The sequence below is a fragment of the Semicossyphus pulcher genome, unplaced genomic scaffold (genome assembly GCF_022749685.1).
Source record: "Semicossyphus pulcher isolate SPU_LCO1_2020_fin unplaced genomic scaffold, fSemPul1.0.p SCAF_13, whole genome shotgun sequence".
Taxonomy (NCBI): Eukaryota; Metazoa; Chordata; class Actinopteri; order Labriformes; family Labridae; genus Semicossyphus; species Semicossyphus pulcher.
Genome location: NW_027211637.1, coordinates 6,604,755 through 6,748,933, shown reverse-complemented (window position 1 = coordinate 6,748,933; position 144,179 = coordinate 6,604,755). Strand labels below are relative to the sequence as shown.

Below are 144,179 nucleotides of genomic sequence, written 5' to 3'. Positions count from 1 at the left end.
AACGATGAGTCTCTGAGCAACCAGAGAGGCCTCTTTCTGATTCTCCACAATCAGCTCCTTGTTGATTGAGAACCCTCTCTCAACACTGGCCTGTCCATGAGAGAGAACTAGCACCATCTTCACCACATGCCATACCTTGGAGAAAGCTTTGCTGGTTCCCATTGTCTCATGTAGTTGAGTGTCCACTCTGTCTGCCCTGGGGTCAAACTCCCTGAAGCTGGCTTGAAGGGCCACAAAATCACAAAACTGTCCGAATTCTCAAAGGATGTCATCACACACCGACTCCTCAACATGGTTAGCCTCAACAAGGTGGTGCAGCATCCTTTTCATTTGAGCCAGGCACACTTCTTTGGAGTCAGCCATGCGTCTTGGGTAAAGGCACTGCATACTTCTCACTAGCTGGTGGTTCACAGGAGCCTTACTCTGTAGCTTCTCCAGTATTGTGATCAGGAATGTCTTGCATTCCATCTTTAGCTCCAGGGCCTGTCTCTCTGATATCTTGTTGATGGATTTCAGTTGGTTAAGACAGGTTTCAGCTGAGAATCCCAGGTTGATCTGTTGGCATCCTTGTGTAAGCTGCTTTCCTGGAGAGGGATATGCAGAAGCTTCAGGACTGAGGTGGCGTCCTTCAGAGGTTTTTCTTTGCAGAATCGCCCCATAAGTCCTGTGAATTACATAAATTCAAATAAGTGTAAAAATTCAAATTCAATTGTCAATATACCCTATGTACACCAAGAGAGGAAAACAATATTATTTCGTCTACCTAAATCAAATTACAATTGGTACCAACAACATTTAAACTCACAAGACTGAAACAATTAACAGAATGGATTAATCAGTGAGCAGAAAACGTATTTAAAATTTTAGTCTAATTTTACTAGTTTTGTAATGTGTTTCTGTGCATGTAACTGTGTAAAATAATCTGATATGTACCACTTACAACTTTATATTTGTGTTTGTCTTTGTCCATATAATTAAAAGAAAAGTTAGGTTTCTGACTGCTGGATAAAAATTAAGTTATTTCCAGATGACTGTTTGGGTTTAGATAATGAGTGATGAACATTTACCATAATTGTATACTTTTTAAACCTTATTTCTCTACCTTCTCACTTTAATCATGAAAAGTCATACAGAAACAAATAGAGATTACCCACATTTGTACTCAAAATTATGCATTTATATATTTAACCTATATTTTACTAGGTTGTCCCATTGAGATGCACTCTTTTTCTAGAGAGACCTTCTCCATGAAATGGCAGTGCCAGCAGTAATGTTACATGACACATTATAATACATACAAAATTAGATATTAATAATCACATTAAAATATAGCAGAATCAGGGCAATGATCAAGGCCTGGATTAAAATCCACATCCCAAACAGAGAACTCAATTCACAGTAAGTCTCTAGGTGTCGCTGTTGTTCACTTATTCGTTCAGAGTGGGGATTTAAAATGTTGATAGAATAGTAGAAACACAACGCTTATATGGCAAATTCAATAACCATTAGCATCAACTAAATATTAGGCCCATGGCTACTACAGACAAACAGAGGGCAGAAACAGAGCATACACATATAATATGGAAATCCCTACCTTTCATCAATTAAAGCATATCCTCGCTGAGGAAGGGGAGCATGGGCTTATCCGTCTGATAGAGCGTGAGGAAGGGGGTGATCTCTCTCGCGAAGAAGAAGATGAAGATCATCACTTTTGGGATGAACAGAGGATCCTTGGAACTGTTCTTCACAGCCTCAAAAGACTTAACCTTGGGATCCGGAAGATCACGCTTAAGCACTCTCTCTACGTAGGGTTGTCACGTAGGGCCAAAGCTTCAGAGCTCGGTCAGACACACTGACATTTTCAAGCCAACGGTGTCTGCAGAACTTCAGAATCACGGTGCTGCATCCAGTGGCGGTGTCGAAGTCCTGACGATGAGCAGGACAATCATGGAAAAGCCAGTATAGGCTCGAGAGTGTGTGCTCAATGTCCCAGCTAGTAGCTTTGCATCCCTCTCTAAAGGCGTTGTGCATGATATGCAAACCGCAAGAACTAGTGTTGAGAAGCGATCTGTCCACCTGCTTTTGCATCTCTTTCTGTAGAAGTCCAAACGCTTTCCAGTTCACGTGTGGCCCGTCCATAGACAGCTGGATGAGGTTATTAACTCTTTCTTTTTGCAACGATATCAACTGCAGTGGAATGTCCCAAAAATTCCGACCCAACATGTTTAGTGTTTACTTCTGCTACATCCGACAGCCTCACGTGTAAATCCATTTGTTTGGACTGCAAATGATGGTTTAGGCTTTCATCAAACAGCACTACATATGCCGTTTGTTGGGACACTTCTAACAGTAAGAGTCTTTTAAAGTGCGGAGCAAGCCCAAAAGTACAGACATAGGAACAGTTGTTCTCACCACAGGTAAAATTCGCTGCAATCTGGCTGTCCGGGAACATAGCGGCGAAAAGCCAGCTCGTGTCCTCAGATGACTTGAATGAGTAGTGTGAATTCATGATTTTTAGTGCCCACAGTATCTCCACTTTGACGACTTCATTTTTTGCAGAAACGTCCAAAGTTGTCTGCTTTGTTGCTGTGGAAACTGTAGTAGTGTTGCTGGATGTCCTCACAGCATCAGCGTTCATAAACTCACCTATGGGTATTGCGCTGCTAGCAACTGCGGCTATAGTCTCTTGCTTTTTCCCCTTCAAGTGGCTAACGAGCGCTGCCTCGCCCATATTCGAAATGTCAAATGTTTTACAGCACAGTTTGCATTTAGCACGTCTTGGGTCAGTGTCTTTGGCCAGCCATAATTGGTATTTGTCCTTAAAAAGCCATGTATTATTGAAGCTGCACTTCCCTGGCATTTTGTCGGCATCGTCCGTTTGCTAGCACTAAGCAACTCCAGGCTCATGGGTGTGCCTGCAGTTCCTACACGCTTGCACGACGCATGCCCAGTAACACAGACTGAGCCAGACTGAATAAACTTTTCACACCACCAAAATATCATGACGGTCCGTGGCAATTGACATTTTATTACGACACATTGATTTTGTTTGGATACATTGATGAAACTTTAGATATATTTCCATGACTTTTCCAAAACTTTTGAAAAAATATAATTTTCCATAACTTTTCCAGGGCCTGGAAATTGCATTTTAAAATTCCATGACTTTTCCAGGTTTTTCATGACCGTACGGACCCTGATTATGGGATGTGTGGTTTTGGAGCTGGACCTCAAAGTAAGACAGGAAAAACATTACATCCTTACGCTGCGTTCATTTTGACAAGACTTCTTTGGATGTGTCTTTCACGAGTCAGCTTTATGGGAGAGCAAAACAGAATTGTTTTATGGGTGCTTGGCAGAAGGTACAGAGTAGAGGTCTTCACGGGTCTACCAGAACCCGAGGACCCGGGACCGGGACAGGTTCGGGTCGACATATTACGTGGTCAAACGGGTCCGGGTCGGGACTTGTTCTGTAATCCTCTGTTCCGGGTCACATTATGTGTAATACCCGGGTGGATCCGGGACGACCTGTCACAGTTTAACTGGTGTTGAATTAACTGGTGGCGGTCACAGATGTATGTGGGCGTGGCTTATGAGTCCGTTGTCCACAAACGAGGAAATAAACGACTCGATTGCATTTTGCTGCTTTATCTCAATCAATCTGTGTCTTTCCAGACATTGTAAGACACACAGTTTGCTGGAACATTAATTTTTCTGTGGACAACATTACATACCAATAGTGAACCGTACACTCGCCAACGCCGATCGCTACAAACTACCGTCTCTGCTTCTGTTTTCTTAAAATAACGCAATGCCACGGAAACATCTAGTAAATAGAGAGGAAATTCAAGTCGGTAAAAGCTTCACAATAACTCAAACTCAATACATCAGCATGAGTCATCTGTGGTGTAAAGGAACACATTAACTGGTCAGCTGAAGTTTGAATTAACTTGTGATGTTCCGCTGTGTGCGGCTGCGGTTGCAAAGGCGATCTCAGAGCTCGTTTTTATGATGCCAGAGCACTGATGTGCACAGATGTCAAAAACTTATCCACAAGTAACTGTCAAAACCTGTTGAATTCAGTTTCTACGTTATCTTGCTGCACAGTTTAAGGGAACTCCAACCTGCAAATCCGTTTAAAACGATGTCTAATGTAAGTGACTGTGTCGATACCTGTTTAATGCTACAATAAACATGGTTCATGTTATCTTTTTTATATTTGTGCCATGACAGTTTTAATGTGTTAATACTTTCATACAGAATATACGTAGCACACTGAGTCTGGTGTATAAACGTATGCATGCTTTAAAGCACAGTGGATAGATTTGTAAAGGTGTGTCAAACTGTGGTGATACGCCCAGGTTAATAAACACACTTTGTCAGACAAAACACACCACAGGTCTGCAGTCTGTGTGTCTGTCATTCTGCATGTTTGCAATATGTGAGCTCACCAATGGCGAAGCCTGACAGAGTGAGATTGAAGACATTGTAAATTCCTACATTTCAATGGGGAGTGTTCTCAATTATTCACCTTCCTTGCAATATGCTTTTATTTTGAAACACACACTAGCGCACACACACGCTTACTGTGTGGGTCTGTGTACAAGTGTGTATCCTTTTCTGTCTAAATACACGGTTTATTAATTTGTCTATTTATGTGTGCAGCCCATTAGCTTCTACCATAATATGAATCTTCCCAATTTGAATTAATAGTGAGTGACTGAGTATGAGAGAGCTTTCACAGTTATTATCCATCCATCCATCCATTATCTATACGGCTTATCCTGTTCAGGGTCGCGGGGGGCTGTAGCCCATCCCAGCTGTCTTTGGGTGGAAGGCGGGGTACACCCTGGACCGGGCGCCAGTCAATCACAGGGCCGACACATTGAGACAGACAACCTTTCGCACTCACACTCACACCTATGGGCAATTTAGAGTCACCAATTAACCTAACAAGCATGTCTTTGGACTGTGGGACGATGCCGGAGACCCGGCACATACCATCGTATGTACATACCATCGTATTTAAAAAAATAAACCACCCTAGTTTCAGGATGGCTTCGGCTCTTGATCATTGATGTGGAAACACTGGTGATCATGGCCCTCGTGTTTACCATGTGGATTTATTCCTTAATTTGCACGGCTCCTTGTCAAAAAAAACTCCAATCAAATAAAACAAACTTGTAGCTTTAAGAGGGGAGCTGCATGTTGTTGCCATGTTTCCTTATTTTTCACATGCCTACCTTATACATTTATAGTGTAACATAGTAGCCTCTTATTAGGTGCAACAAGGGCTGCACATGAACAGTTTTGCAAATGGAGATTTTTGTTGTCAGATATCTTACCAGCTCTGTTAGTCTAGTTTGATTTATTCAAGCATCATATTGGACGTGTAAGCTTCACATTAGTGCCAAGGTCCAGATATTGTATTTATGAATCATTAACTACTGTCCTTTTCCTTCCACAATAACTCAGAGTTCCTCCTAGACTTCAATTAAATGTTTCAGATAGGGATAGTCAGAGCAACTGAAAAAAAGATCTATTTCCGAAATGGACTTTCTACTTTCTACTGCGTTTACATTGAGGTATGTGTTAATGACTGGATATGAGGAGGTTAAAATTAGTCAGTGTGTAGAGAGACTGCCTTAAAGCCTACAACATGCTGTAGAGAAGGTGATGTACAATCTTTGTGTCAAAGGCAAGCGTTTCTATAAAACACAGAGAATGGGACAAGCAAGGAGGTGAGAAAGTCAAGGAGCTTGAAATAATGCCATTCTGTTACACAGGAATGGGATACAACTGTCGCACAGCCTCACTGGAGAGCAGAAAACAGGTCAGACTGCCTGTAAATCAAGATGTCTGAGGAACAGGCCGAAGTTTCATCAACAGACAAGTAAGTGGAAGATGATTTTTTAAAGTTGCACTAGAAATGTGTCTGACCTCCGTGCCCTAAAGATATGTTAAATTTTTTACTGCGACATTTGTGGTGGCAGAAAATGTATGGAAATTGACTGATTTTCCTCTGAAATGTTAAAATGGTGATTTCTTAACTGCATTAAATGAGACCCGGGGTGAGATATTTTAGTAACATTGGATGTTTGATGTGTAAGTTTTACAATATGAATGTTTTTTACATTTCTTTTAAAGCTTGCACTGTTAACTTCAGTCATGATATTTATATTTGTGTAATATTCTTGCTCTTTTAGAAAGACATTCAAAGACTAAGAACATATAAACTACAGTGAAAGTCTTTGACATTGTGAGGGAAATACTGTAAGTTCATTCGGGGCCCTATTTACACGGTGCACGGTCTAAAGCACATGGCGTTACAGTTATTAGAGCGTGTCCGACTTACTTTGCCTAGTTACGCGGCGCACATTCTTGGTGCAAAGTGAGGTGCAAGGCACAGAGAGGTTGGCTTAAGTCCCTTGATTATTCATCGGTGTGTTTTGAGCATAACATGAAAACCAATCAGTGTCAGCTCTTATTCTCTGTTCGGGGCAGCATATTGAACTTCCTTTGCCCCTGTACACGCAGATCACACACAGGTCACTGTATGATATATGTCAGTGCATGGATTGATGTCAAAACCACTGAAGCGATCCCACTGCCCAGCAGAAACATGAAGAGAGATGCTGTGTACATTTACGCACGAGGCACAGCAGCAAAACTTCATTAATTATTTAAATCTTCAGACACGCCGTCAGATTGAACAGGCTCTTATGTTTATTAAAGTCCTGTGTGCTTATTGTTAAAAAAGGTTGGCTGTACATGTTAATTTATGGATTGTTGCTGATGGATCACATGGCTGTATTCTCCAGTGTGTATGTAATGGACACTGGACAGTGTATTAATATATGTGGGCACAGTTGTCGGTGCTGTTTAGTTTCATGTGTGTATTTCCGCGTGTATTAGAGAGATGGAGAGTTTGGTGGTGGTCTCGGGCTTGAGTTTTTGGCCTGTGCGTGGCTCGAGCAAGAATCTCCCTGAGGTGAAGCAGGCGTGTGTGGAGGCAGTGGTGAGCTTGTCCACGTCTTCCAGTATCACCAGATCGGCACCAAACTGAAAGCAGTATCATGATTAAAGGACAAACAAAAGCTTGCAGTCTCACAGTCCTCTGTCCCATAAACAATGTTATTTCACTGTATCTGCAAATTAACTGCTTTTTCTTATGAGTCAAAGCGCTGCTGTGCATCCCAGTGTGTAACAAGCAGACTCACTTGTGGTGAACTCGCCGATGTATGCCCATGATGCGCCCTTTAATTAGCAGGAACATATTCCACCATAGACTTTGGACTTCATACCAGATTTTTTGTTGGTCTATGGCGCAGTCGCTTTTTGCGTCGTCAAGATAGCAATGCACCACCTGTTTCCCTGACCACACCTTATTTTAGGACCAACACGCCCATGAGCGCTAATGTAGGTGCACGATCAGTTGCTAAAAACTGGGCACTGGGCGTGAAAATCACAACTGCATCTGGAAATACTAATGACACTTGAGCTGCGCGACATGGAGCTACGTGCCTTGTGTAGGATAGGGCCCCATGTCATTAAGAAGCACATTTAATGTGTTTGGAGAAACCAGCTCCAACAAAGATTCAAATAGTGTTGCAGCTGATCCTAAGAAGAAGGAGCAGCGTATTTAAATGCCTCTTTCCCCGGTTCAATACGGACTTCTGCTGTGTTTGAAATCGGATACTATATATTACATACTGCATACTATATACTATATACTACATATTGCATACTGCGTTCGGCGGTAGTATGTAGTATGGAGGAGCTTTTCAAATTCATTTTGCAATGTGCTACGTCAGCCGCCAGCTTCCGGTTTTGGACAAAAGCAAACCCCTTCAGCTGGAATGCTGCTGCTGTCCGTTATTTCAACTGTTGTTGTGACGTTTCAGCGCTTTGCATTGTAGGATACAGTAGGCAAGATAGACTGGTCCAATGCATACTGGAGATTTTTTCCGAATCAGTACGACATCGGGTATTTTTGGCATTGGCATACTGCACATTTTGCTTTTGTTTGCATACTGCATACTACATACTACATTTTGGCCAAATCAGTACGTACTGCTAGTATAGTATGGAATTTCGAAAAGCAAAGCAAGCAAATGACAATCTCGAAGATTTCAGTTTCGTCCTCTTGGGCACCACCTAATGGAGATATACGCTAATTGCAGGAGGAAACTTCCCATTTTAAGCAGACATCTATGGCTGGCTCTCACTCATGATTTTCCTTACTGAGGGTCGCTTTCCTTTTTAGACTGTTTGCCTTCATCTGACCTTTAAATTTGTTTCTTTTTCTTTGGATTTTCACTTATTTTTGAAGTTGTATCTGTAGTCATCCATCTTTTCTTTGTTTGTTCAGCCGTAGTAGATTACTGTTTACTCGCAACAGTTACAGAAACCAGAAATGCATCCGCTTAGCTCCGCCTACCCTCTCTGACAGTCACTAACTGGGGGCTGCTTGTGATTTTTTCCACGAATGTTGCCACACACACCCAGTCCATAATAATACTATATACTGCAAATTCAAAGGCTTTCATCAGTAGGCCATAGGCTCAATCACAATTGTGTTACCTCATTCGGTGATAGATAGTGACTTAACAGACATTTATTAACATGAAAATCTTCGAGATTATTACTTTAAGGGACAGATAGTAAATTATACCTACGAGCAGAGACACTTCAGATACATATACAAACAATGTACATTCATTGGTAAGATGAAAGAGGTAAGAGTAGCCTTATAGATAGGAATAAGCCAATGGTAAAGCCCACGGCTGGACAAGGCTGACCATCCAACGCTTGTATACAAGGAGCAATGGCAAGTAAGGACTTAAACATTGCAATAAACCTCTGTGCACAATGGTTCCCGCTTTTGTAGGCATTGTGAAATTGAATGGATATTCAAGAGATAGCCATAGAGAAAAAAGATATGTAGAGAGACATGAAGAGAGATAAAGCTCAAAAGATAATCAGGGCTTATTGCTTAACTGTGTAAGTTTGTCTTTGTGAAGTCTCCTTTCATTTGCAGTAAATGGGAGGGAGGAAGATGTTTTGTAATTCTCTTTCTTGGTACAGAAAGTTCTGGTGACAGTAAAATCACTGAAATCTATCTGTAATAGGCCACCCAGCAGCGCTTCCATTAAAAGTTACAGGTCCAAGGATGATCCTTTCGACTTCAGTAAAGGAGATTTGGGGAAAGATGTTTGGTCAAGATCTTGCTTTGATACAGAAAGATTAAAAGATAAATTTACTGAAGTCATTTGTGTTATAGGAGAGTTGTGCCAGAACGACTAGACTCTCCTTCACCCAGCAGCGCTTCCATTAAGAGTTACAGGTCCAAGGATGAACCTATCGACTTCAGTAAAGGAGATTGGGGGTAAGATGTTTGTTCAAGATCTCGCTTTGATACAAAAAGATTAAAAGATAGTAAATTTACTAAAGTCATTTGTGTTATAGGCGAGTTGTGCCAGAATGACTAGACTCTCCTTTATCCAGCAGCGCTTCCATTAAGAGTTACAGGTCCAAGGATAAACCGATCGACTTCAGTAAAGGAGATTTGGGGTAAGAAGTTTGGTGAAGCTCATGCTTTGATACAGAAAAAAATGTATTTGACATACCGATTGAAATAATGTATGTTTCACTTTGAGGCTCAACTCTGAGTTTGTCTTTAAATGGGCATGAAAGACCACTCATTATTCCATCCAATGATGTTTCCAGGAAAAGTGACCAGTCCCAGGATGAACCTCTCAACGTCAGTGAAGGAGAACCTGGGGGTAAGATATTTTGATGATGTTCTTGCTTTGATTCAGAGGGACAGTAAACTCACTAAAATAGTCAGTTTCTACCACTTGTGCTTTATAACATTCAATCTTGTAGTTTTAAGGATGGTATGGAAGCAAATCTGTCTCACCAGATTTTGAAATTTTCAAGCACTGAAGTTTTCTGCATTGAAATTATGTATCTGAATTGTTTGTCTCTGAATTCAAGCCTTTGAATATCTAGCACTGAATTTTGTTGCGTTGAAATTATGTAGCTAAAATTTTGCCTCTGAATTCAGCTCTTATAATTTTCCATAACTAATTTTCACTTTTATTTTTCAATGTTCAAAAATTCAAAATCAAAAATTCAAACAATAAAAATTCACTTGCTCAAATTCGGTAGGCGAAATTCAGATCCCAAAAATATCAGTTAAAAAAATTCAGATGCAACATACGGGACACCAAGGAAGAGCAATCGATTCAGTCTCAAATCGAACCAACATCCAGCCAATCAAGTCGAAAACTTTGCTGCTTTATTTTATTAATAATCGGTGTCTTTTCAGACATTGTAAGAAACGATGTTTGCTGTGACATTCATTTTTGTGTTGACAACATTACATGACAATAGTAAACCCTGCACTCGCCATAACTGCTCCATAATCTCTGCATATGCTTTCTAAAAATGTTATTCCAAAGAAACATCGAGTCAATAGAGGTCAAATCGGAACGTGTCAAAAATGACACCTCAGTAAATTTCAATATAACAACTGTGTGCGGCTGTGATTGCAAATGCGATCTCAGCTTGTTTTTATGATGCCTCCAGAAGTAACAGTCATGAATCTTTTTGAAGTTTTATCTTGCTCCACAGTTGCGGGGAACTTCAACCTGCAAATTAGTTTAAAGATGTTTAATGAAAGTGACTGTGTCGATACCTGTTCAACTGTCACATTGTTCATATTGTGATTTTTTTTATTTGTGCTATGAGAGTTTCAAGTGTTTACACTTTCATACAGACTGTAATAACCTCGTATGACCAGAGAACTTGCTGTGTAAATGAATATCCAGAGGCTTGACTTGAATTCACTTTATTAATACTTTGTGCGCCCTGGTCGACTTTTCTATCCATAAAGTTGACATAAGGTTGACGCGTCGTTGATGACGTCATCACATACACGCGCGTGCAAAAAACACAGAGGGCCCTATTTAGACGGCAGAAGGCGCACAGTCTAAAGCGCATGGTGCAAAGCGATTTAGGGCGCAAACCGAGGCGCAAGGCGCAAAGAGGTTGGTTTAAGTCCCTGGATTGTTCATAGGCGTGTTTTTGGCATAACATGAGTCAAACCAATCAAAATGTCAGCTGTCCTTCCCTTTAAGAGCCCGGTGCGCTTGCAGGCAGGCGTGTTGCTATAGGCTTGTTTGAGATGAGCGAGGCCTGCGCAGAATCGAATGCCGCCTTGCCAAGCATATTGCATGATGGTTAGATTGTTGTCCGACTTGCTCTGAAAACCCGACTGCGCAAGGCTTTGAAGTCCCGTGATAGCAAGGCAGCCGCAGTTTTCAGGGCCAGGCGCCGCAGTTGCTCTCCACCGACTGCACAACTCCATGCATGATGGGAAACGACTTGCTCTGGATTGAATAAAGCGCCTATTGGCTGAAAAAAGCCTTGACACCCCCCACAAGGAAGTGATGAGACTTCTGTCTTATTCATCATTATTCATTAAACTTCATGAAGTGTCAGACAGACACCAAACGGGTTCATCAAAGTAGACTACTGTCATTCACAATGTAATGCTTTACTCATGAACGGTCTCTTAATAAACATAAATGCAATGATGTTTATATCGAAATAACTATCAAAAGCCCTGAATAAAGTATAATGAGAACTTAATATTAAATCAATTAAAATAATAATGATAGTAATAACAATAATAACAACAACAACAACAACAAATGAAGACTTTATTCACTTCAATTTACAGTGAGGTGTTGGTATTATAGATGGTTAATAGGTGAGCAGCAAACTTGTCAACAAAGAAGTGTCCGACTTTATGACTCCTCCCCCGACTGCAATCGGCTACTCTCGCCTGTTGTCGAGGCGAGCCGGTCATCTCGAACAAGCCTATTGTACACAGGGGATTTCAGTCATTCTTCTTATATAAACCGGACCCCGACCAGCATATTCAGCTTATTTCTTTCCACTGTGTCCTTGAACACGCAGAAAAAACACAGGTCACTGTACGATACATATCGAAGCACAGATGAATGTTAAAGCCACTGAAGCAATCCCACTCCCAAAAGAGACGTACAATTATGCTGTGTACGTTTATGCACGAGGCACAGCATTAATTATTTAAATCTCCGGACGGACAGGATCTTATGTTTTAAGTTCTGTGTGCTGACCATCAATTATTGTTGCTGCTGGGTCACATGGCTGTCTTGTCTTCTGCGTGTGTAATTGGCACTAGACAGTGTTTTAATATCTGTGGGCATGATTGTCGGTGCCACAGGGAGTTATGTTTGAGTGTGTCTGTTTCGTGCACATTAGATAGAGCGTGCGTCAGAATGAGCGCGCATGATGGAGAGCTTGGTGTCGGTCTCTGCCGTTTTTGGCCCTCCTGAGGTGAGGCAGGTGTGTGTGGGGGCAGCAGTGAGCTTGTCCACGTCTTCCTGTGCTTCTCAGCAGATCGGTAACAACTAGAAAGCAGTATAATAATTTAAGGAGAAGGGGGAACAAAAGCCTGCAGCCTGTCCCTTAAACAACGCCTTTTCACAGTATCTGCAAACACACTGTTTTTTCCTTATGAGTCAAAGCGCTGCTGTGCTTCCCCGTGTGAGTGACAAGCAGAGACTTGTGTTGTGAACTCTCCGATGTATGTCCATAATGTGCCCTCTAAATAGCAGAGACAGACTGCGCCATAGACTTTAGACTTCGGACAAGGTTTTTGTTGGTCTAAGGCACAGTAGTGTGTGTTCTGCTTCTTCTATTGGCTGTAGTGTGCGTGTGCACTTTGGCAGAAATGGGTGGGGAAAAAAATAAGGCTGTGTGAAATCATGAGTTCGTCGACGTCACCCAATAGATGTTGACTTGTGGTAGTGGCGTCAACGCATCGATAAGTCCACTTTTCTGTGCAAGCTCTAGCCTCTATTGACTCAATGTTTCCATGGAATAACATTAAGAGAGCATAAGAGAGATGACACCTTTGTAGCGATCATTGGTATGGCTAGTGCAGGTTTTACTATTGTCATGTAATGTTGTCAACACAAAAATGAATGTCCAAGCAAACATCGTTTCTTACAATGTCTGAAGATACCGATTATTAATGAAATAAAGCAGCAAAGTTTTTGACTCGTTTATTTCCTGGTCTCATAAGCCATGCCACGCGTGACCAACAGAGCCTAACTAGATTGGCCGGATGTTGGTTCGATTTGAGACTGAATCGATTGCTCTTCCTTGGTGTCCCGGATGTTGCATCTGAATTTTTTAACTCATATTTTTGGGATCTGAATTTGCCTAGCGAATTTGAGCAAGTGAATTTTTATTGTTTGAATTTTTTATAGCTTGAATTTTTATTTTTTATTTTATAAAATGCAGATACATCATTTCAATGCAGAAAAATTCAGTGCTTGAAATTTGAAGGCTTTAAATTTCAAAATTTGGTGATACAGATTTGCCTTCATAGGATGGTTGAAAAACATTTAAATGGTAAATCTTTCAATTTACCAGACAGCAGGGAGACTAACAAGTGATTATGGGTCCTGGAAGCCATTAAAGAGGATGCCAGATCAAGTGGGTCAGCTACTTCTTCGCTGGTTGATATTCCACGCTGAGGATCCGTGGCTTGGCTCATTTCTAGATGAGGTTGTGTTTGACCCCATTACATATTACAGGGATACAGTGGTGTGACTTACTGGAGTTTGCAGATGAAGATCTGCTAATTAAACACATTTAGGGAGAAAGAAATGTGATCCAACTGACAAGAGAGAACAGACCTCACAGGTGCCTGTAATGTCTGTTGCAACATTACAATTTATGTCGTTAAGAAATAAATGTTGAGCAGTATGTCTTGTGTTTTCTAAATCATTTAGTTTTTCAGAGTTATGCCGGATCAATCAGAGATAATTGCAACAGTGAAATAAAACAATAATTTATTCATGTTCAGTTGCCTTTAACAAAATTCTGTTTGCTAAAGTGACTTTATTTTGACCATGTCAAACTAAATAAGTAATAAAAAGTACATCTAAAATATAAAGCATGTAGCTCAGACTGTCAAGTAAAGTGTTTTGTTTTTTTAACATTGGTGTCTTTAAAATTCAGTTTTTGAAGTACTTGCTGTGTTGAACTATAAGAGTCTTTTCCTGGCAGTGTTCAAATCTGTCACTTAAATGATACCTAAATATAAATGATTCATGCTTCACTCATCATAACTAACTTGCTGAACTGTTTTGTTTATTCAGACAGAATAAAGGGACAGCAAGAGATGATATCAACCCTCAAAAGAAGATTTAGAGAAGCCATTCAAGATGAAGACAAAAATCATCCTAACCAGAAACAGACAGAACACGTCATAAGACATGACAGAAGTAGTGATGCCAATGATACAAAGAAAAATGGACGAGCTGTGGCGAAATCAGCGACTCAAGTTAATTCAGTATCTGATATCTTCAAAGATACAAAAGAACAACCAATCAGAAATGTGCTGACTACCGGAGAGGCTGGTATTGGTAAATCTGTCTGTGTGCAGAAATTCATAAAAGAGTGGGCTAAGAATGACCAGAGGTCAGTTTTAACGTGGCTCAAAGATAAAGTAAGGGACACAGCCAAAGTTGATGACGAAGTTATATTTCCAATTAACTTATCTGCCCTTAATTTGAGGAGAGAGGAAAAAGTCAGCCTGTTGGGACTTCTTCATCATTTCTTTAAGGAAACTAAAGACTCTGTGATCTCTAACCTTGAACAGTTCAAAGTTCTGTTTGTCCTGGATGGATTGGATGCTTTACAACCTGCTCTTGACTTTAACAACATGGACACATTGACCGATGTCCAGGAGTCAGCTACAGTGGATGTGTTACTGACAAACCTCATCAGAGGAAATCTCCTTCCTTCTGCCCGGCTCTGGATAACCTCGCGACCTGAAACTGCCAAGCAGTTGCCTGATGATTGTGTCAACAGAACCTCCGAAATAAGATGTAAGTTTCTGGGTGCATAGAAATACAATACAAACATACAGGGAGAACAGACAACTTTATTATCTATGAAGTACTAAATGTCGCAACAAGGTTCAAAAAAGGTAGAGGACCCAGATGCAGACAATGAAATTATTTAATAACAAAAAAAATACAAAACAAGGCAAAAACAAAAGCTTACTGTTCGGAACCAAGCAAAACAAAAGTCCAACATAAAACAGCCACAAGGAAAATCCAAACTGCAAACACCAGGAGCAAAGTTTCGGGACCAAAGACGACAACGAATGAGCACAGGGACATGAGAAGACTAAGGCTGTGTTTGAAATGCCGTCTATATACTACATACTATACACTGCATACTGCGGTCAGTGGTAGTATGTAGTACAGAGCATTTCAAATTTAATTTGCAGTGTGCAACACAGACGACAGTTTCTGGTTTTGAAAAGCGGAAGTAAACGATAGCCCGCCAATAGCCAAAACCAATATGCCCAATATATTTTTCTTACAAACTGTAGTAATACACTCTAATTTATACTTAATGTTGCAGAAAAATCTAACTTAAGGATGTTATAATGAAGAGCAGCGCTTCAGCAGTACAGTACAGCAAACATATGATCAGAACATGATTGTTTCTGATGCCAATCCTTATGATCGGCTCACGAAATCTCTACCTCTGATACCACAATTCATTCAGTTGGTGACATTCAGCAGAGAAGGCTTTTTCAAATGGCCTACCTGAGTTCAACCTCTTCTTACATTGATTCTTGGTGTTTTAAACACTGCTTCACTTTCAGTCGGCCAGCATGTGCTAAAACAACTACAACAACTTCATTATTGATGCTAGGGTTGTTTTTGTTTACTTTACTAATACCTGACTGTAATTGCACTCTTAACTTGTAATTACAACAACTGGCTAGTTTCTCCCAACAATAACTGTTTTTTTTTCTCTACAGTTAAACCTGATCTTGCAAGTCAATGGTCACTCAAATCTCAGCTGAAGGAGCAATTTACCCGAGTGTCTGAGGGTATCGACATGCAGAAAACCTCTTCTCTTCTTAATGACATCTACACAGATCTCTACATCATAGAGGGGGGAAGAGGAGAGGTCAATGACCAGCATGAGACCAGACAGATTGAAGGTGCTAAGTTCAAACCAGAAGAAACATCCATTAAATATCACGCCATCTTTGAACCAGCTTTGGGAAAAAATAAACAGATTAGATCTGTGCTAACAACAGGAGTGGCAGGCATTGGGAAATCATTTGCAACAATGAAGTACATGCTAGACTGGGCTGAGAATAAGTCCAGCAATGATGTCTTTTTTATGTTTCCACTTTCTTTCCGGGAGCTGAATTTGAGAAAAGAAGAAAATTACAGCTTGGAGGAACTTATTCACAGTTTCTTTCCAGGAATGAAGACATCAGAAATAAAGGACTATGACAAGTACAGAATCCTGATTGTGCTGGATGGTTTTGATGAATGTCGCCTTGATCTTGTCTTCAATGAAAGTGAATACTGGTCCGAGGTGACAAAGCCAAACTCAGTGAAGGTTCTGCTGACAAACCTCATCCAAGGCAATCTGCTTTCTAAAGCTCAAATCTGGATCACCTCCCGACCTGCAGCATCCAACAATATCCCTGCTAGCAAAGTCGACCGGGTAACAGAAGTGCGAGGATTTAATGATGAGCAGAAGGAAGAGTACTTCAAGAAGAGATTTGAAGATAAGGACTTGGCTGAAAAAATCTTGTCACATGTCAAGAATTCAAGGACACTTTATATCATGTGTCATATCCCTGTCTTCTGTTATCTCACGTCAAAAGTTCTGGAGGACTTTGTGATACGAAATGAAGAAAGTAGGATGCCCAGCACTCTGACTGACATGTACATATACTTCCTTTTGTTACAATGCAGACAGGCCAATGTTAAGTATGGCGGAGATGAGACAAGTCAGAGTTCTGAGACTGATTGTTGGAACACAAGAAACAAGAACACAGTGGTTTCTCTTGGGAAGCTGGCTTTTGAAGGTCTAGAGAAAGGAGACCTTGTCTTCACTGAAGAAATCTTGACAGAATGTGGTATTGATATCACAGAAGCAGCTGTCTTCTCAGGACTATTCACTCAGATTAAACGAGAAGGCCATGGGGTGTCCCTACAGAAATTGTTCTGCTTTGTCCATATGAGCATTCAGGAGTTCCTGGCAGCTTTCTATGTCTTTCACACATTCAATAACAGTGGTGAAAATCTGCTTACAAAACCCACTTCAACGGTCACAGACTTGCCTGCATCAGACTTCTACAAGGAGGCAGTGGACAAATCTTTAGGTAGCAAAAATGGAGACTGGGATATGTTTCTGCGCTTCCTGCTCGGCCTCTCTCTGGAGACTAATCAAAATCTCCTTCAAGAGCTGCTGAAGAAGACAGACAATAACAAGGAGACCAACGAGGAAACAATTAAGTACATCAAAGAAAAGATCGGAGAAGAGAACAGTGATGCTGATCATAATTTCAATCTTTTCCACTGTCTGAATGAGCTGAATGACCAGTCTCTTGTGGAAGAAGTGAAAAAGTACCTGCGCTCAGAAACAGTCACATTTGAAAACTTCTCCACCTCCCAGTGGTCAGCTCTGACCTTTGTGCTGATGACCTCAGATGAGAAGCTTGATGTGTTTGATTTGAAAAAGTATCGGAAATCAGAGAAGGTACTTCTGGGAATGTTGCCGGTGGTCAAAGTCGCCAAAACTGCTTTGTAAGTACTCTGCAACACTTCAACAAAAAACTCTTGTTATCTTGGTATACACTTCTTACAAGATAAGTTCATTTAGTTCAAATCTTCAACCTATTCAAAATTCTCATGTTGGCTGACAGTGGTCTGTAGAAACTCCGGTATAGGCAATAGAAATGAAGCCGGTAAAAAATGTAACACCAGAACTGCCAAGCACTTGTGGGGTACTTGTTTGGTCAACTCTGACGCTCAGGCATCTGTATCATCACTTTACATCTCTATAGGTGCGTGCAAGGACACTATTCCCCCACCCCCCACAAACAAAGCCAGATAGATGCTCTAATAACAGGTTGCACCTGGGATGCTATAAGCAAATTAAATTCTACTATTTTCACTTGCTAATGTCTAAGAAATAATCAAAGAAGAAAGCACAAATGATCACATTTGTCTAACAAAAGAATGACACGAAGCACTGCTCCTGTGGTCTTCTTTGCACACAGAGCTCAAGTCTCTCCATCCCTCATAATCAATTTCAGCATTTGTATTTGAGTAAATAATATAGTTAGAAATAAAATGAAAATAATCATGCTTTTTGTCAGACTATAAAAGTTATGCAAAAACTAAAAGCCGGTGTGCTGTATGCGTTCTCTCTCTCTGGCTCTAGCTCCAGTTCAGGCTCAGAATCAGCCGCGTCATTTTCCTCTTCAACTTCAAATTCTATGTCCGACATGCCATCAGAGTCCGCAAAGTCCATGTTCTGTAGCATTTCCAATGCCTCCACAGCATTGATCCTGCTTTGTCTGCAATGTCATATTTTAATAATCTCCATGTCACCTAGATTGAATTTATAAAGCATTTTTTAGCCTTTCCTAAATAATAAGACCACCTAAAATTATTAATTTCTTTTGTGCAAAATTCACGTGATAAGTGCTTGTGTGCATAATTAGTTTTGATGTCCAAGCCATTGTCTCGTGTGCTAATCAGGCCATTAGCAAATGTGTCTATTCTCCTCCTGGATGAAAGTACCAATGCTCAACAATGTCACTCAGGGTGATTGGGTGGTGTCGTTGAGGTTGAAAAACAACAATAAAATGCATCTATCTGCTTTTCTAAAGGTAATTAAATCATTGTGACAATGCAGGCATGTACAGGATGGGTATTCAGGAAAGTCAGGGTAGGAAGGAAATGCATTACACATAATAATAATAATAACGGAATAATTTAACACCAAATGATGTCGTCTGTGGCGGTTCTAGTCTTAAATTTAGGCCTCTTTTGTGTCTGGTCACATGGTTAAGGTGGGCTTCAAACTGCTTTGAATCCCCCAAAGTGGGAACAAACCTTGTTTGTCAATACACACGAATGAATGAAAGAAAGCTTAATGATGACCTGTTAAAAATGAGGGATTAATATGTTGAAGCTGTAATAGTGATTCTGTGTTTGCTACTGCTGCTATTTTTAGTTCAGTTTCTGATTACAAATATTTTTTACAGGCTTGATTGGTGTGAGCTCACTGAAGAATCCTGCAAAGGTCTCTTATCTTCAGTCCTCAACTCTGCATCTTCGAATCTCACCAAGCTGGACCTGAGTCATAATGACCTGCTTGATTGTGGTGTGCAGCATCTCGCTGATGGCCTGAAAAGTTTACAATGTAAACTGGAGATTCTCAAGTAAGTGTGCATTAGATTTACTGTACATTTCATTGTAAGTTACAGAAAAGCCACACAATATTGTTGACAGGAAAGGGGGCTATTATGGGTAGTTTTTGGAAGATAGGAATCCTGGAAAACCAGCAATGGGAAACAGGCGGGTAAACAAAGGCATGTTATGCACATAGAAATTTCAAAACTAAAAATACAGATCAATACAGCAGAATAGTCAAAGCAAAGCACGAAGTGACAATTAAACTAAGGAGATAGTATATAGGGAATACGGAGAAGGAGAGGAATGCAGACAGGTGAGCAGGTGGGCAGGGGAGGTCAGTTCAACTCCCAGGCCGTTAATATAACAGTGGACATGTGTAGATCTGTAAAAGGCGAGAAAGTCTGCAGCAGTTGGTGGAGAGTTGGAGCAGGAACAAAGTCCATGTCGTGGGAAAAGTGAGCAGATGAGAGCAGATTGTAACAAAATGCCCACCTCAAAAAAGTCAGATTCCAAATGTCCCATCAGGCTGGTTAGGAACACGAGGTAGGGTTAGTGAAGGGGGTCTGGAGGAGAGTTTAAGGGTTAAGTGGTTTTGGAACTGAAGAATAGAGCTGGGGATTTAAGGCAGCAAGACTGCGGTCTGGGCATAGGCGCAGCAGGAGACCCAAGGCAGACAACTTTGGGGCAGGGCAAAGGGGAAGCAGGAGTTCTAGGGCGAACTGCCTGGGGGCAGGGCTGTAGCAATGCAGATCCCCTCAGGTGAACTGGCTCAAGGTTGACCACATTGGGGGAGCCACTCTGGAGGATGAGCAGGAGGTCGACCAAATGGGCCAAGCCTCTCCGAAGGATAGGCAGGAGGATGACCAGGCAGCCAGTGACATAGGTAAGACTGCTCAAGGTCAGCGACGGAGGTAGGAGGTTAACCAGCTCGTGAGAACAGGCAGGAAGTCGACCAGATCAGACCAGACCAGGATCATCGGTCGAGGGCTCCATGGCACTGGGCATCAGAGGCTCCAGGTTGCTGACAGCAGATGATCTGCAGCAGTGGGCAGCTTGGGCTCTGGAATGATGGATAGCTGTACCACTGAGGCAATGGGCAGCTGAGAGGGCTGATGACATCTGTACCCATGATTACCACTGGTTTACTGGCAGGCTAGCTGGCTCAAGATGGGAATGCTGAAGGCTCAAAAAGCTGTTTGGTGAGCTGAGTTTAACAGACAGGAGAGCTGGCTGAGTAGAAGGCTGAGGGCTTTGAATCAGATTGGCAGCTAACAAGAAAGATCCTTGTTGACAGGGATGTAAGGTATAAGCTATCAGACTTGATGCAAGCAGACTTGGAGAGGTGATAAGAAAGTCTGTGGTCTACCCAGGTAAGGACACTTTTCTGTGTATCATTGACAGGACCGCCTCTCTAACCTCAGCAGAAGCGACCTCCCTCAAAACATCTTTATGACAAACTGTATGACCTTATCTAAGACTTTTTTGTCTGAGTGAGCTGGGTCAATGGCAGGTAGTTTGTTCTGTTGGTGACAGGAAGTAGTGAAATACAGTTATTTATTAGCCAATAGAAAACTTAGAGACAGGTTTGGAAGGTAGGAAGGCTGGCAAACCCTTTTAGCTATATAGGCACGAAGGCAGCTCCAGAACAAAACTAAAAACAAATCATAAATGATAAGGCTGAAACCCACAATCTTTATGTGAATTTGCCTACAGGTACTACAGGTAACCTACAACACAACACTTCTATTCCAACCACATAACTCTCATGTGTGTGTGTGTGTGTGTGTGTGTGTGTGTGTGTGTGTGTGTGTGTGTGTGTGTGTGTGTGTGTGTGTGTCTGTGTGTGTTTGCATGTGTGTGCTCTGAAGGTTGTCAGGTTGTCAGGTGACAGAGAAAGGCTGCTCTTTCCTGGCCTCAGCACTCAGATCCAACACGGCCTCCTCCCTGAAACAGCTGGATCTGAGTTATAACCATCCAGGAGACGAGGGGGCGGCGATGCTCTCGGCTATAAAGGAGGATCCAAACATGAGCCTGAATACACTCTGGTAAGAGAAGTTGGAATGCTTCTTTACTAAGTTTACATTTTAGCAATAGCTTGTTTTCCTTGTTGTAATAAGACCAACCTACATCCAAAACTCAACTTAAACTTTTATACTATGAAGTAGGCTACATTTTGAAACACTCAAGAATCACCTTGTTGCTGTTAAGAAAATGTGCAATGGCAGTAGTGTCACTGAGATCAAATATACACTTGGCATTACAATGCTATTTGTATACTATATAAAATGCATGTTTCTGCAGGGTGCAAATACCTGCAGAACACATTGTGATCATATGTACAGGGGGACTACAATCATAAGAAAAAATTGCCTAATCCTATCACCTTATTTTACCTCTTATTTATACCCAATACAAGCATGGCAAAAGCTTCAAGTAACTTGCAAGCCTCCCTTTGAAAACTGATTCAAAATTGAATAAGCCTGTCTATGGTGTTGCTCTCCTTAACCTGGGATGTGTCAGGTTTGTTGACATGTAAGCCAGCCCGACCTTACTCATTAGTGTTATGTTCAGAATAATGTATACCATTTCAGCTCACCTGTTAACACTAGAGGTGTCTGGGTCTTTTTTTATTAATTTGGTTGATATAAAATGCATTTTTCTACTCGTTATCATTTGACATCGAGCCATCTCCACACACACACGCCTCTCCTAAACACTTAGCAGCAGGTATGCGTCAACCCACAATCTTCTTGCAACCCCTAATCACAGGCCTTTTATATGTTTAAGGCACATCCCTATAAACCTCTCAGAAATCACAGAAGCCCTATATTCATGTTTTTTTCTTCATGGGCCAAAGCCTTTTAACACTCTTTTTCTCCTGTGCAGTTTGGACCATTGTGGACAGCACCGTTTAAAGCCAGGGATAAAGAAATGTAAGTCTTCATGGCACCGATTTCTAAAATTGTATCACTTCAGTATACTTTTAGACACTAAGGGCCCTATCATCCACCCGGCGCAAAGCACCAAAGCACGCAGAGCAAGTGTCCATGCTATCTTCCACCCGGCGCAGTCGTCATTTTCACGCCCAGCGCCCACGTTGTGTAAATAGCAAGTGATCTTGCACCACCATTAGCGCCCGTGGGCATGTCGGTTTTGAAATGAGGTGTGGTGGCGCATTGCTAACTTGAGGACGCAGAAAGCAACTGGGCCTTAGACCAACAAAAACCTTGTCTAAAGTCTATGGCGCAGTCTGTGTTTGTTATTTAGAGGGCGCATTATGGACATACATCGGAGAGTTTACAACATGAGTCTGTGCTTGTCACTCACACAGGGACGCACAGCAGCGCTTCTACTCATAAGGAAAAAACTGTGTTTGCATATACAGTGAAAAAACGTTGTTTAAGGGACAGGCTGCAGGCTTTTGTTTCCCTCATCTCCTTAAATCATGATACTGCTTTTGGTTTGTTAACGATCTGCTGAGAAGTGCAGGAAGACGTGGACAAGCTCACCGCTGCCTCCACACAGACCTGCTTCACCTCAGGGAGATCCCTGCTCGAGCCACACACGGGCCAATAACTGACCGAGACCGACACCAAGCTCTCCATAATGCGCGATCATTCTGACGCAAGCTGTCTTTGATATAGCAGAAACCGAGACACACTCACACACGCACAACTAAGAGCTATTAATCAATAGCAGTAATTAATCACCATACTCAAACATAACTACCTGTGGCACCGACAATTGTGCCCAGAGATATTAAAACACTGTCCAGTGCCAATTACACATGCAGGAGACAATACAGTCATGTGATCCAGCAGCAACAACAAGTGATCATTTAATGCCGACCTTTCTTTGATGGGCAGCACACAGAACTTTAACAAACATAAGATCCTGTCCGCTTGGAGATTTAAATAAGTAAATAATGCTGTGCCTCGTGCGTAAATGTACACAGCATGCCTCTTTTCAATTTCATTCCCGCTGGGCAGTGGGATCGCTTCAGCAGCTTTAACATCAATCCGTGCTTCAACATGTATCGTACAGTAACCTGTGCTTTTTCTGCATGTTCAAGGACACAGTGAAAGGAAATAAGTTGAATATGCCTGTTGGGGTCCGGTTTATTTAAGAAGAAAGACTGAAGTCTGCTGTGTAAATAGCAACACGCCTGCCTGCAGGCGCACCGGGCTGACAGCAGGGAATGACAGTTTACACACTGATTGGTTTGATTCATGTTATGCCGGAAACACACCTATGAATAATCAAGGGACTTAAGCCAACCTCTTTTCGCCTTGTGCCTCGGTTTGCGCCCAGTGTGTTAAATTTGAATGTACTTCAGATAATAAGCATTTGTCACTATAGGTTCTAACAGTATGCACTTTTGTCACTTCATATTTTTAGAGGTAAAACTTTTTAATACATTTTTGAAAGTATTTTTTTCTTTACTAAAAAACAAACACTTAACACACTTGAGTTTTTTATTTTTCATTTCTCAATCAGATGATGGAGATCTAAAGTTTGATGAAAATACGGCAGGAAAGAGGCTTGTTCTGTCTGACGGAAACAGGAAGGTGAAAACTGTAAAGAAGTTGGAAGAGAAGGTGCAACGTCTTGAAAATGAAGACAGGTTTAAGAGGTCGCAGGTGATTTGTGACGAGGGTCAGCAGGGCCTCTGCTACTGGGAGGTGGAGTGGAAAGGGACTGTCGGTATCTCAGTGGCGTATAGAGGAGTGGGTAGAAGATGGGACAGTAAAGGTGGCTTAGGATGCAATGACATGTCCTGGAGTCTGCTCTGCTCGAAGCATGGATACACTGCCATTCATGGGAAGACATCCAAACATATTACAGAGCCATTTTCCCAAAAAGTAGCAGTGTATCTGGATTGGAAAGCTGGTACTTTGACTTATTACAGTGACAAATCAGGAGAGCTGAGTCTCATACACACCTTCCATGCCAAATTCACTGAACCAGTCTATCCAGGCTTCTGGTTTAAGAGTGGCTCTGTAACTCTGTGTGAGATAGACGAAACACCTCTGCGATGGAGTCAAATCAAGCCTCAACAACAACAACAAGAAAAAGCTAAAGCCAAAGTGCCAAAATCTGCAGTTCCTCGAGGGGCCACTGGAGGCACTCTCCAAAATAGGCCCAAGCAGCAACCGCAGGTGTTGAAAAATGAAGCCAATGCAGAAGTGCCAAAATCTGCAGTTCCTCGAGGGGCCACTGGAGGCACTCTCCAAAATAGGCCCAAGCAGCAACTACAGGTGTTGAAAAATGAAGCCAATGCAGAAGTGCCAAAATCTGCAGTTCCTCGAGGGGCCACTGGAGGCAGGCTCCAAAATAGGCCCAAGCAGCAACCACAGGTGTTGAAAAATGAAGCCAATGCAGAAGTGCAAAAATCTGCAGTTCCTCGAGGGGCCACTGGAGGCAGGCTCCAAAATAGGCCCAAGCAGCAACCACAGGTGTTGAAAAATGAAGCCAATGCAGAAGTGCCAAAATCTGCAGTTCCTCGAGGGGCCACTGGAGGCAGGCTCCAAAATAGGCCCAAGCAGCAACCGCAGGTGTTGAAAAATGAAGCCAATGCAGAAGTGCAAAAATCTGCAGTTCCTCGAGGGGCCACTGGTGGCAGGATCCAAAAGGCAGTCAATCCCCATTTGGCCCCATAATGATCTCATTGCATCCTTGGGAACCTCTTGCTAACCAGCATCATTTAATTACCATGAGGTGAAACATTACTATATCATGCTGTATTTTTTTACCTGTTCATACTTTAAGTCTATACATGAACATTCTCAAGGAAGTATTTTTCTCACGTTGTCAAATTGGGACTCATTTACGAACAGTGCGTACGCACGAATCTGTGCTTGAACTGTGCATACGCACGTTTGACGCACAAATCTGGGATTCATCAATTTGTTCTTACCTAAATTTCTTCGTACTCTGCGAACAAATTTAGAACTCCCTCAGACCATGCGTACGCACAAATGATGAAAGAAATGTCCTTGGAAATGTTAACACACACCCTTTTAACTAAATGCATACTATATTAAAACTTCATTTATTGAAAAAAAAAAAAGGCTTTAATAGACAACAATAATTGAATTTACTAATGTATGGACCAAACGTAAATGGCGTGTCATCCTCATAATTTATTGTCAAATTATTAAAACTTCAATTATAGCAGTTGAGTTAGTTTATTAAGTTTACAATAGAGTAGACCATATGAAAATGTTCATATTGAAATGTAACACTTTTATTACAATTGTTTCTATTTCTGCTGACATAAACTGACTTAACATTGTGATCGGTCCCGTATTTCTGTGAAAACCCTTTATAACGCATAAAATACATCTTCACACACTGTGACTGAGATGAGCCGGAGGTGATCCACGCGTAGTTTATCAGAGTTATCATGCCGCGTGGCAGGAACGTTTGTAGGACTTTAGGAAAACATCTGGGGCTTAGCCAAATACATCTCACACCTTGTAGGGGGGTCCGGGGGCAGCCGGGGGTTGTTGATTTTGTGGCCATAATTAAATTGTTCATCTCATCAGATATAACAAATCTCTCTCACTCAATCTCATACTCACATATGCATCTCTCTCTCCCTCTCTCTCTCTCTCTCTCTCTCTCTCTCTCTCTCTCTCTCACACACACACACACACACGCACACACACACACACACACACATACACAGGCTGCTACACTCTGCTGGAGACCTTTAATTAAACTAAAACATCAAAACAACATCCTCTGCCTCATGAAAAAATTTAACTTTTTGACATTGCTTGCCTTTAAATAATATGTTATTCTTCATTTGATTAAACTATGACACTTATTTACTGTTAAAGATTGACAAGATGTATTGCAAATGCAACAAGTCTCTCATGACATAATCTCAAGGCTGTATTACTATTGTATTCATAGTTTTCGATTGCAGACATCTAGGTGGCAAACACAGGTGACAGAAATCAAATAACAGGTGATTATCAATAAATGACAACTAATGGCATAGCCCAAAGAGCTGTGGCCTTGTGCCAGATTGAAAGGGCAAATACGTAATGAGAATACCACAAACAAGAGCCAAAACGGACAGAAACAACCCGTTCAGCATTCAGATTTCCCGACTCCCTCAAATGAGGGCAAAGGTAAGACCCGTTAATTAAAGACCTGTGTGTGTTTTGATGCTCATACCTGAATACTAACGTTGCGATCCGTCCGTATTTCTGGGCACAGTTAAAGTATAAACCTCGTCTCCACAGGCTGTCATATGCCCATATGCTGTGTAGTTCATATAGTTCACTGATAAACACAGAGCTTTAGAGGGGCATCAGGCTTCATGATCAAAGTTCATGGGATGCGAAGCCTGGGTTGCCAGGTCTGCGATTTTTCCAGCTGAATTGACTTTTGAAGTGTCTTTAGTGATTGCACACTTCACACAGCCCATTCGACGGTTCTGACTCTGCGTATGTTTGGAATGTCACAGACACCTATTGGGTTTTGCGGCCCGGTGCTGAACCACCTGCGGCCCGTGGTAACGGTCCGTGGACCGGGGCTTGGGAACCCCTGGATAAGAGAACACCAGCTTTAACTGACAGTGCCTTTTTCCAAGGCCAAATTGCTCCCTTAAAGTTAAAGCCCCAAATGCCAAAGTTGTCACATTTTTTGTCAGAAGATTTTCCCCGTATCAAATCCTACTTGTAACTCATCCTGCCTTCTCTCCTTTTGTTGTCTTCCTTTAACTCTCTCTATTTTCCAGTCTACTTTCATCTGCAGGACTGTTGTGGTTACACAACACAGCCAATGGCTTTGGCACTGGCCTCCTCTCAATAATTTCGGGAACCCATTTTAGCCCTCCCACAGCTTAACTGGTCGCTCTCCAAATCAAACATTGAAAAAGTGAATGTCAAATATCCTGAACATCCTGATTATTGAATTATTTCAGCTGAACAAAGACACTGGTTGTCCTCCTATGGCCAATTCAAAAATCTTTTATAGACATACAGGGTGGTTTACTAAACGAGGCACAGGGACAACAAACACACCTAAACAAGCACATGCAGACTTTTAACTGTACACATTTGATGTTCCTCTTTGATAGCCAAATGTATGTACTACTGGTATGTGTGTGCCTGTGAGCATCTGAATGTAGGCGGTAACGAATTACAACCGTGAAAAAAGGCTTGAATGAAAGCTCAAGAAAGAAAAGGAGGGGAAGATGGCTACTGAAAGGAAAAGTTCAGGACAATGTAGCAACCAGCACACTGAAGGCCTCTTCGCACAAGCTGCCTCATTGCTTATAAAAACCTAATTCTTGACCAACTCTTTGAAGAGGCGTAAAAACTCCCAACTGAGCATTTAGTTCCGGGTCCACATCAGAGGCCCTTAAAAATAACAGACTTGTTTGATTAATTCATTTCCCTCTGCACCATTGATCTGCTGCTGCTAATTGACAACACATTCAGAGCGCCTCACGCTCTTTCTGCCTCAACCTGCCTCTGTTGATTTGTTTTGATTAGAGAGCTGCCTCTGTAAGCCGGGAGTTGAATGAATAAGCATTTGTATGGGTATGCTGAATGGAGACAATGGACTTTCTGAGTTTGTGATTGTGACTGCTTTATAACTGAAAAAGTCTTCCTTTTGCAGTGATGAAGAAATGTTTCTAAACCTGGCATGATATATAAAAAAGGGCCCTCACATTTGATTACACAAAAATATCCATATGGGTTCTAATTTCCTTGGAAAAACATCATGAGTGGAGGTGTCATGTGTCTGCATATGTAAGTCCAATACTGTCAGTGACTGTCTTACCCCAACATATGAAAATAAAATCAGGTGTAAGAACTAGTGGAAACAGACAGGAAACCAGACTCATAAACATGCACCACATTATCAAACCAAGTAGAGACTTTGGCTTCATCGAATTACAAACCATGTTTTAATGGGAATTTATATATAAAGGGATGCACGATATTGGATTTTTTGACTTTTTGACGACTGACGATTTCGATACCAATATATTAGGCACGTTTTTTTTCCAGTCCTTTTTCTAAGTTAAATTCATGGATGTTTAAGTTTAATCAATAGGTAAAGTGCATATTTTGCTTAAAAACGTAGGTGAACAGATAAAGATATACGTTAATTCACTGAAATTCTATTTAATTAATGCTTATTTTGTTATGTATTAAAATGCATTATGTTACTGTCTCTTTAAGAGAAGCAGGTCATTGCTGGGGACACGCCCAGACACATTTTTTGTTTCAGTAGAAGCTCAATGAAGGACAGAGCCACACGGTTTTCTGACTGTAGTTCAGTTGAATAGGGAAAATAGCTTTGAATGTTCCTGTAAAAAGTAACTTTGGAATTAAAATATTTTTTAATGTTTTTACATTGGAGTCAGCGTGGAAGTTTTTTCCTCATGTCACCGCAAACGAGTCAGCCAAGGCAACATTGAGTTTCTACGGACTACATCTCCCCTGTAGTGGAATTTATATCATGCCTACTCTACTCTGCCTCCACTCATACTATTGTATGGCCAAAAACTGTCATACCGCAGACACCTTGCACCCTTCTTCACCCTTGACGGAAGAGGCGTGGCACAAAAGATTTCTGAGCGCACCTGAATGCAGCATCCCCCGAAACATGACACTGAGGGAAACATGCCTGGACTTGTTTACTGCACCTACTACGGAAACATCAGTGATCGCCGACGGACTCTTTTTATCGTGTGTGTGCTTCCATGAATATGTAAGTTAGTTTTGCACTGATGTTATGTTACACTCTGTTAGCGTTGGCTGTGGGTGCGACTATTTTCGGCATGTTTGATGTTGTTAAGATGGTAAAATAACGAGAATGTGAGTTAACTGTTAGCTAGTTAAGAGTTGTGAAAGTTGTTTAACTTCTTGGTCTTTATTTGTATATTGTTGATAACTTAGCACAGGAAGTGCGCGCACACTCGTGCTGAGTTAATGTTGTAGCATTATGTCAAGCTTTTTCAGGGAATCATTGAGCAATAAGGCAAAATGTGCCAAGAATATTGCGCATCTCTAATATAAACATATAGAAAGTTGAAATGAATAAAATGACAAAAGTTAAGGCAATTCAAAAGATACACAACAAGTGTAATTGGACGGAGCCGTGTGTGATACTCAGCTAACTAAAACAAAGAAAAATGTGGTTTAAGCTTTAAAGGGATAGTTCGGATTTTCTTCTGTCCGGTTCCAAACGTAGAATAAGTAGTTCCGCTGAGATGCCAGGATCATGAAACCAAAAAGTTTTACCCTACAAAAACAACACAGAGGCAAAGGTGATCTATTTCCATCAATCAAGTCCTAACCTTGAAAAAGAAATCCATCCTCACAAAGGTAGATATACTGTACAAGAGCACACACACACAAACACAATGTCATCTTCCACATCTAGTACCGGTCATGGCGACCTCACTTGACTGTGGGGGGGAGTGTTTTGGTTTTGTCCATTACAATCATTCATGCTTCACTTAGGGATGTAACAATACACTCAACTCACGAATCGATACGAATCCTGATACTGGGTTCACGATACGATTTACTCAAGATACAATTTTCTCATATTTATAAAGAAATATAAATTTAAATAGGCCTAATCCTTTTTTGAGGTTGTATAGTTTATTTATTGTGATGTAAAAAAAAACCAGGAAATTATAGCCTATATGATAAATGCAGTGTGTCATAATTCTCATATATACAATTAACAAGAAAAAACAGGTTATATTAGGCTATTAGGGACTTTTCAGTCTGTTATCTTAAAACTAAAAAAATCTTCCTCCCTACTATTACCACTCTTGGTCAACAAACTCAGACACCCGCGTGAAAGTAGAGAGTTCAGGTGGAGTGGCACGTTTCTTTATATAATAAATACAAACAGACCTGTGGGCTGCAGTCGTGTTATTTATATGGCATTTCATGTACCGTTTCTAACGGCGATCAAATGTATGTCTAATTAGCGTGAGAAGCCTGGTGACAGTAACTTTTGGAGACAAAGGCTCAAGTCTTCTACTTCCTGCAGTCTTTTTTAGTTATTTTCAGGAGCCTCTCCTTCCTTCCATTCAAAGGTCAGAACATAGCCAGCTTAAGGTGCTGAGGTCTGTCCTTTCCTTAAAAATCATTGTGGGTCTAAGGGATAGAGAGAGTTGTTTTGTACAGGAAAAAGATGAGAAGCATAATAAGATGTGCTAAACAGTATGAAATTCAGGCTCTCCTCTTTCACTGCCTGATTCCTCCAAAGTTGCACCATGAGTGTCCAAAGAATGTTTAGAATAATGTAAACACACAGCGGTGGTTAACATCACATGTCTTGCCACCATCAGCTTTCCATACACAGATAGCAAAACAGAAATGTAAGCATGTCAGGGGATAGATCTTCTATGGTGAGTCTTTAATAACACAGAGTTGCACTTCAGGCACAATGATGAGCTAAACCATCACTACCACCATGTTTTAATGTCCTTATGGCACCTTAGAGGACCAGATGTAAAGATGTTAAAGCTAGTTTTGAAAATAAACTTACATCCTGTGTTGTGAGGGATGCTGACAGAAAAACATTTGCAGAACTTTTGTTAAATGTCCATCCATCCATCCATTTTCCTCCGCTTATCCAGAGTCAGGTCGCGGAGGCTGCAGGCTAAGCAAGCTAGCCCATACGTCCCTCTCCTTAGCAACACTTTCCAGCTCCTCCTGGGGGATCCTGAGGCGTTCCCAGGCCATGTGAGACATGTAATCCCTCCAATGAGCTCTGGGTCCACCCCGGGGTCTCCTCCCAGTTGGACATGCCCGGAAAACCTCCACAGGGAGGCCCCCAGGAGGCATTCTAATGAGATGGTCGGTTATACTCCAAGTTCCCTCCAAGTTGTTAAATGTTTTAAAGCTTTAACATCCTTTAATGAAGAGATGGTGTGCATGATGTGATATATGATTTAATATGATTTAATGAAGAGGGGCTATTTTTTGGCTAACACATTTCATTTTCTATTTTTGTACAAACACATTTCATTTTCTATTTTTCTTCCCTTATTTCAAGCTACTATGAGGAGGTTTTAGCTGGTTATGAAACAGGTTGTAATTTATACTGATTTCCCTATATGAGCTACAAAATCAAACAAGATGAAAAGAGAAGCGTGTTGGTATCAGCTAATTTGATTTACAGCACACTGCCAAGCCAGCCCTTTTTTAAAAAACAAAGCAAACATTCCCTATCATTAAACAGCATTTACACATGTACAGGACAAGATCAGCAATGAGATAAGAGGTACTGATTTGTCAACAGGGTTCGCCAAGATTGGGACAAAACAAAGGTACCTCACAGTAGGTTTAACCAGGTAAAACATCGAAATGGATTGTAAGAGAGATCAGGCAAAGAGGGTCGCTTAAAACACTGTTAAGAACAATAAATTGAAACAGCTTAAACAAGCTCAGACAACAGTCATACACACTCCTGCCACAGGGAGCAGCCCTGGAGGCAGGGGCAAAAAGTGGGTATGCACTATATGCGGCGCATAGGGTTGCCGCGCTAGATGTTATGTTATGTTATGTCAGTGTATCAAGAGGAGGCTTGTAAATATTCAGGTTGCTAAAGCTACTACTAGTAAAATGACAGGTCTTGTCTTGCAACTGTGTACTGATCAGTATTTACAATATAACAGATCATGACAAGAAAAATAAAGGAACTTGTTTGTGGTTATTTTGTTGTTCAGACAGTTATCATTTTTTTAACTAGATGGTGAATCATAAAATAGATAAATTATAGAACTTGGGAGTGATACACTTGAGTTTAAATGTCTTCACTCAGATATAACACAACAGTGCTGTTGTGATGTATCTGATAAGTCTGATCAGATGCAGCGTCCAATCAGTAACTGATCATCTGCTATCTAACTTAAAATAAAAGTGTGTGTATATATATATATATATAGATATATATATATATATAATATTTGGCTGTAATGTGTCTGCATACCCCTAAGAAAGTAGGTAGTTGCGTCCCTGCCTGGAGGCATCCTAACCAACCTCCTTTTTCAAACAAAAGGAGCAGTTGTTCTACTCGCTGCTGCGCTGTTGTCCAATCACATTGTAAACTATTTTTGAATGTTCAAAATATGCAGATCCACTTGAATTGAAGTAAATATTGTCTTAATTAATGCGAGAGTATCTAGAAAGCACATGCTCAACACCAGTTAATCCTCAAAGAGAGATGAAAGGATGAACTGTGCATTGCTGACGCTTTTAGGTTGAAGTCAGAGACATAAAGGGTTGGAATGGTTAACATAGCAAATAAATCTCTCTCTCTCTCTCTGTCTCTCTCCCTCTCTGTCTCTCTCTCTCTCTGTCATATTAATGCAGCTCATTAACTCTGTATTTTCTGGTCCCATTAACATTACTAACCACATATCTTCCCGGGAGTTCTTGTGCTCCCTTGTCTTGAAGGTTCCTGGGGATCGTTGCTGCAGACCACCTGCTGCTGTGGACCTGCTCGACTGCAACAACTACTAACATCAGCCTTCCCCATAGTATCATTATTGTTGCTGCTAATGCTAATAGTAGACCTGTTGACTTCAACTGTTACAATTACGATTACCTCAGCCTTTATAATTACTATGCTTCTCTCGCTAATTTATTTATTTATTTATTTTGCTAATCTTCACCCTAGTCTACCACTATTATTGGCATTGTAACCATAAGTATGCGTCTGTTGTTGTTCATGTAACAAGGACATATGTTGTTGTTGTAACAAGAACATATGTTGTTGTTGTAACAAGGACATATGTTGTTGTTGTAACAAGGACATATGTTGTTGTTGCTCTCTTTGCCTGTCTCTATCCTGCATCTCCTTCTATCCCATTTTCGGCCCATCCAGTCGAGGCAGATGGCTGTTCAACATGAGTCTGGTTCTGCTCGAGGTTTCTGCCTGTTAAAAGGAAGTTTTTCTGCCAATGTGCCGAATATTGCTAAGTGCTACTCATGGTGATTCATGTTGGGCCTCTCTATAAATAACATAACAAAGAGTTGGTCTAGACCTGCTCTTTCTGTAAAGTGTCTCGAGATAACTCTGGTTATGATTTGGCGCTATACAAATAAAATTTGATTGATTGATTTGATTGATTAAATCTCTTCTGCTTCCCCCTCCTTTTTCTGTTGTTAACAACAGTATTGTATTGTCTTCTTCTGAAGGCTTCTGGGGTCCGTTTCACAAAGCAGGTTCAACAAACTCTGATTCTAACCCTGAACTCTGAGTTGATCTACTCTAAGATAGGAAACTCTGAGTTTTCGGTTCCAGAACAGCTGATCAGAGTTAGTTCAATCAACTCTGAGTAGGTTCAGCCGGAGTGAAGTGCGTGCATGCTGACTATAAAAAGCCATCATTAATGGAGCCCCGATACCACGATTCACCATGGCAACGGTACACAATAAGAGGTCCTCCTACTTCACACCAATGGAGCTCGTTCGGACGTATGGCGAACACTAACATGTATTTCGCAAGAGAAGTAACACGGCTACAGCTGCAAGAGAGAGAGAAGCGGCGTGGGAAGAAATCGCTGCTTGAGTGAGCGCGTAAGTTTGAATTGGTGTATTATATTATTATTATTATTAAATATTTAATCACGGAATAGAAGCTTACATTTATATAAATGTAGGTGCAATCCAGCGGGACCAAAACTCACAGGGAAGCAGCTAAAAATGAAGTATAAGAACATCATTCAAACAAGTAAGCCTTAGGAAAAATGGGCTCATGTCTGAACCTCACTTCAATCATATTTAAAATATTAAAGTAAATATCATTCAGTGGCAGTTGTTGTGCCGCTTTATCCCTAAGTTAATGCTGATTTACATTTAAATTCTGCTCAGCCAACAGAAAGAAGGCAGAGGCCCGCAAAACGGGTGGAGGACCAGCACCACCACCTCTGACTGCGGCAGAGGAGCTGGCCCTGAGCCAGAACACAGGGAGGCCAGTGGCAGAGGGAATTCCTGGGGGGAGCTTATCTGAGCCTGTCACTCCCCAGGACACAAGTGCTTTCATAAGATGTAAGAAACAAAGAGTACTGTCTAAACCTGCGCTGCATGTCAAGTGTTATGACATTATTTTCATTGTGATTTGTCACTATAGGAATAAAAATGAATTGATTGATGTAATAGCCATGGCCATTTGTCCTAACAGATTGTGATGGGGTTCTCTGCCTTGTCGAGCCCCATCCAACGACAGAACACCTTGCAGCTGTAAGTAGGCTACTCAATACTCCAGAGATGACCAAATAGTAGTGTAAAGTGTTCTAAAACCTAATGCTCATCTAAACAGGAAGAACCTCAGGAAGATGATGAAGAGACCCTCTCTGCTGACACAGAGAGGCCTACAGAGGTAACATGTTAAAATTATATGTTACTGATATCTGGCGTTATCTTCCCATTCACTGCTCTTTAAGTTCTTGTGTGGAATATTGTGGCATGTAGCCTACATTGAAGTATGAACAGATATTCTTATCCTTTTTAACAGAGCATGGCTGGGCAGCAGGAGGAGGGTCCATCAGAGTCAACAGCACAGTTGAACACAGTGAGTCACTAAATGCCAGAGGTTAATTCTGCATGAACTGCAGGATTTTATGTCATCCTTATGTATTCCCTGTTACCTGTAAAGGAACTGTACAGGAGACATCTTTTTTAAAAAAAAAATAAAAATAAATAAAAATTGGTGTTCCTGGACCTCCAGAATAAAAAGACAGCGCTGGAGATCGAAATATTGCAACACAAGTTAGAGGTGGGTGCGTAGTCACAGGTGAATTGTGTTATTTTATTTTTTAAATATTGTTCCAGTAATTAAGGTCTGCGTTTGTATTTGTAGGAAATAAAGAGGACCAAATAAAATGTGACTCATTTGTCTTTTTTGACTGCTCTCTGCAGTGGTGGTGGAAAATCTACAAAACATGACCTTGACACAGATTTATCTTTTGATTATTTTATTATAACTATGAAAGACTTTTGCAAAGGGTCAGAGCAGAACAGAGAGGCAACCAAAGAGAGCCTAATAAGAATGATACAGAAATGAGTGAATACACAGGCCTTTTATAGAGATAGGAGTACTCAGTGTCCTTGGGCTTCAGAAAGTAGAAAACTACCCAGGCCTCATCTGAGAAGCACTGTGTAAATGGGTCAAAGGTCAAACATATGAACAATGGCTAGGCGGTTGGAAGTTAAGAAGTATAACTAAGACTTTAAAGTATGTATGATCTAAATAAGGTGAAAAAAAAAACATGTCTTAGACAGTGAAATGATTGTGGCAGACGACATCTCTGACTGCCCTTCCATCCTGCATGTCAGCTGCAGGGATGGGGTCTTCAGCCTCTATTTGTAGGGCAGGGTGTTGCTCTCCTCTAATTGTGGCAATATTATGGAGAACAACACATGCCACAATAATGTCGCAGGCCCTCTCAGGGGTTACCCTGAGGTGACGTAGGCACTGGAAACAGGCTTTCAACAGGCCTATGGTCATCTCCACCCGAGCTCTCGTCCTGCAGTTGGCCACACTGAAGCGCTGCTGGGGGCCTGGCTCAGGGTCAGGGTAAGGGGTCAACAATGTTGGCTGGCATGGGTACCCCTGTCACCCAGCAGATGGCCGTCAAAGTGTGTATACTGTAATGTATAGTGGATACTTTGAGTGTGTCAAAGGAGAGAGACAAGTGAATTATATTGAACAAAGCTCTAGGCTACTTACCATGTTCCATTGTGGCTTACAGTAGACTCACGGTATACCCGTGAGTCATGCACAGACCCAGGCCACTTGGCCTCCACATTTGTTATGAGGTGTGAAACATCACATATGACCTTGACAGTGCAGAGAATGACAGATGTTAGTTGCGGGATTGTGATGCAGTCTTCTACATTTTGACACAGTGGTCATATCTACCTGCACATTAATGCTGTGGATGGACTTTCTATTTACATAGTCTCCCTCATTTTCAGAGGGAGCCCTGATGGGAATATGGGTTCCATCGACACACCCAATCACTATGTCGTCGACAAATGGACATGCCATGGTCGCAAATAATTATCTTCTTTGTCACACAGACAAACGTTTTTTTAATGAATCACTCTAAGACGCGCGTGATACGGGCTGAATGAATGAGGAAGTCAAATGACGGTTTTACAGCCTAGAGGGAGGAGACAGAGCGAAAATCTGAGTTTCCTGAAGAAAACCTGCTCGCGACCAGGTTAGGTTCACAGATACAGTCACCATAGTAACCAACTCAGAGTACCTCTCTTTCTGAAACGGCAAACCCGAGGTTTCCCTCATTTCAGGGTTAACAAACTCTGGGTTTTCACTAAGCCCGCTTTCTGAAATGGACCCCTGATCTCAGTAAGGGGTTTCACAATAAATGTAGGGAATATATATAAACTCAAAACTTTTCAGATTTTCTTTGATCCAGCTCATGGTTAAGGCCTCCAAGTCCAACAATGCTTCACCATTGCATTTAGTCTTTAAATAGAAAAGACATGCAAATCGTTAAACATTAAAAAAAACATTTATATCAAATACTTAAGAGTAAGAGTAAACACTCCTGCTGTCATGGCAAATGGAAAACTGTGGACCACCATCAGAAAGTAGTACCATCTCTCGATATAAATAGTTTAAACTTGGGAATGCTTGTGTGGATTTTTGGCGCCATCGGGTGGCTCTCAGGAATATTGCAGGCAGAATGATGTTAGGCATGCTTTTATTTATTTGTCGTCCTCTGGCGCCATCCAGCGGCGTGTAGCAGCTAGAACATCACCAGATTGGAGTAGCATGGAGTCTCCAGATTAGGTGGTGTTTTTTATTTTTAAAAGGTGTCTAATACAGTTTTTCCTCTTTGTGTTTTGTCTCTTGCATGATGTGGATGTTTTCACATCTTAGTTTTTTGCAATAATATATATTCATTTATTTTGTACATTTACCTTCTGTCAGGGATTATTTATTCCCCTGTCATAATGTTGAATGCTGTTGAGCAGTTAGATTAATTTTCTGCTTGTTTTAGTCTGTTGTTTGTTTCTTCATGTGAAACTTTTTATGCTGCTGTCTTGGCCAGGACTCCCTCGTAAAAGAGATTTTGTATCTCAGTGGGATTATTTCCTGGTGAAATATAGGTTAAATAAATAAAAAATATTTTTCCTCTCCTTTCTGGCTTTTATTTGACTTTTATTGTCGCACCAGATACTACCTACACACAGCTCCATCCCTTTAAAAAGCAGAAATTACCATCTCTAAGATACTTAACATCACATACTAATCCCCCCAGTTAGCCTACTATTGGCCCATGCACCAAAACCATATTCATCATAAGGTTATTGTTAATAAAGAGTTGTGTCCATTCTGGCTCATCTTTCCAGTTTGTTACCTTCCCATTTTAATAATAGTTTATTTTCAATCAAATAAGTATATATTTAATGAAGGTCCTCTTCATTACATGTTGTAGCATGCTTGCTTTACAGTACAAGTCAATGAAATAAGCCACAACTTTGATGGGTTGAATGTATGTCTTGAAAATATTGCATGTACTGGTGATTTGTGGTTTATGGCAACAGTAGCTGCCTTTTACAAGGAATTAATTGAAGGCCAGCCCGGTAAAGACATGCAACATTACTTGGAGGCTGACAGGAAAAAGTCCTGAATAAAGTCGCCGTTTGCGTTCGCACATGCAGCCCGCCCCAAAAATGTCAGGACATTTTCAGGACCACGACCTGCTCATTATACATTATCCCTTACTTAATCTCCTCACTTTAAAACAAATCTCCAGTCCAGTTAAGTTCCCCTTCTTGTTATCCTTGTGTTCCATCCTTTCCGTTTCCTACCTCTGTGATTACCTGCCTCACCCTAATGTGTTTCACCTGTGTCTAACAGCCTGCCCTTTACTCTTGAGTTTCCCAGTGAGCTTTGTGATCTGACCGGTTGAACTGTGTGACTTTGCCTTTTCCATATTAGATACCACTGTGCTGACTGCTGTCCTGTGTCAGTGTCAGGGGTTGTGTGTGTTTGTTAAACACAGTAATATGTCCATGTTCCAACATAGAGACAGACAACCTTTCAGGCTCACATTCACACCTATGAGCAATTTGGAGTTTTAACCTTAATAGCATGTCTTTGGACTGTGGGAGGAAGCTGGAGGGAACCCGTGCATGCATGAGAACATGCAAACTCAAACACAAAGACCCCCTACATCCGTTCCTGTTTCACAAAGATAGACTTTGGCTGAGATATAACAAATAGTCAGACTTCAGATAGTCCACTTAATTCATCTGTTTCACAACGCAGTTTAGTTCTTGACTATTCTAAGCAGGACTATGGTGCATTGAATTCTGGGTAAACAAAAAAAATGCACAACCTAGTAATCGCATCAAACAGCTCAAGTCTGTTTACCCCAGCAGAGAATGTTTGTCTGTTGGAGGGATTCAACAGTTTTAAGGGCATTTTACTTGGAATTCAGCCAAGAGTGTAACAACAAAAAAATAGCCTGATTTGGAAAAAGAATTGCAGCCACAGTAAACAGTGTTAATTCGACTATTGAAAGGACCGTCAAAGATATTCAAAATTTGAATTTCAGCAGGTGTCACTGATTGTTACCATGGTAACATGAGTGTTAAAGCTGACTTAGCCTGGGGGTACGGTGTCTAATTTTTTGGGCTTAAAATTAGTCGGTCTTTATTTTTGTGAAATGGTCTAACTTGCATTTGACTAATCTATGAGCAATATTCAGTGGCGACCCCAGGATTCTTTCCTGGGGATGGCCGGAGATGGTCACAGAAAATCTTGGGGTGGCACACCAAAACCAAAAGTTATATACACATGTTGAAAGAAGCACCACCTCGCTGCAGCTGGCTATGCACTTTTTCATTTTCTTTCACACAAACTATTATGAAGAGTATAAGAAAAGTTATGATTGAAATGGTACATAATATTGTACAATATTGTTCAGATTATTCAGGGCTTCCCACAGACATATGCAGTATTCAGCCATTGGGGAAAAGTAGACAGCTGGGGGGGTCTGGGGGCATGCTCCCCCAGAGAAAAAATTAGTCCGTAAAAGCCCAAATTTATTGGCTTCCAATGGCACTCTTCTATCATATACACTGATATTTATTATTACATATTTTTGTGATTTTGCTAACCCATTTCCAAACAGTGAGGGAATTATTTCACAGGAGAATTAGGCCTCTTGTGTTTTAGCACTCTGTGCCCACCCAGTCTGCAAACAGCTGTGGTTTGGTACAAAATAGTTAATGCTGTAATTGCTGTAATTAATTAACGTATAATGATCAACAGCCTGATTATAGTGTTCATGTTTGGATCTTTTAATAAATGACAACATAAAGAAAACAATAACTGTTGCATCCTGTTACTACAAGCTGCTGTCACATGCTCAGACTCTCTTCTTACTTATGTGTAAGATGTTTTGGAGCACTGTAACAACCGTCCCTGCCTTCTCTCAAAATGTAAGTTCGGGCGGGCCAAGTGAGGCGTTCCTGTACTCACATGGCTGTGACTTGGTGAATTAAATGTCCTCGTATTCCAGCTCTGCTTGCGTTTTGGGACTTTTACAGTGCTTAACCCTCGTATTGTCCTCAATAAACTAACACATTTTGCCCTTGGGGTCAATCTGACCCCAGGGATATTTGCCTCCAGAAAATGATTTACACAAAATTGTTGACCAAGTTTTTGTGTCAGGCACTTTGTTTATTTGTTGAATACATAAATAACCCCTTGATAATGAAACATATCGGTGAGTTGACCTGTTCTCTAGCGCCACCATCAGCCCAAACTTTTAAATCAGAATTAATGTATCTTGAAAAGTTTTCATACAAATCTTCTCAAATTTACTGACAACATTAATGAACACAAGAGTATGAACCCTATTGGTTATGGTGATGATATGACCTTTCCTGTAGCGCCACCATCAGGTCAAACTTTCAGTTTTAGAGTTAGTGTATCTTGAAAATCTTTCATCCAAATCTTTTCTACTTTGGGGTGCACATTCATGACTCTCACAGAATGAACTGTATTGATTGATGTTGGTGACCCAACCCCCCCCCACCCCCCCTTTCCCCTCATAAACTAGTTAGTCACTATGAAGTCTCACTCACCCCTCCTCTTTTGTTATCCCGGCTTGGGACCGGCAAATTTGTCATCCCAAGTACAATATTTTCAATCGATGGTGTTATGAAGAGCTCTAATGATGACTTGATGTCTTCAACATGGCTGATTGCATATCTGGTCTACCCTGCTGTTGAAGTGGGGAAAGGGACCATATTATCTTTCCATTTTTGGAAGGGATCGTGTCTGCTGGTGGTTGAGAGACAACAGGAGGGTCAACACTCTCATTCTCATCAGATGAGAATGCCACAAAATCAGGGTCCTCCTCAACACAACCCTCTGTCTCAGAATGTCAGAATGCAATGTCCTTGCGGGAATACCCCGCCCTCCACACACACAAACCTTCATGCCCATGGTGCGGGAAAGTTCTCATGAGAATATTGTCTCCCCCTCCCCCATGTCATGTTAGAACCAAAAATGGAAAATTATGGTCCCTCTACTCACTTCAACAACAAGGTAGACGTGCTGCTAAGAGTGTGTCCCACCAGACACACAGTCAGCCATGTTGAAGACATGAAGTCATTATTCGAGTTCTTCATATAACCATCAATTGAAAATATTGTACTAACTTTAGAGGGGATAATTTTAGAGGGGTATGTGTAGTTGGAAAGACTTGGATGTGATCAACTCGCAAGCCTACATTGGCTTCCTCGTTTTGGCAGGAGTTCACAAGTCAAGTTGTTTCCCACATGCCCACACCACGAGAAGTATCAAAGTTCTGGTGGGAATAGTTGTTTTCCCCACCCCCCTGTTATGTATCAACTCAAAAGTATCAACTCTGCACCTGCAGGTATGGGGATGTTAGGTCACACACACAGACAGACAAGTTTTACACAGCTAAAACAGCTTGGGGTCAAATTGACCCCAGAGGAACACCAATGCGTGCAATATGTGTTCAGGACATTGAAAAAATATCATCATGATAATTTTATGCATAATCAGTTGTCCCCATCAAATTAGGAAAAGTCATGAAATATGAAGCAAAAAAAAAAAGTTAACTATTATTTTTTGAATGATAAACATTGAATGGGCTCAAATTGACCCCAAGGATAACAGGAGGGTTAATTATCGTCCCCGCTCCCGCGGACCCGCGAGTGTGATGCTTTGTCTCTGACCAGCGGCTCGGAGGAGGAGAGGACCACCACGGTGCAATTTAAGTTTAAATCTAATAACCAGCAAAGCTGGCTGTTTTATTACTTCATATATGGCTATGCTACAAATGATATGGTAAGCTGCAAGAGAAATAAAGAAGAGGAAAACAATTTGGTAATAATAATACTCATCCCCTTATGATTTTGACCCAGACAGATGTGATCACTGCAGCACATCCCACAGTAAAAGCACGAGGTATACAATAAGTAAACATTACAAACAGGCTTTATAGAGGTAATTCGTTGATGGTTCATTCATTGAGCCCATAAATGTCTGTGTGGCGTGTTGGGAAAACTTGTTCTTGCTTACTGTGCGTCGTCACGTTGCCGGTGTTTCCCGGTGCTTTCACAGCTCTTAATGACGTCGACCGCTCTTTGTGCAGTTAAATGCAATTCTTATTGTTGTCTTCAATTCTTTTGCTAATGTCTATAAAACACTGAAGTCTGCTCTCTGCCAAATGTGCTCTCAGTGTTGATGCAGCGGTATGCAGTCGGTGCTGTGGCGGGCGCTCAACAGCACTTTCGATTTCGTGACCTCTTGGTCATGGTCAAACGTCCACTGACTAGAGATCCGCTCTCACGACCTCAGTCAGTCCTGCAAACTGGCCCTGAATCAGCGGATCAGCTGAGCTGTCATCATTGTTAGATCAGCGTTTTTCCTGCCTTATTATGTTGAACCAACTACCTATCAGATCTGGGGTGACCACAGGGGTGGCCGGTGATAATCGCTATTGCTGTTAGATGACTCTTTACAGACCTGAACAGAATCTGCTCCATCTTTGCGCACGGCAGGTCCGCAGGTACATTTCGTGCGGTGAGATACAGACAGTTGAAAAATAAGCCTCGGTATTCTGTGCACATTAAACATAATGATTGCACACTGCACTAATTTACTACGTGCAAGGATTGAGGACATTGAGGGCATTTTTAGCCTAAAGAAGATATAGCTATTGCTGCGACTTATTGCATAAGAACACATAATCTGCCTCTAACAAAGTGCAACATAAATGTAAACTATCAATAGGCTATTGAAATGTTCAATCTGGACTCGAAATTCTTATTGACGTCAAAAACGGGATGCTATGATCCACGAAAAAAGTGAGATATAACAGTGTACAAGCATTACTTTTACAACAGTGTTTGTTACTGCACGAAATGTAACCCCCGGACCAGCCGTGCGTAAAGATGGAGCACACTCTTCTCTGCTGTCTGAAAAGAGTCATCAAAGAAAAGCCTTCAGCTGAGGACAATAACTGTGTGATTAAGGCGAATAACGAAAAACTAATAAAAGTGACCAGATTCTGATTCCTGCAGTGAATTGTAATCGGAAACAAATCAAACCGGAAATGGAAAAAAGTTGACAGCCTTTTTTCCATATTTCCATCTTAAGGCCTTTTTAGCTTTTGACCCACACAATAATAATTAAAACCGAAGAGAAAAACAGTGATGATGTTATTAATTCAATTCATTATATTTAATTCAAGTACTTTTCTTTTTTACATATAGCATCAACAAACAATTTGATCAAAATTATGATATTAATTGTATTATTATGTTTTGTTATTACGAATGCCCACAAAAAATAAATGTAATTTAATTATTAATCCAGGCCTATTGGTCAGTGAGTAAGTGTCATCCATGTGGTTCTAATGTAATCAGGCTTTATTTACTTTAGTATCATATAATTAAGTATTAATTGTAGAAGAAAATGTATTTTTGTTCTGAAATAATATTGGGCTATTATTGTTCATATCGCTGGTGGTCATGGTGAGGCCTGACGTGTTCAGTTGCCCCTATAAAAGCAGAGGTCCCAATGATTCTAATTCCTTTCCATACCTGAGCGCAGAACAAGAGACACTTGGACGAGCTCGATTTTTTGGAGATTACAAACTTTCATCAAGAAAACTACGACCATCATCTGGAAGATTCCAAGAAGCTGTCAGGAGACGAAGAAATGGCCGGCCCCCGATTCCGACGAGAGAAGCACCTGGTGACCATCGGCGTCTTCCCCCCTCTGGATGAGCGCTATGGTAAGACATTGCTCTGTATTCATATTACATAGAACACAATATATTGATGTGCTTTAATAGCAAATTACTACAATATGTATAAAGGTTAATTTAAGTTCATTTCTCTGTTAGCCGAAAATATTTGTCCACTATTTATATGTTAAATCATATAATCATATTTATAGACAGTTATTTTACTATAGGCTGTTTCTAAATAATATTGTATACAGTGTTTAGAATCTACTGAGAGAAACATGTGTAAAAAGTATAAATATTAATGTTATGGGGGTTTGTGAGGTGTAAAATTGAAAGTTTTGGTCAAACATGGCGACCGTTCAGTTTAAAAACAAAACAATGCTAAAAGTTGTGCACGCGCCATGGAGACAGACGTCTGACGTCAGTGAGGTCAGCCCGGGCCTGCTGTTTGTATGTGGATGACAGAGTTAGCATGATTAGCATGTGTACTTGATCGGGATTTACTGTAATGAAGGTACGGACAGAGCTAAATTTGTGACTCTACTTGTTTAAGTTGAATTTGATTTGGTTGAGTAAAGAAATAAGTAGACTACGTTGTAAGTAAAAGTGTCTCTGGATAGTCATGTTCAGTGTTATTAAGGGAAACAGACGGTGTGATGCTAACATGGCTTAAACAGACTCTATTAATGTGACCGTTCAGAGACGTTGGTTTTCAATGTGAGCCATTTGGTTCCCTTATTTCCACATTGTGTTCGCATAGAGAAACATATAAAATTACTTTATTGTCAGACAGTCAATCTGAAGAATGTTAAAATAGCATTTCATCGTTATTTTAAAGCAGTAGAACTTGTTTAATGTTAGCATCTTGTTAATGAACATAAGTTGGATTTAAAGCTGTTTAATGTCACGTTGTGTCTTAAAGTCTTTACATTACTCACGCTGATTCTGAACGACATGAGTCATCTTAAAGAAGGTTTTAGCTGTGAGTCTCTCTGTTCTTCTGTGTGACATGAAGTGAACTTTAAAGTCAGAGCTGAGCGGCTATCCTCACTTCTTAATCTGGCTTCAATGATTCCAATCGTGTCACCCTGACTCTTGTTTCTCATGTTTTCCTCTTCTCGTCACTCCATACAGATGCTCTGCCTCGACCAGGACGGACCCTCCAGCTGATCGTCACCAACATGAGGAACCGTCCTCTGAGCAGCTCCAGCCTGGACTCCATGAGGGATGTCGTCCTCAGCCTGTACCACAACCTGGTCACAGGCTTGAGGGACTTCCCTCTGATCCCCTTCAGAGGATTCTTTCGAACCCGGCAGGTGTTCACGCCCTTCCCGGCGCAGGAGCAGAGGGAGAATTCCTCTCCATCTCCTCTTGATGCACCATCAGGTCTGATGGTGCCTCATGCAGGCTTTGTTTCTCGCGCCATCCTGACTCCTGGTCTCCCTGAGAGGGCTGAGCTGGGAGCCCTCAGGGGAGACCCCCGGCACTTCCACCGACGGCTGGAGGTAGACGGCAGGACGGTGAACAGATTCATCTCGCCTGTGTACCGCCTTGACAGCTCCCAGCTCACCAACTGCTGGAGAGTCAGCGACTACACGGCAGACGGATGCTGTGTCATGTCAGTCCTCTGTCGCTTCACCAGCTCGTCCACTAAGTATGCGAAGTGGCCGAGAAAGAGGAGGAGGGACACGGAAGGCAGCAGTCTGCCTCCAGCAGGGAAACGCCTCCGCGTGTGAATGACTGTTTCGTCATCACAGTTGGCCCATGTGTATTGCAGGGCTGCTGAGGTCCCTGCTGGTTGCAGATGTTGTTGATTAACTGTCTAATTTTATCTGTTGTTTGTTTTTCAGAGAGAGGAGAGGACCAAGTCCAGGCCAGACGGGACCGGACCAGACCAGGAGGGACCAGAGATGAGCAGAGGAGACAGTATCAAACGTCAACCATCTTACAAAAAAAGAGTAATATACTTTTATATTTGTATGTTTACATTTCTTACACAGTGAAGTTCTTCTTTTGTTTGCTGAAGTTCTTTATTATCTAATGTCTCTTGTTATCCATCATTTGAATTTTAGATTGAGGAAAGGAAACAAGACCAGGGGAGACCAGACGAGCCCAGACCAGGAGAACCAGACCAGATCAGAAGAGACGGGACCAGACCAGGAGGGACCAGAGAGGAGCTGAGGGGACAGCATACACTGTGAACCATCTTAAAAAAAAAGATAAGTCTACGTTATTCTAATTCATTTTCACACAGCTACATTATTCTTCTGTTGTCTGAAGTTTTTTTTTATTAACCATTGTCTCTTCTATGAATTAATTTGTCTGTTATAGAGAGGAGAGGAAACGAGTCCAGACCAGACCGGACGGGACCAGAGAGGAGCAGAGGAGACAACATACACTGTGAACCATCTTAAAAAAAAAGATATGTTTATTTTATTTATTTATTTACTTTTTTTTTTTCATCAGAATCCTCAGAGAGTGATATGTTTCTTCTGTTAACTGATGTTTTTTCTGAACTGTTTTGTCTCCTTGAAAGTAATTTGTCTGTTACAGAGAGGAGAGGAAACGAGTCCAGACCAGAAAGGTGACCAGAGAGGAGCAGAGGAGGCAGCCTGCACCGTCTGCTCTCTCATTTCAAAAGGTAAATACACATTGATTTGTTATTATCAGAAACTTTTGTTTCTCAGTGCTGAAGTTATTAACTGTTGTTCCTCTTGTTTGTGTTTTAAAGAGAGAGCAGAGGAGCAGAGACGAGAGGAGAGGAGAGGAGGAGACATTAGACACTGTCAGCCATCTTACAAAAAAAAGGTATATACTTTTTATTCTAACTTATCAGATTTCTTACACAGGTAAAATTTGTCTCCTCATTACTGATGTTGTTAATTAACTTTCTTTTACAGAGAGGAAAGTAATCAAGGAGGAAACGAGTCCAGAGCTGAGGAGGCAGCGTGCGCTGTGAAGGAGACGACCTCCCTGCCTATAGGATGAGTTAACTGTTCTTCTGATGGAGCTGAACAAACAGAACCTGATGCACCGGCCTCAGCCTCCTCCAGCTGCACAACAAAGAGAATATTTTTACTCTCTTACATACTTAAATAAAATGTATTAATTTTTCTTAAATACAGTGCTAACGATGTTGATTACTTGCTACAAAGGGAACTGAAAATCAGTTATATTATTAAGAGAATGGGGTTTGATTCAGTGACAGAAAATGTTCCAACCTTCAGTTAATATCTGGACCAGAATCAGAACTGTCTGAAGTCTCACTTGTGTTACAGCGTCAACAACACAGGGAACAGTTTCACAAGGAATGAGGAGGAATATTTCTGAAACACAAATACCATGCTGTCCCATACAAACCACGTGTCTCCAAAAAATCTTTGTACGCCGTTAGAAACAGCCTGTTTTAAACTGTTCAGGAATTTCTCTTGAAAAAGACACTTAAATTTGATCTTTTGACTTTAAGCTACTTTATTCAAATCACTTCAGACCAACATCTCTAAGGATTTTATGACTCATGAGTCATTGTTTTCTATTTCTTAGAAGATAATTACTGTATATAGTCCGAGTGTAATTTATTAGTGCAAGTTCATGAGTTTGTCCACTAGATGGTGCTAAACATGAGCGAGTCATGGAAATGGCTCTGCTGGGCTTTAAAATTGAATCACTTGCTGAAGATCAACTTGACAATGCAAAGTCAAAGTTAGACAGATAAAAAGAAATATCAAAAGCAAAATATATATTAAATCTATTTACACAATGACAAATAAGTTAAAAGGTATTTTGACATATTGGTATTACGTTTTTTTGATGTTCTTTTATCTTAGGTATATTTGTGAGAATTTGAAAATTGTAAAAAAATAATAACTTTAAAGAGGGGCGTCTTTTTAATCCTTTATATATGAACATTTTATATTTACTGTCAAATAATCCAGAAAACCAAATAATTTTTATTCATTTTTTAAAATGAGTTTTTAGGGGTAAACAAAACAAAACAGAAATAACTTGATACATAGAAAACATGGACATGTAACGTAAGGTGAAATAAAGAAATACAAAATACAAATACGAGTGAGAATAATTAAAATGCTGAAAAGTACAACAGATGTATCAAGAGCAGCAAATGTAAAAGAGACAACAGAGTTCATAATAGACGTAATTATTATATTTAAAATATGAAATAATACAATAGTAATAATAATAATAATAAAGAATAAAACAAACATTTTTAAGGATTTTATAACTTATCAATCATTGGTTATTTCTTAGAAGACTAATACACAGTCTAAGTGTGATTTATGAGTTTGTCCACTAGATGGTGCTAAACATGAGCGAGTCATTATGGAAATGGCTCTGCTGGGCTTTAAAATTGAATCACTTGCTGAAGATCAACTTGACAATGCAAAGTCAAAGTTAGACAGATAAAAAGAAATATCAAAAGCAAAATATTAAGTTAAAAGGTATATTTTTATTTATATTTACTATCAAATAATCCAGAAAAAAAGAGAATTATTTTTTTCTTTTTCTTTTTTAACAAAACAGAAATAACATGAAACATAAATAACATGGACATGTAGTAACATAAGGTGAAATAAAGAAATAAAAAATACAAATAAAACAGACAATAATTAAAATGCTGAAGAGTACAACAGACGTATCAAGAGCAGCAATTATAAAAGAGTCATTCAAGTGAGGGTTAATAATAGATGCACTCATAATATCAAGTAATAAAATAGTAGTAAAGAATATCAAAGACAGCTCTTTTTACATAAAGTGTAATTACAGAACCAATATCTAGAATCCTAAATTCAGGTGCGTATGTGGCTTCAGAGAAAGTTGTGTTGGAGGTGGTCGTCCATTTGTCCATGAGGGGTTGCCATACTTCCAAGAATGTCTCTCTAAATGTGATATATTTCCCAGATCTCTGCGCTGTCTCTGAAATGAAGGACCGCCCTCTGGCTTCCACAATTGTAGAATAAGACGTTCAGCCAGCAATGTGCAGATGGAAACAGCTCGCCCTAAATATTTGTAAATACACGGGTTTGTCACTACTGAACCAAAGATGGCAAGAAGTGGGTCTGGATCAATAGTTCTATTGAATGCTGCTTATATATAGTCGGTACAAGGCACCAGAAGGAGGCTAACTTAGGGCAGCCCCAAAACTGATGAGGAAGTGTCCCGGCGTCTTGTTTACGTTCGTCACATAAGGGGGAAGTGTTCGGGTATAAAAACAGATTGTTAAATGGTAAAAAGATCTGACAGGACAATTATGACGTGAAATCAGATCAGAGTGTTTTAACTGAAAGGATGTATTTTCTCACGGAGAAAACAGAAGGGTGAACAATTTTTTTAAGCTCCCTTAAGATTAGTCTTTAATCAGTTATTAGCAATCAATAAGTCTGTGTTACTACATTTCCTATAAGTCAAGATTCACAGATCTGTAGAGCATAAACATGACAAAGAAGGCCGTTTAAAAACCAGGATAAAAACTAAAAGATATCCACAAATATTCGATTCATCTGTAACAAAAACATTTTCTCATCAATCAGCCTGAACAGAGATTCATTTTTAATAATCAAAACTCTTTGTAAAGCTTATTCAAATCAAGTCTCCCTTCATTGGCATCCCATTTTCATCACTTAATAGATAAAAGGTTTGTATATGTATGTATAGGTACGACTGAAATCACTTCTATCATCATCTGTTTCACTGTGAGTCTGAACTCTGAACAGGAAGTGTTCGAATCTTTATTTATTAAGTTTAAAAGTTTATTCCAAATGTTCATGCAGCGCTAAACGGATGAAAATCAGCGTGTACAGCAGTGTGGTGGTCCAGAAAGCAAACAGGTACAAAGTTTCTCCACAGGACGGGCCTTGTGGGGCGTTCAGGTGCACTCTGTTCGTCTGATTGCTGCTGTTGCTGAGGGACAAAGTTTGAATCACATTCATTAAAGCCTGGTTGGTGTTGTTGATCATCCCGGTCTGGTTTAAGATCGAGAGGCTCAGGTTCTGGTTCTTCAAAGTGAAGTCAGGCTTGTTGTGAGGTGTAGCAGTAGTAAACATGGTGGTGTTAGTGCTGTTTGGTTGGAGGGTGGTCTTGATGTAGTTGGGTTGATAAATCGAATAAACCAGGTAACTACCTGTAGAGGGAAAGAGACGAATGGATGACCTATGACCTTTAGAGACGTAAAATTATGTAAAATCTCCAACAGATCAGAACAAGGAGCTGCATCAAGATGATTCCTGTTATATGACCAAAAGTCTAAATCATGTGTGTTCAGTCCCTCCAGGAAATTGTGATGTTGCGTTCAGGTGCCCCTGAGGTCTGCTAAGTCATAGAAACATGAGGACTTTTTTTTTACTGTGTCTTTAATATCTTTGCAATTTATTTTAGTTTCATTCAGTTTTCACACATTTTATTTGCCGTCTTGTCACGGAAATCAACAGGAAGGGATGTCAGAAGACAAACGGCTCGCTCAAGTAACAGACGGCTTCATTGGAGCGTTTGTCCCAGTCGCTCAGAGCAGATGTGTGATGTGTTTAAGCTCAAAACATCACAACTTGTATTGCAGCTTTTTAAAAAAGCTGCATCAAAATCAGGCAGAAAAAGCTGCGAAATCCTGGAGAGACTGTTTATTCACGTTTTCCCGGATCAGAATAAATCTTGTGTTTTTTTGGAAGCAGAAGTGACCATATGTGGATAACTGCCGTTGTTACGTCTTGGTTGACAGGCCTCTGTGGTAGTGACTTATTGATAACAGCTATCACGCCCTACAGCAACATCACCTGCTTTATCCTCTTTTTTCCTCTAATTTGGACCAAAATGAACGTCAACAGCCCAAACGATTTTGATTACACCAAGTTAGATTTACATAACTTTACAAAATTATGTAGTTTAGAAAAAGTATTTTGATAAAAAATATAATTTAGGGCTGTCACACCAAAGGACAACAAAACTTAACACCTTTATAGCCCGATTAAAAATCCGAATATGGTGTCACACCACAGGACATAGTTTTTGTGACAAAATGTCTGAAGTTCCTTTTCTTTTAGTTCCTTTTCTTTTAGACATAAATGAATGAAAAAAATGATTGCCAGTAACTAAAATAGATACTTGTTAAATTATGCCAGAGGGTTTTAACAACATTTTCATGCTTTTATTTTTTATTTATGACAGGCGTAAATCATTGAACTATGACGGTCTCAGTCACACCTTAGGACATTTTTGACATTTGGCCTAAAAATGTAAAAAATCTAACAGCACAGCACTTTTATAAGAGCAGGTTCATGTAAAACACTAAAATGTTAAACCATTTACAGCTTGTTGTTGTCATGCCGCGTCAACAAATACGATTTAACACATTTTGCAGTGTTCCTCTCTTGCCTTATTTGCAGCAGCAGTGCTGGTTTTCACCATAATAACTTTTTACATATTTGTCTTCCCTTTAAACAGTTTGATGCTGAGCCGGACAGAGTAATCATAAAGCACCGCTAGCTGTACGACTAACACAAGCTACAATTAGAAGAGGTTACTTTAGCAGAGCTAAAAGTTGTGTGATTCCTCTTTGACATCTTGACAATAAAACACTGACATTCCACTCTAAAATTCCTGTCTTTTCTGTGACCTGTCAAAATGTTGCTCTGTGAATCCCACACTGTTATGAAGTCTGTCTCCAGGACCTATTTAGTGGTATTATAAAAAAGGGTTATAAATGCGGTTTTAAAAAATGCTGCTGCACTATCCTAAAAACTCAATTTAAGCTCCTGTGAGGAACTTTTGGTTTGTGTTGATTTTGGTGCCCCCTGTGGACAAAGCTGTACCTCATATCTGCAGATTTTGTCCTGTACATGCTTAAGTGGTGGTTTTTAACAAAAAATCTCATCCTGCTTTCTTTCTTTCTCCAACAGTCATATGTATCACCCACTTAAAAATGTTGCCCTGGAAAATGTAAACAAAGGCAGTGTGCAGTAAATCACTTCGTCTGACACCTACTTACACAAGCGATTCAGGCATTTAAAGTAACTATATAGAAATAATCAATCTTGTCACTGACGGTCTGGTTTGCTTTTGAAGATCATAAAGAGTAATCACAATTAATTTCAGTCTGTTTCATAACCAGTAAAAAACTCCTCACAGGTGTTTTAAATATATTATTTTATTTGTATTTATTATTTTAAATATACTATACTATACGTACCATATTATACTGTTTATGAGTTTCTATGCATATTTCTTACAACATGACTAAACCAAGACCTTTTATGATTTTTAATATACTACCAGACAATTATCTTGTGCCTCGTCTACCCCGCAGTGTTAAGCTTCTATAAACGGACCTTCCTCCACACTTGTTATTCCTGTTATTTATTTAAGTTCAAACACAGTCTTGCATGCTCGCCGAATTCAGGCATTTGTTCTGATTATTCAAAACTAACTGATATTTTTGCGATATATCTTGTTTATGCTCAATGCCAAACAATACAACATTTAATTGTCAGACTATTAGACGCTGTTTTGTTTGTGTCCCTCCCACACGCGCAGAGCCGTTGACTGAAGCTCGTAATGACGTAATCCACTGGCTGTGGGAGTCCAGTCAGGCTCAGAACAGTTAGCTGCCCCAAAAGTAACCTGAACAGCTGTTACTTTTTATCTAAATAGGCAAATAAGCGAAAACTAATTTCGAGTATTGATATTAGCTAACTTACAATAGTAATAACTAAAGTTTAATAGTATGGTAAATAAAATTGCGTCTGAAAGTTATCCATGGTTGGAATTAAAACTTGCTAGCCACCCCCAGCCTGAGTGTAGCGTTAGAAAAAAACTCAAGCGGCAATGCTAACGCGGAGCTAAGCTAACATTGCTTGACTTACCGGACCCGCTGAAGGAGGTTGACTTATTTCGCTTCTTCCCAGGCTTTGCCATGGTGGTTGTGAACTAGCGGTTTGGTCTAATTCACTGTGTTCATTTGACAGCAAAAATGCTATGTTAGTTTGGGAGCCGACTGTATTGGTAGGTAAGATAATGTTAGCTAGCTTAAGGCGGCGTTAGCTTTAGCAAAACAAGAGCTGTGCTTCGGGAGTCAGCTGACAGTCTGCTCTAAGCTGCCAACAGATCAGTGATGGATCAACTGAAAGTAAAGGATCGCATATTGGAAAACATATCCCTGTCTGTGAAGAAGGTAAGCGCTGTCCGGTTTGTCTGCACGCTTAATTATTGTCACAGTATTTAGTTATTTTAACACATTTGAAAAACAGAGACGATCGTTAGGTCATCTTTTGTCTGCCAAAGAGGGCAACTTTTTTTGTCGGGGGGACATTGGCTGTCATGGATGGGCCTTGCCCTTACTGACATAAACTACAAACGACATAAACAATTTCGTTGAAATATTCAATTCATCCTCATGTTTTTACACCTCCAGCGTTCGGTTGCCATGTTCTAGTTTCTTTTTTTTTTTTTACCATTGTGAACAATAGTGGCACCAAGCCCCTGTGTTTGATCACTGCAGCATGTGTTGTAAACACAAGCACCATACTGCGGACCCATGCTTACAACATTCAGTCAGTCAATATATCTTAGCTCCCAATTTCTATTTAATTTATGTAACATTCTAGATTTTGTTTGTCCAGCTTTGCCTGTTGTTGTAAAACTACCTCTCTCGTTATAACCTGACAAACAGCATTGCATCTTTCCCCCACCTTCCCTCTGCTGTCACTTTCCCAAACCATGTGTGTTTGTGTTTTTTATTCATATTGGATTTCTCACCTGTCTCTGGTTCATATATTTTGCATTAGGAGTCCACAAGTCCAATTATTCGATTATTATTATTGTTAGATAGCAACATTTTGGTGTGTTAAATGCAGTGAGCCCTGTAGAATTACTGCTAAATACCCATCTTAATCTGCATTTGTCTAATATTTTTTTAGTCAAATTACCCCATGTAACATATAACCATATCTTTTATTGTGATGACTGCATAAGGGATGTGAAAGTGCTTGTGAAATGGAATGCCTAAAGCCTCCAAGTAAGTGTACAGTGTTTGCCTCTGACAAACATTGCTTAGTCATGTGAAGAGAGTCACAAGATACAAAATCTCTTTCTTAGGGTTACAATCCTTCAAAGCTACCCCAATCTCCACATGTGTTAGTCAAGCGTTGGGTTAACTACTTTATACCTTTTATTCAGCAGAGTTCAAGTGGGTTCTACAGGTTACTGTAAGATGGACCACAGTGAAACTTACCCACCATCAACTGCATGAACATATGGTACCTTTCCATAGTATGACTATACAAGTTTCCTTGCAAAGGCACATTGGTGCAGAATACACAAATGTATATTTTCATTCCAGCATAACTCACTATATTGTCTGCAATATTAATAATCATTGAATTTTCCCCTTTAACTATGTAATTACACCTTAATATCTAGTCAGCCAAAAAAAAAAAGAATGAAATGTATCGTTTTCTGTAACATCCTCTGCTCTTACATTTCAGGTTGCCATTTTCTCTATATGTAGCATAGTTTTGCAGTTAATTAGCAAAACAAGGTAGAGACTACAGGCTTAAGTAGCATGTGGTTCTCCATGACTTTACAGCTTTGCCTTGCTGTGCTGTGCACATACAAGATACATTGACAACAAGCAAGGTTACCAAACCATGATAGATAGAGATAAGGTTGCTGAATACAAAATTTCCCATTAAGCCTCAAACCCACAGTAATTAGCAGACCCTTGGTATGTTCCCTGATGCTGATTTCAGGCTTGTGCTGCAGCGAGTGCTTCACTTACAGCTGCTTTTCTTGTTGTTAGTCTGGTCTTAAGCAGTAAAATTCCAGGCATAGCAGTTAAACACATACTCGTGGATTTATGTCAGGAAAATTCCACTGCTTTGCACCAAATTCCTTTTTCCATGTACTGTATTTATTTGTTCGCATGTCGTAAACCTTTGAGATCATCACACATATATTTAGCACCCTTAATGCCCACTGTTTGCACACAATGTAGATATTGTTTGATTTAAAATACAGTGTGCTAGTGTTTAAAGCCAATACATTGAGATTGAGACTTGACAATCAGTTAAGAAATTTATTTTAAATGTCTTGCCTTCATAATATTTGTATTACATTCACTTCTTTACATATAGAAGCATCTATTCTTTTGGAATTGAACCTGGAATTGAAGTTCAAATGTCCCTTTCCATGTCTCTCTACAGTTGCAGAGTTACTTTGCAGCCTGTGAAGATGAGACCCCGGCCATTCGAAACCATGACAGGGTTCTGCAGCGCCTCTGTGAACACCTTGACCATGCTCTGCTGTATGGGTAAGAAACTTGCTAGAAATAAATTACAGAGTGGAAAGATCAAGGTGTGTGGTACAAATAACAATCAGACTCTTTGTTAGTATCTGCTATTTCTTCTTATAAAAACTTTTATGTTAGCACCTTTAGGCAGTTTAAAGATATTTTACACTCTAGATATTGTATCTAGGTGTTGATGCTTGACAGTAACGGTAAAACATTTCTTGCATCTTCTTTACACCTTTTGGTACCATGTGATATGATTTGCTTTTGTTTTTTTTCATGGCAGGCTGCAGGATATCTCCTCAGGCTACTGGGTCCTGGTCCTTCACTTCACCAGGAGAGAGGCTGTCCGTCAGATAGATGAGCTCCAGCACATAGCAACCAACCTGGGAAGAAGTGCGACATCTCTCTCATACAGTCAAACACATTCACACAATCATTAAGCATCATTAATTATTTAAAGAGTTAAAAGCATAAAAAAGGACTCCTCTTTTCTCTGTGTAGGCCGTGCATGGTTATACCTGGCACTGAGTGAGAGCTCTTTAGAGAGCTATCTACGCCTCTTCCAGGAGAACCAAGGGTTACTGCAGAAGTATTATTTCAAGTAAGTCTAACAGCAACACATATTTCACAAATCAATGCTATGTTTCAAGTGGAAGTGTTATTGCATTTCAGGAAAATGTTGCCATGTTGGAGAACAAATTTTACATTTTTGTAGTAACAATGTGCCTTTCACTCACATTAAGCTAAATGATTTTTTCTCTGTTAGAAACGCACTGGTCTGCAGTCACGATCACCTCACGCTCTTCCTCACGCTGGTGTCCGGCCTGGAGTTCATTCGCTTTGATCTGGAGCTGGTAACTATATATTTGATCAAACTCTCAATAAAAATACAGCGCTGAAATGTAAGCAGCATGTCAATGATGTTTCTGTCGGGTTTTGCTGATTTCAGGATGTGCCCTATCTGGACGTGGCCCCCTACATGCCAGAATATTACAAACCCCAGAATCTTCTGGACTTTGAGGAAAGGCTTCCCAGCTCTGACAGCTTGTCCCTGCACTCCTTCACCTCCCTAACCTCCACAAACCTAGAGTGGGATGACAGCGCCATAGCTCCCTCCAGTGAAGGTAAGCCAAATGTCCAGATCCTGATCTGAGTCCTTTTATATTGGGTACCTGCTGAAACAGAGTCTGATCTGATACATATTTCCCTTCCCTAAATACTGATTAAATCTTACACTTTGAAGCTGAAGCCTTCTAGCTTTGGCAAACTTTATTTTTCAAATGTTTTTTCTTCCAAATACTGAAGGTCCTGATCGGCTTGAATCATTGGAAGTGTATGAAAAAATGTTTCACTGGGAGAATAAGTCCTAAAATTGACATGACAGAAACAGGTAGCAGATGTTAAGAGAGAATCAGAATTAGATTAGCTTTTTTTAAGCCCATGCTGATCCATTCAATTATGCTTTACTATTTAATATGGTTAGAATGGATACCTAATCCTGAAGGTGTGTTCAAAACAAAAGCAAATGTTTATGCATAGATATTACAATGCAAAGTCAATGCCAGACAGGTGCTCCGCAACTGAAAATGAACCACTGCATTGAGCCACAATAACCTATGGTTTTCTGAAGTATCTGGAAGAGTGAGTATTTAGCACAAGTGTGTTTAACCAATGGGAACAAACACAAAAAGACCCCCTCGGTAAAGTAACAGAAGAAGAAATTAGCTTTTGGTCTAAACCCAGCAAACACAGCAAAGTTGCAAAGCCAGTGCAAAGTCGAGAAAACACAGACTGAGCAGGTTACATGAGGCGATAATTCCCTTTGCTTCTGGTCTGAAGTCAGCTTTAGGATTGCCTTGAGCAGTCCCTTGTAAGTAGCACTAGTTTTTATTTCATCCCTTGGTTCACTTTAGCAAAGGTTTTCTACTTTGGAAGAGGAACACAGATGGACTAATCGGTTTGGAAAATCATTTGAACCAAAACTGGCAAATACTCCGTCTCTCTTCCCTTTAAAGTAGCTTTACCAAATATCTGGCGTCAGTAATGAGCCATTGTGTCCTGAAATTCCTCCAATCTGGACACTATAGAGTACTTGTGATGTGACTGATTTATTTTTGGGTTTATGATTTCATCAGGCCCCACTGGAGTGCAAGTACACACTCTTAGGCTTTCTCACAACAGTGATGTCAAGCTACTGGCATGTTGAAGCAAAAGTTGGATTGATCCTTGCAGACTGTCACAGATTTGCAAAGTTGATGTTATCAAATGGATCACTTTGCATGCAGAGGCTCATGGGTACAGAATGTTCTCTTTGGGGTGATTGCAGCACTCGTCGAATGTTTCCCCATGCCCTCCACAAAGTACTTTGTCAGTTTCCATGTTTTAGTTCCCACTTGTCGATTCTTCCCCATTGTTTTTTTTTTCATAAACCATATGTCATGTTATATTTCTGTTTCCATGCCATTGTTTCACTCTTCTCTCTCCACTCCACCTCTCTCTAATGTTAAACGTTATCCCTCCTTTTTTTTAGATTATGATTTCGGTGACATCTTCCCTGTGTTGCAGTCATTGCCAAGTGCAGACTGGGAAGGTGGGACATTGGTCAACCCCTCCCCTTCCTGCATTTCTCTCCCTTTCTCCCTCCCTATCTCCTACTGGCATGGCATCAACAGTTTGTGCTTAAAGCATGCTTGGTATTTTAGCCATTAATAAGACATGTTGATATATAAAATGCAACTCGGTGGTGCAAAGACTGTTCATTCGGGGTCATGTAAATCTCCATGTGACATGGGTAAAAGTGGTTTGATTTGGGGAGTGGGTTCATTTCAGCTTTTCTAAATAATGATTTTATAAAGTACAAAATCAAGTAGATAAACAAATATAAAAGGTGTCTAGGGCTGTCCCATAAAGTCGATAAAGTCAGTTTTTCTGTCAGTTGAATCTCTGACCTTTTCTTTTTAGAGAGAATGGCAGATTGTAAACTTAACACCCCCATCTCAAAATGACTTTTAATGGTAGTCATTCATAATGATTTTACCACATGCTGAATTATCCCAGAGGTCAACTCTTCTCCCAAACAACCGACTTGGTAATTATGGTAATGGTGAAAAGCACAAAAAATAGAAGATTCAAAATCAGGGTCTGTCTGACTCTCTTCGACGGGGCTCGGGGGGCTGCAAGTGAAGCAGCTCACTTACCTCGGTTACAATCTTGGATCCCATCTGCTATAGTCTGACGGCAATATAGTGTCTGGGGACAACAGTGAACATGCCAGGCGTGTAGCCAGCGTTAACGACTTTCAGTCAAGACTTTCTTTTCCGTGTGCTGCAACGTTTACAGAAAAAGAAACCGTTTTTCTTGTGATTTACTTTAATTAACGGGTCTTGCCTTTGCTGAAATTTAAACATCATGATGCAGATTAGTACAAATTAAGCTTTGTCAGGTCTGTCCTTAAGGAGAAGAAAACTACTTTTAAAATGCTCATTTGTTGAAAGGAGGTCGGATTGATGATTTCTAATGCATTTGAGGAAGTCGGGAAAAACGCTGAACGGCTTTCGAGACACAGGGTCAACGGAATTTATCTCAAGTTGAATTTTTGATGTAGAACGGATTGTTAGCTGAACTTGACATGCAGATGTCTGTTAATAGATGAATAAGAAGCTAAATCATTGTCAGATGACGCTGATGGGAGCTGGGATGTCATTACGGCGCATTACGGCTAAACGCATTACCACTAAAATCCACGTGGGGTAATCTCTATTTACAGATTCTACATAGAAATGTAGAATAAATAGAGATTGTCTCGGTTGTAATTGAGAAAACTTTAGATCCAGACATCCAATCATGCATCTAGTTAAATTATATAGTTAAAACGACAGTGATGCGCGTTGATACAATGAGAAAGCAGTTGGCTGGACATCCAAGAAAATCTGATTAGACTGCCTTAGTTTTAAGTGTCTGTAGGTGTCGTTATACACAGTAAGTTGTCCGGTAAGTTTTAAATCACAGACATTTGGTTCACTGGAGAATTCAGTGTTGGGTGGCTACATGGAACTGTTATCTGTTATGTTCTGCATGTTTTCCTCATCATGGGAATGTTCCTAATGCTCACTCTGCTTTTATTTACCACAGCAAGAACAAATGCCTAATGTAACTGGTACTCACCTCGTGCAGTCTGTCTCCATTACATTGTGTTATCTGTTTGTCTGGTGTATCGTTTTTTGTAATCTTTTCTCTTCCTGTGTGAAATGTGGCACTGGCCTCGGTTCAGCTCAACTGCGGTGTGAGGAAACAATCTAGACTAGTTACTTAAAGTCATAGATTGCAAATAGCTGTGTATTACTACAGTGGCTGTTTGCATTAAGCTGCTAACGTGTCTGCGCAGGGAATATGTACATAGGTGTTGCTTCATAGTAGACTATTCATTTCCTGCTCTAAATTTGAATTTGTAAAAGATATCATCTTGAGTTCTTATGATGAATTCTAATAAGTACAAACAATTCCTGCAAGTAATTTTGTTAAGCATGACCCTCCTCTAGCTGCAGAAGTAATGCTTGACCACGGCCTGTGTCACTGCAAAGAAAGCTGCTGCCTGTGGACATACTTGATGTCCTCTGCATCGCGTTTTGTGCCTCTCTGACCTGCCAAAGAACTATGAACACTGCAGCATCTAACATTTATTTGTTCGCAGTTCTTAAGAAAATACACAAAGCTTTTGGGAAATTGTCTCGTTGAGTGGTGATCTTTCTTTGGTGATGAAATTATAAGCAAAACAAATTAACTAAGAATGTGTATGAAGAAAAACATTTCTACGATTTTCTATGATAAAACTCAACTAATAACGAGACAGTTCCAAAAATTCTGTGTATTTATAACTAAATGTGGGTGACTGGTGTTTTTAATAAAACTGTAATTTGTATCATGGTGCTTTTCATGGTAGAGGGTGACCTGACCGACCAGGCCAGCTGCCCGCGATCCAGTGGCTCTGATCCTCAGACAGTCATCAGCGACACGGTGGTCCTTCCTGCAGGCACCATCAATGTGAGGGGGGCAGCTCATCCCTCTGCACACAGCCCGACGTTCAGACACAACCCCTTCAATGAGGACTCGGACACCAACACCACCAATACCTCAGCAGACATTACGCCAGTTCATGTGGCCAACTATTACAACACCATAACCCCCACCAACGGAGATGACACAGAGAATGTCGGCAATGAGCTGGAGGTCATCAGGTAATTCTGCTACTGTTCAGTTTCCATTTGTTTGATCCAAATTGTTACAATGTTGCATTTTACCTCGAGTTCGGTTTATGATCAGACAGCAGCTTTTACCAGCAGACCAAAAGTTTTGATGCGGGAGGGAAATGCTTTCTGATTGATCTTAATTTGCACGTGGTAAAACTCCCTGAGGAAAACAAAGAGAGAGAGCACACTCCTCAATCACTCTCAACATTAGGGCTGTCCCCTGAAAGTCGACGAGTTGAATCTCTGTCTGTGACCCCTCAGTCGACTTGAAATTCTTCAAGTCAAGCCTTCGTTTCTTGTTTGTTTGTTTCCTCTGTGACATGCACTGTTGTTAACTGAAGAGAAATCACCGATCTGTGTGTTTTTCATGCTCTGTACCTGGCTCAAAAACGTTGCGATCTGTCCGTATTTCCGTTACTATAAAGTATGTCTCACCATGCTGTGAATGACACGAGCAGGCGCTGTAACCTATGATCAGTTCATCATAGTTCATAATAACACAGCGCGGGGAGGACACGGACGTTGATATGTGTTAATCATGCAGATCTTTCTGTCTGCCTGTCACTGTTAACAGAGACTCCAGTCTGCTGTGTAGTTCATATATTTTACACAGAACTTTAGAGGAGCATCAGGCTTCATCATCAAACTAAGTTGTATATCACGTCATCACTTCCTGCTCCCTCCCCCCCTCTGTGCTTGTGCTCTTCCCCTCTCAGCACTGTGAGACTGCATCACAGTTTTTTATTATATGATGTTTTTTAAAGTCTAATGAAGGTGAATGACGCTTGTATATTCACAGGGCGAGTATTGGTGAAATTGTTTGGTCAGCCCATATTTCAATTTCCTCGTCGCTCTCTGCAAGTGTCGGCACCCGTTAACAACCCACAATGCACGGTGTTTTGGTTTGCTTCCTATATTAGGTCCTACTTTAAGTCCGTTTATGTTCTCACCTGAATCGACCAGACCGTGGTTTGTTTGGTAACGGACCGAGTCCCGTCTTTTCTGGCGGACCATGGTCCAGTAGTTTGGTCCGCAACGGCGTTCGGATGTGTGTTCTCACTTGTCCAAATGAACCAGACTTTCGGACTTAACTCTGAAACCTGATCAAAGCTGTCAGGTGTGAAAGCACCCTAATTCCCACTTCAGACAGTGTTTATAAGGGATTCTCAGTGAACATTCTTTTTGAAGCAGAGATCAGGGATGTGGTTAACTGTTAGACATCATTTTAGCATAAATATTCTTGAACCTTGACTTAGACCCTCGACTAAGAAGGCTTTGCATGTTTGGAAAATGTGTTGTTTGTCTAATAAGTTGGACAAACTGTGTCAAGAATTTACTCTGAAATAAAAGAAATACAATAAAAAAACCACACTGAGATAGGGCCTTAATGAAATACTTTGAAAATGAAGAAACCAAAAGTAACCTCTCTGATTGTTTAAGGATGGCCAGAAGAAGGAAACCAGCCAAAAAGCGGCGAGGGAAGGGCTCTACAGATTCCAGCAGCAGCATCCATAACTCTGTCTCTTCTGAGCACATGGAAATAGACAACAGCCTGATGGCCTCAGAAGATGTGGAATCATTAAACTGCTCAGCTTTTCAGCTGGATGCTGAGGGAGAGTTGAGGAGAAGCAGAGTGGGATCGGAGGCTGTGGAGGAGGGAGATGAGGACGGAGTAGAAGGTCTCCTGCGGCTCCCAGAGATGACAGACACCTCCATGGACACGGTGGGCCAACCCCTCCGTGATGTCATGAATCGGCTCAACGGGGCTTTGGATAAGGAGGAGGCCTGGGAGCACCTACAGGAAGGAGGGGAGAAAGACAATGAAGGGTGTGACCAGGGCGCAGAGCCACCAGCACAGCCGCCCTTTCGAGAGGATTCAGAGGGGAAGCCGCCTGACAGAGCTCCAGGAGAGACATGTCTCTCCCCTCTGGCCACAAGCCCCGACTTCCTGCAGGCCTCCCATGCACCAACAGACTTATGCTGCTTTACCCCCAACAGTCCAGGCTCTGCTCCCACGAGTCGTAGCTACTATGACTCTACAGAGCTTAGCCAGTCGCAGACTCTTTCAGGTGGCATTGAGGATAAAGGACAGACAGAAGCGCCAGGAGGACAAAGGCCAGACATGAAGACCCGAGGAGAAGACACAGAAGAAGGAGAGGAAGCCGATGTAGAACTTCAAGAGGAGAAGCTCAGTCCCTCTGAAAGTTCTCATCCTGCTGAGTTTAAGTAAGCAGCCCCTACAAAATGAGTTGTTTTGGCTGTATTGTTGTTTAAAATGAGTCTGATTTTCTTTAATACTCATGTTTCAGGGTGGATAACAATCACTTGCTTCTTCTCATGATTCACGTATTCAGAGAGAACGAGGAGCAGCTCTTCAAGGTGAATACAGAAGGACACATTATTTCTTGTGAAACCTTTGGAATAAAGATTCATGTATGTTTTTAACAGCTCAACTATAATTTTAACAGTGCGATGATGAAACATAGAAATAAAGCAGTACAGTATTATCTTGAACGTTTAACAGACCTGTTTTCAACATTGAAAGAATTTCATTGTAGTGAGAAGTAATCCTCTGTCAGATGTCTTGAAGCATGTTCTAGGGCTGTTTGACTCGTGACTTGTGACAAGTGGTTTGAAGTCTGTTGCTCAGTGGAAATGTTGCAAGGCTGAGTGTACCAATTTCCCCTTTTAACTGCTTGTACTTTCCTTTTGTCAATTTCACACTTGCTACTTAATGTATTTTAATTCAATCTGAATATAGATTGCACTGGTTTGTGATACATAATGAAAAAAACAGCTGCTGTGTTTAGTCCGTTTTCTGCTATATTTGTAGCAACACTGTGCTACAGCCTGAATCCAGTTACCAAAACCCATCACAACTAAACGGGATGGTTTAAACAGATGAAGATGGAGCTTGCCAATACTTGATAGAATTTGTCTTTTTCAGATGGTGAGAATGAGCACTGGACATATGGAGGGCGATCTGCAGCCGCTTTACCTGCTGCTGACTGACTGTTACATCTACCTGCTAAGAAAGGGTAAGTTCCTAAAAACCCAGCATGTATCAGCTTTATTTGGTCATTGAAGTTGCGAGAGTTCAAGTTGTAATTTGGGATATTCTGATATCTATATTGACAATCACAACATTTTTTTGCACCGAGGGACAAAGCGGACTGGTACATCTACATTTTACTCTGTGATGTGTCGTACATTTCTCTTGTGAGCCGGCACTTCTCAGAAGCTGTTGGTACTATTTTCTGTCCTCTCTGCATCAGGTTTTCTGAGTGATTTATGATGGCCCTAAATAAACTGCATTAATCGAATATCTGTCAGAATACAAGGGTCCCAGACATGGCATAACATGTCTGAAGCAGCTTGACTGCAGTATAAATTTAGAATGTGAAACTTAATGATTTGCTGACACACAAACATCACCATGTGAACAAGGTGAGAACTGGAGTTCTTTTTCGATCTTCAAGCACTAGGCAAAGAAGAAGAAGTTTCTTTTTCTGAAAAATCCCTTCTGATATGAGAGTTTCTATTATTGTAACTGTATTGTACATTAACATGTGCTGACTGCAGAGCTTATTGTCCTTTTTTTTCTCCACAGGTGCAGCAGAGAAGCCCTACACAGTAGAAGATGCTGTTTCTTATAATGAGCTTGACTATCTATCAGTAAGTGTCCTGCTGGGCTGCCTTAACTCTACATACGTTTGTTTTTACAATCCCTTGCTTGTTGTCTTCTTACGAAGATCTAAGTTTTTTTATTTTTTTTTTTAAGTTGTTTAATATTACCAGTTACATTCATGCAAGATATGACAGCTTGTTTAGTGGAGTACAAAATTTGTTTTTGTGCTATTTTTGCTCTGATGCTGTGTTCCTTCAGGTGGGCCTTGACCAGCAGACTGTGACATTGGTTTGCACCAACAGACGAAGAAAGTTCCTGTTGGACACAGCTGATGCCTCTCTTACTGTGTAAGTGTACTTGCATATCTCTGCCTCAGGTTTGATACTTTTACAACTGAATACTTCAAAGCATCCCACATTAGTTTCCTCTGGTTTGCAATCTCCCTGCAACAGTCTTTGCAGCACTCTGCAAGAGCCACTTGCAAACCTTCCACGTTTCAACATTTCTTGTATATTCATGGTCATGAAGAATAACTTTGAACCATACAAGACACATAATATCTTAACTCATCCTGTCCATCCTTTTTCGCTTACAGTTGGTTCTTGTCTGTGCTGAAGTCAGCCATGGTGAAGGGTTGTCGAGAGCCTCCTTACCCATCTGTATTGACTGACGCTACCATGGAAAAACTGGCTCTCACCAAGTTTGTCTCCCAGGAATCTGCCTGTGAGGTAAAGACATGATATAATCTGTTTGAGTATTTTATTCTATCTAGTATTTTGTCTTCAGCAGGGCAGGTTCAGAGTATTTAAATCTTAGGCTAAATAAGAAACTCTAGATAAAGAACAGAGACTTCATAAAAAGTCTGTCACAAACAAAATTCATAGCTAGTGTGTGTCCAACTGCAACACAAACAAGAAAAATATATTTAAACACAACATTCACTGGGATTATTATGTATTAAGCTTTCTGTAAATCCAATTTTATATTGTATATGAATGGAAAATCTATCTGCCTGGGAAATAGTACATAACACAATTCAGAAATAGAAGAAAACAAACAAGTATACTTGGGAAATGCAAAACAAAGTTATAGTCTTTTCAACAAGGTCAACCTTCTTATCCATGGTTATTTGTAACCTCTGCATTTACATCAACTAATGCTGACATATTTATTTAAGTAAGTTTTAGCAGTGTTTCAGAGCACTGGTAAACTAGTTTGTGCCTGCTTCCACAGGTATCTGACGTGTCCATCCAACTGTATTCACTTGTCCACTGGGAGGATCCTATGGACATGGCTTTGTCACCCCAGGCTGGCCCTTCAAGGTTTGGGGGAACTTCCAGCATTAAGGAGGGGGCCATGCAGTACCGGGCAGGAACCACCTACCTGGGCAAAGAGCTGTGGAAAAGCTGCTACCTCGTCCTCAGGTAGAGGCCGGTCATACTCATCACTATCCCTTTCAGCTCAGTATTGTTCCTTTAAATATGCATTGGCTAGGTTCCAAACTACATTTCCCTAAATAACCTTGCGTTTTAACAAGGTGGGAAGGTTTCTTTTCTTCAAAAATACACTGATAAACATTTAAATCACTTCCTATGGTAGTATTTGTTGCATGTAAGGCTAATATGTAACATATTGTATGATATAAAATGCAGAGAAAAAGCTGTTGATTTTACCAGTAAATCAATGTTTTAATAATTTGCATTTGTGGCACTTTTTAAAGAAACAAAACTAAGAACCTAACAGGCCGACTGGTTGCCACTAGAGGTCCAACCAGTCTTAAATGTTTTGAAAGATTAGTATGACGAACACTGGAACCATTACAGATCAATTAATTCTGTGAAGCTTGTAATGTATCAAAAAAATATTATATTAAAATATTATTTATGTAATATAATGTCAATTTTCTGATGAGATTAATATAAATTGTTGTCCTCTTTTCTTACAGCAATGGGATTCTGTACCTGTATTCAGAAAGAACTGATGTGACACCTGTGCTGTCAGTCACTATGGGGTAAGCTTAAACTCACTGCTTTCATTACCCATACTTCCATACTATTTAGTTTGCAAGGAAAGCAGACATCTATTATTATGTCCCAATGCATGTACACTACCAGTCAAAAGTTTGGAAACACTTTCCCATTCACTTGTATGAGAAAATGTGTCCAAACTTTTGAATGGTAGTGTATGTCAGATGCATCATGCCAAAAGAACCTGGATTTCCTACTACATGGGGTTGAATTGAGCAGTATGCATGCCAGCATGATATTTTGGCTTTTCAGACCCACAGGACTACGCGCAGAAAAAAAATTGGTTACCTCGACTGAGCCGCTAATTTTTAAAAAGAGACAAAAATGAAAAAATATTCAAAATTCTAAACATCTGCCTGCACAAGAGAGCTGTGTGTGAAAGGGCATAAGTTCTCAACTTTGACCTATTGAATAGATAATAATTATGGGATTTTTATAAGGCAACAAAATAATCGAAGAGAAATGCATATGTTTATATATATATATATATATATATATATATATATACATATTAACTTTACTGCATAATTTTATAATCCACAGTTCAGTTAATGTTACATGCAGTACATTACAAAGTAACAGAGCTCTCTGGCTGGACCACCACCAGCATGTGCGTCTCTGGTGAGCTTGGCAAACAATTTGGCTAGTCTTTTGTTTCCAAGGCAATCACTTTTTTCTACAATACTCAAATTTTGTGCGAAGCTTTGTATTCAGCCAACATTCCCAATTCATATTTTACTTGTATTATTTTTCGTCTGTGACATGCCAAAAGTCTGTAAAATTGGCCTGTTAACTCCAATTGTTAACCCCTGCCAGAATTGTTTTCATGCTCTTTGTCCCCCCCTCATTTCTCTACAGAGGAGAGCACTGTGGAGGCTGTCGACGCTCCAACAGCACTGAGCATCCCCATGCCTTCCAGGTCATCCTGACAGAACGGCCTCCTCTGGAGCTCAGTGCCAACAATGAGCAGGACATGGCTGACTGGATGCAGCTGCTCTGCCAGTCCGTGTCCAAAGGGGTAAGCAGTTCCAGTTTAGCAAACATTTGTTTTATATTTATTGCACTGGAAAATAATGGGTGTTACACAGTCTGTCTACTCACAAGTTTTACAGAGTCCATAAAGACATTTTAAACTAGAGAAACTACAAACGTGCACACAGTGGTTTGCAAATCTCTCTCATGTGGGTCGAGAACAGCACCCTCCCAGTCTCCCCCTCCCCTCCTAAACAACAAAGGGTTCAATCTCACTTATTGAGATTGTCTGTCCCAGTTCTCTCACAGTCAAGATTGCAACAAAGATATAAACAATAAGAACATAAGCATAGACTGTCTATAAAGAATGACAGCAACCATGTCAGACACTTAATTCCCTACTTTCTGGTGAATTTTTATCTTCATTTGTTTTGTAATAGTTTCAGCAGGTAGAGTGGGTCGTTCACTAACTGGAAGATCATTATTTTAATCCCCACTACCTTCAGCATGCATGGCAGAATGTCTTTGGGAGAGATACTGAACTCTAAATTGTTCCCAAATGCTGTGCATTCAGTTTATAACTGTGTGTGTGAATGGGGCGAATAACTTGTGTAGCAGTCCCATCACAACTTTAACTATTAACTTAACTATAAGGTATAAAGAGTCAATATGACTAAAGCACAGTTGGATATATATTATATTAAGGATTAAAATTTGAGATCACAGACATGGGCCAAATGTTTATATTATCATTTTCGGCCATTATAAAAGACATTTAATTTTACACTTCAGTCGGTGCCTCTCATTAAAGATGGAGTAACCCAGCATTTGGAAGATTAATTTCACAGTAGTTTATTGGTAAATATTCTTCACGCACACGCACGCACACGCACGCACACACACACACACACACACACACACACACACACACACACACACACACACACACACACACACACACACACACTTTTGCACAGGGAATGGGGGCAGGTCTTCTGCTTATATCAAGAACTGTCAAGTTGCATAACTGAGAGAACAGCACAGCGTTAATATCACATGATGACTGTAAACACAGTGTGATATACCAGCAACAGTACACACTTTAGCCTACTAGAGTCTAGGCTATCATGAATTGCACGATACTGTCGTTGTGTTCTGTCCTTGAGCTGCTTTAACAGACGCAGGCTTTCGTTGATGATTAAAAACATAATTTTTTTTAAAGTTACTAAAGATCTATCCATCTGGCTCTGTTCTCATCTCTGTCAAAAGTAGCAAGGGCTATATGAAACAGTAAATTAAACAAGTATTTTAAACATTGTTAGTCACAAAAACCAGGATAGGTTGCTGTGCATTGAGCCTTAAATGTGCACATTCATTATTCTGTGGTGGGGTCGGTAGTATGAGAGATTAGCTGCACCCATACACAAGACTGAACGCATGATCCCGTCTCAGCTACAGAAGACAAAACTATTTACAACAATTTATGTCTGAATCTGCCGCAAGACTTAATCCTGTTGATGTACTTCGAGTATAAATAATTGAAACATTATGAATTAGAACAAACATATGACTTTTTCTTGTGATAATCACACATTGTTGTGATATCTCACACAGTACTGAATGTAATAAGAGCTCAAGGAGAACTCATCAGTCAAGTTGGACGGGCTTTCCTCGCCGCTTTTACTAGAAATGAGCAAGCATAAAGGGCCTTTTACATATAATCCCCTCAGGCATGCACTGTGCTCACTGTACAGGCTGATTTTCTCCTTGAAAATTCCTCCTTGAAACTGAATTCATTAATTGTTCAGAAAAAGCATCCAGTTCTCTTATGCTAAATATCAATATAGATTAATGTAAGCCCAAATTAAACTAATTTTGCCTTCATTGCAGGTTATTCCTCAGGGTGTGGCCCCCACTCCATGTATCCCATGTTGCCTGGTGATGACAGACGGGAAGCTGCTCACTTGTCATCAGGACTGTCAGACCAGCTTCTTCCGCTCACTGGGCAGCGCTGATATCTGTGATGTCACAGCTGTCAGCGTGGAGGCAGACAAAGAGTACTGTGTTATTGTGAGTGGCCATCACTTTAATTAATCTATTTTTTTCATGTGTGATCAGTTTTACCGATTAACTATAAAATTCTCCTTTGTGTGTACCAAACAAACTGTAAGCTATAAGTAGCATTCAGCTTATGACATCAGGTGTCTGCACAACATTTTGTGACCTGCAGCCTGTTGCACCAACTATACTTAAGTGCTCTCTTAAGTTGTTTAATGAAAGTAATTAGTTAAATACTCAAGCTGTGTCAATGTTCTGCGGCACCACAGAGACGTCAACTTCATCTGAAGTACTCTGGCGTAAGGTCCACCCCAACAAAATATTGTAGCAGAAAATTACATTTCACTTTCTGTGGCCAATACCTTATTGTCCTTATGCCAAATTGTCATTAAATACAATTTGATGCAATAGCATTATTTTGTATAATTAATATAATTTTCGCCCCCTTGTTCCTGAAGGTATCCCAACTTTCAAAATTAAATTGAAGTTGTAACTTGCTCCTACATACAAAATATTTTAGCTGGTGCTACCCTTAAACTACACTAATATACTAAATATATATATTAAATATACAATAATCTAGTGCTGATGTTTACTTGAAACTGAAATGAAATTCTGTTATAAAGTTTCCTCACACAGTTGTCTTTTACACACAAATCCACAGAGAGCAAAAGCAGACTACTTTTATATCTAGTTGTATTTTAAAGTTACTTGTATGTATTTAATGTAGTAATGTATTTGAAGGTGTAAAAATTGTTAAGATAGTACTCCGTATATATCAGTAGTCAGACGTACTGTTGTAATTTGATTGTGTCTTGACCTCAGCCTTTACTGTGGGCGTCTACACATTTTCTCCCTCTTTAGGAGTTTGCAGCAGATCGGACTCAGTTCCTCCCTCCATGGGTCTTGTACTTCAGTGGCTGTGAGGAGAGAGATCGACTTCTGGGGACGTTAGACAGCACATGGAAGGCTACTTTCCAGGTGGGAAGATAAATTGTTGTCATCAGTGGTTTAAAGGGAAATTTTGCCATTATTTAACTGTGTATCTACTCAGTGTTGATGATAAATAGTCAATAGTCAATTGAAGCAATTAATACCTCATTGCATTTTATACTGACTGAGTAAGCAGTGGTCTCCTGCCTGCAGAGCCATGCTAGCAGTGCCTAATATAAATATGAATATCCGAGTCAGACAAAACATTGTAAAATATATCCTCATCAATAACATAATCTGAACTCATATTTATTATTCTCGTTTTCACTGTTTGTATCAAGCTTCGTACCTTAAATGGGAAAGATTGCCATAAGGTGGAAAAACAGTAAATGTTTCTTTTGTAATATTGCAATATTTGCTATCCCAAAATATTTACCTTCAAGACCTTGTATCCAAAGATAACTGCAACTGGCCGTCCATCAGGTTGAACCCTCATGTTTTCCTGCCATCACACAGGTTGACCTTCCCCACAGAGAAGTGTTTGATCCTTCAGTGCAGAAGCGTTGTGGGGAGGCCCTCGCCCTGATGAACAGTGCCTGGCAGAGAGCGGACAGTCTGGCCCGAGGCAGAGCCCAGCGGGAACCCTGGTGCTGACAGACGCACACACACTCACAAATACACTAACCTGTGGGTAGCCACTGAGACAGACTGAGTTAAGCAGTCATACAGTCATATAGTTTCAGGAGAGATGGGTTTAGCTCTGGCATTACAGTCACTACAAACTGTTCTGAGCTAAAAGACTAAGATAGAACAGTCAGATGAGGTTATTGGTTGTTGTACTAAAGCGTAAGCTTGTGATGCTCGGTGATTAAATCTTTATACCATCGGAACTGCAGAAGTAGCAAGGTATATGGCGCCGCCCAGCCATCGCAGTGATGCAACAGTAAAACATTCTCATGTGAAAATGAATTGAACGAACCTCCAACAGAATTTTACAACAGATTTTATATGATCCTAGTGAGTCATTGCCATTATTCCTTTTTATCAGAAATTCCTTTAAATAGCAGTGATGCAGAAAAAAAAACACTGAATTATGTGATGGTGTCATATGATGTGATAATAAGGATAAAAGCTCTCTGATACCAATATGTGCTGCAGATTTGAGAATTCTGTCTCCACAAAGTAAACTTCCAGCAGTACTTGAAGGAGAATCCTCTTGATAATAAATACTCCTGTGGACATGAAGATGATAAAACCCATATTTATTACACTGAGAAGGCTTAAGTTGAGATGAAGACTAGAAGCCATAACTTGTGGCTTCCCTGCACAAGTAAGAGAATTATAAATGATACAATTTAATGTTATTAATGATTTGTTTAAAAAAGCAATCTGGATTCTCCTTGTGATATGCATCAAGAAAGCCATACATAAAGGGGGAAGTTGCTGCTTGTTCACTTCACACTCCCTTGCCTTGCAAAAAACATAAAAAGTTGCGCTTGCTTCTGCACAACTTTGAGAAGATACAAATCAGTCTTTGCTCGCTAACAGTTAGTAGAAGCTCTACTGAACCTAACTGTTGCACATTAATAGAGCAAATGTACAGCACTGTACAGTATCAACGCGTAATCACTGACGGTTTTGTATGTGTCCGATATTCAGTTTTGGTTTGTCTAATGACACATACCTCTACACTGATTGAAGAAAATTATGATATTTAACACTTGCACTGTTACATGACATTCTTATGCCTGTGTCCTCTATCTGAGATTTTGCTTTACCAATTTAAAAGTTGTCACTCAGATAAAAAATATCAGGAAAATATAACAGACTTGCCTTTTTTCCGCTCTGTAGAGACGAGTGGAGGCTTCCATGCTGACTTGCACATTGTTAGTCTTTTTTTAATGGTACTAGCTGTGGTTTTGTGTTAACTTTATAATGTGCTGATTTATTTCCATGTTAGAGAAAGTGGGAACAGTTATTACTAAATTATTCAATTGAGAAGTAACATTTTAATGGTTGTGACTTTGGTGTCTGCATTAAAAATATGTACTTCCCCTTTAGTATTGAGAAGGTTTAAGTAAGAATTAGGGTCTGAGTGAAGAATCCCGTACTGTCTGCATTAGTCTTCATTAGTGGTTTAGGATCGTGTTTCATAGAATCCTTAAATCAATTTTCAATTTAGAGCGCACAGACTGAGGCTTTTGTTTTCAGCAGAATACAACTTTAAATGGCCTGTTGTACCACCTAATAATTAAATCTTAACGAGGGGAATGATCATGAACAAGAAGACCCTTCCTAGTGAGCACTAATACTGAGTATGTGTTTCAATCTGTGCTCAACATTAACACTAGAGTACTGCTACTCTGTCAAGGACAGTTTGTAACAGCTCTCATATCGAGGATGAGATAAGTGTGAGATTTGTACACAATGACAATGTTGCCTTTTTGATAATCTCTAGAAACAGAAATCTGCATATGAATGCAGAATCTGTAGGCGCTGAACAAGTCTTTGGTTTGGGAGGTAGAATTGACTAATCACTTTAGAAAGGACTTTGCATGCATGCAAGAAAATAGCTTGTGTGAAGAGCAAAAGAGGCAAACATACTGTCTGAGATGCAATCAGCTATCATTGAATAATAATGTATTTATGTTTTATTAATTAAGCAGTCCTTCAACTTAAATTCCATTCTTGTCAAGCCTCCAGTTGGAATGTAAATAATGATCAGTGAAAGAAGAATCCCTTATCAGTTATCTGGATACCTGCTGGCTACACCGAGAGCCCTGAAATAACGTCCATTGCCCCCTAAAGGTTAATTTTTGACTGAGAATAGCCAATAGGTTCTGAGATTGCCATTCAGACAAAAAAGACTGAACTGAACAAAATGGCCATTTGCTTAATCTAATTTAAGCACTTTTTTTTTCTTTGAAAGACAAGTCAGAATATGTGTTTCTGTTGGGCTGGTTAGGGTTAGGGTCTCTGAGTACAGATACACAATAATGTCTATCAAATGTTGGGACAGAATCCTGTTGATATAAATGGCAGGTTATTGTGGAATAATGTGATTATTATTATTATGTGAAAAAAATACTTTTTTGGTATTTGTACCAAAACTATTGAACAGGCACCAGTATAGAAAACCTTTAAACAATACCCAGCCATCTACATATGTCACTTATGTATGTTTGTAGGAAGTTCTATGTTTCTGTCACACTGCGTTATTTTCATGTCGCATTAATCAGCGCTTTAAGCCTTTCTAAGTGCCACTTGGTCTCATCATCTACTCTTTTACAGAGAAATCTAATCTCAGGTGAAAAAAGGTACTTCACATCGGAAACCTTAACACTCACCATGTGTTATTTTTTTTTTAAATTGCTGCTGTTTTGTCGAATTTGATGTTTTTTTAAATCCCATTTTTATATTTTGGTTCCTCTCGTGTTCGATGCAGCATTGTGAAGTTATTTTGCGCACACAGAGACGACTGCAAAGTATGTTTAATGATGGAAGAAGGTTTTATATAGAAGTCTTTTAATAATTCAGTGGGTTCCAAAATAGGATTGGGTAGCTGCTCAGTTGGAATCCTCTGTCCCAGTGGATTACTTTAGGTCTTTTTGACCTGGGAGAGTAAAGTTGCAATAGTTGGACTTACTTGAAATGTTTGTTGGATTATCAGAAAAAAGTTAAACTACTTAAAATTGTGGCTTATAAAGTGTATATAAAGGAAGAGGTATGAGCAGTGTTTTGAATGTTGGACATTGCTGGCCAATGATGGATGACATCTTCTAAAAGATGCATTAAAGAAGCGCTTTTTGTTTTTGTTTGTTTTGTTTGTGTGTGTTCTGCATGTAATGTTTGTATTATGTTTAGCAGTTTTATTGAATTGTAAATACAGCACTAATCAAATATAACACTGTACACTTGGATAAGACATGCATGTCCAGAAGGTTTTATACTGTTCATATTGGTAATGAATGTACAAATAAACCTCTGTGATTGGACAGCGTAACTAAATAAACTGAATTAAAATCTTGGCTTGTTTGTGATACTTGTGCTGCACCAGTATCTCTGTTGTTGACTTCTACATGTTCTTCTGTTATAGGTCAAAGCAGTGAAATTATGTCATGGAAAACATCAGGACAGTCATGTTAGAGCAGGGACAGAGTGTTCACAGGTAAGAGAGCAGCTGTACTTTAGGTTAACTGTGCTTTTCACAAACATACAAAAATTTAGATCTCAATTCCATACTGTACTTTTACTTAAAGACCCCCTCCAGTGAAAGTCAAGTGCTGAACCTTGTAAACATCTCCATGTGGTGTTTTTCCATGTGCTACAAGACATATCAGGGACAACATCAGCAGTCATCTCCATGGCTGGGCCTGTCTGCTTTTAAACTGCAGTGTACCAAGGACAGGCTGAACAACACGTTTTCAGATTGGCAGGTTTGAGACGTCACAAGCCAAAGGAGCCAATCCCGTTAATGGACGGGGTGACGCTATACATATCATTATGTGCAACCTATAAGCAACCACTTCGGCGATGCGTGAGCCAGCTGTAACCATCATCGTCATTTTTGCAAACTCACTACTGACTACTAACTTTAACGTTACTACTACTAAGTACTACACATTTCAAGCTAGCTAAGTTTCAACAAGTTGCCACTAAAAGATGGCAGAGACGTGTTTTGTTTTCACGACGGAGGTGGCGGGGACTATGCAGATTGTGGAATTTTTATAGAGGGAGAAGGAGGAGATGCCTTGGGAGGATTTTTACAAGGTAAATAAATGGATTTTGCAGAAAAAACATCAGACACAATTTATTATTTCAAGCAGAGCATTTTATGACTGTAGCTGGTCTTTAAAAATCATGAGTGTGGCAAAAGATGCTTTTATAGCAAACAAAAAACCCCAACTTTGTTTCTGTACTTTTCCAGAGATACAGTAATAACATAATTGAATCCCAGACTTCACTTCAAAGCTCGCTTTCCGTTCACAATATCATCAAACTAATCCAGCTGTAAGTCATTTTAGCTATGATGACTGGAAAGCTCTGTTTTCCACCAAAAAACAAGAGACACATTTTCAGATTAGTGTGGTTCACTGCTGTGTGCTGTGATCTTTCAAGTCTTTGGGATGTTGCAGTAACTTTCAGACACCAGTAGAGGTCATATATGAAGTTCATTTTTTAACTGTAAGATAGCTGAATGTTGTCTGTAAGTGGTATTGTACATTAGCGTTTCATCTAGACCATTTATCATTGCAGTAAAAAGTAACATACAAATTTGGAAATCTTAATTTGCTCGCCCGAAAAAGTAATACAATTAGTAAGATTTGACCGTTTTGGAAAATGGTTATGGGACCTTGTATCATGTAATCATGTGAATATTTTGACAGTAAAGGAAGTATCCAGGTCCTTTACTTAAGTGAAAGTACTCCTACTACACTTTGAAATACTCAAAATACTCTATTTAAAGAAAAGTCAAGAACTCAAGTAAAAGTATGTAAGTAAATTCAGGAAAGAATTCAAGTAAAGGTGCTCAACACAGACAAATATCCCCTGTCAACGTTACAGTTTTATATATCACATTATTAGATCATATTAACTAATAGCAATGTTAAAAAGTGACTAAAATTAGCTATTAAGTGAGCTGTAAGTGAGCTATTTTTTAACAAATTTGTACAGGACGCAAACTGATGGCAGGTGCCCCATGTACAGAGACTATAGTCCTGACCTGATCTGATTGCAGGTTCGACTCCCGGTCTGCTGATCATTTGGTGCATGTCCCCACTCTCTATTCCTCACGTTTCCTGTCTCTCTTCAGCTGTCCTATAGAATAAAGGTGAAACACCCCAAAAAATAATCTTAAGAATCATAGATTGAATGTTTGCTTTGAAAAGATATATATATATATAATACAAAAACAGTTCTCCTTATATAGTTATAGGTTGTGAATGGTCATTGAATTTTACAATGGGTCCCTAAAGTTAATGGAAAGGTTTTTAAAAAGTGTAAAAATGTAGGAAGCTTGTTGACAATGACTCTAACGCACAAGGTCTATTTAGACTATTTGGTCTATTTGTTATTGCAACACAAAGTCATCCTGGGCGAGGCCGTTCCTTCGAGGTGTATTTGTGAGGGCTCTGATGCAGACTTTCAACCAATGACAGCCAATGCTTTCAACGTGAAATTTGCGCATTTTCCGCAATTTTCCTTCCGGACTTACCCAGAGTCCATTGCGACCTTTGTGACATGAAGAATGTAATTGTTCAGCCCCCCACTACATGTTAATAGTATCCAATACATTTTATCTGTAAGTGACATGTGTTTGTGTTCTTCAGTCAAATATTCACATAGGATTTACTTTAATGGCTTTTCTGACTTTTGATTTTAACACACAAATACACACTGCAGGTCAGCTATTTTCTCTTATTTAATGGCACACCCAGACAACGTGCAATGCCATATTAGTGTGTCCCATTCCATATTTTTATTCCATCTCATCTCAAGCCCCCATGGACTCGTGCACTGCACGCCTGTCGTCAGTAAAGTCTGTGAGGGTTCAGTGCTTAGGCTTTAGGGTGAATATTGGGATTGGGCCATAGTTTTGAGTTTGGAGCACCTCACAAATGCGCACGCTCTGCTTCTAACAGTAAATAAAATACGTATATATATGTATATACAGACCCACCTACAGAGAGTTGAGTTTATGGCTCTTTGACCTGAAAATGTTTCCTAGCAGCTGTAATGAGTTTCTAATATAAAGAAGATAAGACATCATGCAACACAGCGTAGTGCAGTTATTGTTCCCAACCTCTGGTAATATTGATTATCTGTTGGTAGTTGCTAAGGCAACAAGATACTGCTGGCCTTGTTCAAATACAGTTTTATTATTTTAGCAGCGTTATACTGGCACCTTGGGTGTACTTGTGCTGTTTCCATGGTTTCAATGAGCCATTAAATCTTCTCCCAGTATATTGTTTTCTCTGCACACCACAATAGAGAACTGGATCTCAGAGGATTATATTTTGAAGTAGAGCTGCAGTAATGGCGGATGGTTTACAGAGAGTTTGAAGAGCTTTAGAGAGGAAGGGACGGAAAGATGTTTGATCCCCTGCAGGAACTGAAATGTAGCCAAAACAGCAGGAGGCGTAAGCAGGCTGTGAGACATGCAGTTTGAAGTTTATTGAGATGAGACTAAAAATGAAGCGCTGGGTTGACCTGTTAGCATCCAGAGCAAAACTCAAGAACATAGAAGAAAACTTCAGTCAACACAGATCTTTTTCAAATTGGTAAAATGATGCATGTTAACTGTGTTGAAAGTATTTGCAGTGAAAACAACACATAGAAGATCCAACCTCAGTAGGAGAGCATAGTCCATGAATGACTCAGCATTAGATAGAAAAATGAAGTCAGATAAGAGCAACACTTTCAGATCAATAGGATGCGAGATAAGTATAGAAGAATTCCAGAGTTCATTGGAAGCATAAGAGTAAGACAAAATTAGATTAAAACATTAAAAGCAAGAGAAACTCTCTAATACAACTTAACCATCCTGTTGGTTGGATGTAACAGCAAATTGATGATGCAGCTTCCCCCCCCTGATCCTGGAAACCAGAATACCTTCCGATTTTATCTGCAGGTCTCTTCAGTCACCACATTTACAGAAACAGAGCCAGAGCATAAGTCTCCCTCCAAATAAAACTCCCTTCCCATAATGTATCTTTTGGTAGGTCCTCCCTGCCCACATATCCCTGCATTAAGCTTATGCCTCCAGTTTTAATGCAGATATTTCAATAAAAAGAACCCTGATGACATCATTGTGCATTCAAACAGGTGGAGTGCCCCTTTAATTATGAGAAAATGCTTTAATTTTGGCAGAAAAATACAACTCAAAAAAATACATTTTAATTGTTCAGATAGTGTAGCTTACAGAGTTGACTTGTGGGGTGTTACATTCAGCCACAGTTGTATATACTGGAAAAATCAAATCATAATAGACTGAACTTGGAGAGTGTAATGCTATATTTCAGCAAATTCTGGTCTTGTAATTATTGACTATTTTCAGTTATTTTTGAAGTTGTATTTACAGTCATTGGTCTTTTCTTTGTTTGTTCAGCCATAGTAGATTACTGTTTACTCGCAGCACTGACCGGAAGTGTGTTAGTTGCATTAGCTCCGCCTACTCTCTCTGGCAGACTAACCACTGCTGGGTGATGGAAAATGCGTCACTAACTGGGCGCCGTTTGAGATTTCTCCTGCGAAAGTCACCACCGACAACCAGTCTGTACTGCAAATGCAAAGGCTTTCATCAGTGGGCCATAGGCTCAATCACCATTGTGTTACCTCATTCAGTGATAGATAGTCACTTAACATTGATTTATATGAAAATCTTTGGGATTATTAATGGTGTTTAAACCATGCTTTGCATTCCCTCATTTACTCTGCTCTGCACTCTTTCATCTTATAATGCAATTTTAATGTCTCACTCTCTGTTGGCCTACACTTTGCTGCTTCCTCCTTCTGTGTCCCATTTCCCCTTTAATTCACCTTTCATGTTTAAAGTCAGCTGATTAAAAGGAGCAATGTAGGACAAAATAATGTTGTCACCTACTGCAGATGTTGGTGGACATTTTCAGATAAGAGGATCTTTGAGTATTGGCCAAAAGCATTTTCAAACAGACACAATTTAATGTTGATGCCTCTACTTGAACTGCAAAAGCAAACAGACCATCAGCTAGAAGAACTTGACTTTATTTGTATAGTTATTTTGAAAGCCTGTCCTGCTGTCATCGGGTCGGATTTCGACAAATGGATTCCAAAAGAGCCTGAAAATACATTTTCTCAAGCCGTGAGTGCCTTAGACAGTGACAGAGGCGGGACAAGATTTTCCTTGGGGAATACTGTGCACGCATCCACAGCAAAGAGATGAGACGTACCACTTTAGGGGCAGGGGCTGACTAAATGGCTAAACTAAGTTCATCATAGCTGCTTTAAATTTAGCTAATTTTAGCAATAAATATCCTAAAAATGTTGGTACTCTATCAATCCTGGTACACTATCAATCCTTACAAAAATACAGTATATCTCATATTACATTAGTCTTGTGCCTCTATAAGAAATAGAAGAGGGTTGCATGCTCTAGTGCTGTAAATGATTTATGTTAATTGTGTATACATATTTAAACCTTTTAAATGAAATGTGTGACAGCTTGTATGAATGAGAGAATACCCTTTACCATCAAAGAGGAGATTCCCACCACATGTGTTTTGTCCTGCATAATGATGATTTTAGAAAGAGAGCTCCGAGTTCACTCTCCTATTCTCTGCCCCTGACTGGCTATTACATAATTTATGAAGAGGGGGTGAGCGCTGTATGAGCGCTGTATATTTTCTCTGCTGAAATGCAGCAGCTGCTGCCTGCCTGCTAGGTCCATTACGGTATTGCACAGCTATCTCGCTGTGGAGCAGAGGAGCTTGACGGATGCAGGGATAGAGAAGAGGGAGAGGACACGGGGAGCATCGATTGCTGCGAATCCACACTTTGGCAGCAAGATAATTTTCACCACAGCAAAGGTACATGATCAACCATGTTTTTGTCTTTCCGTCTCTCTTTTAGGCATTCCTGTAGTTGCCATCTGTGATTTACTTTGGTTATAAGCACAGACTTCTTCTGCAGTGCACTCATGTGACAGTATAGGTTTCCATCAACAGGACCTTTTGTTGTCCTCCTCATCATGTTGAGGAAGGGCTCAGAGCTGCTGAAGGGGGACAAAGAGGTCCTCCTGGATCTGGACTATGGGGGTGAAGCACAAAACACAGACAGCTACGGGAGTCTGCAGAACGGGAGCTTCATCCCGCCAAGATATGTAAGTACTGTTTGACTCTTTTCATTTAATGCTGCATCATGTTTCTCTTTCATACAGGAACCACATTGACGTAAATTATTGCACAATCACACAGGAGCCATAACCCTGCTGTTTTGCTCATCCCTTCGCACCTCACTGACAGCAGTGAGGTAATGAGTATCTCTGTGAAAATCCAAAATGTCTTATTGTGACTTTCCTGCACTGAAAGATTCACTCAGCCAGTGATAATTTTCCCTCTTATCTTTCTGGACCCATTATTGCAAAGTGGGTGCTTTTATGCTGCTGTGTAATGGCACACGATGTTACACTTAAACCTCATTAAAGGGAAATTGACTCTCCATACACAGAAAAAAAGAGTTTAGAAAATGCAGGAGAGGGAGTGTGTTCTTGCTGCACTCACTTGTTTGTCATTAACAGATTTTGATAATAACTAAACTGGACACTTTTAGCTTACAGCCGCAGCTGCTGATGAAGATGGCGATGATCCCATTTATATCCATTGTAATGCAAGAAATAATCAGCCGGTTCCACAGCTGGGGAATTACTTCAGAGATGGAAGGACCAAAATCGGTAAGCAGCATCAGCAGCTTTTTATTCGCTATTACAAGCTCACTGATTGATGACCAAGCCAGTGCCTCATTTACCCCTTTGGACCTTCTTTGCTGATCTGGGTTTAGACTTTGTGCTGGTCTGGGAAGTCCGCTCCCGGAGAAAACGACGAGGGAAGGGGAAGAGCGAGCCGACTGGTGAGGAGGGGGAAGCTGTCCCTACTGAGGAGAGCAGCAGGTCTGAACGAAGGAAGGCACAGCTGGCACAGTGGAGGGACAAGTTTGTGCAGAATCTGGAGAGTGTTGGATTGCTCATGGAAAAGGTATGCAGATCAGATTACGCGTTATTGATTTTATTAGTAAATTTTTAATGCACTTACGGATTAGTTGACTTTTATTTGACCTTGTCTTCTTGTTCCTGTCTTTAGGAGGAAACAGCAAATGAAAAGAAAACGATACATTTTCTGAAGCTTAGCGCTCCTTGGGATGTTTTGGTGTGTTATGCTGAAGAACTCTGTGTGAGAGCTCCATTGCAGGTAAATGCAGCTGTTTATTATTTAAATATTCTAAGTTATAATAATTCCTAGCAGCTGGTCAAAGTTTTTAGTTGATTTGTGAAATAAATTAAACATTTTGTGATTAATTGCCATAGAAATTTGTACAGATAATCTCAAGCAAAGTATCTCACTGACTGAAGTTATCACTTGTCCACTGTAAATTTAGCTATGTTGTAAATACGGACTCTATATAAGAAGTGGAATAAGCTGATGATAGTGATCAGTGATGTGATGATGAGTAATGCAACTTTGATAATAGGGTGGAGCTGAAGAATTAGCTATTTGCAGCGCTAGCTTTGTTAGCAAGGTAAATCTGTAATACACCGTAACAGGAAATTTAAGCAATGCTAATTTTGGCTTGTGGAAAACTGAGGGGCTTTAAACAAACATAGATGACATGCCAGAAATTAGTAACGACTTGTCAGTCATGAGGTAGCCATGCTCTTAATCATAGCCTATTTTGTCATGTATTTAACTCTAAAACAATAACTAAAAACAATCAACATTTTGCTGTATTAAGCTTGAAAAAGGTTTAAGATCTTAAACTCATTAGGAAAATGTTTACTGAGTTAATAAATTAAGTGAGAATAAGCATCACTTTCTCTCAGACTTCTATCAGACATCTTTTTGCAACCAGTGGAGTCACCGCTGCTGGCCTTTAGACAGACTTATGGGACTTCTTGCTTTGGCTTCACTTTTCAGAGGCTACCTCCACTTCGCATATGAGTTGCTATTATTCTGTTGCATTACTGACAAAGAAGCTGCTGAAGTTATATTTACTGCCTCCTGTGGGTTTTTTTTTTTCCTTACAAATTTCTTTGACTTTTATCACTTAAATGTAGTTTTGTATTACCCATCAGTCACCACAGATGTCGCAAAATTGACTGAAATTAGGGTTTACAAAGAAGGATGGCAAAAATCTTCCTCATGCTGACTTAATATGTGTTTGGTTTACAGGCACAGCCAAATCTGGACTTAAACACATCTGCTCGGGTACTAAGTAGACTATGCATACCTAACGTCATGATGGAGTCAGTGCCAAACAGGCCTCTGGACTATTACACATGTGCCTTTCGCAAGTCAAAGATGAACAGGTTAGTCCTAGTTTGTAGAGCTGCAGAATAGAATCAGTTAACATTGTATCATGGCTTTTATGTATTTGGCTGAATAAATGTCTCTTTTCTACAGGTTCCTTGGCTGTGACAACCATGAAAACTACTTCACTAATACACAGAGACATCGCGTTGTGAGTAACAATTCCTCAACAGTATGTGCAATCAGTTTATTTTTCAATGGAGTGAGAGGTTGTATGTTATTTTAGGTGTATGAGATTCTTGCAAGGACGGTGTACGGCAAAAGGAAGAGGGCAGAGGTTGGTGTGGACAGACTGGTAAATGAAGGGGTGTATACAGCAGCTTTCCCTCTGCATGAGGTCAGTTATTATTTACAGGCTCTTTAATGAGATGTAAAGTTGTGATGTTGTCCCTTTCCAACCCACATAAGTGTGATTGTTTCTCACAGGGCCCCTTTCAGCTTTCACGGTATGAAATTCGTCCTGAAGAATTGAACCAGAGACAGATTCTTTACCAATACTGGGCCCGCTGGTTCAAATGGTACAAGTACCAGCCACTGGACCACATCAGGGAGTATTTCGGAGAGAAGATTGCGTTCTACTTTGCCTGGCTTGGTAAATATATAATCGTATTCAGGAATATTTGTTCGATGTATTCACCTTCCCCCCTTTTTTTGATCTGATCAATAAGACAAAGTCAATTCAAATTTCAAAACGTGTTCAAGTTGACTTCAAATGTAAAAAGGTGAATGATTTCATATGTTTCCATTTACTCACACATTCATCTTTAATGAAGCAGCAAGTCGTCACCTGAAGCCTGGTTCCAGACCTCTAAATCAACATGTTCAGTGATTTAAATTAATGCAAGGACTACAATATGATGGCATTTATCATATGTAATCAAGGAATGTTTACTGATTTAATGCAAAAAAAAATATTTATAAAAAAGAAAATACCATAGTTAATTTTAATAAAGGAAACTTTTAAACAAATCTGCAGCAAATTCTTTCCAACTTTGAAAATTAAGGCAGATTGTCGTTCCTTTAGTTTCACTTTGACATTAAGTTTTGGTTGATAATTATTTCAAAAAAGAGTCTTCATCCATGCTATCACATGTGTACTTAAGCATAGCTTATCTCAGCAAGCTAACTTGAAGCTAACACCATGACAATGCTAACGTGCTGATGTTAAGCAGGGAAAATGTTTATGTTTTATGTTTTAGCATTTAAGCATTTTCATTGTGAGAAAGTTAGCATGCTAATGTAATGTTCACAAGACCTAAGTAGATCTTTTGATAAATATCATTTCTAACTATCCTGTGTAATCTATCAAAACTTCCTTCAGATATACTCAGAGTTAAAATGTTATGCACCGAATAATCTGTAAGCCGTTAAATCGCACAGCCCATGTACAGAGACTCAGTCCTCAATGCAGCGGCCCCAGATTCAACTCCAACACTCAGCCCTTTGCCGAGTGTCATCCCCATCCTCTCTTCCTTGTTTCCAACACTATCCACTGTTGTCTGTCTCAATAAAGGCAGAAAAAAATCTTAAAGAAAAAAATCTTTAATAAACTTGTAATGCAAAACATCTTTCTACATTTTACATACTGTATTATCAGGTAATCCAGGCTATAGCCCGGGAAGCGTTTGCTGTTGTAGACATCTGCTGGTAGATGTATCTGGGACAAATCCCCCTGGTGCACAGAGAGATGCAAATTTTATATTCCTTTTTTAAAACAAAAGTGGGTTTTAAGCATGGGAAGTAAACTAGATTATGTCTCAACAAAAAGAAGAATATAGGACACAAACCTCTCCACAGAATTGGCAGAAAAAAGCTTTTGAAAATAAAACAATAATCCTCAGCATGTGATATACATCTTCTGCGATGCCCACCCCACCTCATCATCATGGACATCCCAGCAATTAACAGCAGTGCAGCAGAGTTATTGCACATTCCCCCTGCATCAGCTGAGAGCTGCAGCCTAATGGAGCTTTATGTCTCTGCAGGTTTCTACACAGCCTGGCTGCTGCCGGCGGCGGTGGTGGGAACCCTGGTCTTTGTGTCTGGAGTCATGTCCATGGGTACCAACACACCAGCGTGAGTCAAAAATCTTTACACGAAACGCATATTTATGATAAGACAGAATTAGATGAGAGAAGCGTTGATCCCAAAGACGACTTTCTGTTGTTGTAGCAGCACAAAAACAGAAATATAAACAGAGAAAGATCAAATAAATAATTCAAAGTATATAAAATAAAAATAAGAATAGAAATAAAAATAGAAACAATACAATAGCTAGGAATTAAAAATTAAAGAATTACAAGGCAGACAACTCCATTAATGATGTGATGATTCTGCTGAATTGATGGAGTATTCTAATACTTCAGAATAAACATGAAAGTGGCCTATGTAGCCTTTGATAAGTGGCAAAACATAATATTGCTCCTGCATATGAAAATCTGACTTCACAAGCGTAAAAAGACCTTAATTCAATTCACTATAGTCAGTTTTTGTTGCCATAGCCTTATCTGATCTTGTATAAACAGTAGTTTAAGTTTGCTAATAGAACTATAGATAATGGAACTATTTCTTGGCAAAACACAACTAGAAGCAGTGACTTCCTCAAGTCTTGTTACCAAAGTTGGGTTGCCAAGTTTTGTACCATCATGCCTGTGCAGAGACCAATAACAAAACCTGGACCTACGAAACATACCTGCTATTCCCCAAACTTGAACTGTTTCTTTGAGGGATACCAGAGTACCCCAGAAATTTAGACTCTTCTTACACTATTTCTCAAATTATGCTAAGCAAGCACAGTTTTGAAAACAAACACACCAAAACATCAAAGCACCGTCTGTTCTGCATTAAAAAAAACCCCATTGGGCATTTCTGTGCCCAGTTTATTCTGCATTATTTAACACCACAGTGGGCTCTGCTCTACCTACACAGCACTATGTAGGAGAATGAGGTACTTTTCACTAGTAAGTATGTCCTATGTACAATAGATAACAGTCAGCACGGCTGTTAGGAGAAGGCGTCCCGATTTCCTGCTCTGAAGCTAAGCTATGCACTGCTGCACAACAGCTTTTTATTGTTGCCATAATATTGCATTTTTTTACAGATGTAGAGGTAATGTGCGCTGAATGCGTAGGTATACAGGGCCGCTGTGCAGGCTAAAAAATAGTACAGAGGAAAAGGGCGGTCTCACATTGAGGTGAAGCGGTGACAAAAATATGAAATACAGTAGGACTTTTTTAAGTGGTTAAAGAATGTGGCACTCTTGACCCTGTCTGCAGCAGTAATAGCCTAGTGTCCGTGTAGGAACTCTGTCCTAACAGGGGGCCGTGCTGACTGTTATCTACTGTACTTAATACACTTACTAATGAAAAGTACCTCATGAAACCCCACTTCAAAGTACCCGAACTACGCTGTTTGGCCCCTAATATTGCCTTTCCAATAGTTTTGGGTTTAGCGTTCTGTTTTATGGCATCCTAATGCTTTCAGTGACAGAGAATTTATCTCACTAACGTAACAAGGGAGCTTGGAGGGAATAGAAGACAAGTCAATATCTCAGGAAAGGAACCAGTCGAATGTCTGAGATTCATTAGGTTCATCAGTTCACACTAAAGATTGAAGCCATTGATTAGTTTAAAATGGACGACAAGCAGTCAATAGCAACAATAAACTGCAGCAGCCTCATGTGTTAATGGACAATTAGTGCAGAATAAGCTCCACATTATATAAATAAGGAAGAACCCTCTCAGTGAGCTGATCCTTTATTTGTTTAGCTGATCATTTCAGTCATCAGTAACTCACTTTCTAAGTGAACGTGCTTCCAGCAAGCTGTGAGAGTGATTTCAACACCTTTCATCTCCTCTCACTCATTCAATATGCCATGGTTACCATGATATTGTTTATAAGATTAAAGGCCAGATATATCTGTTTTCTCAAATCTGCTAGGCAACGTGATGCATCAAGATCTGAATACTTTCCTGGTTTGAAAGCTTTGAAACATGTTTTTCTCAGCTGCATCTAATCTGTGTCTATGTGTTTGTCAACAGTAAGGAAATATGTAACAGCGGAGCAAGTTACCTGATGTGTCCTCTCTGTAATACATGCAAGGCATGGAACATGTCAGAAATCTGCACAATGGCCAAGGTAAGGAACCATCAAATCATGTCACTAGCAAACAATCCAGTTTAACACAAAGTAAAGTTTTGACATGATCTCTTTTGCTTTTCTGCTTTGCAGATGGGTTACTTATTTGACCACCCAGGCACGGTCCTCTTCAGTGTGTTCATGTCCTTCTGGGCCGTAACCTTCCTGGAGTACTGGAAGAGAAAGATGGCCACCCTGGCCCATCACTGGGACTGTATGGACTTCCATGAAGAAGAGGTCTCGCATACTTTTCTCACATTCTTTATGCTTCTTTTGAATGTTATGTCTTAAAGCCTATTGGTAGAACATCGGGTCCCAACAACTTGCTCCATATTGTTCCTTACAGTGTGATGTTAAAGATATACTAAATAAGGGTAACATGGCGGGTGAGGTTAGCCTGAAAGATAGCATAAGTGTGGGTCCATACCAAAACATTTTATGCGACCTTACAGAGACAGTCTTCAGGACAAATATGTAAGAAAATCTGCAATTTTCTTTGAATGCAACAAGATTACCCTTAAAAGCATGTAAACTGACTATTGTTACACATGAGTATGCATGCGTGATGCTAGTTTCTTTGTCTTTCACTATCTCCTACACAAAATGTATTCTACTGTTAGCCTTGTCATCCAGAGTAAACTGTTCAACACCCCTGCAAAACACATATTGCATTTCTATTTTTGGGGCTATGTAGGAACTTTCTCTTTCTGCGGAAAACCTTCTCCTGCAGACTCGGTGTATCCAGCAGTTTCTTGACCTTAAATCTTCAGATGGAACCTTTCAGCAGACCAAAAAACAGTGTGTAGATTGATATTGATGTCATCACTGTGTTGCTACAGGAGCGTCCTCGGCCGGAGTTTGCAGCCATGGCTCCGACTATGGAGCAAAACCCAGTGACTGGGGTCAAAGAGCCGTACTTTCCAGAGAAGACCAGGTTGTCCCGCATGTTCACAGGCTCCATGGTCATCATCATGATGGTGAGACACTGTTTTAAATTGTTTTAAAGGCCCAGTGTGTAAGACGAGGGGCTCAATGTGTAGAGTAATTAGAAGAAATTCATTATTAATATGTTTTTATTATTGTGTAATTATTACATAATAAATTTACATTGATAGAAGTAAGTAAGTTTCTACAGTAACTTAGAATAAACAGCCAAAAACAGCTAAAAATCAGCCTAGATCATGTATTTCGTGTTCTATGGGCAGAAGCACATATCATGATTTGATTCTAATGAAATATCTTATTAGGTCCTACACAGGTAAACACAAACTTTGCACCTTTTTCTTTTCTTACAGTCATTCACATTGTACTTGGTTTAAGGCAAGTGTCTCAGCGTCTTTTGAGCTTTTGCTTTTGTGATCCTGAAAAGAAAGAGAGGTGGCATTGACACCCGTGTGTTATACCACCCAATCCTGCAGTGGTAACTAAACCTTTTTCTAATAATGAATCCAGATCATTTGCCCTTAGGGCTGGATATGATCTGATAAAGTTAGCCATGTGCTTTGTACTCAGTTTCCCTTCTCACTGCACTGTCTTCTTGTTATGGAGAAGGTGCTTTTGCAAACCAAGGTCCTGAGAGCTTTGCCATCAGTAGCTTAGCTCCTGGTAGGGTGGCCCAAGTTGGAGAAGTTGAGGGGGAGGTTCCAGACAAAGCATGATTCGAAAAAGACCTTGACCACAGAGCAGCTGCAAATCACAACAGCACTGAAAGGAGGATGAGGGCAGCATCTTGGTTTTCATTGGATTCTTGCCACCCTCTGTTAAGAACTCTGTGGTGGCTACATGCCCATCAGCCTCCCAGGTTATAAGATGTGAAACACAGGCCTCATCCAGAAGGGAGATCAGACCTCGAGGTCTAAGTGCACTTACAAACCTCATGAAGACCTACTTTATAGAGATGAGATCTAAATGTCAACATATTTTGTCGAATGTTTTCCTCAAATCCTAAAACTTTAATGTTCTTGATCCAACATCCCTGTGTTCATCCTCTCAGTTGTGTGTGGTGATGATCTTCCTGGTTACGGTGGTCATGTGCCGCGGTATCATCAGCATAATGATGTTCCATACTGGGAGCCCCGTCCTACGTACAGAGGTATATCAGAGCTATATGTAGATTTGATTTGCTATAAAATAAATCTTTGATTTTGTAAAGACTGCCTGTGTAGATCATCTCCTTTAACAGTTTGTGTGAATGTGTCTTTGCATATTTAACATTCAAACGTGTGTGATCTTGTCCACAGGCAGGGACTATCGCCAACATCTCCAGCAGTATCGTCAATCTTGGCCTTATCCTGCTGATGGGCCGGGTCTACACTGCATTAGCTGAGCAGCTCACTAAATGGGGTAAGAATCAATACTGCTCTCTAAGACCTCAAACCTCAACTCTCAATGTATCGATATCAGAATCTCACTGTATGTTTACTAACTAATAGCCGAGACTCCTCAAAGAGCTGACGTCTTCAAATTAAATCTCTCAGTATGGGCAACCAAAAGACAATGCAGAGAAGAATAGGTTGTGTATAATTGCAACAAACAGCACAGAGCACACGTGACACTCTCAATTAAAGACCAGCCCAGCCCAGTCATGTTTTAAGACATAAAATGCTCTGCTTGAAATAATAAATTGTGTCTGAATTTTCTGCAAAATATGTTTAATTATCTTGTAAAAATCCTCCCAAGGTATTTCCTCCTTCTCCCTCATTACAAATTCTAAAATCTGCATAGTCTCCGCCCACTATGCAAATTTCCAACCGCCCCCTCCGTCGTAAAAACAAAACACGTATCTGCCATTGTTTAGTGGCAACTTGTTGAAATTTAGCTAGCTTGAAAGTAGTAACATTAACACGATAGCTTGACACTTTCCTAAGTCGGAGGGTCACCAAGTTATTAATGATTATTATAACATAAATAATAAATAAATAATACCAATATTAAAATGATAATAAAAAAAAAAACATATCCCCATTTTTGACTTAACACTTTGAAACATAGTGGTTAACCAACAGAGTCACTTAATAAGTGAGCAGAAACGGCCAGATATGTGAGCACTGTTATAGAGCTAAAGTTATACGATGAAGATGGTTCTCTAAAGGGCTAAAGGACCGACATTATGGCCGTCAAAGCTTGTAATGAACAGTAGATCAAATAATATTTCGGGTGATTGACATCTCTCTTAGACAGAGTAAATGATGAAATTATACTTTTTTGGCCAATCTGAAAATGATCAGCACATCAGAAGCTCCTGTGAGGAACTTTCGGTTTGCGTTGAATTTGGCGACCCCTATGGACAAAGTGGTACCTCTTATCTCTTTGCTGATCTTGTCCTGTACATGTGTAAAAAGTGTTTTCAACAAAAAAATCTCATCTTTCTTTCTTTTAACATTCAAATGTATCACTCGCTGTGAATCTTTGCCGTGTAAAATATAGAAAAAAGGCTGATTTGGCAGCATGAAGTTAATTGCCTCGTCTGACATCTACCCCCCCGCAGTGGTTTCAGGCATTAAAAATAACTATAAAGATATAATCAGTCTTGTCGCTGATGGTCTTGTTTGCTTTTGTAGCTTATATAGAGGCATCAGTGTTAATTTCAGTCTGTTTTATAACCAGCTTTAATGGCTGTCTGATGCAGTTTACTTGTTGTAAACTCACTCACATTGCTACTTTAGAGGATTATGTTGTTTTTGTTGTTTTTTACATCCTTTTTACATGGTCGGATAGCAATACGATGAGATAACACATTCTCCACGTTATTGATGGGATCTCTTAACTAGTTATTACAGAGTATAACTCCCCTCTGTGTTTATGTATCCTTTGTTTCAGAGATGCACAGAACACAAACTCAGTATGACAATGCCTTCATCTTCAAGGTGTTCATCTTCCAGTTTGTCAACTTCTACTCGTCCCCCTTCTATGTGGCTTTCTTTAAAGGAAGGTGAGACCAAAGCCAGTCCTTACACATACATGCACATACATATACACATACATATTTGAACTGTTTCTTACTTCTCTGTTTCGGTAGGTTTGTTGGTTATCCCACCAATTATGGGACCTTGTTTGGGATGAGAAATGAAGATGTGAGTTTATAATTACTAAACAAATGTCAAAGGGGAAAAAACGTGTGAAGAATTGTGCTGCTCCACAATCATATGTGTCATATGTGTTTGTCTTCACACTCTGTTGCAGTGTGGTCCCGGGGGTTGCCTCATTGAACTAGCTGAACAACTCTTCATCATCATGGTGGGGAAGCAACTCATCAACAACATTCAAGAATTCATTATCCCGTATGTTTCCTCTCCATGACTTTTCAGAAATTGTATATCTGTTATTCGACTGAAAATAGTATTTTGAGTAACTCTAACATGATTCAAGGTTTTCAGCCTTAATCCAAACCTGCCTCACTTTGCCTCTGTGAGCTTGTAAGCCATTTAAAGAAGAGGCTTTCCCACCACAGAGGAGTACAATTTTGCAAATGTATCAACCAATCATCAGCTTGACGATAAATCCATATAAAATTAAAGTGGTAATCTCGAAGATTTCAATTTCAGCTCTCGGCACCTATAGCGATAAACGGTAATTGCGGGAGCACACTTCCCAGATATCCAGACAGTGTCACATGTGTGACGTCCACGGTTGGCTCCGGTTGTAACTCTTGTTTTTCCTCGCTGACGGTCACTTTCCTTTTTAGACTGTTAGCCTTTATCTGAGCGTCCAATTTGTTTCTTTTTCTTTGGATTTTCACTTCTTGTTGAAGTTGTATCTGTAGTCATCGATCTTTTCTTTGTTTGTTCAGCCATAGTAGATTACTGTTTACTCGCAACACTTGCAAAGAGCGGAAAAGCAGCCACTTAGCTCCGCCTACCCTCTCTGGCAGACCAACCACTGCTGGGTGATAGAAAACGCGTCACTAACTAATTTTTTCCAAAAGTCACACCAGACACCCAGTCCATAATTCTGCAAATGCAAAGGCTGTCATCAGCGGACCATAGGCTCAGTCACCATTGTGTTACCTCATTTGGCGATAGATAGTGACTTAACAGACGTTTATTTACATAAAAATCTTCAAGATTATTCTTAACAGAATAAATAAGAATAGGCATAATATCTTTTATATTACCATTGTGTAGTTTCATTGTTTTACCTGAGTGACATGGTCCTTGTTTAGTTTCAAGTGTTGCATCAGACTGCTTTGCAACCTGATTGCAGCTACAGTACATCAGTTTGGTGCAGTAAAGCTCATTGCTGTACCTCTGCAGCACTGGCAAAGTGTGTGTGTGTGTGTGTGTGTGTGTGGTGTGTGTGTAGGTGTGTGTAGGTGTGTGTGTTGGTGTGTGTGTGTGAATGTCTCAGAACAAAAATAGACCAGACAGCAGGGCAGAGTCAGGAAACCATGTAGCCTTTAGAGACAATTACTCTTCCTTGTGCTTGGACATCTAGTGGAACCGTTCTGCAGTTCTCCCCACATTTCAGAGTTAGAAAGTTCAGTTTGTAGTGGTCCTAGGAAAAGAGACCTGTGAGGATTATATGTAAATCTACACGCCTATGACATGGAACACAACTCCTGACATGTGCACATGATCAGATACTCACAGCAGAATTGTAACAGCATAAAAAAAATCAATATTACAACTGTGTATAGGTCCGTAGAGGTTCTTCTTGTTGTGTTGTGTTAGTGCTGTCTTTCCTTCACCTTCACTTGATTGATTAAATCATTGATTGTACTTGAGTGTGTGAGTTGGCAGCCAGGTTTGCTCAGCTGGGCAGAGTTTATGTGGTTTCTTTTATCTAAACAGTCAATTCACCCCAAATCAAGGCCTGAATCGTTAAAAGGACCTACCCTCTTAAGGTGTCCTACATGTTTTAATGACCCACAGGCAAGGCTTATTCTAACCCTGGCATTGACAGGGTGTCCTTCAGGTGATGGACAACTCATCTGTGTATAAGCACAATTACAGATAACCTTATTTGCTCAAATCTGAAAGGAAGGCTGCCACTTAGGCCGGGTCAGACTACAGGTATTTTTTGAGTGATGTTTACCCAATTCAACCCTCCTGGTAATAGGGAAATCTGGTTTTGGCCCTTTTTCGTTAGTTATGCACAGATTTTATTGTAATTTAAAGGGTTTACAGATCCTGTTTTAAAGCTCAGAGACTCAAGTTTGGAGACTCATTAGGCCATCCTGATAACAATATATATATTTAGAATTTAAATTCTGGATGATTAAATCAGCACTTTTCAAGTGGGGAAGCAATTTATAGAGAGAAGTAAATGGAGCACCAGACGGTGACAGTCGAGCACCTGAGTTTAACATTAGCTAGCATAAATTACTGACTGTAAAATTAACATTATAAATCTCCGCTGCAGTTTTATCTGAAGAATAGAAAATGTGTGTTGAGTTTGTCTTCCAAAATATTTTCTAATCCAGAATTGTTGAGCCTTTTCCACTGCAAAGCATCACTACAGCGGGTTTGTTGTTAGTCTCTGTTAGGTGGTATGTCACTCCTTCTGGCACAGAAGATAATCGTAATTGTCTCCGGTAGTGAGTGAGGCATCATTATTTTCATATCTTGTTGTTTGTGCTTATTTAAATTATGGAGAATAATGTGAGTGCATGTGAAATGTCTTCTCATTTGCACAATCTGACCAAAACTCCTGTAGTCTGTAAGGGACAGAGGACACCTGTTAATCACACTGGACAGAACTGTCACTTTTGAAAGGGCTTTGGCCTGATGTGATAGTGCTGTGTGAGAGTGTTTCCCCCGGTTTGATTCTCTACTGGGGATTGGATATGGCGGAGAGGGGAGCTTGTGCCATTGTCTCGGTATAAATAAAAGTTTGTATGAGCTATTTATGTGATTGAGAGTGAGTGGATATATGGTACTGATTTATTTGACATGAACAGAGTTTGAGGTTGATATGTGTTACAGCTGAGAAAAAGCTTAACATTTCTTCTTTTAATTTTTGAGCCTTAGGGACCTGTTACTATGAAAACAGCTTGAAATTAATCAAACTGAATCCAAGAAATAAAAACCCAGCACTCAGGGTAAAATCCTCTTTGCTGATATTTAGCTAACTCAGTTACCCATGTAATGTAATATCTGTGAATTATAGTTAGTTTTTCGGCTGAAAACAAATGTGAAGATACATATTAATATGAAAGCAGAAAACACAGCACCTGAGGTCATCCTAAGAGAGTGTAATAGCAACAGAAAGACGCATGTCTTAAATGTCTTTAAGCATACAATCCTATTCAAGTAACTCGAGTAATTAAGCGATGTTACATGAGAGGTCCTGATGTTGTACAATATATTATCACAGCTGTGATTCAGTTGAGTGCTACAGATAATCACAGCCGTGATGATATTCAGTACATCACAACCTCGATTGTGATATTGCTCTTATACAAAAGTTACACAAGTGTTAAATAGTAGTATAAAGTAATAATCAACAACACATTACTTTTTTTTCCACCAACTCAACTAGGTCCACAACTTAACTGAAACTGGACTTTTGTTGCTAAGCAACCCAAACATTCTCCTGCACTCAGGTTACCACAGATCAGCTATTTTTATCATGTTCATTTATCTGTTTGTTTTCATTTATCATCAACCAGTGAAATAAGAGTCTGCTGTGTGATTCAGAATTACGAGCTTGATCAGTGTAGACATACGCCGTCTGCTGTAATGTTATGTAACAGTCTTCAGAACACCTGGCTGAGGCGGAGTGATACACAGAGTAAAAAGTCTCAGTGATGTTGTTCTCTATATCACCACTCAGGGAATGCTGCTTTTCCAATCAGATTACTTGGTCAGAACTAACTGTTGTATAATTTAGTATAATGTGATAGTAAGACTCCTTTATTTATACTGTATATTAAAAGTGGATTTACTCTGCCGCTCTGTATGAGATGTAACCAATCTGATGGAACACTCGCTCATATGCATATACAGTATGTGAGGATCCCAGAAAGAATAGCTTCTGCTATGCTGAAGCTAATAAGGATCCTATTAAACAAACAAATATATTTTCTTCACCAGACGTGGTGGTTTCAACGGCTAGACTTGAAGAAAACTTTATTGATCCAAAATGAAATGGTAATAATCTAGAAAAAGATATATCCCATGGTTTCGAATCCAAGTACTTAATATATGTAGAAAACCCACATGAGATGTAAGTGAAAGTACGTTCACACAGGTCTGACTTGGCAACCGTTCCATGTTAACTTTTTTACTGAAAAAGCTCAAATAGATGTATTTTTTAAAATGTAGTCATGGAAAATAAGAATCTATCAGCTCCAGATCTTTTGTTTTGTAGATGAACTTGACCTCTGACCTTCCTGTATTCAATCTAAAAGTTCTATTTTGACTGTAAAATCATTTTCATATCATTTTTATGAGCATGATCTCTGTCTCTGCTCTGACAGTAAAGTAAAGGCCTGGCACCAGAAGAGAACTCTGGCTAAGGTTTTAGGGAAAAAAACATCAGGTGAGCCCAAACGCTGGGAGGAAGACTACCAGCTGGTGGAGTGTGAAGGCCTGTTTGAAGAATACCTGGAGATGGGCAAGTATCCTGTCATTCAATTCAAGCAACAATTCAAATGTTAATAACAAAAAATGATGTATAAGAGAAACAGTTTAAATCTTCATCTTTGTTTCATTGCACAAATTTAAATATGCCTCATTGTGCTGCAGTTCTCCAGTTTGGGTTCATCACCATCTTCGTGGCAGCGTTCCCTCTCGCCCCGCTCTTTGCCCTTCTCAACAACTGGGTGGAAATCCGTTTGGACGCTCACAAGTTTGCGTGCGAGTACCGCCGGCCGGTGGCTGAGCGCGCCCAGAACATCGGAGTCTGGTTCAACATACTGGAAGCCCTGTCGCACCTGTCTGTCATCGCTAACGTGAGTGGATTATAAAGACATGCACATCGGACCAGATACTAATCTCTTCTCTACAACATTATCTTTTGTCGTTCTCCTCTTTGCCATCTGCAGGCTTTCCTCATAGCCTTCACATCAGATTTTTTACCTCGCCTGCTCTACCAGTACAAGTTCGATAGTGATCTCAATGGATACATCAACTTCACCTTGGCTTATGCCCCTCTGAACTACACCGCGTACCCCATGTGCAGGTACACTGTCTGCTCATTGTCTGAATGCAATTAATTGAAAGGTCCAATTATATTTTACACGTCAAATATGCAAAATCACCCTGACTTCTGCCAATAGAGTCCTAGATACTAGAGTAATGCTAATGTTTAACACATTCTCCAGTACTCATGCTACTGCTGCATATCAAGCACTCAACCATTCAACTGTATGTTCTGAAATAACTCTTTATTTTTGTTCAGATATAAAGCGTACAGAGACGACGATGGAAACTACACACTGTTCTACTGGGAGCTTCTAGCCGTCAGACTTGGTTTTATTATTGCATTCGAGGTATGAAGGGAACTGCTTTGCCCCTCTGTTTGCTAAAGTTCTTACTTCTGTCTGTTGCAGTCATTTTAATGCCCACATTGTATTCATCTTGATCTTTCACCCATCTTAATGTTTACCCCATTCTAATGCCTTTTTTCATCTTATTGGACGCCTACCCTTATCAGTAAATCATATTGCATGTTATTTTGTAGCTATAATTTTGCTGTCTCCTATTTTTTTCAAATTCTTTCCCCCATCTGTCTTTTCATTCTTCTCCACCTTCAAAGTATCTCTCTCATGATCTCACTACGTCCCTGACTCTCTTTCAGGGTTTATGTTATCTAGCACCATTCCAGACTTCCAAATGATGTGCATGCCTCTGATTGTTCAGCAATTCCTCCTTCTGCTCCTCATTTTTGTCTTTTACATTTAATTAGAAGAGTCATGTCAGGAAAAGGAGGGGATTCAGAGGGAAAGCAGAAAGGGGAAATGTCATTCAGTTTTCAGTAAAGTATGTTTGTCAAATTTTCAACAACTAATAACATTTCTGAGTTAAGCTACAATTATTTTGGCCTTCGTTATGAAATGGAGTTCACTTGGTGGATTCCATGAGCTATAGAAGTATTAGAAATACGAATACTTGAGCATCACTTGGATCACGTACAGCTCCCAGTAGACTGAAATGGCCAAAACAAGTTGCTCCTCCATGTTTGGTAGTAACCAGGGTGACAAGTAGCGCCCATCTGATTGGTTGCCTGAAAAAAGGCAAGTGACGACACCAGCGGCATTCTGAAAAGTTCTGAAGTTTTCAACTCAAACCGCTCGGAGAGGCCGCACAAAAAAGGCGGAAAGCTCTGAAAAAAGACGCTGGGTGCAGCGCTTTTTTTTGGCATACCCTCTGTCCTCACAACAATTGAAAAATGTTAACGCTGGTGCTTAGAAAAAAACCCTATGTGGACACGGGGCCTTAAGGTTACCAAATTGGCCGATGAAGGCAGGAAGACAAATTTACTCAGTGGACTTATTTAATATCAAGGTTAAACACAAAATGTATTCCCTCTTGCAGCATGTGGTGTTCTTCGTTCTGCGAGCTATCGACTGGATTGTACCTGATGTCCCCGCATCTCTGGAGCTGAAGATCAAGAGAGAGCGTTACCTGGCCAAGCAGGCTCTGGCAGAAAACCAAGAGGCCCTGTTGGTGAGTCGAGGCCAAGGGGCCGCTCCTGCAACCCCTGGCAGCTCCAGCCCAGGTCAGTAGAACATGGGACACACACATATAAACACACACGTGCAAGACTGTTAAGCACACACTCCTCAAAAAAGAAGACTCTCAAGTTCTGTAATTTCATATTTAGGTCAAAGGTTAGTAAAATTCTTAGGGTTCTTAATAATGCTGTCAAAATTGGCCAGAAATGACATTTGATTTTTCCTTCTAAAAAAACACATAGGTTCGAACTATTCGAATATCTTTTTTTTGTGCAATATGTCCACAACAGGACATACCAATACAACGAGAGACAAATTGACTTGCAAAGATATACTGTATTTATTTAAACATAAACATGCCTTTTAAAAGATCAACATAGGCTTCCTACACCTTGCAAAATAAACAAATAAATAATTAGGTTACGGTAGAATGGACATTCAGCGCTCCGACCGAGCTATGCTGTGACAGGTATATTTATTTAAACATAAACCTGTCTGTTGTGCTGGGAGTGAGAATCTCACTCTCTCTGGCCAGGCTTGGATTTGAATTCTCAGCTAGTATTACGACTCGCCACACAGTTGTTGTATTAGCTCATTTCAGCCAGACCAAAAATAATTATTAATGTATACAGTGACGTTGTCATCCAAAGATGCTCTGTGACCAATAGAGTACATGCGAGGACCTGCGAGAACACGCGAGACAATCGTGGTAGTGCTGATTTTTTTCACATTGAATATACATTTTAATAACCAAATATCGTTTTTTATCACAATTCGGTTATATATTCAAATTTAGAATATTCGTTGACAGCCCTAGTTCTTAATGCAGTGTCCTGAAATTTGTTTATGTCAATCAAATATGAGGCTGCTAAGCTCACCGAGACTCTGTATGATAAGTATTACTCAAAGATAACCAACCATTTGCAGAGAAAATAGTGGAAAGAGGGATCTGTAATCAAATATATCAAAGTTATCTTCAGACTTTTATAATTCCTGAAGAATTCAAAGCGTCAGTTTACCTAAACCTCATTAAAACAAACTCTTAATTTGGCCCTGTTTCATTATAGCCATACAATAATAATAATAATAATACATTTTATTTATATAGCGCTTTAAAAAGGTACTCAAAGACACTTTACATGTGAAAACAACATAGCAAGACATTAAAAGCAATAGGTGGGTTTTGAGTCCAGTTTTGAAAGAGGGGAGTGAGGGAGAGTGTCTGAGGTGATGAGGGAGGGAGTTCCAGAGGGAGGGGGTAGCAATAGAGAAGGCTCTGTCCCCCCTGGTCCGGTGCTTGGATCGGTTGAGAGGAGTGAGGAGGTTGCTGTTGGCGGATCTGAGGTTGCAAGTGGGAGTGTATTGGTGAAGGAGGTCAGTGAGGTAAGGGGGGGCTAGGTTGTGGAGGGCCTTGTAGGTGATGAGGAGGATTTTAAATTGGATTCTTTGTTGAAAGAATACATACACTTTATGGGCCCAGGTTTTCAGGTATTTACCTCTGAAATATTTGCTAAAACTAAAGTACAATGGAGTCAAACAGATAATTGCTCAAAGCACTAAACAATAACATTAAAACCTGAATCATATCTCTGCAGAAACAATCCACATCCACAGAGCACACCCTCTACCAGAATCACTCTGTAAATGTTCTGCACTTTGTTGTTGTCTACAGTTCCTCTCAGGTGATCACTGAAACAATGCACCAGCGCAGTTCACAGGTTGCATACAGTGTTAAACCTGTCACTGCAACTCTTAATTCTCATAAAAAAATTCCAGATTTTAAAGGCCTTTAAAAGCTCACCCACCCATGCATACGCCTCCACTGAGCATTTACAAAGCACCTGTTGCTCGACCTGCTGTTATAAACTCGCTACACTGCACGCAACATGATCATCAAAGGTAATCTGTGTGGGATCTGAGCCAAATATGTCGCTGTCAGATGCATTTGATTACATCCATATGCCTTGTGGGCTGATGTGTTCGACACGGTTTATCATTTCTTCCATCAGCACTTAAGTTGATGTGTCACTTAAAGTTATGACAATGAAAAACCATTACATTCAGAAGCAGTTCAATAGTTCAAATGTACAGTGTGTCAAAGTTCATTCACCTTATGCACAAACAGTCCCGTACAGTGTATGTTCATCCTGGTCTGTGTGTGTGTGTCCCTGTGCTCTGACCCATGCTGTTGTCATGTGTCTCATGTAGTGAATGTTGCTGGATGAGGGCAGATGACTTTACAACAAGTAAGTAAATGACATTCTCAACAAGGATGTCATTATTTCAGTAATCGTAGCCGAATCAATCTAACTCAAGGTTTATAATACTATACATTTTGTCTTATGAAATTATGAAATCTAAGATCCTTTTAGACCTGTCATCATAACCACCTACTTTATATAGTAGTTAAGTGATGCACAATATTATCAGCACGTTATCTGTATCTGCAGATGATGGCTTGAAAATGACATATCGGCATCTGCCGATATGTCATTTTTCTGCCAATATTTTCCACCGATACAACAACGCTTTAATTATGAGTAAATGCTTGATGATTCCCTAAAAAAGCTTGATGTGATGCTACAACATTAACTCTGCACAAGTGTGCGCACGTACTGCATGCCCACCCCTCTTCCATCAAGCATGAAGAAGTGTGCAAGATATGGCACTTTTTCAAAGTCTCTGAAACGGACAGAAAGGTTGTGCTCAGCATCGGTCATGCAAGGAGGGGCCAAATCTCATCATTCAACACTACAAATTGAATTACCCACCAGTGGGCCACTACAATAAGAGTAGGCATGATATTAATTACAATACCAGGGAGACTTCATGTCGCAATCAGTGAAAAGGGTTGGAAAATATCGGCATATCAGCAAAAAATCCAATATCGTGCATCCCTATCATACTTACATGTCCAAAAAATGAAGGAACAGAATAAATCACATATTATCAATTGATATGTGTGATTAAAAACTACATACTGGTCTGTAAGCCTGTAGTAGTCTGTAAAACACAGTGTCCAGAGGTAGCAGGGTCTTTGGATCATGTAAGGAATTATTGTTTAAGGGATTATTTATTGTGGCAGATTTGTTGTGTCATTTCAAGTGACACCTCCTGTCTATCTCTTTTGGACCTGTGTGTTGTAGCTACTGAGTCTGGGATGGATGCAGGGGGGCTAAATGTTTGAGTTTGAGATCAATATCACAATATAGGAATAATTTTCAGATATAGCAATAATGCAAAACCAAATGAAAATAATTCTCTGTAAATTGTATAAAACAAAACACATATGCTTATTGCATTATTATAATATAATATTATAATTTTATTATCTTATTATAATGATATGATAGCACTCAGACAATGATAATATTTAAGTAACCCTCAGCCTTATGCTACCTTAAACTACAAGTAAACACAAAACTTGTAGGTTATAAAATCAAACCGCAGCCCTGCCAGCATATCTTATTTAGTGAGTTAACTGTGGAGTTGGGTTAGGGTTAGGGTTAGTCAGGACATGGTTTGCTAGTTTAGCATACAGACAGAAAGAAACAAGTCTGGCGTCACACTGTCCAGTAATTTCTTCAGTAAAGGTTCTTTTGTCAAGGTAGGAGGCTGCACAGTCACTGTGCGCAGTTTTTCATCAAGAAACATTTGCAGCACATTACTCCCCTTAAATTGGCATGTCTACATTTCAGCTGATGTTAGGAGTTATACAACTTAGCTCCTTATGTAAATGTAAATTACTTAGAATAAAAAGGCGCTGTTGCGTGTTTTCCTCTTACTTTGGATCCAGCCAGGCTAGCTGTTTTCCCCTCCTTCCAAGCTTTACGATAAGCTAAGCTAAGCTTAGCTAATATCAATTTTATACTGTCATTCTCTAAAAGAACACACGCATATATCCCAAAATGTTTTAAATTTGTAATCATGTTGTTCACTTAGTTTTATTGCCAGTATAACTTTAGTAACACGTGTATGCCACATGAATGTAAAATAGTAGCAGCCAGCTGTGATTCAGTAGCATGTTGTAACAAAGCTTGTCTGTGTCAGCTCTTTTCCTCTCCTTATCTCTTACAGTAATCAGTCTGACAGAACTAACTCTCCTCTGTCTGTCTGCTCCTTCTTCATTCCTTCCATGTTCAAACTCAACTGCACTGCCTCCCCTGAAGGAAGCAACGCGTCCTTTGGAAACATGAGTTAGGACTTCAGCGCGGGAAGCGAGTGGTTTGAGAGGAGAACAGGAGAAATGAAGAGACACTGCTTCACATCTGGGATATAATAAGTGAACTTTATCCATGAGTGGAATACCATCTATGCGCTGTTTTTATTATATTATTTTTTCATTTTACTCATGTGCTTTTACTGAACTGACATGATAAGCAGGGGTGTAATGGAGGCTTAACTCATACAAAACAAAGTTTACCCATCTTTCAGTTGGAGACCACAGTTCCCCAACATCTTGATGCAGAGAGAGACAATGACAATCATACCAGGCCTACATAAAGACATCTTCGCATTTTTGAAAGGCAAGGGCCGTCATCAAACATCAACTAGACCGCCTGAGCAAACCGGACAGAACAAAAATAGCAGCAAAATTATGATCAATGTTACTTGCTCGTGCGTTTTTGCTTGTATTACATCACCCAGCTCCGAATCCGGTCAGATTTTTTATTTGTTGTTGTTGTTGATTAATTGCATTTTGTCGTTGTGTTTCCCTGGCAGAAATGTAAAAGTAGTACAAAAATATATGCATACATTCAGAGTGCAATGTAGTTCGGCTCGCTGATTTGGGGGAAATTTGAATAGCATCTTGGCCGGTTTGCAGCAAAAGTAACAAGCACAAATATTAGCATAATTAAAGCACAACCATGCCGGGAAGTTGCATTTTACTGGCTAACTGCAGTAGCAGCATGGATTGTTACAACCTCCAGACTGTTTTCAGGTTCTGTTGGATTCTGTTCGAGTTTCACAAAAACCTGACACCTGCAGCAGTGTGAGTCAGACCCGCCTAAGATGACTAGAAAGTATGAGCACAAAACTCCATGGTATTAATTTAGGGTAAATGTTTTTAGTGACATAAGACCTGATAAAAGTCTTGTCTTTACTATCCCCCATTGGTTTATGTTCTCACCTTGATGCAGTGATGCACAGTTGTACTCCAAGACCCTGTGACTTCAGTGTTGGGTGTGGTTGCAAGTGCAACAGAGTTCAATTCTGACAGCACATAACCACACCCATCAGTGAAGCTGGGTGTGGTCAGAGGTGGAACTTTTAAACAGAGAGGATAGTGAAACACTGTTTTTCAGCCAGTTATTAAAATTTTTTGCTGCTTATAAAACAAACTAAATTAATTCTGATGTCTCTATATGACCCATATCACCACCCGCGTGATTTCAGAGCGAGACTTCGCAAACCTGGGCAGGTTTAAAAATATCAAACTTCTCCTTTAAGCATGTCCAGGACAAAATCAGCAAAGAGAGAAGAGGTACGGCTTTATCCACAGGGTTCACCAAATCAACACAACCCTAAAGTTCCTCACAGGAGCTTTAAATAACTCTGGGGCACCGCACTGATTTAGTATTGGACTTTGATCATATTTAGGGACAACACAGCCAAGACCCAAATATCTTAATCCAAGGGTAGGTCCAACTTTAAAAGTGCTGGATCCTGTATTCATCTTCCATACAGCTACAGAGAGTCCTGGTGGACCCATCATCAGTAGAAACTGCTAGAAAACATCAGGATTATTTTGTCAAAAGTAGTGCACTTAGCTTACCTTGCTTTATTTATCAATAACTCTTACTGTAAAAAGGCAAATAACCAGCTGTCTTCTTCCTGTTCATTTAAAAAAAGGCTTTGAATGTGAACTCTTGTTATCCAAAAATTATCTATGCTGTCTTCACAAGATGAAGAATGTGTTGAAACATCTACAACCTCGTCTGCAATGTTTGTGTACAAACAAATATACTGTACATGTTTACTGTCCATGGAGGCCGAGCATGTCCGTCTTTTCTACTTGAACGCGCTGCAGAGTTTCATACGGAGGATTCCTGAGAGTTGCTGCTATACTTGACAGAAAACAGGAGTGAACTAGTTTCCCGATTTAGAAAATATTTTGTGTCTGTGCTGTTTTGCATTTTAGACCTTTTAGAGCAAAATAAATCTAGTTTAATGAATACAAATGCCTCCTCAGCTTTCAGATTTTAAATGTTATGTTAGTTCTTGTGCTGTAGGGATGAACTCTAATGTTTCCCATCTACCCTCTCCACTTTCTTCTCCCTCCTATCCCCTCTCAGAGGATGTAACGTTCTCCAAACAGCAGGGACCTGCAGACAGGTACAGAAGAAGCTGATTTATTAGGAGTCAGAAATAGACAGGTGTTCACTGATGATTTTTCCCTTCCTCTCCCTCCTCCCCTTACAAACTCCACCCAATGGCTGTGGCCTAGGGCAACTCCTGACTTTTATTTTATCTTCTCCTCCTCTTCCTCCTCACCCTCTCTTTACCCTTTTCTGCACTCTCTACTCTTTCTGTCACACATATTTCACCTTTGTCATTCTTACTTTTTTTTGATATACGCTCTCCTCCTCCCTCTCTCCCGCTCCTCTCTCTCTTCGCCACATTCATCTCCTGATTGTTATGATTGTTGCGCGTTCCTCTGCCATTGCCTGCAGGAAGAGTGAGTTAGTACTTGTCAGTGAGCACAGGTATGCACTGTGGACACCGGCTGGCTCGTTCACCCACTGCTGGAGCAAGGAGGGAGAGGCCTGCATGCACGGTCTGCAAAACAAAGCTCCAAATCAGCCACAAGGTAACGATGCAGCAAACAACATGCTGCAACACGGCATGATTAAGAGACTCATCTGAGAAGTTTAATGGCCAAATCCGGCTTATGAAAACATTTGATACGCATGGCTAATAAGGCGGATCCATTTTTGAGATGAATAGTTTGATGCAGAGCCGGATGATAAATCTGAAATCATTATAATTATATGTTTGCAGTGTTGATATTCTGTAAATCACATGATTGTTAGAGTCTGCTTGATGCAGTATGATTGTTTCATCAGGAAATGGTTTCACTAAATGTAGATGACCGAGCATATTGAATTTTGACATATCCCAATGCAGAATTTATTTTGTATATTTGCAACAAAACATAGAAATTAAGTTGACAAAGTATTAGATCTTAAATGTTGATGTTCTACCTGTTAATACGTAAAGGTCCAGTCTGTAAGTTAAGGCGATACATTGGTAAAGTAATTGGCAAAAAGGGAAACAATACTGTTCAATCAGGTGTATAATTACCTAATACTAAGAATCATTGTGTTTTCATTCTATTTAAATGGCCGCTTTGGGGCGCCGGTTTAGCTCAGCAGTTCAATTGCGAGACCCTTGTACAAAGGTCATGGTCCTCAATGCAGCGGCCCCGGGTTCAACTCCCACCCTCAGCCCCTTACCGCGTGTCAACCCCCCCCCCCCTCTTCCTCTGTTTCTGGCTCTTTCCACTGTTCTCTCACTTAATCAAGGCATAAAAAGGCCCAAAAGACCCCATTGGAGGGACCACGTCTCCTCAAAGGGGTCATCTTGTGCATCCACATTTCTACTGTAGCCAAGAATGGTAAAAACCGAACACTAGATCTAGAGGGCGCCACTAGAGACAGTTGTCAGTTTGTTTAAATCTGCAACGTCAACACTGGATGCCACAAAATCCTTCATACTGCTCCTTTAAATTTCACTGACCTTTAAGTTGCATGGAACAGCAAAACAAAATGTGAGGAGATTTTCACTGGTTATAAAACTAAAAAAAAAAAAAATTAATTCTGATTACTCTATATGACCCACAAAAGCAAACCAGACCATCAGAGCTAAGATTGATTATTTCTATATAGTTATTTTTAATGCCTGAAACTGCTGGCGGGGGGGTAGGTGTCATAGGAAGTGATTAACTGCATGCTGCCTTTGTTTACATTTTCCAGGGCAAAATGTTAAAGTGCGTGATACATATGACTGTTAAAGAAAGCAGGATGAGATTTTTTGTTAAAAAACACCCCTTAAGCATGTACAGGACAAAATCAGCAAAGAGATAAGAGGTACAGCTTTGTCCACAGGGGGCGCCACAATCAACACGAACTGAAAGTTCCTCACAGGAGCTTCAAGTTTTTATCTTACTCTTTACTGACATTTTTCTCTCATTAGCTTCCTTAAAACATTATAGTTTTTTTGTGCTGGACTGATTGATTGATTGATTGATTGATTGAATTGGTTTCAATCCAATCAGAACCCATCTGCGAGTTTTAAGTTTGCTGAAATAACATCATGATGCAGATTTGTAAGAAGTCCAAATGAAGCTTTGTCAGGTCTGTCCAGGTCTGAGCAGATTGTTAGCTGTTAACATGCAGATGTCTGTTTATGGAGATTAATAAGAAGCTAAATCGTCGTCAGATAGCCGCTGATGAGCATGACGGCGCATTACGTTCCGCCTGCTTTTGCTCTTCACACAGATTGTTTTTCTTGCATACTCTGCAGCCGGCTGATACGTGATTCGTCAATACTACTCGGACTACAAGTGTACTACAAAGGGAAACCGGAACACTTCCTGTGAATCTGCTACAGATTCTTGTAAATGGAGATTAGTGTCAATCAAACCTGTACGCCGTTATTCAGTTTACTAATTTGAAATCATAATTTCATGGTACTTCATCTATCCAACCAAAATGTTTTAGTACTCATGTTGTGCAAAATGAAATCACAATAGCTCTCAAGCCTTTAGCAACCTATTTCCTACTATCTAAAAACAGGAATTATTGGACGTCCATGACCGCTGAGTAAACTAGTGTCCCAAGATGACCTACGCACCACCCACCACCCACCACCCACCACCATTCCTTTCATGTTTGATTAGTGAACATAGTTGATACAGCAGCAAGCGGGGAAAGAGATGAGGGAGTTCAAGCATGCCGTAGCAGCTTCTTTCTGTCACCAACTCCCAGTTTGACGTTTAGTGAAAGCAGCATGCAGACACACACTCACAGCCACAGGCAATGTCAGCAAGGGATCTGAATGCACAGTAAAGCAAATACAAACATGCACAAAGAAAGCATGCAACATTGTGCTTTTGCATGCAAGTTCTGATTGTTAAAACCCATTTAATCTGCACATTTAACACACCTGTGCTGATAAAGTAGACCCCACCACCTGCCACACACATGTTTACTTGGACACACTCTTATGAAGGAGCAACATTTTTTCTCTCCAAGGCTTCTTCCTCCCTGTGTCCATTTCTGTCTTAAAGCAGGTGCTAAAATGAGACACTTAATAACTATTACAGTTAGAGGAAGGGCAACAGAGGGGGAGGAGAAAGAGAAAATGAGCTTTCCCCAACAGTAGCAGAAAGGGAGGGAGGGAGAGAGAGAGGGAGGGGAAGGAGCAGAGAGGGAAGGGAGAGCAGAGGAGCGTAGAGAGGGGATCTGCATTGTAAGTAGCTGTGAGTGCAGCAAGTGGTGGCTGTTTTTTCAGCCTGTTTTTGTTTTCCAGAGGAGGCGGAGAACACAAAGAAGAACAAGGAGAAGAAGCGGGCAGAAGAGAAGAGATTTAAAAAGACTGAGCTGCATTTAAAAAAAAAAGAAGAAGAAGCTGAAGGAGGAGAAGAGAGGAAAGAAGCCGGGAGGAACACAAGGCAGCAATGGATAGCAGAGTGGCTCGGTCTGACCCTGGGATGGCCTGGATTCACACACTGCTGCTGGCCACCATCCAGCACACACACTAGGCTGCTAACACCGATGAGGTATGGTACAGAAAAATAGCAACAATAAGTCCTTCACACAGAAAAGCGAAGAAATAGATTCACATTCTTGTCAATACCTCGCCAACTTTGCCAAGTAGGAGAATTTAACTTGTGGGAGTGAAAGTTGAGCTGTGTTATTTGTCTGAGAGTGCAGGCTTTGCTTTGTGTGGTGCACTTTGGAGGAAGTAGTGCAGCTTGTCAGGTGCATTGCATTTATGTGACAGCATATATGCTCTGAGAACAAAGGTGCATATTGTTCCCTTATGGGATCAGGAAACAACACAATGGGTTACAATATGTGATGGATTATCAGGTGGAAAACACAGGACTCTGTTTGCCTGGATGTTATGTCTCAACAGACAGAATCAGCTGCTTAAATCAGTGGTTTATAAACATGCGTTGCAGTGAAATACAGGATTCAAAAGTGAAAGTTGCAGAGAGCCAAGACAAGCAGAAGTAGATGCTTAAATCCTGCCACTGGGATCATTAGCTTCACTACTCATGTATTCTGTTGGAAGACGTTGCTGCTTGCATCTATGATGTTTCCAGCACTTCCCTAGGCAGTGCAGAGTGAAGTGAGCCTTGAATGTGATGGTTACAGTGCAGCAATGAGTTGTTGCAGAGCGGGGCAGGTAAGTGCATGCCTCGAGTATGTTGGATGAGGGGTTGTTAAAAACTGTACATGGCTGAAACTTGGCGCCGCAGCACACGCACTTTTCTCTTTTCTCCTTTATTGAACATTTTAGCAAAAGGTCCCAAACTCTGTCTCTGCCCACAGCTGCAGGCGAGGAGAGAGCCTCGGGTTTTTAACAGAGGAGTGTGTGTGGATATCTGTGTGTTTGAATATGAGTTCATGCATACATGTGGTTTGGTTTTCTTTCAGTCTGTCTCATTCGGAGCCTTCAGTTGGTTACAATGCTTCATTAGGGATAAACAACACGTGCTGTTCTGACATTAGCAGCCAGGTTATGCTTTTGAAGTAATTCTCAGGAAGCCTCTTATTTCTTCTTATTGTTGTGACCCACCTGGGAAACAATTAGTAAATGGTAAATGGGCTGTACTTATATAGCGTTTTTCTTGTCTTCCAACCATTTAAAGCTGCTATGCCACGGGATCACTTTGGGGTTCAGTGTCTTGCCCAAGGACACTTTGACATGTGACTGTAGCAGTCAGGAATCGAACCCCCAACCTTCCAATTGAGAGAGGACCGACTACCACTGAGCCACAGCCGCCCCAACAACAACTCAACTCAACTTTATGTATTCACCTTTCATACAAACGTGCAATAGAAAATAACAACAATAGATTAAGATAAAGAATTTGCAAGGATAAATAAATACACCAATAATAAAATGAAATGTTAGAAATCAATAAATAAAAAATCAGTCAAAAAGTAAAATAAACACCAGGGACAACAAATATTGTAAAAAAACAATGATAATACTTAAATTTAAAATATAACAATGCTCAAGAATAAAAGCCATTTTTTTTAAAGGTGAAAAGATGAGTGTGTTTTAGTCTGTTCTGTCAGTCTTTAGTGAAAGGGCATGCTGAGATGATGGCTGCCTTTTCTGTCTGCTGTCCTGATGACTAAGTGTATTGTCATGTGTGCTGCAGCTGAGCCTGGATCGTCTGGAGGAACATATTTTGACTGGAGCACAAATAGATAGCTGTGAGTGTTTTCTGGATTATCTGATTTACTACGGTATGTCTGACTCAAACGCACCACCTGCACGTTGAGTAGATGTGTACCAAGGCATAAAACAGGACCTTGAACTGTTTTACGGCGCTTTATGGCAGGCTGGAGATCCCCTGAATGATGATGAACTTGTGACAACATTTCTATGAATATTCAAACACTGCCAAAATAGAAATTCAGGATTTTCTCTCGGCTGTGATTGAATTTCTAGCCTGTAAGTGCACGACTTTGCATTTGAATTCCCTTTGCATGCCTGCTCATATCACACACAGATTTATAGCTCAGATTACGCCTCCCTCCTTCCCACTTCCTCCCTCCCCCCAGCAACTGTAAGTCTGTCTGGAGAGCACCTGCCCCATCACCTGCCACTCAGACAGTGGCTGTCTGAACGTGTGTGTGTTGTGGGGAAGGGATCCAGGATGCCACACCTCAAACTAACCTTGCATGCAAATGCTACCTGCACTCTTTATGGTATTTACACTCACGTGCACACTCACACGCTCAGCTGCTAACCTGAACGTGACGGACCCTGTTTTGTTCGCTCTGACCTGTTTTTCTCAAAACTAGGCTAAAATCATTAAGCATCATTGACTGACCTGCACAGTTAACATGAGTAACACTGATACTTTGAGGAGGTCCTGTCACTTTTTGGAGCTTTTTGGCTCATGGCCTACATAGCAGCAGCCTTAATAGCCCATAATAATGGTCCCAGCTCCGTCACGTGTATCGTTGAGTTTCTTTGTTTGCCTCTGCTTCACTTTAGTGGTCAATTTCAGAGGAATGAGCCTGCCGAGTCATCCAGGGAATGCAGGAAAGTGTCTCTGTGTGTCAGAGGGTCTCATCTGGGGGGGTTGGGCACCTCTGAAGTTGGACATGAACTTGTCTTCAAACCTGGACAATAAAGCAGACCACCTACTGAGTTAAAACCAGGGCATCCACATAATAATAATATAGTTATGTGACGGTTATGACTTGATGCATTTCTCAAACAACCAGGCTTTTCATGCAGCAGTGTGCAGGCTCTGTCACTTATTAGTTAATCTGCGAGTCAGATAATATTTGGCCCATGCATGAAGGTTAAAACTCGAGCCCAGAGGCGATGTGCGTCTATGCGGCACACCTGTCTAGCACTGTAGCCTCAGGTTATCTTACATTATGAACCCAGCAAATAGGACGCGGTGTGTGTTTCACATTTATACTCTTGTGAGGTGATAGGTTTCTTACTCATGCTTCTTCTCTAAAATCACTTTTCGACAAATGCTTTGGTTTTCTGAAAAAATAAAACTCAAACCAGGTGTTGCTCTCAAGGATACAACAGCAGCAATTCCTCAGTCTGTTCAGCCTCATCGAGGAAAAATAGCTTTATTTAAATGTATCACTTTAACACAGATCAACCTGCTGATATTCAGAGATTAGTTTGGCTAAAGTGGAATCATTTCTGGAAGGTCAGCTCGTTAAAATCCGCGTTCCACTTTTACCCGATCATGTTTCAAAACAACAAGCAACCCAGTGAATGACTTGTCCATACCTGTCCAGATAATAAAAGCAAGAAGTTGGGTAGGTCGGGGGGGTGAGGAGGAACTGCTGGTGCTCAGCTGGGGAAAGTGGAGCAGAGAGCTCAAAAACAGAGATGAAGAGAGCACGAGTAAACACAGCAGCAGATGAATGCAGAGAGATGCATCAGCAATTTGTTGTAAAGTAGGTCAGCCTCTTGAGAGCTCAGTGGCAGAGGATCAGATCAGAATCAAAGTGCTCTGATTGACAGTTTGAGTACAGCAAACCCTGCATCTTCCTTATCAACGAGTTTAAAGCAGAAAAAGGAAATCTGAAATGAAAGTACAGCAAATACTTCAATGGATACTTCACAATCACCAGTAACTATGAGAACAGATCAGGGTGAGCACTTAAAGTTGACTGATGAGTTATACTTTGAAGGAGTTTAGTTAGTCCTTAAAAGAGCTTGGCACTTTGTCTTTTTAACAAATATCACTCAAAATGGAATATATGGAGGATTTGCCAGGGACTTTTTTCTGTCATGGAGTAATACACAGTTGGTTATCTAATGAGTATTTACAACAGCAGGATGGTTAGACTACAGTGTGTGTGTGTGTGTGTGTGTGTGTGTGTGTGTGTGTGTGTGTGTGTGTGTGTGTGTGTGTGTGTGTGTGTGTGTGTGTGTGTGTGTGTGTGTGTGTGTGTGTTCATGGTAATGCAGGAACAAATCACCCAGTTCAACAGTAAGGCTCACTGATGTGTTTTAGTATTTTTTGGACGATGATACGATACAACAGGATCGATTCTTTGTTCGTTTTGGTCTTTCGTGGGATCAACAAAAAAAGTATAAAAACATTTCTATAATTATCCCTTAAAGTTGTAATCTCGAAGATCTCAGTTTCATTCTCTTTGGCTGCACCTAAGGGCGATAAACGGTAATTGCAGGAGCACACTTCCCAGATATCCACACAGTGTTGCATGTGTGACGTCCACGGTCGGCTCCGGTTGTAACTCTTGTTTTTCCTCGCTGACGGTCGCTTTCCTTTTTAGACTGTTTGCTTCATCTGAGCGTCCAATTTTTTTCTTTTTCTTTGGATTTTCACTTATTTTTGAAGTTGTATCTGTAGTCATCCATCTTTTCTTTGTTTGTTCAGCCATAGTAGATTACTGTTTACTCGCAACACTTGCAGAGACCGGAAAAGCAGCTGCTTAGCTCCGCCTACCCTCTCTGGCAGACCAACCACTGCTGGGTGATGGAAAACGCGTCACTAACTGGGCACCACTTGTGATTTTTTCAGCAAAAGTCGCCACAGACTCCCAGTCTGTTATACTGCAAATGCAAAGGCTTTCATCAGTGGGCCATAGGCTCAATCACCATTGTGTTACCTCATTCGGCAATGGATAGAGACTTAACAGACATTTATTTAGATGAAAATCTTCAAGATTACTTTAATGTAAATTAAATGCCCTTTTGGACTTTTGTTCAGACAAAATAGGAAATGTAGAAAATGTTTACACTGCAGGGACATTTTTTTTTAACTTTCTGACATTTTCTAGTCTCAAGAATGTATCAGAAGTACATTTTCTAAACCCACAGGTTCATGGGTAATTAAATGAACCATTACCTGGCTGTGTAAGTGTGTGATACCAGCTTATCACTTCTATTCTATAACGGGATATCTTAAGTTGTTGTTATTGTGTATGAAACTTAACTGGACTCATGTTGAGCTGTTTGTAAAAATCCCCTCTTCCATGATGGAGTCTGGTGGTTCTTTTAAACAAACTGAAGAAGGAACATAATCTTGTTTCTAAGATGGATTCCTCAAGTGTTGGATTGCACTTTTCATGTGACCACGTAACCTGCCAAAACATCCTGAATCAGCACTCCTTTTCTTAGACTCTGCTCACATACAGATAACTATTGTCTGTCAGAAGGTGCTGATTAAGAGATTTTCTGGATTTACTGCGCGTTGGATCCGTGGCCCTCCATCGACTCGGTAGCTTTTGCGACTTATGACAAAGCACCATAATTAGAGCAGGTTATTTCCATAAGTTAGTCAATTGCTCCTTTGTGTCTTTACTCTCCTGGCTGTGTGTCTCCTGTGTGTCAGCCTGTTTGAGTTGTTATGGTGGTGGTGGAGTAAAAAGAGGGGAGGGGTGGAGAGGTTAAAGGTCCAAAAGTCTTGGCGTTTACGTGTGAGATGGTCGCCATTTTTTCAGGCTTTTAAATTAGAGATCGCTGTTTGTCTGTTTCTGTCAGCGGGGATCCCTCTGGGTGAGACAAGGTCAGGGAAGGCTTCTCTACGTCTTGTCGCTTTCAATCAAAGACAGATCACGTCTCAAACACACACTCACATTCAGGTGTGCCTTGTGTGTGTCATAGCTTTGTGTGATTATAAGCCAGGCTGTCAGCATGCATCTTCGTAGTGTCTCCGAAGGTCGTGGGTAAGTTGCCTGGGGCTGCAGAGGGAGGATTAAGAGGACCCAGTCCGTGTGTAAACATTCGGGTAACTCCCCCCTCCCCACCTGCCTCCTGTAGCCTCTGGGGTGCTCACCTGTCTCAGTGGGTGGAGGCTGGAAGAGGAATGAATACCAAGAAACTCCCTGACCTGAATTCACTCAACCATTCCCACACCATTCAGGTGTCTGCTCTTACAAAAATATGCAGCTTAGTGCTTCATCTCCACATCTGGTGCTTTTTCTCTGATTGGAGTCTGAGTTTCGCTCAATAGTTTGTGTTGGTTGAGAGATTTAGATGAAGCCTATTAAAATACCATGAAGAAACTGCTTCGCCTCACATCCAGGCATTTAAGGTGAACATATCAAATGTTTCGTTGCCTCTAACAAGCTGAAGAACTTAGTGCATGATGTCAGACTTTTATTAACAAGTTTCTATTTGCCCTTCTTTGGTTTTATGTCAACAAGTCATAATTGCATTAAAAAATTGTTGGAAGACCTTCAAAACAAACCCTGCAAAAAATGTGGTGAACAGTTTGGACTATCATAGCTACTTAAGTTCTTTAGCAGCAGCCTGCAACTACTCACCACATCTACACAACACGCATCATTCATTAAACACAAAGAATAATTTCCGGGCAGTAAACCCCTGTGTCACGTAAGACCACAGAGCAAACAGGGACAAGGAACAAATAGAAAATCATTACGTCTTTCATTAAGTCTTTTGTGTGGTGTTGTAAGGTACCGATATGGAGTGTAGCAAGGTTGGGTTTTTGAGATTTCCATCTGCAAGTATGGTCTGGATTCAGCGTCTGAGAAGGGTAAGGCTTGGCTTGGTTAGTGTAACCTACTGTTGAGCATTAAGTCAGGAGAGCTTATTAGGGCTGGGGAAAAAAATGTAATTGTGATTATTTTGACTCATATTGTGATTTTGATTTACATATTTAATCTCACTTACATTGAAAAACATATTTATGGTGTGATTATGGTGTTTTTTTGTGTACCAAATGAAGATATTTGATACTTATGTCTGGATGATGTCGGCCAGGACATCTCTGCGGCACAATATTTAAATTAAAATGGTATTTTGACACACATTTCACCTTTAATAAATGTTGCACCTCCTGCGATTTGAAAATTGCAGGTCATATTGTAATTTCGATAAAATTCCGATTAATTGTTCAGCCCTAGAGCTTATGCTCTGTTTTAAAATTAACATCAGTTCAAACGGAGTCGCTATGATTTTAAGATCAGCGTCTGTGTGTTGAAAGTATTACAGAATAGCAGATCAGTATGATAGTTTAGTTGATAGTGATTGTGTTTAAGTTGGTTTGGGTGATAAGTTGGTTTATCAAAGACGCAGTGGACACATCAGATAAGTCAGACTCCTTTGTTTTACTGTTTATGTCTTTAAATATCACAGTTACTGCTGAATATTACAGCAGGAATAAACATTTTGGCTTTTCCCCTCAGTGTCATCTCATATGTACATCTATGGTTTTCTCGACTGTTTTCTAATCACCTTGAAGTGAGTGCTGATAATTTGTCGTGAAGTCGGCACTGCCTATAGCAATGTATTTTATGCTGAAAAGTATCACACAACTAATGATGACATCACTCTGTCTTCACTTCCTAATTACACTTTCACAGTAGACAATAATTGTTGCTATTTCTCTTTGGCAAGTGAACAGACTCTCATCACTACCTTAGCGTTGATACAAAATGTTATTAAAACTGTTTTCGCCAACACTGTGAGTGCAGTTGGGGGTTTTTCCTAGAAGTGACGCTGAATGATGTCATGTCTTGTCTCGGCAGACAATGCTGGGCTCTTTAGTCTACTGCTTGGCAATTAGTGGTCTGATGTGACCGAGTTAAACTGCAACCTCACACACACACATGAGCTGCTCACGCCACACTGTTAGGACACTCCAGTCTGTCTGACCAAACACACCAGACTTAAGCTCAGGGAGTGAGCCGTGTGTGGGGAGGGGACAGACAATTCAACTTTCCAAACAAGGAGCAGAGTTAGATAATATATAAGTGGGTTGGTTATTTTCCTCAACACTGCAAATACCTCAAAACGATCCACTAATATGATTTTATTGACTTTCATCTGTCACCACAGGGTATTTTAAAAACATAGCGACGCTCACAGTATCCTTTAACAAATGAGATATTTCAGGAAGTTTGTTTCACTTACCAATTTTAGCCAGACATCGTGTTCATGTTTGCAGAATCTGACAATTATTCTTGTTGTCTTTTTTTCATAGATGCAGCTTTTTTCAGACTTTGACACAGGGACATAAGATTATCCTTCTTTAGTACCAAAGTGGGTACACTATAAAAAGCAACCTATAGAATCTACTCGATAAAATTGAGGTAACATTTTGCACTTTATTTGATTGAATCAATTTGACCCTATGTTTTTAGTGAAGAATACCTGAATTTAACAACTATGATACATTAAAATAAATTAGGTAAATCTACTTAACATTTCTCATTAGATTACACAACTAATTACTTAATAAAGATGAGTAATAATAACTCTTGACCAGAGACAGACAACTTTTCACACTCACACTCATGGGCAATTTTAGAGTCACCAGTTGACCTAACGAGCATGTCTTTGGACTGTGGGTGGAAGCTGGAGAACATGCAAACTCCACACAGAAAGGCCACCTAACCAAACTGGGATTCGAACCAGGAGCCTTGTGTGAGGTGACAGCACTAACCACTGCACCACTGTGCAACCTTTTGGGAATTCAAGATGCTCAAATGAAAATAAATTATAATCAACAACATTAGCCTGCTCGTGTTTATTTACTGACTAATATTCAGGAAAGTCAGCCAGTGTTACTGCCAAGAGAGGGCTACAAATTAAAATGTCTTGTACAGAAACGGCGACTACAAAACGTCTGGTATATCTAACTAATAAACATATAAACACTTTCATTCATTCTGATACTTCCTGTTACACAGGAATCTTAACCTCAACCCCGATGGCTAACCGACACTGGCGATACTCTCACCGATTAATCCAACCCTGACCTGCAGCCAAGAACAAACGTTGACGCATGCACACTTTGCAGTTCAGGCCCGAGATCTTTGGGTAGTTATTTTGGGTTGCAATTGTCACTGTTGAAAATTAGGTAATGCAGGTGAACTTTACACATTTCAATGTATTCAACTGCTGACTTATGTACAGGAAAATTACTACCCTCAAAAACATTTTTTTTACAGTGTACCTTTTCAGTGTTAATAATGTCATTCATCCAACTTAAAAAAAAACTCTTCTACTGTAGTTACTTCTACCGTATATGACAAACTTCTGCAAACTTTTCTCCAAAAACAGATTTGGCATTTATTGTTTACTGTTCAGACTTTAAAGCTGATACCTGTTGCACCAGGGTTCACCTAGTTGTAGCAACACGTTTGTTTGAGCAGCTAAAAAGTAAGTAGGAAGGTTGAAAATGTCTTATGGCATTTAATTTAAGACATCTGTTTTGCAATATTTGACGAAATTCTTTTTAATTCCCAACAGCATTTAATAAATGAGTCTGGTTCTGATTGAGGTTTCTTCCTATTAAAAGGAAGTTGTGCCTGCTACTGTTGCCAAGTATTTGCTCAAGGTGGATTAACGTTGGGTCTCTGTAAATAGGTCTGGACCTGCTCTCTTTGGGCGCTAAATAAATAAAAATTGATTGATTGACACACAGAAAGAAATGGTTGAATGGCTAACCTTCCTGTTTGTGTACCTGCTTCTACCTTCACCCATTCACTTAAATTGCATGGTCAAAGTGAGGCTTTAAAGATCTAATCTCGAAGATTTCAGTTTAATTTTCATTGGTGTCCCCTAATGGCATTAAACAGTAATTGCAGGAGGACACTTCCCAATTTAACCAGACATCCACGGTTGGCTCCGGTTGTAGCTCTTGATTTTCCTCGCTGATGGTCACTTTCCTTTTTAGACTGTTTGCCTTCATCTGCGCATCGAATTTGTTTCTTTTTCTTTGGATTTTCACTTATTTTTGAGGTTGTATCTGTAGTCATCCATCTTTTCTTTGTTTGTTCAGCCATGGTAGATTACTGTTTACCCGCAACACTTGCAGAGACCGGAAAAGCAGCCGCTTAGCTCCGCCTACCCTCTCTGGCAGACCAACCACTGCTGGGTGATGGAAAAAGCGTCACTAACTGGGCACCGCTTGTGATTTTCTCTGCGAATGTCGCAGATAGTGACTTAACAGACATTTATTTACAAGGAAATCTTCGAGATTATACCTTTAAGTCCACTGATCTTAACAACAATGCTGTCTTTATTATTCAGCCATTACATTGAACAATCAACATTTACTTCATAATGTTAAGTTACAGTAAAACCCCTCTATTGCCACATTAAGCATATTCCCTACAACCTTTTCAAAGCAGTGTTATTATCACACTCCGAAACATTAGAAAAGTATGCGGAGGAGAAAAGTACTTCTTCACCTTCGTGAACCACAAACAGTGAATCCATTTGTTTTAACACCCTCATCCCCCCTGGCAAACATCAAACAAACTTTAATGACGTGATTACACAACATTTGGCTCTGAATGAGGCTGAATCAGCCACAGATTTATGCTCATATTTATGCAATACATCCCATTAAAGGATTATTCCGAGACCTTCAAGATGAAAAATGTCACAATTAAAAATGCTCCTCGTGTGGCTGCTGGCATTAAAGGCATGCCAGAGCGCCATTCATTAGGTGCTGTATGCAGACATGGCGTCTTAGAGCAGCCTAGTGAAATTACAGGGGGAAAACTGGCAACAAAGTCCATAACAGTCACAAATAACACCCTGCTCTGACAAGGGAAATTACATGTCTTTGGAATTGAAATTTTAATAGCGTTATATAATTGTATCTGCATGAGGAATGTGCCGTACGTGTAATCGGATGCTTTCATGTTCTGATGAATGCGGCGGTGAGGCTTATTGTCAGTTTTTGGGATCTTTGAGGTTTCTTGATCAAATAGCAGATAGCTAATTTGCTACAATGATTATGCTGATTTATGGCGACTTGGCTGTTGGTGGAGGATTATGTGAACATTAAGTCATTGGAATGATCTTTAAAGATTAGATGATCATGAAATACAGTGTTCTAGAAATGACGGTTTACAAAGGATATAATTCATCTTTATTGTCATACGACTGCAGGTAGAGGTGAGTAAGTTTTGGTTAATGCCGTACATCTGCAGCCGGATTACACTATAACCAGACAGTAATCACATGCAGACACCAATAAAGCTCAGGTTATTATGCAGCAGTGCTCTGGATGTGTTTATATGGCTCAGTGGCTGCACTATATGAGCTGATCAGTATAAACAGTTCCCACACCCTCTCAGGTGTCCTGTGCTCAGGGCAGCCTGGCCCCGGCACACACATAAAGGCTGCCTTTGTCTGCAGACGGGAACAGGTAACCATTTGTGCCTGCACTTGTGTGTGTATGTGTGTGTGTTTCTTGCATGCAAACGCGTGTGTGTGTGTGTGTGTGTGTGTGTGTGTGTGTGTGTGTGAGTGTGTGTGTGTGTGTGCGCATACATGCATGCAAACGTGTGTGTGTGTGTGTGTGTGTGTGTAAGAGAGAAACAGAGAGAGATAGGAGTGACTGGGCCGTCAACCGTTGCCACAAGAACAGGTGTGGCTTTTCAACAGCCTCATATTCACAGCGTACAGCACATGTGCGCTCCATAAAGAAGAAGAAGGCAAACTATGATTTCCAGCCTGTTATTTTCCAGGCAAACAAACACTGTGATAAACAAAGTTATACTTAAAGGAAAAGCATTCATTTATGGTAAATTACAGGTGTACTGTTTAATTTGTCACTTTGTTTTACTATAATGTAAAATATATGTACCTCATTAAGAGTTATTGTGACAGTGTGGTAATTATATTTTGAGTTACGTATAAAAATGCATTCTTGATGTATACAGTTTCTTACAGTTTCCATTACAAAGATCCTGCAGTGTGTGTTTTTATGAGTTAACAATCTGATAAAAGAGATAAAACAGTTAACAATTAACAATCCCAGAATGTGACCTTCTATGTACCATGAACGCCACAGTATTCTGTGTTTTTACAGTGTCTAGCAGGGAAAAAGATGAACGCTCAAAAATGCAACCATGCAGACTGAAATCACTGAAAAGTAGGTGTAGTTTTGGTCGAAAATATTGTCCATTTTCCACATTGTAACAAACATAGAAATTGAGGAGCCAATCCCAAAGGTAAAAATAAATTATTACATTGTTGTTTTTTCAATTCCTGCTCCATTACAATCTTAAACTTTATTTTTTATGTATATTTTTGGCTGACCACTGGGGTCAGCCCTACACATGGGTCAGTATGTGACTGACTGTCTGAGTGAGTGACGGTACTTTCAGAGCTGTAGAGAGAGAGAGTTGCAACATCGCAATGGCTGATCATGGAGTCTATTGGACCTCCAGTGACGCAACTCTTTGTCTATACGGCTCTGGATACTTTGTTCGGGGGGGGTAGGCAGGGCTGCTCCTCCGCTGCTCCTCCGCTGTCCGCTGTAACACATTGCCCACAACAGCGCACATTGACCTGATGCAGTCAGCCACATACAAGGTTTTGACCTAGTCTTGTTCTATATTTATTATATATTATTTTTTATATTTATTTTCAATAACTGCTACACTAGTTCAATTTCCAACACTGCACTTTATGGCATTGGGACACCAAAGCTAATTTACGTTTGTCAGCATATGTGGCTAAGCTGACTTATTGCTAGATAGATGCTATCTAGCATACCTAGCTGACAAAAATAAAGACACTGGATTAAGACAAATAACCTAAAGGGAGAGAACAAATAAATGAGGTTTATACTTATTGCCAGTCAGATACTCAACTACAACTGAAACTGAAAAAGGACAACACGTCTGAAAGTAGTTGTTAGGCTATGGTAGCAAGGCTAATTGATAGGCTAAATGCTACAGTAACTAGCTTCATAATAACACAAATGTTTATGAGATATAAAACCTTTTATTATATGTTTCAGGTGCTGGACCTGAAATATTAATTAATGCCTTTTTATTACCTCACTTCCTTTTGGTTATGAGATGCAGCTTTTTATAGCAGTTTGAACAAAACAATACAATATGAGTATATATAGCCTCATTTAAGTCGAGTCGAGTCGAGAGGTCGTACCTCTGCGTATAGTTATTAGACAGTGTTTGTTTTACCATTCATTTTACGTGGTGTACTGACGGGGTTTAACAGACACTCACTGTAAATGTTCAATCAGAAAAGGGGCCTGCTAGCTAACTTGAGCTGACAAGAACAACAAGAGTGATGGATGAGTATAGATCTCAGGTGAAAGGTGAGAGTGCTGAGGATGTGCTCTCTTCCTCTGTCTGTCTGTCTGCTGTGGTATCCTGTCTGGAACTGGTGTCTGTGAGTGTGCGCAAGTGTGTGTGTAAAGATGTTAAGTACAGGGGCTGAATGCTGCGTGTAGAGAGGTCTTTAATTAAAGCAGGAAGACACGGCTCAGGAGACACACTAACCTAGACTTAAGTGCACGTGTGTGTTTGTGTGTGTGTCCGTGCAGGCACATGTGTGTGTGTCTGGGGTATGACTGAAGCATCCTGCATGCATCAATAGTTTCAGGGTCCATCTTGCTTTTTCTGGAGTATGTGTTCAGTGTGTGTGTGTGTGTGTGTGTGTGTGCGTGTGTGTGCATGTGTGAGTAAGTAAGGCTGGATGAATCCTAAGCATGTACTGAAGCCATATTAGAAGTCTCTCCTCTATCAGCTATCCAATAAACATGCACAGACTGAATACTTCATGAAACTTACAGAACACTGCCTGCTGTTCATTATAACTGAACGCTCTGTGTAACACTCGGTCGAGTCAGAGGAATCCTCTGGCGTAACTAAGCCAAGTCGCTAACCTGGAGTTGTGTCCATTCAACCATATAAGTATGTCTGCTGGATAAGTGGGGGGTTTTTTGCGTTATTAGTTTAGCCTTTTTTTTGGGCTTTAACTTACCAATTATCATAATTTCTTTACTGCAATATGGTACGGACCTATATCCTTTATACACCCCCTATCTTTACAGATTAGGATCCATACTTACTTTCATAACATTGAAAAACACAGTAAGAAGGAGAAAGAAGGAGTTTTTTGTAAAACAAAGAAAAGGTAAAAAGATAATGAAATTATTTTCCATTTTAGGTTCTAAAGTAGTTTTAAGAAAATTGTTGTGGGCTTGGACAGTGAATTGCAACCGGCATATTTTTGCTGGTGCTCACCCTGTGTTGGCGCAAGTGATCAGCCAAAACAAAAACATGACATACAGACTGAACAAGATTGACCCGCATCACGTTAGCTGTACACCTTTGCTCGGTACTGTTTGCTACATCACTTTTTGTCGGCTAAGATCATCACTGTTTGTTTCATGGATCGCGTTAGCTGGTAGTAATTGGCAAGCTGGACAACAATTATAAACTGAGATATTATTTCCTCAGTGATAATTTTAATGGTTATTAGCTAGTTAGCTGTAACTTAATCAAAATATGTAGGATCCCAGCAAATCTGGATAAATTAGCTGACTTTAAACACTCGAAACAGCCTTTGGCTACATTAGCTAGCTAGCAATTTGTCTGCACTAGCGTTTAAGCACACGTTAGCTAACAAACCTGCACAAAGGCAGCCTGCTATAGTTTGTCACATTCCTGTTTGGCCAGATGGACTTTACTAGACAAAACTTGTTTTGCTTTGTGTTGGTACCTGTGTTGTGGTGGTTGATAGTTGTTTGTTGACTCTAGCAGGCTCCATTTAAAATGTAATGTTAGCTACTGTTACACACGTTGGCAATGGAGGCGAGCCAAAGAGAAGCAAGGCTCAAGAGTTTGCATAATTATCATAACCCTTCATCAATATGTTTTACAGTCCTTTGTAATGAGGTTTACTCGACTTAATTGACATATTGTGAAAGAACTATCCTAAATGATTTCTTAATTCACATTGAAATGAGACAAAGTTAAAGAAAAATGCTGGACAACCAACGTTTGTAAGTAAAAATATTAATATTTTCTCTCTTTCTCTCTCTCTTTTTTTGCAGCTCCCATGTGTTCATTCAGCCATGCTCCCTGGTTATGGATTCTCACCTTTTCCTGATTTCCAGCCCCACCGTCACGCCTTTCACTGCCGACGAGAGAGTCCCAGCATGTGGATCCCTGGCTCAGGAGAGTCCCAGGCTCTGAGCGAGGCCCAGGAGAACAGGCCTCTCCTTCACCCGTGTCACCACAAGCATGTCGCCGTGTGCCAGCAGGAAACATTAGCTTTTATTGAGCTACAACCTCCAGTGACACCTAAAATAAATGGACTTGGCTCTCCGAGGCAAACTGTTGTTCCAGACGCACAATGCACAACACACACCCTGCCCCTGAATGGATTCAGACACACACTCAACGAACTGAACGACTTACAGAATAGCTGCAACAGGACAGACAATGAGCATGACACAACGTTGAATTTGAACTCTCATATACCTGCACGTGACAGCAGACACGAATGCTCGAATGGTGTCAGGACTTCTTTGCGAGAGCAGCCTGAAAAGCCACGATGTGTCACGACAGTATGTCGTCCCCTCCATGCTGCTCTTAGCCTCCCTCTGTCATTCCCTCTGTCCTCTTTATACACAGACAGAGACTCCTGGGAATCTCAGGTACCTTGCTCCCCGTCCTCACCTGATGGACCTGGGTTTCAGAGCCCAGACTCCTGCCAGCCGCAGAGGAGGACGTCACAGGGTTCACTGAAAGAGAAGTCTATCAGTGAGAAAGTTTTACTTTACTGTGAAAAAAAGTTGACATCAAATTGGCCTTCAGAAACTCGTTACATGCTTCCTCTTTATCTAATAAAGCAATTTTCTTGTTTCAGGGCGAAAGATGCAGGTTTATTCTCCAGACAGCCTGAGTGATGAATCTCTCAGCAGCCCCATCCTGGACCCAGACTACATCTTCCCAGGACCCTTTGCATCTTTCCTGGAGGAGGACCTCAGTGGATTATCTTCCCTGGAGGCCATGTCAAGCGCGTCATCCACAGACGGTGTTACAGATCTCCCAAACCTCAGTCACGATGATATTTTTAATCTACCTGAAGAGCCACTTCACATAATAGAGGATGCACTTCCAGGTGCGGGGGAAGATTGCAGGATTGTAGAGACTTCAAGTGCCACAGGGGTGAGCTGTTTGCCTCGAAACCGCCAAGGGGATAATGAACGGCGACGATTCTCAGCTTCAGAACTAATATCTAGACTGCAGCTGTCTCAGAAGAAGAACTCCTTCACCTTGAAGCTGGGGAAGTCGCTGTCTGCTCGGGTCGCCTCCCGGGACAGACAGAGCTCCAACAATATTAGCCCCAACCTGGACTGTGAGTAGACTACAGAACTGATGTTATGGTCACATTTTATTTGTTGATTGATTGAAACCTAACCCGTTTTATTGCATCAAACAAAAAACTCCATTACTTGACAATACAACAAACCAAGAGTTTACAGATTTGGGAGAAACTAAAGTAAAAACAACTTAAAGTGCTTTAGGTTTAGGGATGACAGTATCAGTGCTTCTTGTCATAGACTCTCATGAACTTCTCCCTGTACTGCAGGGATGAAGACTCTTCCAAAGATATCCCCTCCTCCAAAAGCCTAATCTAAGGCCTTTTTCAGACATCCAGTCCAAATCCCTTTTTTGGCATGTCCAGATTGTATCCACATTGATTTCAGCAGTCGGGACTGCAGCAGAAACACATAAAATGCATCCTTGGAATTCAGATCTAAAACCTTTTTGAGGGTAGTTTGAAATGCAATTCCAATCAGATTTTCACAGATGTGTCTTACCCCGGACACTTCAGCCCCTTGAATTGGAAACTTTTGTGTTATTCACATTGAGACATTCAAAGACAACGGGAAATCTAGGTTGATAGGAGTGCATCAGCAGAGAGGCTGAGCAGAACAGAGTGACAACATAGTACAGTACAACACAGAGAACATCGTGCATGTGAGGAGTTCTGCTCCGGGACTTGACAACATGATTGTGTGAAGGTTCAAACATTCACTTGATATCTCACTATGGATGTATACACCTCTGCGTAGTCCTCAGAAGCCAAATACCTTTACACAAGCCCAATAGCTGCCAGCCTTGAGGACTGCATCAAGAGGTGGGGCGACCTCTTCCTACAGAGAGGATGATGCAGCAGCTCATTCAAACACCTCTTGTTGCTTTGAACTCAGAAAGCCTTATCTCTCACCACCACAGCTTGTGGTACTGTTAGCTATGCTGTCAACAGATTGAGCTAACCACTTGATCACTGGGAGCTAATTATTCCGTGTTGTGAACAGAATCCTGATCTCTTTGCCAAAGAAATGTGAGGTTTCACAGATTGACAAATGCTTCTCTTTCTGCCATCATACAGCTAACTTTAGCTCACCTGTTACCAAAGGCCATGCACCTTAGCCAAGCTAGCCTCTTCACTAGCGATAGCTATGCTTGCTTCAATGTAAGTTATAACAACAAGCTAAGCTGATCCCAGGTTCAACACCCGGTCTGTCGATCATTTGGTGCATGACTCCCCCCCCCCTCTCTACTCCCAACATTTCCTGTCTATCTTAAACTGTCCTATCAAAAAAAAAAACTCCCACACTTGTATATGGCTGCTAACCTCTGCTTCAGTTCGAGTTTTATATCAACTCACTCACCATGGCGCTGTAGACGCTCAATAGAGCAGCTGGTAACTCGCCAGCTACACGGTCAATATTGACAATAGATACTCACACTAGGGGTGGGAATCGCAGGGTAACTCATGATATGATACGATTCACGATGCATGGCCCACGATAACAATAATATCACAGCCAGCAGGACACAATGCCTCTTTTATCCTGCTGCTCAACTTCTTCTTCGGCCAGTTGATTTCCATTCACGTTACCCTCATTTATGTCGTAAGAGCCACTGCGAGGAGTCATAGAGTAGTGATGCAGTGAGTGAAAATTGCAGGGAAATCTGTTTAGAGTGCCATTTACTTGTAAATGAAAATATTGATATTTGGCACCACCTATCGATAATTGTATTGCATGAGTCAGAACGATGATATTGTGCCATATGGATATTTTGTCCCTACCATAGTACTCACCTAATATGTATTACCTGTCTGCGAATGCAATTCCCCTAATGTCATCTTCTTCCCTTTCTCTTTCCTTACTTCCTGTCACCTGGCCAGGGGGTATTTGTTATTGAAGACTAAATTACTGAATAATAAAATGTTAGTTAAATTGCGTAAGAAGTCACAAACACAGGATATAAAGAAGCTTGCCCTAATCTTAACCTTACATTACGTGTCTCTTGCTTCTTTGCTGGACCTCATACCTTTTCTTTCTGCTTATTGTCCTCTTTAGATAAGTCCAACTCCAGGCAACGAAGCTCAGGGGGCTCCAGCGATAGCGCCCCCCACAGTCCTGTAGGACCTGCACCATCTCTGCTGCCCAGCAGTGACAATGGCATGCCTTTACATCGGTGGAGCACAAAACTCGGGTAAAAACTGACTTATAGTATTTCAACATAGAAGCTGCAAAGATTAAAGGACATGCACTGATGTGAATTTACATTTTGTTCACAGAATGAGAAAGAAATCCATAGAAGAGGACTCAGGGCCGCTTCCAACTGTTGCTACTTCAAATCGTTTATCACGGTTTTTGCCCAGCTGTAAGTAAAACTGTTTAGCTAGTGCACCCATATCTTAAACTGAGGCTTGATTGCATTTAGTTGCAACATTATTGGAAATGTCTTCCAGCAATTCTGTACCAGGAGTACAGTGACGTGGCCATCAACAGAGAGATCCAGAGGCAGCAGGGGAAGGAGCCTGGCACAGAGGAGGAGGGGCTCAGGGACGAGGGGTCAGACGGGACCCCGTCTCCCTCTAATCTGTCTCCCTCCAGCTCCTTTCGCTCATCACGAGGCTCTGCCTTTGCGCTGTGGCAGGACATCCCTGACGTCCGAACCAGCGGCCAGCTCGACAACTTCAGCAACGAGGAAAGGAAGTTACAGGAGGTGAATGACACAGTTCAGACTTTGTGTTTACATTTGCAAGTTTTCCTGCCTCAGCTGATTGCTAGATTGCTAATTAATCAATCAAATTTGATTTATATAGCTGCCCAATCACAACAAAAGTGATCTCTTTACACTTTACTTATAGAGGATTTCCAGACAGTACTCTTAACACAATTATAAAGAACCTACAGACCTACCCAGACATAAAGACCCGACCTTATCCACCATGTTCCTGTGTTCATGTCTTAATGACTTTCTTTGGCGTCTTTGATGAAAAACACAAGATGTCCACACAGTCAGAGAAAGAAACTGTAGTACCGCTGCCCTGCCTCCTGCATTGCTCTGTGCCCCCTGCCATCAGATAGACATTGCCCAACCCTTATTGTTGGTTCCTGTGCTGTAGACTCCTGGCTTACTGTGTGTTATTCAACTCAGGCAAAATTTGAGCTGGTGACGTCAGAGGCTTCATACATACGCAGTTTGACGATCGCAGTGGACCACTTCATGCTGTCACAGGAGCTCGCAGAGTGTCTGGGAGCTCAGCACAAGCAGTGGCTCTTCTCCAAGCTGCCTGAAGTCAAAGATGTCAGTGAGAGGTGAAGTGATATGCTGCTGATGCCTCTGTTGCCCTCAGGTCTTTCTTTTTAATCCCTCAGTTATTATGTCTCTCTCTCTAAGTGTATTTTCTGCTGCCTGTAGGTTTCTTCAGGACCTGGAGCGCCGGTTGGAGGAAGACATTCTGCGGTTTGATGTCTGCGACATCGTCCTGGATCACTGCCCGGCCCTGCGAAGAGTTTATTTACCTTATGTCACCAACCAGGCTTATCAGGAGCAGACATATCAGCGTTTACTGTGAGTTATATCATTTAAAATAAACCATCTGTTAAAGCACTCAACATATACGCACATGTACAGTATGCAGGTACTTTCTTTCTGTGCACATTCATAGCTTTAGAGCACAAAGTCCAATTGTTTCCTGCTGGGTGTTCAGGATTTCCTCTAAGGGTGTTCAGGTGTTATTTTACACGTTCATGACTTAACTTGCAGAAAGTCAGAGAGAGCTGAGCACTTTTTTCTCAGGTTAAAAAGTATGCTGGAATTCACACCCACATTTTCAAAAGTCATTGAAGTCTTTCTCCATATTTCCTGGTCTTGTCCTCTCAGGCACGAGAACCCTCGCTTCCCTGGCATCCTGGCCCGCTTGGAGGAGGACCCCGTCTGCCAAAGACTTCCTCTGACCTCTTTTCTAATCCTCCCGTTTCAGAGGATCACACGGCTTAAAATGCTGGTGGAGGTACACGATTAAACATTCACTGCAGAATTCATGTTCGCACTTGAAACCAAATTACACAGGGCTGTAAATGGGATCATATTTGGCCGAGGCCGAGCAGTTTGCCGCAGTAGTTTTTTTCCTAACAGTGCACAAGTAGAGTATTGATTTCTCTTTGGCATGTCTTCAAAAACTTCATTGTTTTTCAGAATATCTTAAAGAGGACGACTCCGGGCTCCCGAGATGAGGACACTGCCACGAAAGCTTTCAATGAGCTAAAAAAGGTGGTGATTATCATCTGTAATAGCCCGTTTGATGACAACCTTTATTATCACTGGTGAGTCATATCAGTAATAACTGTGTTGCTGCGTGTCTCCTTAGATCATCAAAGAATGTAACTCCAGTGTGCAGTCCATGAAGAGGATGGAGGAACTCATTCACCTCAATAAGAAAATCAATTTTGAGGGAAAGGTGACTGAATGGGTTTCATGTTATTTGTCTTTATTTTTATCTTGTTTCTATATTTTATTTATATTTTTCTTTATATTATATTCTTATTTTTTATTCATCACCTTTTCCCTCTCTGTGTAGATCTTTCCTCTGATCTCTCAGTCCCGCTGGCTGGTGAAACACGGAGAACTCCTGGAAGTGGACACTCAGATGATGAGCATTTCTGGATCCAAGCTCAAGTTACCCACCAAGCCTGTGTACCTCCACCTGTTCAATGACTGTCTCCTTCTGTCCAGGAGGAAAGAGTGAGTCATATGCAGCTGTTAAAAAAAAAGATAAAGATCCTAAATATCACTGATGGATGACTTGTGATTTGCAGCAAGGGCAGGTTGAAAGAGCAATGGGTCACTGGGGTCAAGTGGATACAGGGCCCCCCCGGTCATTTGCAGTATATAGTATTATTATGGACTGGGTGTCTGTGGCGTCATTCGCAGAAAAAATCCCATGCGGCGCCCAGTTAGTGACGCGTTTTCCATCAGCCAGCAGTGGTTGGTCTGCCAGAGAGGGTAGGCGGAGCTAAGCGGCTGCTTTTCCGGTCTCTCCAAGTGTTGCGAGTAAACAGTAATCTACTATTGCTGAACAAACAAAGAAAAGATCGATGACTACAGATACAACTTCAAAAATCCAAAGAAAAATAAATAATTTTGACGCTCAGAAGAAGGCAAACAGTCTGAAAAGGAAAGCGACCGTCAGCGAGGAAAATCAAGAGTTACAACCGGAGCCAACCGTGGACGTCACACATGCAGCACTGTCATCTGGGAAGTGTGCTCCCGCAAATACCATTTATCACCATAGGTGCCACCAAAGAGAACGAAACTAAAATCTTCAACATTATAACTTTTAACTGACGACCCCTTAATGGGGATATATGGTAGTTGTGGGAGCACACTTCCCAATTTAACCAGACGTCTACAGTTGGCTCCCTTTGTCACGGTTGTAACTCTTGATTTTCCTCACTGACAGTCGCTTTCCGTCAATTCTTAAAAATAAAACAGAACTTATAGTAACGATGTGTGAGATTCCACATTTCTTGAGGTAGTATCACAGGTAGATTTCACCTACATAGTGAACCAAAACTACCAGTCCCGTGGAATTGACACGGAGATGAATGATTGCACTAACTTTAAAATTCTACACAAACTGGCTTCAAGGTTTCACCTTCTGGTTTTGAATGTGAAAAAAGTCTTGCCTTGATCTCTGTTTTTCAGCACGTGGAAGTTCATGGTGTTTGTGCATGCCAAGATCGGAGAGCTGAAAGTGAAGGACCTCAGTAAGAAGCTGCAAGGAATCTCAGGCTTTATCTTCCACCTGCAGCTGTGTGAGGGCCAGCAGCTCAAACACCAGATCCTGCTCAAATCACACACTGAGTGAGTGACATCACTCTGCCAATGTCGTGTCAACAATCATTCCTTTTCAGTCCAATCTTCATACTTTTTTGACATTTTTTTGTGTGTACCAAGGAGCGGGAAGCAGAGATGGATCACAGCAATGTTTCCATCTGATCCGCTGGAAGACATCGAGCAGGCCAGTGAGAATGATGGTCAGTAGAGAGATTTAGGTGCACTATGAATCAGTGTAAACCTTTTAGTCCTCCTATTTATCTTGGTTTTTCTTACCTCTTAGACATATCCCAGGTTCAGTGCATCAAGAGCTACCAGGCCCAAGAGCACGATGAGTTAACACTGGAAAAAGCAGACATTCTTCATGCTAAGACCATTACAAGTGATGGTAGGAGTCTACCATCTTAAACCTGCACCTAGATTAATGTGACTTGTGGCAATAAAAGGTTTTGTGTGTCTTTAAACAAGCAGTAGATAATAATATGAAGTGGTTTCTTTGATGTCTAAGGCATGTTTTCTCTCACCAGGCTGGGTGGAAGGCATCAGACTGTCTGACGGGGAGCGGGGCTGGTTCCCCAAAACCTACGTGGAGGAAATCACAAGTCGCAGCGCGCGCCTCCGCAACCTCCGAGAAAATATCCGTATCAAATGTGTCATACAAAAACTGGAAGGGGAGGACTGACCATGTTTACTGTCAAAGGTGCATTTCAGTCGCTAACTTATTTAGCTTCTGGATCATTTTTTGTTGATGGATGTGGGATCTACTGTAAGTTTAGTGTGCAAGTGCTAAAAGAAGCCAATGTTTTCGTTTCCCACATGGATGCTAAACTGTATATTTTCCTAGCATGCTAGCAGTGGTGACAGTTCTGAAATGAAAGTGCAAACCTTTTAATGCTCTATCCATTTTTAGTATAAAAGACATTTTTACAAATGTGCCACTAAAGTCTCCAAACTTCTTAGGGCTGGTGATTTTGTATGGCTGCAATGGGACTTCCTGGTAAAATAAACCGAGAGGCAATACCTTCATGCATACTTTCTGTGCATGCATTTCATTACCAATGGGAGAGATTTCAAGTATTTCTTTGGTAAATGTGGCTCACTACACTATACATGCATTTACCATCACAGATTAAGTGTAAACTTGTCCAAAGGTTTTACATCTTGATTTCGTACACAGAGCGGTGCAAAGAGGATCATTTGTCTCCAGTCTTTTCTTCTGCCATGTTTCATGTGGACAGAATGGCTCTCTAACTGGATACAGCAGATTCAATAATGTAACATCATCAGACACTAGCTGCAGGCAGATCCTGCTGCTGAGCTACACAAAGGCATTTTCATTTCACTGCACTTTCCTGTTTTTACAGTGACAGCAGTTTTTGTTTCATAATGCAGATAACAAGTTTCCCCAAAAATGAACATTAGTCAGTACAACTTATTTGTGTTTTTGTTAATCCAGCTGCAGAATTGTGGGTAATTTTTTTAATATGTTCACAGTTCTTCTTTAACATAAGTGAAGGACAAAGGATCCTCTTTACAAAGCTGCATTACATCAATACTTTATCTGATCAAAGAATCAGGCTCACTATATTTTTGTTATGGTCAACAAAGCCCACGAAAAGACTTTAATCAACAATAAATTCATCCTACTGAAAAGAACTCCAGATAGTCAAAACCTGATCTTATTCCTTTGTGCCATAGAGCTGCAATGAAAAATCTTAAATTACCGTCCTACTCATGTGGAAACTAACTGTGGGTACCAAGTATGTTTTAATCCGCAACAGAAAACAGTCCCCAACAAATGCACTATTTACTCTTGTAAGAGTATTTTTTGCCTAAAACTAAAGCCCAGCTGTTGTAGGAATAATTAAGCCTTTAATTATAGATTAAAATATATATTTCTGACCCTTTTTTCATACTACATTACAGTACAGACTCGGGGTGGGTGCAGAGGAAAGTGTAGGGAGGATTAATAGGGACTTTTAGCAGCGGTGGCTAGGGGACAGTTATAGCGCCTATTCCAACAGGTTGCCGTAGTGGTAGAAATCTAATGTCACTAAGCAACAATTTGTTGCTTCTTGCGGAAACCTGTCTGCTGCTGGCAACGGATGAAATGTCTATAACAAACAGGAAAAACAGTCAAACTAGCAGGTATCGTTAACAAATATACTACTAATCCATACAACTACGCAATCTAGTCTTTCTCCCGTAGTAGACATCTGGGCTACAACGACAGGAAGTGCACAAAGTAGAACTTTTTATTTTATTTTTTAACGCTGTAGCCGTCCCTTCGACCGCCGCTGCCCAAATATTTAGACAGGTGTGAGGTAGGATTCATATCACCAACCTTAATCTAATTTCCGAACCGTATCCTTAAATCCATCCTGAACGTTACTGGTGAACACTTTTCTGTTGATCCAAAAATCATGTCAGCAGAGTCTTTGTTGTAACTGGTTAGACGTTGTTGGTTTTGGTACTTTCATGACATTTGTTGTCGGTTAGAACAATATAAAATTACATCAGCCTTGTCTTGTCCTCTAAAAACCAGGCATTGGACACATACTAAATACTCTTTTGGATGCATTTACATCGTTTTTAGTTTAACTTCACATTTACTAATATTTCAACTTTGACCCAGTTGAATAAAAACATTATTTATAAGACATTAGACATTATAAGACACTAAGCACTGAATTACATTTAGGCCTACATCATCATCACCCACATCGCTCCCCTCTTTATATGTAAACAATCAAGCAACCCAAAGCTCAGTGTGACTGAGCTGAGACCTGTTGTTAATGAACCACTATAATCAACATTCAAATGTAAACTCTTCCAGTGGCACATGAGATGTTTATAACGCCTTCTTTCTCTCTGTCTGCGTTGTTAGTTATAATTTAAGTGGTTGCTGTTGCAGCATGTGTATTTATACTCCTCTAGCTGGTCGTTCTTTAAGGAGACTCTCGTGTAAATGTACTTTAATGTAGATGGCTTCGTGTATAAAGAGTAGAAAATGGTTAATTTACTTTTATGACTGTAATTTATATGAACAAAGATCTGACAAATATTCTTACAATCTTTAAACTTTTCAGTTTGATTCATTTCTAATACAGCGCTAAATATAAATACTGTGTTACACTGGATGTTTACTGGATCTGTGCACACTACTGTAAATGTTTAACCACTGAAATAAATACTTTCATTTTATATCGTGTTGAATAAATGACTCTTTAGTGCTTTTAAACAGTTTAATGTGTAAAAGTCAAACATTAGGTTTTTATAGCAAAAACATCAAAGCTGAATAGTTTAATTTACATCTCTACAATTCTACATCTAACATTATTTTAGCTGTGGTTTTAACCTGGGTCATGACCTGGTTTCTGTGTGTCCCCACATGAAACTATAAGTTTCCGTTTGGCCCCTCAGAGTGACCACATCACCCAAACATATCAAAATCAGGGTGAGCACATTTGATTCCATTTGGATGCACAATTAGACGTTAAAGAAATATGTACATCTATCTACATGTGTCGGTTTAGATTTACAAATAGATTTTTTTAAGATTCTCCACAATCTGAGGAGTCAGCTGCGACCGTTGATGTGACATTGGTCTCTTATGATCGGCTCCTGGGACTCCTTCCTGCTCCTCTGCAGCTTTGGCTTGATGGGAGGTGCAGGGGGACTCACAGTAACGTGGCCGCTTCTGTCTGGCTGCAGGGCAAAGAGAAAATATGGTCGATGCAAAGTTGCTAGGACTTAGCCTTCACATTTGGTACACGCGAACATTTCCAACAATACTAAATGTTTAACTTCCTGAACCATGACCACAATCCAAAAGACCTCTAGATCTTGTATCTGCTATTCAATCCCCATCATTCTCAAACTATTTAGCTATTAACTATTTTTTATATTTTATATATTTAGCCTTTTATTCAATTTCCATTTCAAAGTAGTCAAGTTACCCTGGGGTCTTTCTCATTGATCTTTAACCTGCTTCAACTGTTTTATTTGTTTATTTATTTTGGCCACTTGGGGGCAGCACAAACAAACAGTACACATAACATTGGCTAACTGTCATTTCTTAGTTGTACTGAATAAAACTTTTCAGTAATAAGTTGCTTATTGACATATTCTGCAAGTACTGAGAAACATTAGCATTTATGTGGAGTGATAAACGATAAAAGTCCAACTCCTACTCTCCGTTTAGCTTTGTTTTGGTCTCCACCAACTCCTGCAGGAAGTATCTTGTTCTTTAGCAGCGAAATGCTCCACTACATTCACCAGGTCATTGATGAACCAAGCCTGATTGACATTGGTATTAGTATTTCCTCTGGCCCTCTAGTAATTTGTAATGTCTGTGGAGATCGTCTGTGATCTCAATCCCACGAGAATCTGCATGTCCGAACTTGTTCAGTAAAAATGCAACTGCAAATCACCTACTGTACCATATTTAAAACTCAGAGATAAGATAATACTTTATTGATCCCGGGGGGAGATGATGATTTTGTTTGTTTTCCTTATCCTTTCCTTTGTAACTTCCTCTTTCCCTGTTGAAAATTATAGAAGAGTCTCTTGTCAAATGTAAATTTTGACAGCATTTTTGGGTGCAAATTTAGCTCAGTCACATTACACAGCATGAAACCCTGTTTTGCAAAAAGAGAAATCTCAGATGCATCAGAATGCGAGCTGAATCCTGCAGATGATGAGCTGGACGACATGCATGATTGCATGCGGTGGGGAACATTTATCTGTCTTATAACAGGCTCAAGATTTATTATTTAGAGGCCTATTGATAGTAACGTAAGGAAGCACTTGTAATGTAGCGCCTTTACGTGCCTTTACATCATTTTTGGGGGATCGTGTTATTAAATTAAAGTAAAATACAGACCTTGCTTATCCTGTGTGAATGATATTCACCTTGACGGGTCAATTTCTTAATCACACCACTCACTGGTTCTGCTAATGTCTTGCATTTTGCTCTTTTGTGTGCCTTTTGGTACTTGGCAGATAGTACAGAGCAGGTTAATGAACTTATTTGCTAAAAAAAAAACAGCTGTCGCATTATTTTATGCATTGTTAATATGCAACATTTAACTTTAGCAGCTTTATTGTGAAAAGCTGGATAGTTTTAGTGCCTCCAACCTCTAAAAACAAGTCAAGTGGAGTAATCTGAAAAGGCAAAATAGCAAAATCAACCTGTTTTAATTAAACAATGTGTAAACTTATTGTGTGTACAAGATTATCCACCATCCCTGCAGCTCACCTTCTTGTTCTCAGCTTTTTAGCCTCTTTAAGCTCCTTGTTTTCCCTCCAGACATTATTAACCATTTACCGTACATTCCTGTAAAGATGTCACATAGCTCAGTCTAACCTTTTGTAATTGAAAGATCCAGTTCAAATAATCCTCCTGACAGGTACAAGAGACCAGCAGGGGCTCCACCAGCTCACCTGAAACAGATAAAAGCACTTAGTCTTATAACCCAGTACTGCATTAGCTCAAATGTAATGTCATTATGTCACATGTTTGTACAGTTTACCTATCAGCTCAAACTCCAGGCGTCCAGGCAGGGCTGACCTCTCCACGGCTTTGATACTGTGTCGGGGCAGCCGGCCCTGTGAGAGATGACACAGGAGGAAAAGAAACAATTTGAAGAAAGAAATAGTTACTGAACATAAAATTTAACATGATTATAAAAACAAACAAACATCAACTTTCAATAAGAAGTGCATGACGCCATAGATATAGATAGATTATATAGATTATAGCCATGATGTCTATAAAAGTGAGACCAACGGTGAAGGGACTATTGTTTGACATGGCCAGCAGTTGGCAGCTCCACTGTTGTCAAAAAGAAGCTGATTGTGTTTACGTCTTTCAAAAAATGACCCTACTCCTTTTGCTAGAGATTTTATGGTCTCAATGGCTAATTTGTTCTTAAATACAGAAAAAAACAACTTTAAAGCAGGGTATTTATTCGGGCGTGGCCTCTGGTTATCAAGTTGCCCAGCCACCTGAAATAAGTCTTGCTCGACTTTTGTTTGGGCCTTAAGACACTCTGAAGAGCTGGCTGTTCATTTTATCGGTCAAAATATCATGTTTCAGGCATGTTTTTTTTTTGCCAGCCACTTTTAAAAAAAATAATTTTGGATAATTTTATCGGTTAGGACAGCTGAAGAGACAGTGGGGGACCGGGAATCGAGCCTTAGAGCCTCTGTAAATGGGGCGCCCGCTCTACCAACTGAGCTAAACCAGCACTTTTTGCTAGCCAAAATTAGCACCAGAATTACAGATGTCCCTTGCTAACAAAGCTAGCAATAGCAATAGCTTAAACTTTTGCATTTGCTTACCTCTCAATCCTCTCTCGATCCAGAGTTGCATCTAGGTATAATAACTTAAACTAAAAAAAAAAGGACTACAGCCAGAATGCTAGACTCGAAGCTTTAAAACAGTAGTTTATAAACTATTGGGTGACACCAGGGTGGCTTAATCCACTTCTTACTTACATACAGTCTATGGAAGAACTTCAATTTAGCTACTGACTGAATTGAGTGATTTTGTATATGACTGGTGTGAGTTACAAAATGTTCCTCCCATGCTACAGGTCATGTATCAAGAGAACAAGTGCGGTGCAAACACTAACAGGACACTCAGTCATGCCTCGTGTATGAGGATGTATTATTATGGATTGTTCCCATAGAGTCATTTTACACTACCTCATATGTTATATTCAGACGCTTGTTGTCCACTGACAGCAGCAGGACTTCTTGGGGGAAGAGAACCATCAGTCTTTCTTGGAGTCCCTGTAAGAACAAAGCCGACAGTGACACTGTTACTGTTTTATCAGCTGCTGTGCTTTCGCTTTGTGTTGATTTTGGCGCCCCCTGTGGACAAAGCCGTTCCTCTTATCTCCTTGCTGATTTTGTCCTGTACATGCTTAAGTGGTGGAAGCACTCATGTGGTGGATAATCTCATCCTTATTTCTTTAGCAGTCATATGTATCGCTCACTTTACATTTTTGCCCTAGAAAATGTAAACAAAGGCAGCGTGCAGTTAATCGTTTCATCTGACACCTACCCCCCCGCCAGCAGTTTTAGGCATTTGAAATAACTATGTAGAGAAAATAAATAATGCCGCTGATGGTTTGGTTTGCTTTTGTAGGTCATATATAGTGATCTGAATACATTTCTGTGTATTTCATAACCAACGAAAAACTCCTCACAGGAGCTTTAACTCAAAAGTGTTGTCATGATCACAGATTTGTTTTTTTATACACAATTCCTGGAAGATTTTCAAGCTGTCATGATATTGTGATCATAAAGAAAATATCCAAGAAACACCTCTGGCTTTTGTAGTTGAGCTTCTGGCAAATACAGACGTGCATCATTTAAAAATGTGTGCATACACTGATAACTAGCAGATTATCATCACATTATCAGGGAGTATCACCAGTCTCTGAGTGTAGATGATGTGGACCACAGAGATGCACCCCGGCTGACCCATGTGCTGTATAGGCGAGCCCTCCCACTGCCATATCGGAGCATGTAGTAAGTACTTCTTCAGTTCTTCTCTTTTCCAGTGCTCATCACAGGGTAACTACGGAAGAATTACAGTGTGTGATCACATTATTAATGTCAATTTAATCCGGCCTCTTCTACATGCACAGGTGTAACAAGCTGCAGAGCAGTGAGTGATTACCAGATAGGAGAGAGCGCAGTGGGAGGGACTCATGGGTTGTGCTATTGACTTGTATCTTCTGTCTTCTATGTGTTGCATCCATTTCTGTAAGTCTGCAGCGCCGGCGCATATAAAGACCTTCGAGTCCACCATTCGACCTGGATGAAAAGAGGAACAACATCATGCTTTACACTGGGTAACAGTGTCTTTAAGTGAACTTTGTAATTTCCTTTGACTCACTGCTGATCTCGAACATGTGTGCTGAATGTGATATCTCCGGGTCCAAGGAAACAGGTTGTAAGGAAAGTCCAGAGAGGGGAAGGATGCCCTGCGAGACAACAGAAGAGTTTAGGAAAAATTGTGCTGCAGCTTCCTAAAACAATATTACAACACAGGAATTCCCCATCAAAACAACCAGCGTCGCTGCTGCATGTTAAACTGCGTCATAAATGCAAAGGATACCTCATAGATGAAGTCTTGTCGAGAGTGATCGAGGGAGAGGATCAGCAGGTGGAAAGAGAACAACACCAGGAAGTGCTCATTGGTTTCCTGTGGTGACAAAGGTATGTGACACATATTTAACCATAACCATAACAAGCACATAAGGCAGCACCGACAACAACAGTTTGTTCAGATGAGTTTATGTTGTTCATGGCTTCTTTTTGTTTTACTGCTGAAATTAAAGATAATGCAACCTTAAAATCCTAAAACTCCTTATGAGCCTGACCGCTGCCTGAGATCCTCTGGCAGGGCCTTCGAGAGGTTCCTAAATCTCGACTGGTCACAAAAGGCGACCGAGCCTCTGCAGTTCGGTCCTCGCAGCTGTGGAACTCCCTGCCTGGAGATCCCAGCCAGGCAAACTTAGTTTCCTCTTTTAAATCTCTTATTAAAGGTATAATAAGTAGGCTTTTTCCTGGCATTTTGTCAACAACACATTCAAACTTGGCCCCTCCTCCTGGGCTCTTCATCACCAGAAGCTCACTCTCACTCTCTCGTGCGAGAACACGCCCACCCCGCCGAGCTAACACCAACAGCATCACGGTTACATGCTAACCGCCGGTTACCGTTGCGCTAGCATGCCAACTGCTGGTTACCTTTGCGCTAGCATGCTCACCGTAGTTTAGCTTGTGCTACCCGGTTTGAGGCACCTATCCAACAGAAAGAAGGCCAACTCTTTTATCGTCTGTTTTTTTCTTAACCTTTGCTTTATTTTACCTTTTTAACTTGTTTTGATTGATGTATGGGGTTTTGCTCCATTTCACTATGTGCCTTGTTTTAATTCTAATGCACTTTGACACTTATTTTGAAAAGTGCTATATAAATAAAGTTATTATTATCATTATTATTATTAAAATCAATTCTGAAGCGGACTGTAAACCAGTGAAGAGAGGCTAAAATGGGACTTATATGCTTCCTCTTCCTGGAACCAGTCAGCAGCCTGGCTGCAGCATTTTTGGACCAGTTGCAGGCGGGACAGGGACGACTGACTGATCCCAGTATACAGGGAGTTACAGTAATTGAGTCGGGAAGAGATGAAAGTGTGGGTTACCTTTTCTAAGTCACTGAAGGAGAGAATGGGTTTCTAACTTTGAAATGGTTCTGTACTGAAAGAAACGTGTTGAAAATAATTCCAAGGTTTTTAGCTTGGGGATAATTGACCTAAGTTATTGGAGACCAGTTTAATGGCATCTTGGGGAACCACATAGCACAGCTTCAGTTTTGCTTTCGTTTAGCTGTAGGAAGTTTTGGGCCATTCAAGTTTGTATGTCTTCAATGCAGTTATTAAGAGAGGTGAGGTCTGAGAGATTGTTTGGTTTCATGTCGAGATAGAGGCAAGTGTGGTCAGCGTAACTTGAGGATGATGTATTGATAGAGCTACCACAAAACTCCCTGATGATTTCATTGTAACGTTACCTGTGTGTAGCTGTTGTAGAGAGACACCAGCGAGGAGTGGATGATCTCTCCATACATGTGTGAGGGTTGACCCTCCCAGTCCCTGATCGGCTGCTGGGAGTAAATCCTGTGGTGCAACTCCTCTCTGCTCCTGCCCCACAGCACCACCTACAGGCACAAAACTGTATCAGCATTCTATTCATTATTGTATGTATACTGAGCTTTTCTACCAGGAGTCCACTTTCATTAAGTTGCAAAAATCCTTTTATGTTGCTGTTGTAGAAAGTAAGGAAAATATGCAAAATATTGAAACATGCACGTGCACATTGTGATTATTAATATGCAGCCACATGTTTCACAGAGTTATGAGTCATGCATTACACAGCAAATTGGACATTGTTTCAAGCCTCCAGTCGCAGCAACAAGTTGCACAATCCAGGGGAATTTTAATATCTTAAATTGAGTGTCTGATCTTGTATGACAAAAAGCATTAAGAACTGTGTTTTGTTATTCCAGAAGTGCTTATGCTTTATATTTAGACTATTTATCACTCTAATGGAAACATAGCAATGTTTCCTGGGAACTTTTTTTCCTGTGAAGTTTGAATCACACCAATCAGGGCTGCAGAATCTCTCACTTTTGTCATGGAAATCCCCTCAGTGTGCACACAGTGTGTCAGGCTTAAACACAAATAACAGCACCGTGCGGAAACTGTTGGTGTTCATGTGAGGTACACGCTCTGTGCTTGAAGTGTTAAGGTGTTTGACCCAAATTAACCGCTCCCTTGTGCCTACTGTGAAAAAGTTTTTCAAAGTCCTGCAAACAAACACACACGTCACATATCGACCTCTTGTTCCAGGTGTCGTGTTGAAGGGTAGCGCGGTGGTGGTGGTGGTGGAGGTGGTGGTGGTAGATGCTGCTCATCTCTGCTGCTCCTCACTGACAGCTGAAGACGTGTTTCACCCAGACTCCACACCCTGAACAAACACACACATTTTATCACACAGGTCTGTCACGTAGCAGCAGTCAATGTTGATGCCGCAGTGGTTCCGTGGTTTGCTCCATGGCCTCGTTGTAGCACAAATGTGGCTTCAGTTTCTGGTCTCTTCTCTGCAGCCTGAAAGTGCCTGCTCTGTCTATCTTTACACCAAGTACAGTAAGACCATGAACCCCTTTTTCTCTGTAACAAAAGCATCACAAATACAAACTGAAGAGCGATTAGACGGACAAAAATTAAAATGATTGACTGAAATGATTTGTTTGGACCCCTCTTCAGTTGAGCAGCAGCCAGACATAATCAGATTACAGCAGTCAGAGCAGAGACAGACCCTCCTGTTGACCATTTACTCATATATTGTGTTGCCTTTGTTCACTACAGACAGAAGGGTAACTAATAAGAACCACATCCTTCCCATTAATTTAGTGCTCTTTCAGTCAAATCAAACTTTCTGCCTCTTCTATACCAAAGTATTATTGAACACAACCACCTGTACAGCACCACCTGCTATCTCTCCATGCCTACCCTCACAAATAGAAACAAGTTCCTGAACATCACTTATATTTCCTCTACAAGAATCTGTTTCTTCACTCCAAACCTGCCATCTCTCTTTGCGGTTGCAGGGCATTAGTACATGACTCCCCTGCCACCCCCTCAACTCATGCTTCACCCTCCTCCCCCTGCCTGCAGAAAGCGTCTAATCTGCAAAAAAAAAAAGGCACAATTTGGAGATAACAGGCCCAAATGTCTAGAGCAAACTCTTTATCAATCAATCAGACTTTAACTCGTGTTGTTTTACTTTTGTTTATCACTTCCTTTCTGTGAATGCTTCTCTGTGTGAACAGACTGTGAAACACATTTCCTCTAAACAGGAAAATAAATGCTAAATAGACTGTTTAGCGCTTTTCTAGTCTTCCAACCACTCAAACCGCTTTTACACTACATGTCACATTAACCCATTCAAACACTGATGGCAAAGACCTAAGTGCCAATCTCCAATCAGGATCTATGCACATTGAAACCTGGTGGCTATGCCTTCAGGAGCAATTTGGGGGTCAGTGTCTTGCCCAAGGACACTTCAACATGTGACTGTAGCAGTCTGAGATCAAACCCCAAACCTACCACTGAACCCCCAACCTAACACTGAGCCACAATAAAGAACAAATCTAAAGTTACGCCTTTATAAGCTTCAATAGTCTTCTAAGTTGCTCAATGGTAAATGGACTGTACTTACATGGCGCTTTTCTCGTCTTTGCGACCACTCAAAGCTGTTTTTACACTACATGTCACATTCACACATTCACACACACATTCACACACTGATGGCAGAGGCTGCTACCTAAAGTGCCCAACTGTCAATCAGTTATCACATTCATACCCGTTGGCTATGCTACCAGGAGTAATTTGGGGTTCAGTGTGTTGCCCAAGGACACTTCGACACGTAGCCTGAGGGAGCTGGGGATCAAACCTCCGACCTTCCGATTGAAGGACGACCGACTCTACCACTGAGCTACAGCCGCCCTAATGGCATGCTGGCCACTCTCAAGGTCGCTATCTGTATGTGGTACTTCTTACGGAACTCAAACTCAAAATGGATAACAAGCTTGGGCTGTGTTTATTTGACACTGGTCCGTACTATATACCGTATTTATCTATAAAAATAAACATTAATCAAATAGTGTAATGAAAAAATAAACGTGTGGATGATTGCGGCAGAGTCGCTGGCACCTCACAGCTAGAAGGTTCCTCGTTCGAACCCCTGTGTGGAGTTTGCATGTTCTCCCCGTGCATGCATGGGTTCCCCTCCGGGTACTCCGGCTTCCTCCCACAGTCCAAAGACACTACACTATGCCAACAAGTTCAAATAGAACACTGATGGGATACCTTAAACACTATTTAGGGACACAGCTCTGGATTTTTTTTTACTTTTGTATCTCAGCTAACACCACATATATCTGATCAAGCATGCGTCTTTATAACAATAAGCAGTAATCATTAAGCAGCCACACATAAGGGCTTGTAACTACTGTTGTGATTAGCCCATTGTAATCCCCCCGCCTTAAAACAAGCGGGGGATTTGTCCCGCCCTGACTGTGCATTAAAGCCCTCCCTGCGTCAGCCATTGTCTTATAGTAATCTGCTAATCACATCAGTGCAGCATCACTGAGTCCCCAAGTTCATGTTTGGTAAATAGGAGCCAATTAGTTCTACAGCCGTGTTGTTCTGCTGGCTGCAAATCATATGAATGCAGTCGTAGGTTGCATCTCCGACAATCTTTTTTACTTCAAAGTTTTCTCTGAAAAAGCACATGTAAGCGTCCTGGAAATATCACCTTTGCTTACCCTACAGCTCTTTTGTTTCACATGTTCAGCTCCAGACTGCGATGAAAACAAAACCACAAAGGTTGAAAGACAAGCTGCTAATGTGCTCTTTCTGCTGCTCGGAGTGTGGGTGCTTCCTCCTGCAGAACACGCTGATACACAAAACCACATTTAAACAAAACTAGAAGACAAAGTGAACTCTCTGAAGCTTTGAGTACGAGTGCAATAAAGACAACTTAATTCATATTATGGATGACTTCATGCTGCTATACTTGTAGCTCCAGTATTTCCTTTGTGATATCTTGTCTCAGGATCAAAGTAAAGTCATAAATGTGTGAATTCCCCACCAGTTATTCTCTATTTAAACTTCTTAGATTTAAAGTAGGAACTTGTTTTCTTACCCTAAGTTGTCTCCAGAGAGTTCCAGGAGCTCGATCTCATCTGGGCCCACCTCGTCCACTCCAGTATGCCTCTGTGTCACACTGCAGCATCCCATGACGGACCAAGAGTCTGTCCCTCTCCGGCTTGTCTCAGCTTCTGTTTCACACACTGAGCACCATCTGCCCAGACTATCATCCCCACTGCGTGTGTGTGCCACGCTAAAACCAAAGAGATAACATAAAAACGGGGGCAGGTTGGGTCCAAAAGAGGATATTGTGTGCTGGAGACGGTGAGGGGGGAGGGTGTGCGCTCTGCTAAGCTCTAGTTCCCCCTTTTTGCCAGCATGCAGTGCATGTTTCCAGAGAGCCTTGAGAATGAAAGGTGCTGAAGCTTTTGAAGAGGAATTGAAGATAAAAGTGGCTAAAAGTTTTCGTCATGTCACAGCGTAGTTCCTTCCTTCCTGTCAGTTGTCTGCAGAGGACTGTGCTGCTTCCTCAGTTTGTTTTTTAACACCCACAGTGACACATCAGCAAGACAAATACAAACTAGTGACATCAAAAGACAAGTTAACATTTGTAGGTATAAAGATATATATCATACCTCCTCATGTGGATCAGCCGGGCTCTCTGATGCTCTCTTGTTGTGGATGAAGAAAGCATCCTGTTGGGAAAGATGGAGCCATAACCCGCCTGTGTTTACATGCAACAGAGTCTGAATATGGATGGAAGGGAGATAATTATGAGTTATGAAACAGAGAGGAATAGGGCTGCAGTCAAAACAACAAGCCACAACGACTGCAGAGTGCTTCATGTTGAGCTTGTTGGTTAGAATTACAGAAGGACGGTGGGTGGGTTTGGACACAATAATGTCTGAGTGTTTCTGGCTCTCCACAGGGCAGACGCTGCTCTCTGAGCCGGTTGATAATATATTTTCTACAAGCCACTGCTGCTGAATAACGAGCCTACCATTAATGGACGCTCTTTGAGAAACCCAGTAATAAAATAAATATCTATACATCATCTATAGCACTTCTCATGTTCAGGGTTGCAGGAGCCTATCCCAGCTGTCATTGGGTGAGAGGCGGGGTACGCCCTGTGTGACCACCAGTCAATCACAGAGCTGACACATAGAGACAGACAACCTTTTACGCTCACATTCACACCTACGGGCAATTTTAGTCACCAATGAACCTAACAAGCATGTCTTTGGACTGTGGGAGGAAGCCGGAGTACCCGGACAGAACATGCAAACTCCACACAGAAAGGCCCCCTACACACAAACCGGGATTCAAACCAGGAACCTTTAAGCTGCAAGGCACCGTGCAGCACTAAATATATAATAATTGTCACGTTCACAAATCAAACATAGAAACAGGCTTAACTTACCTCATGGACACTGGCAGCATGGCATGTCTGGTCTGATCCCGTTATCAAGAGAAAATTAGCTTTGTCATCTCGCGATAACGAGAAAAATAAATTGACATCTCCTGGAAACGACCAGAAATTACTCATTATTACTGTCATGAGTTATTCTAGTGATTTGTGTTTTGGGGTTCAGATATTATTTCCTGTTTTACTTGATCACTTTGTCTCTTGTTGTCATGTATTCTTATTGGTTAGTTTATTCTGTGTTCTTGTCAGTATTTAGTCTTGTTTAGTTAAGTATTTCACTTGTGTCTCTTTGGTTAGATCATTTCCTGTTTTACTTGGTCACCTTGTCTCTCGTGTTGATCCACTTCCTGCCTATGTGTTTCCCGCTTGTTTGATTATGTGCCCTGCCCTGATTGTTTTCACCTGCCCCTTGATTGTCTCACCTGTGTCTGATTAGCCTCACCTCCTAAGTTTATTTACGGTGTGTCCGAAACCGCATACTAACATACTATCATACTAATCATACTAACCATGACTTAAAATTGAGTATGTCATGCATTACCATCTCATAGTATGCAATTTTGTGTATGCGAGAAATGCCCGGATGTATACAAGATCGGCCCGGATATTTGAGTATGAGATGGGAGCTCACTGGTTGTACTCAACCGCCCCAAAATGCATTGCGGCTATTCAGCCTCTACTATGGCGGAGATGGACCAGAGATCAGACCGGACATACGTAAACGATTAAGTCACGTGATACGGAGAAGACGGCTCTGAGTATGACACCAACGGCATCCTCATAGTCAGGTTAGTAGACAGTATGCAGTACATACTGTTTGAGTATGTAGTAGGCAGTACGGTAGTATGCGGTTTCGGACACAGCACTAGTCTCTGTGCTCCCTTGTCTCAGTAGCAGTCCATTGTCTTTGTCTTTGTGAAGCCAACGTATGTCTACCCTGATAATACCTGCTCCTAGTTTCCTCGTGCCTCCTCGTGTTACTGTTGTATTATTTCCCTCAGATTATCTTTTAACATGATTTGTTTCAAGTAAGTTTTGTCTCTGCCTTTTGGTTTTCCTTTTTTGTCTTTTGTTGGATTTAAGATTTTGTATTTGTATTTTGACTCACTTAATTAAACTCTTTACCATTGTTTGCACCCGGGTCCTTTACCTTTTAATTTTACCACAATCATGGGAAAACAGAGTAAATAAAATGTATGGATGCACGTCTGCTAAGGGCTTCATACAAAATAACACAAGGTAAATAAAATGTAATGTAATGTAATAAGAAGAAGAAGAAGAAGAAGAAAGCTAAAAATT

At 40.5% G+C, this 144,179-nt stretch overlaps 5 protein-coding genes across 6 annotated transcripts; 4 read left to right on the top strand and 1 right to left on the bottom strand.

Moving 5' to 3' along the window:
• Positions 1 to 9,553: 9,553 nt before the first annotated feature.
• On the top strand, positions 9,554 to 25,738 carry LOC138589221 (protein NLRC3-like). The gene is made up of 8 exons (XM_069659423.1): positions 9,554 to 9,573; positions 9,730 to 9,785; positions 14,226 to 14,957; positions 15,908 to 17,699; positions 19,169 to 19,345; positions 21,188 to 21,364; positions 22,206 to 22,252; positions 23,817 to 25,738. The coding sequence occupies exons 3-8, from the start codon at positions 14,249 to 14,251 to the stop codon at positions 24,977 to 24,979; spliced, it is 4,065 nt and encodes a 1,354-aa protein (XP_069515524.1). The 5' UTR covers positions 9,554 to 9,573; positions 9,730 to 9,785; positions 14,226 to 14,248; the 3' UTR covers positions 24,980 to 25,738.
• Positions 25,739 to 52,478: 26,740 nt separating this feature from the next.
• Positions 52,479 to 73,784, top strand: plekhm2 (pleckstrin homology domain containing, family M (with RUN domain) member 2). Of its 2 annotated transcripts, XM_069660831.1 has the most exons (20): positions 52,479 to 52,774; positions 54,804 to 54,910; positions 55,176 to 55,285; positions 55,394 to 55,493; positions 55,659 to 55,746; positions 55,842 to 56,016; positions 57,423 to 57,482; positions 59,832 to 60,126; positions 61,579 to 62,364; positions 62,448 to 62,517; positions 63,086 to 63,176; positions 63,749 to 63,813; positions 64,025 to 64,113; positions 64,362 to 64,494; positions 65,000 to 65,190; positions 65,712 to 65,777; positions 66,652 to 66,811; positions 68,656 to 68,835; positions 69,688 to 69,804; positions 70,273 to 73,784. In XM_069660831.1, the coding sequence occupies exons 1-20, from the start codon at positions 52,715 to 52,717 to the stop codon at positions 70,408 to 70,410; spliced, it is 3,081 nt and encodes a 1,026-aa protein (XP_069516932.1). In that variant the 5' UTR covers positions 52,479 to 52,714; the 3' UTR covers positions 70,411 to 73,784. The 2 variants fall into 2 exon arrangements, with proteins under 2 accessions (XP_069516932.1, XP_069516933.1); XM_069660832.1 differs by lacking the exon at positions 57,423 to 57,482.
• Positions 73,785 to 79,219: 5,435 nt separating this feature from the next.
• ano11 (anoctamin 11) lies at positions 79,220 to 101,338 on the top strand. The gene is made up of 24 exons (XM_069660827.1): positions 79,220 to 79,322; positions 79,461 to 79,615; positions 80,065 to 80,185; positions 80,293 to 80,486; positions 80,592 to 80,699; positions 81,678 to 81,814; positions 81,909 to 81,966; positions 82,042 to 82,152; positions 82,242 to 82,407; positions 83,801 to 83,891; positions 85,856 to 85,952; positions 86,046 to 86,189; positions 86,792 to 86,929; positions 87,946 to 88,044; positions 88,193 to 88,295; positions 89,772 to 89,883; positions 89,971 to 90,025; positions 90,135 to 90,232; positions 94,372 to 94,508; positions 94,640 to 94,845; positions 94,939 to 95,075; positions 95,295 to 95,385; positions 96,431 to 96,614; positions 100,740 to 101,338. Exons 2-24 carry the CDS (start codon positions 79,484 to 79,486, stop codon positions 100,769 to 100,771), a joined length of 2,751 nt encoding a protein of 916 aa, XP_069516928.1. The 5' UTR covers positions 79,220 to 79,322; positions 79,461 to 79,483; the 3' UTR covers positions 100,772 to 101,338.
• A 4,697-nt stretch (positions 101,339 to 106,035) lies between these two features.
• arhgef19 (Rho guanine nucleotide exchange factor (GEF) 19) lies at positions 106,036 to 130,866 on the top strand. The gene is made up of 16 exons (XM_069660091.1): positions 106,036 to 106,354; positions 121,124 to 121,835; positions 121,942 to 122,433; positions 124,454 to 124,589; positions 124,675 to 124,760; positions 124,849 to 125,105; positions 125,541 to 125,701; positions 125,805 to 125,957; positions 126,270 to 126,399; positions 126,585 to 126,659; positions 126,757 to 126,846; positions 126,967 to 127,130; positions 128,094 to 128,252; positions 128,346 to 128,425; positions 128,509 to 128,613; positions 128,753 to 130,866. The coding sequence occupies exons 2-16, from the start codon at positions 121,145 to 121,147 to the stop codon at positions 128,905 to 128,907; spliced, it is 2,934 nt and encodes a 977-aa protein (XP_069516192.1). The 5' UTR covers positions 106,036 to 106,354; positions 121,124 to 121,144; the 3' UTR covers positions 128,908 to 130,866.
• Positions 130,867 to 131,483: 617 nt separating this feature from the next.
• Positions 131,484 to 142,180, bottom strand: LOC138589786 (probable pleckstrin homology domain-containing family N member 1). Its single transcript, XM_069660238.1, has 12 exons — positions 142,090 to 142,180; positions 141,510 to 141,707; positions 138,638 to 138,767; positions 137,812 to 137,958; positions 136,360 to 136,446; positions 136,138 to 136,225; positions 135,919 to 136,055; positions 135,670 to 135,816; positions 134,937 to 135,023; positions 133,760 to 133,835; positions 133,594 to 133,670; positions 131,484 to 131,933 (listed from the first exon to the last, which is right to left on the bottom strand). Exons 1-12 carry the CDS (start codon positions 142,146 to 142,148, stop codon positions 131,805 to 131,807), a joined length of 1,362 nt encoding a protein of 453 aa, XP_069516339.1. The 5' UTR covers positions 142,149 to 142,180; the 3' UTR covers positions 131,484 to 131,804.
• Positions 142,181 to 144,179: the final 1,999 nt, after the last annotated feature.

Excerpts from the sequence above, each read along its gene's own strand:
- LOC138589786 (XM_069660238.1), bottom strand. The coding sequence starts at position 142,148 with ATGCTTTCTTCATCCACAACAAGAGAGCATCAGAGAGCCCGGCTGATC. Across the intron at positions 138,768-141,509 it reads CTCTCTGGAGACAACTTAGG|GGTGTGGAGTCTGGGTGAAA; the intron begins GTAAGAAAACAA and ends GTGTTTGTTCAG. Across the intron at positions 135,024-135,669 it reads TCATCTACACTCAGAGACTG|GGACTCCAAGAAAGACTGAT; the intron begins GTGATACTCCCT and ends TTGTTCTTACAG.
- LOC138589221 (XM_069659423.1), top strand. The coding sequence starts at position 14,249 with ATGATATCAACCCTCAAAAGAAGATTTAGAGAAGCCATTCAAGATGAA. Across the intron at positions 14,958-15,907 it reads CAGAACCTCCGAAATAAGAT|TTAAACCTGATCTTGCAAGT; the intron begins GTAAGTTTCTGG and ends TTTTCTCTACAG. Across the intron at positions 21,365-22,205 it reads ATGAGCCTGAATACACTCTG|TTTGGACCATTGTGGACAGC; the intron begins GTAAGAGAAGTT and ends TCTCCTGTGCAG.
- arhgef19 (XM_069660091.1), top strand. The coding sequence starts at position 121,145 with ATGCTCCCTGGTTATGGATTCTCACCTTTTCCTGATTTCCAGCCCCAC. Across the intron at positions 125,702-125,804 it reads GTCAAAGATGTCAGTGAGAG|GTTTCTTCAGGACCTGGAGC; the intron begins GTGAAGTGATAT and ends TGCTGCCTGTAG. Across the intron at positions 126,660-126,756 it reads CTTTCAATGAGCTAAAAAAG|ATCATCAAAGAATGTAACTC; the intron begins GTGGTGATTATC and ends GTGTCTCCTTAG.
- plekhm2 (XM_069660831.1), top strand. The coding sequence starts at position 52,715 with ATGGATCAACTGAAAGTAAAGGATCGCATATTGGAAAACATATCCCTG. Across the intron at positions 55,286-55,393 it reads AGCAACCAACCTGGGAAGAA|GCCGTGCATGGTTATACCTG; the intron begins GTGCGACATCTC and ends TTCTCTGTGTAG. Across the intron at positions 68,836-69,687 it reads ACAAAGAGTACTGTGTTATT|GAGTTTGCAGCAGATCGGAC; the intron begins GTGAGTGGCCAT and ends CTCCCTCTTTAG.
- ano11 (XM_069660827.1), top strand. The coding sequence starts at position 79,484 with ATGTTGAGGAAGGGCTCAGAGCTGCTGAAGGGGGACAAAGAGGTCCTC. Across the intron at positions 85,953-86,045 it reads AAATCTGCACAATGGCCAAG|ATGGGTTACTTATTTGACCA; the intron begins GTAAGGAACCAT and ends TCTGCTTTGCAG. Across the intron at positions 95,076-95,294 it reads ACCGCGTACCCCATGTGCAG|ATATAAAGCGTACAGAGACG; the intron begins GTACACTGTCTG and ends ATTTTTGTTCAG.